The sequence below is a fragment of the Spea bombifrons genome, chromosome 12, assembly GCF_027358695.1.
Source record: "Spea bombifrons isolate aSpeBom1 chromosome 12, aSpeBom1.2.pri, whole genome shotgun sequence".
In the NCBI taxonomy this organism is placed as follows: domain Eukaryota; kingdom Metazoa; phylum Chordata; class Amphibia; order Anura; family Pelobatidae; genus Spea; species Spea bombifrons.
Window position 1 is genome coordinate 24,239,310 of NC_071098.1, and position 113,614 is coordinate 24,352,923.

The 113,614-nt window shown below is 39.0% G+C and overlaps 2 protein-coding genes across 3 annotated transcripts; one reads left to right on the forward strand and one right to left on the reverse strand.

Annotated features, from left to right (window-relative positions):
• The first annotated feature begins 6,227 nt into the window (after positions 1-6,227).
• Positions 6,228-13,230, forward strand: TMEM150B (transmembrane protein 150B). Its single transcript, XM_053452573.1, has 7 exons — positions 6,228-6,353; positions 8,687-8,762; positions 10,192-10,251; positions 11,175-11,242; positions 11,649-11,776; positions 11,910-12,087; positions 12,671-13,230. Exons 2-7 carry the CDS (start codon positions 8,698-8,700, stop codon positions 12,865-12,867), a joined length of 696 nt encoding a protein of 231 aa, XP_053308548.1. The 5' UTR covers positions 6,228-6,353; positions 8,687-8,697; the 3' UTR covers positions 12,868-13,230.
• A 9,018-nt stretch (positions 13,231-22,248) lies between these two features.
• BRSK1 (BR serine/threonine kinase 1) lies at positions 22,249-106,209 on the reverse strand. 2 transcript variants are annotated; one of them, XM_053452571.1, is made up of 19 exons: positions 105,834-106,209; positions 57,474-57,568; positions 51,718-51,803; positions 44,066-44,206; positions 42,684-42,800; positions 40,264-40,297; positions 37,241-37,309; positions 36,966-37,112; positions 36,561-36,592; positions 33,306-33,470; positions 30,743-30,840; positions 29,922-30,072; positions 29,373-29,433; positions 27,704-27,911; positions 26,564-26,612; positions 25,537-25,660; positions 25,062-25,242; positions 23,462-23,551; positions 22,249-22,847 (listed from the first exon to the last, which is right to left on the reverse strand). In XM_053452571.1, the coding sequence occupies exons 1-19, from the start codon at positions 105,940-105,942 to the stop codon at positions 22,690-22,692; spliced, it is 2,115 nt and encodes a 704-aa protein (XP_053308546.1). In that variant the 5' UTR covers positions 105,943-106,209; the 3' UTR covers positions 22,249-22,689. The 2 variants fall into 2 exon arrangements, with proteins under 2 accessions (XP_053308546.1, XP_053308545.1); XM_053452570.1 differs by having other exon boundaries at positions 22,249-22,913.
• Between the last annotated feature and the right edge of the window lie 7,405 nt (positions 106,210-113,614).

Below are 113,614 nucleotides of genomic sequence, written 5' to 3' on the forward strand. Positions count from 1 at the left end.
ACCATGGAGAGAGGATTCTGTTACTTACTGTGAGTCAGAACTACGTCCACGTTAATTCACTTAAGAATGACTTAAATAACACAGTAAGGACTTGTTAAATTTGGATTTACATATTACCAAATTCTCACCAAGTTTCCAAAAGCCCATTCAACTTACTTCGTACCACATGTGTAAGCCATACGGATTTCCACGAGCCATTCTCAAAACGATAGATATTGTGCCTTACCTTCCACAGCTCCCCCAATAAACTGCCATCGTAAGCACAAGACTCATCTGCAATTTGGGACTTTTGGTTACGGACATTATGCACTTTTTGATGGTGCTATGAATCCAAAGTCTAGGTGTTTGTGAACTGAGAAGGCTTCATGTTTGTGAACATACTACATCCAATAGAATCTGCTTATCGTATTCTAAATCTTTGGTCTTTCATAGAACTTTGTATTTGCCCTTATCCAAAGAACTGTAATTTGGGCTATTTGACAAGTGGTTAGATGACACACATAAATACATGATTGGATTACTTCAGAGGATTGTAAAATTACTGAGTTAATTAAGGACTATGCTATTTTTGTCTCAGCAACTTTTCATTCACTCCAGATGGAACAATCATAGGATATAGATCTTTTTCCCAAGTGAGATTCCTAACAAATAACCCTAATAATTAGTTTGTAACGATCATCAACATGTGCTTCGGAACAACCACCCCCAAGCCTCCCAAAAGCGCAGAACAATACCAGGAAATTGTACAAGATATACCAATGCTGTCTATACCATAATACTGCCTCATCAGATCAAGCATGAATACATGCTTTTGGCTAAGATCAAGTGAGTACCTGTGAGAGAGGCAAAGCTCTGGCCCTAAGGCTGGGAATAGCATCAGAAATCGGGGGGTGTTATAACAGCCCCTAGCATGGATTTGCTGGGGCACTCAGCACTGTGATGGATGTGCAGGGGTACACTTTTTTTTATCACTTTGCATGGGTTGGTAGGCATGTTGCACTTTTTATATACCCATCCTTAAATTGCCCTGGCTTATGGCTGGTGGTGGAGGGTGAATTTTTTAACTTACCAGCCATTGGCACCGACACCTTCCAGTTTTTTCGAATTCAGAGCACGTATGATTTCAGGTTTCAGACGAGTTAAGCATCATTGGGTCAGCTGAAGCTACATTGAAGCTGAGCCCCCGAAGGGGGAAGGGTGTGTGCCTCCTGGCCCCCACTCCATTTTGTACGAGAGGACGGGAAGACTTCAGTGGATCTCCTCTTGGACATATCCTAGAAGATCGGGCCTACCCAAGGCTTCTGCCTGGGTGGGAAGGAAGGGGCTGCATATCCCTTTGGGGAGTGCAGCCTCAGAAGACGAAGATTGGGGACTCGGGTCCACTGTGGCTTCACAGTTTGGATCACCGTATCACCTTCTTCACTTTCATTTGTGCACGGTTGTGGAAGATGGAAGAGCATGACCTCAGGCTCTCATTAAAAAAAAAAAAATGAATACATAATAAAGCCACAAAGCGAGCTCACTATTGGATCGTCACTGTCGAGCACTGGCAGGCGTTTCCGACACAGTTTGCAGCTGTTCTGTCTTAGACTGGCTTTAGAATGAACAGGAAGAAGGTAGGCAGGAGAAGTCATCATCAGAATGTGAGTGACGGTTCTTGACCTAGATAGACCTTAAGAGAATGATTATTATGTAAACCATATTTTTTTAGAAGTGAGTTTCAGATCACCATTTATTTACACGCAAAAAGAAAAAGCAACTTTGCCGGCCATTTAAGTATGCTTTCTGCATACGCTCTGGGGTGCCGACATTAAAGTCAAAAGTCAAGCCTTGTGTAGAGCCCAGAAGACATATATAAATAAGTCTAACACACTATAGAAAATGCAAATTAATACCTTGCATGTGCAGAGAGGTAAAAACACACCATCTATTGCCTGATTGGCCCTTTCAGGGCCAATGTATGGACTGTAACATTAAAAGCAGCCACAATGGTACTTATATGTTAAATGATATGCCATCATATAAATAGTTACATAGATTTATTTATTACTTCACTAGTCACCAATCAAATAGTTTCACTTTCCTCAAGAGAATTGACACATTAATGTAATTATGTTTTTAAAACTCAACAATATCGGTGGACACATTGTATTAGCTTCAAAACATATATATATATGTATATATATATATATATATATATATATATATATATATATATATATATATTTAAAATAGAGACAAAGAGGCATTAGAAGAAACACCAGAAATCATAAAAGTGTTCACACTAATGGCTCTACCACATTGGTTGCAATGAGCTTCATCTGTGGCAACAACCTGCACTAACATTAATTAGAGGTTTTCATTTTATATAATCATATGCACAATAATTATAGGTGGGATTCTGCCCGTTGTCTGCCCATGTTTCCTGATGTAAAGACTCAAACCTAATTCGGCCCTTGGTCTCATCTTAGATTAAGGAGCCATATGTTTAAACGCATGTTTAAATTCTCTCACTGTATTAACCTCATGCTCTGGGAGGATGTTCCACGTCTACCACCCCCTCAGTAAAGTAAAGCTGTGGTTATAACATACACTTGCTAAATGTATAGATGCATTTGAGCAGTTTGTGGTAATTTTCGGAGAATTTGTGACCCTGGCTTTTGAAAATATGATTTCAATGTGTGATCTTTGTTTTCAGAGAGGTCCGGATTTTAGACATGTCATTGATTTGAGCCAAAGAGTGCGGCTGGTTAGACAGTGCACGTATTATATTACATGATATAAAGACTATATAGCTTCCTACTTTATTAGCTGGGATGAATCTGCTCATGTGATCAGTGGCATATTCTGACCCAGGTCAGCTAGGTCATCAGTTCCAGGGCACAGCAGCCTCTCCGCCACATAACTGGGGGTGCAGATCACCCTATTGGTCAATCAGGCTTCCCAGCACACCACTGCTTGATGGGCTGTTTGGGCTTCCGTAGCAATGGTCATCAGCGCACCATAAAGCACAACGGATGCAGAGCTACGTTATAGAGGGCTGGCCTGGATCAGGCCTAGGAAAATCACTGTGCATGAATGAATACCGTAATGAATGTCCACACTGCTATAGTCATATAATGTAGCCATAAAAATTACTTTACTTCCAGCGACACCTAGTGGCCAAACAACTGAAGACTCACAGTCTAAGCATAGAAACCTAAACTTTGATGGTAGATTAGAACTATTCGGCCTATCTACTCTGCCTATTTTTCCTGATGTAGCGACTGAGACCTTAATCAATTGTTGATTCAGGAGCTTGCTTCCAAATCTTGTATGTTTAAATTCCCTCACAGTTTTAGCCTCTACCACTTCTAAGGGGAAGTTGTTCCACCTCAGTAAAGTAAAAGTCTTAATAGTATCATAGATAACAAAGTAGATTCTGGTATGTTTTGTAGCATCTCTACTATGTATTCTATAGATATATTTTTTTAATTTGTTCTTTTATGTCTCCATTTCTATATGGGTTACCTTCTCTGTTTTCTATATCCCAGTCTCTCACTCAAACGCATATCACCACCTGTAAGCAGTGTTTAGATGTAGTGCCTTTGTGTATTGGAAAAATCCATGTAATTCCCACAAGTTCCTTATAAAATTTAATCCCCTAAAACTCTTATCCACAGCACTGGTCAAACAACAGCAGAGTGAGAGGTGTAGGGGTGTAATCGTTATTATAGTGTTCTTGACCAAGGTTGTGTGTGTTAAAGCAGATCTGTCACTTTTTGACAATTCTACATTAGACTTTCTACCCTTCTAGCGTCCCTGTAACACCACTAGGCCTCTGCAAGCTACGATCTCACTATTAAAATTTGTTTAAAAATGAAGTTTTGTACAAATCAGAATGCACAAGCTTATTTTACAGTCGTATGCATATAGACACTTGCATCTGTTCTTACATGTTAAAACAAGTGATACATATGTAGTAAAATATGTATATACAAATGTATCATAACTTCCTGTCTTCAGGATATGCCTGATTATTCCTCCTCGTTATGCTTTCATTATCTATTGTTAAGTTGCTGATTGTTGTTGATTGGTTTAGACAGACTTTGTAAAGTTGGGAGAGAATAGAGGACAGGAAATTGATTAGATAATGCAAACCCTGGCACTAGTCTCAGCATCCACGAGGTTAACATCCCCTGAACAATTACACTGATTAACCTGATTGACCGACAAAAGGGACAAGCAATAGATTTAATTAATTACTTTTGTTATGCTAAACGCAGTGACTGCAACCATTCCTATTTAATGAGATTCCCCAGCCGTCATGTAGGTGTTTGCCATTATCGTCACTCGCTATTGTTTTCATGTGCTGTTATTGTAACTTCCCTACTATTGTTGTGGTTGTGCTGTTTTATTTGATTACCCCGTCTAGCTTCCTATATGCCCCTAATTGTCCATCATCTCCCCTCCCCCCCTAGTAATTTTACTACATAATATGTGGAGAGTTTTACTTTTTATTGTTTTGTCTGTATTATTGGAAGGAGCTTTGTTGGGGAGCCTTCTCTTCTGCTCTTCTTGCTTGCAGAGAGGACCTCTTGGTGAGAAGTAGTCAATAGAGGGACACGACTGACAGGTAACTCGTAGTATTTCGATGAAGCATCTGGATATTGAATGAAGAGTAGTCTTAAAACTCAATGACACCATTTTTTCTCTACAAGAATGATTAAACTAGCAATATTCTGCCTTTAAACAAGATTAAGCAACAACTTTGGGATGATACTGATGAAGGTCCCATCAGAATGGATCAAAACTTGCGGTTGTGTCACGGTTTATTATAATTGCACATCAGCAGAACTAATCATTATTGTCAACAGATAGGAACCATGCAGACCATCTAGACCACAGCTTCTTCTATTTATATTTCTTCCTGTTTTAACTATACTCCCCTCCTAACCTTCTCGGAATCTCATTTCAACTTCTCTTTCACATGTTCCTTTTCTTATCTTAAGCTAGAAATTATGAAGCTCTTTTAGTCCATTTTTATTTTTGTCCTGCGATCGATGTCCTATTTAGGCTGCTGCTCATTGCGCCCTTTGCAGAATACGTATATGCTTTTGGTCTGCAGTACTGTACTAATTATTTTGGAAAGGTTAGATCTCATTCCTTAGTGTGTGTAGCTGTTTCCATTGCGCATAAAATGTGACGAGAGATAAGACCCATCCATGCCATCTAGTAGGCCCATTTTCCCTGCTGTAAATGCTCAGATCTAAATCAGTCGTTGGCCTCGTCTTAGATTCAGGAGCCACATGCCGATCCCCTGTATGTTTAAATCCCCTCACTGTATTACTGCTAAAGATGCGCCCTCTGAATATTTTTACTTAGAGACCCTAATAACCTACATCTTCCCCTGCTTCTGCTTAAACAGTAATTGCTTCTGATTTGATGGCGGTCGTGAGTAGACCAGAATTCATGTAATAAACCAGTCTGTGTCTGTATTGCAACTGGCTAATCCAATATCTATCTCAGCCATATATTTGCATTGCAATGTATAGATCAAGTGTATTATATGTACAATAATGTATATGTACACTGTCGGGCAATACTCGATAATGTTATTGTGAATATGAATTATGAATGTTAAATGAACACAGTGTAAGTGAGTGTGTAAGTTAAGAAACAATGTTTTTCATCCTTTGGTCAACTATATGAGTCTATAACTAAATTTCCCATCCAGTGACCCCAGTAAGTACCCCCTATTCACATTTCTACCAAACACAATTAAAATTGGGTGATAAAGTGTAACAGCCTTTTACGATTGTGCTGTATCTTTTGAATAGCCTAGCCTAGCTTTCTATAAGCCCCTAATTTCCTATCATCGCCCCCTTTAGAGGCTAATACAGTGAAAGAATTTAAAAATGCCTGGGATAGGCATGAAGCTAAGACAAACTGATCAAGGTCAGAATAGAGTCTGAAAAGACGGGCAGACTGAATGGGCTGAATGGTTCTTACCTGCCATCAAATTCTATGTTTCTACTTGGAATTTAAAGTAAATTAGGCACTGGAAGGTGTTCATGTAGCACCAGCTGAGGAACACCAGACTATACTATACCTTTCTGTGCCATGAAGTTCATGTGGAATTTATGAGTTTGAACCCACATTACTTGTTCCGGAACTTCCTACTATGCGGCAGTATAGTAAATACACACGGTGGACTTTTTACCTTTACGTAAGTCGTTGGAAGGAGTGGCCGGGACCGGCTCTAATGAAAGGTAGAAACAGTATCCTGTACCGGTGTTAAGAAAGCCTTGAGAATACAAACGATCTGTTTCCAAGACATTGAAGGAAAATATTAGAAGGACACCTCATCAAAGGTGAGTTAGAAAACCGCAAGGGCGAAATCCTATTCAGTAAGGAGCTTGTGAGTCATTTAATCCCAGTATATAAATACTACAACAAAAATGAAATAACTAAACATGAAACAAAATACACAACTAGGAATCGGTGAAGCTTGGGGCAGTATTGTCACAATACTAGCATTGTAGCGGTTTTATGACACCGTATTGTTGGAAAGTCTATTTGAAATAAATATGAAATAATAAAGCTGGTCGGATGAGACATTGGTAGGAAACTGATCAAATAAGAAACTGCTGCAATGTTTGTTGACTGTGCAAGTAAGAGAACGCATTACAAGTCTGGGTTCTTTCACTTTCCTTTGAAAGGAATTTAAACCAGCAATTTTGTAAAGAAATTGGTATTTTTTTTTTTTTTATAAATGCCAATTTTCTATATTATGTGATTTTATTTTGTGCATATTATCACTATAACCTACTAGTCATATTATCCTTAAAACATATATATCTGTGTGTGTGTATATAGATATATATGTATATATGTATGTATATATATATATGTATATATATATATATATGTATATATGTATATATATATATATATATATATATATACATATATATATATATCTATATATACAATCTTAAATGGTCCTTATCATATATATCTGCTACCATGTCCTTTACAATAACATGAAATGGACCAGAGATCCAATGCAGACGCTGGATTATTGTAGCTGGAAACGGCTATGTATATATTTACAGGTGTACAGAGACCCTTTATCACTCCCATCACTCCTGTGTTCCAATGGCACGTTGTGTTCGCTGATCCAAGCTTAAGGTTAAAAAGCGAATTGATCGTTAGAAAACCCAATTATGTTACAGCTAGAAATGTCCTGTTTTGCTTGTTGTGTAGTTATGTGACCCAGGAATACCGAGCTATTTTGCCATTTTTCCATGCCATGATTCCCCTTTCCTCTGAATAGTGTACCCGTTATAATTATTATTATTATTATTATTTATTGTTTTACATAGTACCATCAAATTCTGTAGCGCTGTACCCATGAAAACTATATATTGTTTGTTCAAGGAGAGAAAGAGCATTTTGGAACATTTTCTACATGTTTAGTTGAACAATCAGTATGAATAATTTATTAAAAACTAGAGAAAAATAGAAAAACACGCAATTTTCATAGATTTATTATGTACACCCCTAAATTTAACAATTCAGGTGTCCTGTTTTTGTAAATGCCCCAGTTGCATGTGTTTTGTATGGTTTCTTAGATGTTGTTAGTTGTGTAAGATTTTATGCGCCAATTCTAATAATAATTCTAATTCTCTACTTTGTAAATAATAATTCTAATTCTCTACTTTGTATGACACTCCATGACTCCATGACAAGGCTTCCCAACCAAATTAAGAAATAGGCAAAGGGGTCACGGCGTTCAACATTAGTAAGAATGAGCTTTCCAATGCCACATTTAGTTACTAAAGTGTTAAATTCAGCAGAACATCTCCTCCAAGTTGAGTAAAACTCACCAACGAGATGAAAGAAAAGGTACAAAGATGTTGATTACAGCAGTTGGCTAAAATCCCCAATTTATTCTGGGAACTCCGCCGGCTCTTTATTGGCATGTATAAGTTATCATAGAGCGGTTAATAGCGGCACACTTGGTTTGTACTCAGTTGGCCTGCAAATTGATGAGTAAGAGAAACCGCTACGTTCCTGATAAAAATATTTCTAAACCACATCTCGTTTAACATGTGCGTGAGATATCTATGTACAACCGCATGTAAATACATCACATAATAATTATTCCTAAAAATAGAAACCCGATAGTAGAAAGAAAGATAAGGGAATGACGTCTTGTACTTTGCCTTATCTCTGGCAGCAATGACAAACACTGGGCGATATTGAATAATTTAATGTCATAAAAAGAGGGTGGAATGTTGCGTAACCAGGTTATTAGCGGCTTTAATCAATGGGTAGGATTCATAAGTCCAAAAGACTGAAGAAAGGAATAAACTAATGCTTAATAGCACACCCCCCCAAAAAAAAATTGTATATATTGTATATATGTTCACATTTGTATTTTGATCTATGATTTGAGTTTAGTTTTTATTTAGTGCTGTGTTACTTTTTTTGCTTTGATCAATGATGACGGGTTGCGATAACTAATATGAACTAATTCATATTTCAGTCGAGGAGATAATATCTCACACTGAACAATGTATTACGCAGGATTAAGAAACTTGCACTGGGTATTATGTCGTGAAAGGGGTATGAGATAGAATCGGAACTCGTTGAAAGCCCCGGTTTAGCAAATAATCCCTCTGTGTTTCTTTAATTACAGGTTTTTTCATAATGTGGGCATGGGCTCTACTTCCTATTTGCCTGAGCATCTGGGCCATTGTAGGCACATGGGTTGTGTAAGTATCTAGGTGAAAAGAAAAAATTTTGGTGCGCTAAGCTGATCACAGGCTCAAATAATACAAATGTAAAATACGAGGCCTACCAAACAGGTGTAAGCATGCTGCAAGAAACAGTATATTGGCTGTACAATGTATACAAAAACAAAAACTGTCTGCGCTTCTTACCCTAATAAAGTTGGCAACAAATATATAAACATAATATAAATGAGAGGTTTCGGTTATATGAATTGGCCAAAGCATAATTAAGCTCACCCGCCACGTCAAGGCACACTCTCAATAGGGTGAGAACCTACTCTCACCTCCTACATAGTGGGCACACAAAGCAGTTTATACTGCTACCAAAACCTTATTAATGTGTTGGGGGAGGTGCAATTAAACCTCCTCCCCATTAACCCCTGGACAGCAAGCTGCAACCAGACTGATGAGGAGCCAACAACCTCAAATATGTGCAAACAGGGAAAAGAAAAAATGTCGGTGCGCTAAGCTGGTCACAGGCTCAAATAATACAAATGTATAATACGAGGCCTACCAAACAGGTGTAAGCATGCTGCAAAAAACAGTGTATTGGCTGTACAATGTATACAAAAACAAAAACTGTCTGCGCTTCTTACCCTAATAAAGTTGGCAACAAATACATAAACATAATATAAATGAGATTTATATTATGTTTATATATTTGTTGCCAACTTTATTAGGGTAAGAAGCGCAGACAGGTTTTGTTTAAGTATCTAGGTGGCAGAACACAATCGCTAATCCGTGGGTTGGTTAATTGGACATTTCAAGGCATGAGCAATGAACAATGTTGTAATTAAATTGGTAAGATCCAAGAAATCTCAAAGATTTAACAATATCGTATGCAGAGCACATAAAGTGTTGGCCATAATGATGATTCATTCAATGCTACGAATGTAATATCAACAATATTAAATAAATATGAATATTAATAAATATGAAATAAAGCAATACTTGGCTCCTTTCATAAAAGGCCGATGATGTTACCCTAATTATAAAGATATGCAGCTCCCTTCACTACGCTTAAAGATAGTTTGAGGGGTAACAAGAGAGAAATATTCTTGTAGTGATTTCGTTTCTTACTTCCAGTCGACGTCATAATGACAGATGGAAAGCATCAGACTGGCCAATATCTAGCGGGGATGGTGCTGTCACCTAACCTGGTTATATCAATCATATCAATAATCTCTATTAGAAAAAAAGCAATCACTTTCAGAGTATTCTTGTGAGAAAACAATAAATCTACTGGTCCAATATTAATGTTTTACCAGGCCGTAATGGTATGTAGAAGATACAAAATAGGGTCCCTATGAGAGAACACTTAAGCTATATTCGCAACGTAGTGAGTATGTGCACTCTATTGCTTGCGCTGACCTATGTAAGGACCTCTTATTTTCATCTCATTCCTTTATAGGTATGTGATAGCTGTGAACAATGGCTCAGTGAACATCACAGAACAGTTTCCTTACATCAGGTAAGAGCACTAAAGTGTTGGCAGTCCACAATTAAACACATGAACGTGTATTTTAGAGAAAGAAGGGATTATCAGTGGAAAAGAATAAAATATAATAAAGCAAATTACCGGTAGTTTTTTTTTATTATTCAATTTGAATTCTTCTCTAATCATCCTACCTTAGTCTTCCCTATTGACTACAGCTAAATCCCACTGGTCATACTCAGATGTTTTCCTCAGAGGTCACCATGCTGGAGCAATATATATATATATATATATATATATATATATATATATATATATATATATATAATAGACTTGGAATTTGTGTTTCCTGAAATTATGACAAACTTTCACAAAACCAAAGATTGTAGAAGAATTTCACAATATATATATTAATATATATATATATATATTAAATACAATATTAGATAATGGGGCAAGCATAGGCCAGCAGAAATATACTGTAGAGTATATTACCGTAATACCTACGGCAAAATATAAAAATTGTCTCCTGTAGAATCTATGTAAAAATCAGCAGAAACTTTTATTCTATTTTCTCATAAACAAAGAAACGTCCCTAACCTAATCAGGTAATTTCTAAACAGCGAAAATATACATTTTTCCCCCAAGTAATAAGATTATGATCTCTTGTTCTCACACTTCTTCTTCTTTGACATAAACTTCCCTCCTGTACTTTGTTACCGTAAATCACTTTGAGTATTTAAATGTTTCTATCACATCTTCTCTTTCTCTTCTTTCCTTCATGCTAAACATATTGGGATCCCTTAGTCTTTCACTAGACCGTACAGTACAGGTAGGGGATTTAATGACCTAATAATGCTGGTCTGAAATAAAAGACTGTTTTTCCATGTTACGTTACTTTGAATTCTCAGAGGGTTTGAAATTTTCAATGAATAACTGGATCTTCTTCTTTTGGACAGTACATGCGGATCATACCCTCCTCAGAGCTGCATATTTGCACAAGTTCTTAATGTGGGTGCAATGCTAGGTAAGCGTCGGTTGGCTTATAGAAATATTGTAGTGTAAAAAATGTACCCCCTCAATAAGTATTATTATTTCAAAGACAAATTGTGAGATCGAGGGATTACAGGTCTCTGTCCATGAAAAGTTCATGGAGACAGATGATCTCACGGCACGTCTTTGAAGTCATAATAAAGATAATGTGGCTCTCAGAAAGTTCCTATTCTAGTTTTACGTGAAGAACACATCTCTGCATGCACTCTCTAAACACATCAAAAAGATGGTTTCATATTGATATTTCATATGATAATCTAATTATGTACATTGAGGAATAAACACGTATAGAAACAAATCACCAGTATCCCCCTGATAGCTTGTTCAAATTGCTGAATGAAAATTTAACATTTCCACTTTTTTCTGCCATCTTTCATTAGCTGTATGGATCTCTGCCATGAGGTTTCAGCAGATCCGAGACCGTGGTTTCCACTCTCATTTGAACTCTGTAAGTCTAGCGATGGGACTTCTTACAGCTCTGGGGACTTCCATTGTCGCAAATTTCCAGGTGAGCCTAAGTCAAAATGTAAACAGGCACCATATTAACAACCTTGTTTCCCAAAATTATCCATACTTGGATGAGGTATTGGACCAGAAAAGTGAGGCTACCTAACATGTTGAATGAATGTTGTATTTCCCAGCAATCCAATCAGCTTGAAACGCACTTAGTAGGAGCTTTCCTAGCCTTCTTCGTTGGCACCATCTACTTCTGGACACAGACAGTTTTGACCTTCCAGATGAAGCCAAGAGGTTCTGGGCGTATTGTTGGAATCCTGAGATTTTGCTTCAGTATTCTTTGCACTGCACTTATTGCGATGAGTATCCTTTACAGCCAAAGTTTTACAGCTGAACAAGTCAGCGGCTTTATAGTGAAAAGACACAGGGTAACAAGACATATGCAAAATACAGAAGGTAAAATGTCAGAACAACATAGGGAAGAACAAATCGTCTTCACTACTGACATAATGTATCCAGTTATTCTTTTGTCACTGACTTGTGTTTATATTGATTGATAGACACGGTCAGAGACAGATTAGTGGAAAAAAAATTTCTACTTTGTTTAGGCATAGTACATACTACCTAAATACTTATAAAAGTATATAAAATTATATAAGTGTAAAAAGAAATGGATTATTAGAGCAGATTATGTAATTGGTAAATATATTTGGGAAAGGAAAGTTACTTTTTTCCAGGTCTTGTTTCCGTGTTAAAATGTAGATCACTTTATATATTTTCATTTTAATTGGGATTTTTTTTGGGGGGATTTCTGTGGCACTTATATATTAGGAAGTGAAGGCACTTGCTTCCCTGCATACTGTTAATTAGGTTGGAAAAGGGCAAAGGTTGATTGCCCTGAAAAAACAAAGTTTTAGCCCTATCGTTCCTTAACTCAATCCAACAGTGATCGCCTTCTTTGCAAAGAGCATGCCATCGGAAGCTGCCATATGTGAGTGGATCGCTGCTATGATTTTATTTCTTCTTTACGGATTGTTCTCCTTTGAATTTTACTCTTTTGATGGACATTTCGTTCATGTCATGAAACGGCGGATCACAATACCCAATGAAATGCAAGTATCTACTGTCACCCTGACAACGTAGGATTTTAACACCATATCTGGTGTAATGGCCATAGAATGACAAATCCCTTTCACGGGATTGTGGATCTTGAATATCTGTACCAGAATGTTGTGGGACGAAGACAGAAGCACAAGCAAGTGTTACCAAAAGACTAAAGATAATATTTTCTTGGACAGTCCGGTCGTGGAGTCTAGATTTTATTTATAAATGATCTTTAATGGCATTGACATATTTCCTTACAATATATCACCGAAAGAGATAAAGAAATGTTTCTCTCCAGGATCCAAGATTCTTAATGTAATGAACTTGTTATTTCTGGGGGTTCCTCTGTGATCCACCAGCCTAGAGGCTGGTCTGTGGAGCTTAGATGTCCACTATCCAGACTCTTGAGTCTGCACATTCATGCATTTTTTTGAAGGCCATGTAGACCTGAATACTTAACTAGAGAACTATATCCTTAAGGTTTGTATAAAGGTTTGCCAATGCTCAACTCAAACGCCCAACCCATGTTGCTCGTCAACCAGGGGTGCGCTAAGGTGTATTTTATATCTTGAGTGACTACCAGACATCTTTATTTTTTGGTGTGTTGTACTTGCAGTTCCAGACACTGGTAATAGGTGTCTAGAATAAAGAGTTTATGCAGTATATACACACCATGTCAGGATCATTGTTGTGCTACTTTCCATGCAGTCTTTTTTATGAATTTGTGTTGGACAGTTATGAACAATGTACATTAACCTTGCTGCTCGCCATATGTATTTTTGGGGTACTTGGCCGGCTATACCAGAAGCTCAAACTCAGTGTATTGTAAGTTTTCTGCTCATAAGCACACAGTGTTGTTCTTGATGGAAAAACAAACATCAGTGTTCTATTTAAAGATTAATATGACCCGGTCAGCATTTATGTTTTTTTGTGAAAATGTTTCTTTGTGCTAGCAGGAACACTGTGAATGCTGTTGTCTCATTGTCCACACAGATGAACCTTTGGGAGCCTGAGACTGCAAGATAAATAACTTAATATAGGGGTTTGATTTACACGCCAACCCCTGAATTATGATTGAAAGAAGCTAATAATTAGCAAATTAGCACCCATGTTTTCTACCGGTGCTCCGGCGCAATTAAAAAGTGCTTCTCAAGGCAAAAGATAGCAATCCCTCCTCCACATGAATATATGATGGTTTTTAATGCTCAGAATCTTAAAAATAAATTTAGGTAATCATATTAATCAATTTTATTCAACAGTTTTCAGTTTCTGCAATAAGAGACCTGAACTGCTACATTAAGCCTTTTAGTGGTGATTCTCATTCAATCGAATGGATTTCATAAGTTTGTATTTTACAGGCTGCTTGGATAGCCTCAAAAGTTAGCTGTTTATTTTGTTAGGGTTCAATTAGGCTTTTAGTAACTGTTGACTGCACAGTATACTATTACAAAAGCATGTTTGCCTCATTGATGCTTGGGGGAAAAAAATAGGGCATTATTTTCCCTAATTTAGGCTTTACTCTTTAAAATGTGTATGTTTTACTATAGTGTAGGCTTGACCTGGCGGGTTACGGGGGTACGAGTGTGAGCTGGAGTCAGGCCAGAAGGTGGACCTAGCTAAAGCACCTTGCAGTCACATGGATTCACGTGGCGGCCCATGTATAAGAATAGTTGTTGGTTCGGCTAATGGGTTCACAGTTCACTGGTTGGAGTCTGGGTTGGCTACTCGCTCACCTCTAACGTTCAATTAACATGGGATTCTAGACGTTGGAAACAAGCCTCCTACGTTATTTTTTGCGTGCATTATTCCCAACCATGGATAGGTTATAAAAACAGATTTGTATTAATATATATATATTAAGGGGGTAGCAGACGCATTATTAAACACTAATCTACACACACCAGCCACAACTGCAAGGGGTATATATATATATATATATATAAAGTGTGCAAATGCATCCATTGGTTTAGTAGCAGCTGTTGCAGAAAACACGTACATTGATGATACAATTAGTATTGCCTTGAAATTCAGTCATGTGTTCCTAAACATTTCTTCTTAAACTGCTTGAAGTATCAGAGTATCAGATTAACAGTATTAAATATATATATGTGTGTGTATTCAAATGCAAATAAATATGAAACTCCTAATATTAATGTGTGTTTTGTTTTTATCATTCTTGTATGTAATGTTTGTTATGGGAGATTACACCACTGGGAATAAACTTTAATATACATTGAAAAGGCCGAGGATGTCAGTCAGATTGTATAGAATTGGAAAGGCCAAGGATTTTTTTTTCGGGGCACAAATTTCTACTTGTACACCTGTTCATTGTTTCATGAACACGTGCCTCTATCTGGATGTCCTCAGGTAGTGAGGACGCAAGACTTGGAAATACAATATGGCGACCAGGTGGACCATGTGCACTCACACCAAGCTACAGGTAGCATTCTCTAACAAAATGGAAAGGGTTACGGATGTAGAGTGTCTAAAAGGTGTCTGTTTTAACCAGCATTTGGGCATTTTTAGTTAGCCGTAGCTAGAGACCTCCTCATATAACCTGATGATGGTTGCCTAAGTAGTAGTGTGACAATGGGCCTGCAAAAAGCTTCACGCCAGGGAACCGGGCCATATACTCAACAATATGCATACAAAGGTATTTTGTAAGAATTTGAATTTGTATTCTTAAAGCCCGGGATAGAAACATGGCTCCTGAATCTAAGACGAGACCGATTGATGAAGCTTCAAGTCTTTACATCAGGAAAAAAGGTGCCGACTTTGATGTAAAAACTAATACTTATGATCCTGACGTTTTCTCCGAACATCAGGCAGGTGTTGATAACACCGCTTGCATTGGTTGTTAAAGTGATTTTCATACAGTAGCCTGGATTGCATTTTGCAAGTTGTTATATTGTAACCGGTCCAAAGTTAGTTTAGAAATAGAGTTCAACTGATCATCTAAAAATAGCTACTGATTACTGGTCTAATGACCTCGTTAATGACCTCACACCTTTTATCACACAAACATATTCAACCTGAGACTGCGGAGTTAAAAGGTACGTGTGCCCTTTGCACATATTGTATCGGTTCTTTCTTATCAATATTTTCATATACAGTCTGAGTACAGGACCATTTCTTTCAGGTCACCAGGGTCATCACTGGTCTATGCCGTGCTTTTAAACATGTCTACTGGTGATTGCTAACATACTGTTTCTACTGGTTGACTATTTCTCTGTTTCCCAAACTTTCATTGATCTACACCTGAGATGACCAGAAAGGTCCTTTGTGAACCCATTGCAATTATGTTTTTTATTTAAAAACAATGTAATTAGTAATGTTTGGATGGCAAGTGGTTTAAAAGTAATTGTGAAAAAATGTTTTAACTGGTTATTAAAAAGTCCAACTAGCAAAGTCACTAAAGCTAAATTCGCATTAGCACTCGCAATAATTAATTATCAATTTGTAATTTAGGGATAACATAAAAAAAATATTTAAAAAATACCCCACCCCACACTTCTACTAACCCTGTAGGATGATATACAGGCTCAAGTTCAAGGGCATTATTTGCAAGAGCTCAGTTATTAAAATAAATAAAAACTGAGGCCAGGCAAACAAAATGGCCGCACATTAACTGGCTCCGCCTTATTGGGGACAAAAATGCTTATTGGGCTATTAGGAAAGCTGTTGGAATTCCTGCAGTTGCCCTATAATTAGCATCTCAATGGTACAAGAGAGCAGCAGCAAAACTCTGTTCATAGTTTGAAATCACTGGACTTACCTGGTGGATATGAGGTTGGCACCATTGGAGGTGGACTGTCTTGGTTGATGTGGAGGCTGACAAAGTAAGGGCTTTCTCTGAAACATCAGCTTCTGTAGAACAGAAGGAATCCATTATGAAAGACCCGCTGACCCATCTTGGAGACCAATCTGATATATGGAATATTAGCACAGACACAAGATAAATAGGGGAATCACTGGGGAAACTCGGTAATTGTATTAAAAACAGTAAACTGCCAGACTGCCAGGAGAAGCATTTCTCACCCCATCTCAACTGTTACTCTACCTACTAGAAAAATAATTCTAGATGGCTCCCATCGCTACCCTAAATCCAAAAAAACTAAAAAGAGATGCCTAGGAGAAATCATAACCTGAATAAATGTTTACAGAGAGTCCACCCAAACACTCACCTGCCAGAGAAATCAGCGAACCTCCAACTTTCAGGATCAGGAAAGGTTTCAGGAACTTTCTCCTTATACTATCGAAAATTAAAAGGCATATAGCAAAATACAACCAACCACAAGAACCTACTGGTGTGGTTTTCAGGTAAAGGTAATCATAAATTGAATTTAGGTCATGAAGATTATTGAATCCATGGATGAGGGTCACCAATTGCTATCTGTCCACCTAGGCCTCTCCACCATGTCCACTTGTCAGCATACTGTCCCAGGCCACACATTACAGTTTAAGGTTGAGGATATACCGTCCTTTGGCTAGCGCTCGTGTTCCCCGGTGAAGGAGCTGAAGTGTGTCATTGGTTTATAATGGAATACAGAGTGCGCCTGATTACATTGCACCTCAGAAGGAGAAGTCCTGTTGTCCCGGGAGGAGTATTTGCATACATTGGAACCATTTTTCTGCTCCATCAGGATGGATTCAAAATGGTGGGATGCTTAAAGTAATACTAATGGTGGATATGATAACTTAACTAAGATTATACTGTGTTACTTATCCCATAACAAGAATACTTTGAGATAGCATGTTCTACCTATTGGATGTACTGGAAACCACATGCATGGAGCACTTGTGCTGCTTTTACTAACACTTCATATCATAGTAATTTGTGTATAGGAGAAAGTAATCTTTGTGAATAACTCAACAGAATGTGACCAACAAGGACTTATTCCATCATTAGTATAACGTTATAATCACACTTTACCTTGCTATAATCCAACATATTGGAATTTCTGTGTCAACCTGAGATACTTAACCCCTCAAGGGCAACAGGTTGTCCTTAAACCCATTAATGACAATACATTGTGAGCCCGTACATGTACCGGCTTTGTTGTGAAGGGGTTTTGAGCAAGGTTTTCTACATTATTCTGAACTTCCCGTGAAGAAGACTAAATGTGTTAAAAACAATTATACAGTACAATAGATGAGGCCGGGATCTGGAGGCATCATTAATCTACAATTTTAGATTTCCCCCCTTTTTTGCTCTTTTTTCGTTTCTCTCTTCCTCCTTTTTTCTCTCTCCTACTACTATGATACAGTATTATACAGTGTACTCAATTTCTTTACTCAATTTCTTTAGCATTTATATTTTTTGGATTTTCTTATGAAAATAGCTATTATTCATAGTTCATGAAAAATGCAAAACAGATAATGAAGAGGGTCGTAAAGTCATCTTGGGGAAATACATTGAATATATTTTCTAGATATTAAGGCTAGTGGGCCTTAAAGATTTATGGATAGTTGCATGAGTGAGACCATCGATTTAACCCTGAAAGTGAGCAGCTGAGTAGATAATCACCTAATCATGATGTGCAAAGATTAACCGATGTACAATATTTACATTACAAAATCCATGCAAACAAATATATTTATTAGATGTGATTTTTTTTCTTTTTTTTTTTTACATCAGCATATATTTATTTGTCAATAAAAAAAAAGGAAAGAAAGAAAAGTACCAGTAAACCGGTTTTATTCATTGTTGTTTTTTTTTTTGTTTCTTTTTTTTTTTTCATTTTCTCATTTGCAACTGGTTTTAGAGCATAGTTCGAACTAAGAGAAAAAAATGCAATTTAAATAAAACAGGTAAATAAAAATAAATGTAGTACAATAAATCATTTGGTAAAGCATAAAAAGATGAGGGAGGAGGCTGGAAAATACATTTTAATGGATTGTTATACAAATATTTATATTAAACTGTCATAAAGTCAGAATTTATGGAGGAGGGGGGCAAATGTGCAGGAGAAGAGTGTGATTAGAGTCTGTAATTTATTCCTTAAACATCACATTCTTCATAATCAGAACATTCTGAGAATAGGGCAGATAAAAGGGGCATAGTCTGTGGATGGAAGACAGAGGGGGGGGCAATTTACATACAGAAAAGCAACACGTTATGTTGCCTGCCCCTTATGGTCTTCAAAGGGTTAAACCTTTTGTCTGAATCAAGGTGACACCTTACATCGGCACATGTTACATTTCTTTTCATCTGCTAAAATCAAATGCAATACAAAGCAAAGGTAATGTGTTATACTGTTCAATAAAAAAAAAAAAAAATAAAACATACATTGTTGATAAAATTACATTTGGATTATATAAGTGCAACATTCTCTTTAGTTTTACCAAAATCTTGTTTGTTTGTTTTTTGCCACCGGTGCCCTACTGAACATCCATATCTCACAATCGCTTGAGTAGATACATTGGGGATTTCATCGAATAAAGAACATTTTAAAAATGGCAATTTTTTTTTTTTTTTTTTTTACCCTTCAGATTTTTCAGAATTCCCATTTGGAAATCAACATTGCACATTGGACCAAAACATCAAACATCATAGGACACATGGATTTATTTTTCTATAGCAGCCTGGGCAATGATATATTGATATTTTATAGATAGCGATATAAAAGGTGGGAGGATATTATTATCATCATCACAAAAAGAACCTAGTATGCATTTTACAGAATTGATAAATATAGGTATTTTTTAATAATTCTGATGCATGGTTTCAGCCACTTAAGCCATCACATCCATAGCTTGCAATGCTAGTTTTAAATGATTAGAATAGGCCGACATATGCCATTTGTCTTGTATTAAAAATCTATTCCCATGTGCTTTCAGCCAAAAAAAACTATTGTACTTGCATTCCCATCCCCTTCTAATATTACTTTATTTTAAATATGTACTGACGGGGAAAATGTATCAAATTCTGCTTTAATTCCCTGATACGGCTCTATCCACCCAATCCCAAAAAGCAATCCCCCATCGCCAGATGGATCGTCGAGTTCAATGCCAGCAATGTTCCTTTCTATTGGCCAACAGGCTTTTTGCTCATATATATGATTTCATATCTAATTGTGATTTCAAGTACTGATTGGACATTCTTTTTTTTTGAGAGCAGTGACATCTAGTGACCACTCTATGAACTACATGTTTTAAAGGGAAATTATAGATGGAAAAAAAAGTCAAGATAACCATTAAAAAACTTCTTATAATTTAAAATGCAGTATGTTTAAAAGGATAACATTAAAATGTTCCAAAATGTTGGAGATTTCTGTCCTTTATTTTGTTTTATTGTTTCTGTAAGTTTTTTTTTAGCTTTTTTATTTAATAACATTTTTCTTGACAATTTTCCCAAACTTTAAAGAAATTTAGTTATTACCATTGGCCATACCCAAATAAGCCAAGCTTTATGAGAGAACAAGATGGTCGTACCTATACCCTGAGCCTTTGTTTGGTTATTTTATGTACAAAACATAACAAAACATACAGAGTTAAATGGTTTCTTGCGGTCAATGAATCTTAACTTATTTTCTGGATATAATTTCCCAGTAAAAACCGTCTGCAGTAAGGGTGACTTACTTGGCCAGCTGAACAAAAATGCAAGAGCTTTAAAATGCATATATTGTATATTTTACATGCAAGCAGTCTAATTCTATTACAGGTAAGAATGATTAGATATTGGCTTTAAAACATGCCATGTTTGCACTGTTATCGTAGCTGCCTATCGCAGATTTAACACATCTGTCCTGCAGTGTACATTATAAAGAATAAATCACATTAATACAAATACTGCTCAATATCAATATGCTGCTGCCTCGCAAGTCTCCGCAAGTCAACAATGGCTGCTCGCAAAGCAAGGAAACCCCATATGTTAATTCATCTGGTTAATCCAAAGAGAATGATGTACTCAGTACGACAGACGAGAGCCACCCAACCCTGGGGGGGGGGGATTTGCATAAATGGCTGCAGGATAGTGAGGTGGTCCGAGTGGGACAAAAAGTAAACTATCGCTATGTTCATACAGGTGTCAGTGGGTAAGGCAGACACAAAGAAGCCATGGGCCTCTGTACATGCTTCTGTGCCTTACTCGGCACATCTGGCCGAGTGCTTTTTCTCGGTCTTGATGAAATTGCATGGATGGAAGATGGGTAAACCCTTGAGAAAAAATACCGAAATACTTTGCTTTGGGGGCAATATATATAATTTGAATGGCAGACCCCGGGGGTCGATGTTCCGCCAGCAGCCTTCCAGCTTATCTTGGCAACACCTCCCGCCATCCTCACCCAACGTACGGTTATCGTCCTGCTTCGGTCAGCTGAGGGTGATTGGAGATATTGTAAAAAGAAAAATAAACATAGCTGGTGGTCACAGGTCGCCCACGTGTTTTATTCCAAAAGAGTCATTACAGGAACAAAATGATGCATGTATAGATATAGTATGCCAAGAGGCGCAACTAAAATGACCTTAATACAAACACATGGCTGCATACGTAATAATACCCTTAAGGTCAGTGTAAGGTAGCTAGTGTGACATAGTTATGATGTGGCACCACGTGGGATTAGAATGCTATTTTAAATCCCACCCTATGTGCCTTATTGCCATAGTTATTATGTTGTAGCAGCTAATTGAAAAGAAAAAAAATATATATTCATGTAAAAATTAGGCTAACAAAAAGGGACTGGTAGCAGACGATTATCCTTTTTGGGAGCTTGTATTATTCTTGGACCTTCGCATATGAAAAGGGATCAATTGGCCCCATAGAAAAAATGGCTGTTCTTTTGCCGCTGCAACATATCACACACGAAGACAACATATGTATTGTAAACAGTTGGAAATAAGACATTTAGGAAATCAACAAGACAAACAAAGTAGAGGATGTGTCTGCTGTTACAGATTGTTGTTGTCGAAGAAGAATAAATCGGTGGGTTCTGCGCATCTTATGGCACTTTTCCGTTTGCACATACAGGTCATTCATTATAGAAACAAGCCTTTTGATATTAGGGCTTATCAGGTAGATAGAGGTTCAGATGGTTGAGCTAATGTTAAGCCCTACTTCTTGGCCTTCAGGATCGCCACCCAACCATGGAGCTTTAGGCACATGAATAGTTGGGTGAGGAGAACGTCTCTGTTCCTGATTCCTGCCATAAGATATTGCAACTACATACATGTGCAAATAAGTGCTGCAGTTACACCGAAGGATTAAATTCACATGAAGGGGGTGAAGTTAATACGCTCTGTGATAGGGGGCACCACTTTGGGATGTGCTAGAATAGGCCAGGTCTTTTGGCATCTTCTGCTGCTGAAAAAAACACAAAAAATAAAAATACAGAAAGTAAAGGAAATCATAATGCCCCACTCCCAGACATTTGCAAATAAATGAATAAATAAATATAAAAAAATATTAACTTAGAGTTTCAGTTTTGTCATAAATGTGTTTCCTTTCCGGTTTCTTCCCTTGTTTCCATTTGCTGTTTGCAATTTTTTTTTTGTCATTTTTGATTTTTTGGAAATATTTACATCTTCACAGTAACGCCAACATTTAGTTCCTTTTGCTCTCTTTTCTTGTTCTTCTTCATATGTGCTCTTTTTGCTCGTGCACTTGTACATGTCTGTGTATCAATGACTTTGTATATCTTCAGGCGTTGATTTTGTTTGAAATCCTCGTATGCATGGGTGGGGTGCATGTGTACATCTGAAGTAGAATGTATGCATGTGTGTGCCTAATCATGTATGTAGATATATCCATATGAAATTTCTCCCGGACGTCGGGTGCTGTTGCGTTCTCTTGCGCTGTTTTGTACTGGTTGTCCGTTGATGTGCCAGATCCATTCTCTGGTTCTTAACATGTTTTTTCTTAGGTCATGGCTGTGTTTGTGTTCCGTTGGAAGCCAAAAGTTTCTTGTCCTTAGAAGACCCTCTCCGGTGATGTTCTGCCATGTCAGGCTCCGAGCGCCGTGAGTTCTGGCAACTTCTTGTTGGAGTGCCTGGAGGTCGGCTTTGCTGTCCATTCTTCTCATCTGGTGGCAAGAAGAGAAGGTGATCCAGGGAACACTCCATCTGGGTTCTTGTTGTAACATTTGCTCCTAAATGGAATCATCAATTGCACTTATCTCTGACATAAGCCACACTCACTTCAATTCCTTGTATTTTAACACATAACCAGAGACATGCTTTACACAAAAAACAAACCTGAGCTCTCTTTAGAGTGTAGATCTGTGTTGAGCTGTAAAATGTGACTGCTTGGTAATAATAAGCTTGCAAATAGATAACTCAACCAATTTGCTTCCCACCTAAACGATCACAGCTCTACTGAGTTGATTTACCGTTAACTCCAGCTGATCAAGAGACTCAATGGCTAAAAGTTTCATTATTAAATTATTTAATAATTAATTGCTACTAATAATGGATTGGCTGGCAAACCTAGGTATACTTTCTATAAATTCTATACATAGAATGTGATCAGTGGGCTATATATTTTACTAATTGTACACCAGCCTCTATATGATTAATAGATTCTACGTACTTGCCCCCTGATTACCGCAAGTTTAAAAAATTACTTATAAATGGCTTGAAAACCCAATAAACGGCAGCCAGTCGGTGTGTTCAAAACACTAAAGACACGTTTACTCACCCGCTAGGGCCTGAACCGAGGGCTGGTCATGTGTGCTCAGCAGTTGTGCCTGAATAGTTTCTACGACTCTTTTAAACCTGCGGCTGGGACCTGGTAAAAAATTAAGATAACGACACTTGAGAAGATGTTTGTTTCCCAGCATTCTCTGATTGCAATTAGCACTGATTGTAATTGGTGGCCACAGAGAGAAAAAACTTGCGGGAACTCAATAATAAATCCACAACAAAAGCAATAATTAATTAAGAAGCATTAGTACCAAAGCACAAACAGAAAGAAATTGAAAAATACCAATTTCTGCCCATCAAAAACTCGTCTCCGCGGTCATTTGCGTCACAAGCACCGAGACATGAATGGCACAGGACTGCTTTTGAAGTTTCAGGGAACATTGGGGGCTTTGGTGGGTGGAAACTGGCAGTTTTTGCACTCTTTAATGTTTAAGCAGGAGCCACTGAAGAAGCAGTCAAAAAACAAGATGTTTCCATGGTAACTCCTGCGGCAACATTTCTTCAACTTTCTCTCCCAGCTCTGAACACTAAAGTTCATCTGCCGCACCAAGACGCTTCCTATGGGAAGCATGAATTTTCATGCTTTGGCCTAAATACAGCACTAAAGCCTCATAATGATTATTACTATTATAATTATTGTACATTCATTATTGTGCCATTCGTTTTTTGCACTTAACTATCTAGTCCATGGGTGATCAGTCAATGTTTCTAATCTGGTGGCGACACCTAACATGACTCTCCCCATGTTCCAAATTACCAAAGAGGGACACACTTGTATCATGGGCTTGGCAACAACTTTTCTATTCACTAAAAGACAAGATGCCATTGAGCTGAGTTTTGTCAGGCTTGAAACTTTTGAGGCTCCAGTAGATTCATGCTATTGAACTCAACCTCTGTCGAGTTTCTGTCAAGCATTGCGGAGCTGAATTCATCAGCTGTCAAATCGGCTGGTGGAGAATTACTCAACTCTACTCGCTATGCTTTTCACTGTATTGGGATCTCCACTGACTTGACATGTGGTTGAGTTACGGATTGAATTTACTTAGGGGCTTGAGTGTTACGTCAAAGCGTCTAGTAGAGTTGGCCTCAGCAACTTGAATCACCTTCTACCGTAACAATTAATGATATCAAGCATCGACCTGCAACCAGAAGCTACTAATATAAAAAATTAAATATGTATTAAACATATATATTTGTTATGTGTGTATGTAATTATGTTGGAATACATGTGTTTCTTAAGGGGCGCCGTATCCATGTATGTGTGCGAATTTAGGCATATTCATCATGTCTTTGAGTGTCTATGAACAGTTTATCAGCTTTGCAGCACACTGAAGGAGGCAGAATCTCGGCTGCTATGACATGTGCAAAGAAAAGTGTTGTTTCGCATGATGGCCGCATAGCTTTGATTGCGGCGCGCTTCGCGTAACCTTACATATGATTGCTGAGAAGATGACTGGCTGTGAATTTCCAATGCCAGGCTGAATTGGACTGTCCCTTATGTGAATTATTAAAAAGAATCCCACCAGAACTTGCTAATACAACTGACCCTGTTTTCCTCCCCGATTAGTATGTTTTGACCTTTAGATCGTGAATACCTGATATTAGAGTGAAGGTCACAGAGTAGATTCCATTCTCCTTCTGCGCCTCGGCTCCCTCTGAGTAACTGATGTCCACCTGAAATTTCACGGGTTTCTGAAAGACCGCTGGGCCCCCTGACGACTTATACTCTGCTCGAAAGCTGGTCTGAGATATCACACTGTGACTTAAGCTTGGAATCTGGGGGAGGACAAAAAATGCATATATTAAAAAAAACATCCAGAACTATGTAGAAAAAAAGTAAAACAAAAACAAACAATCCCATATACTGTTACAAGAAAATATAGGTATCACCTTTCATGAATACTATATTAAATATTGTATATGTATATTAAGCACACTTTTTGCAAAGAGTGATAAGTACAATTATTGTCGTCTTTGTGCAACTCTCCCAGTGGATTTTCATTTAGAATCACAAATCATGTGGCTGGAAGCCTCCAGGTTTCCCAATGTTAGTCTGTAATCAGTACCTACCGAAAGGAACGCATGGACAATGTCAGCTTTAATGGAGCTAAGAGGCTTGTCTTTAATGACCACAAATATTTGTTCTTCTTTGTCGAGGTTGATGAAATTCCCAAACCAAGACTTTTTTGCAAGCCTGCGATGGAGAGAAGAAAACGAAGATTCTCTAAATCATGTATCAGTGCACCCTCGGCATGTTTCACAATATCAGCCAACTTTTTTCTGTGTTTAACTGTCCAAATGAATTCCCAACATCCTTATAAAAAAGTCCTTTTGGATCAGTGGACAATCTAGAACAACTCAAGTTCTTGAGCGGTTGAATTCAATGTATCCCTATCTGAAGACAAGTAGTTTACTGAATTTTAACTAAGGTGCCTCTACTGGGAATCAGAAAATTTGTGGCTTTCGAGGACTAGAGTTGTGTAGCCCTGGTTTAGGATATACAATTAACGTGTTTATTTCTCTTGCATCATACGAAGAGCTGGAGGTCTTGACGTGACTGAGTCTATAAGCCAATACCAAATGTTATGATGTCTCTCTATGATCCCATCAAGATAATTCTTTAAGGAGACATTTTTAAGGAGATCTCCTCTTTTTTAAGGAGATTGATGAGATTGATGAATAATTCCAAAACAATGGTAATATGATCATTCATTTAAGGAGATAAAATAGGCAATGCTGTCTATGAAGTGGCAATTAATGCCACTAAGCTTGTTACTGTACAAATTCCCATTGTCAATCTTAGTTCAATATTTGTTAATATCTTTTTTATTAACACCTTAAAACACTTTATTTTACTCCTTTATTATATTCCATTTATATTTTATTAGAATTTACTATATTCCATATATATATTACTAGAATTTACTATATTATGTTTTTTTTACTAGAATTTACTATGTTCCATATATATTTTACTAAAATTTACTATATTCTCTATATATTTTACTAGGATTTACTATACTATATCTTTATACAGTTCAGTAAAGGGTAGTCAAAAACTTTTGTGATTCTTGACAAATCCTGAAGAAGTACTCACTCTGGAGAGGATTCTGGTGTAAGACTTGACATTTCTTCAGGAGTCGGTACTGTATGGGAATAAATAGATGTTTTAGAAAAACAAATTCAAGAGTACTTCACTTGATAATGGAAAGTCATCATTAATTCATAAGTCATGAAGTGATGAACATAATGTCTATTACTTTAACTAAATAGATGGACGTTCATTAACACTGGAAAAGGTTAAGGTGATGATCAGGTGGAATTCCCCCACATTTTCTTATTACCAGTGTTAGTGATATGTTTTTAAAGAATAATGTGATGTTTTCAGAAAGACGAATGTTAGCCATTATTTTGTTGCTCTGTTATCTTATCCAAATCTACAAAAGAAAGACCCTGACTTCCTTTCAGACTGCTTTGTGGGTGAACAAAAGAATGGCTCAGTTTTAATCACCCAGCAGGACACTCTGACTATTGAAAGTATATGGAGGAACAGACTTCATTAGCATTGCCATAAAAAATGAGCTCAGTGTGGAGCTGCTGCAGGGAAAGTCACCCCAAATATCACACGACTGACAACAATCGTGGCATCAAGGTCTGCAGATAATGGTAATCAGACACCCACAGGACCTTGCGATCATGTTGTTGACTGCTCATTTTGTCCAATTGCCAGGGTGGCTGTCATTGGCCTTTGTGACATGTGAATATAAATCCAACATGTGCATGTACATCCAATACATACTGTAAATGTCATGTTGAGACTCTTGTGGGTTGTATTTGTATTTAAAGAAACATTGGGTATTATAAAGATCAATAGTGTTCAAAAGTGGAGCAATTTTTGGGAACTTTGTCAGTTGCTATGGTGATTGAACCACTTGGAAGAGAAATAACATATATATATATATTGAAGAGAAATAACATATATATATATATATATATATATATATAAATATATATATATATATTGAAAACTAATAGACTGGTCCAATCAGCTTTAACATTCAGCTTTAACATAAGATCCCTTTCTTTAGAAACATTTACTTGCAACCTCATAGTATTGACATATCCACACAGAAGAATGATCCTGCAGAACTCTTTCTTGCACTAACAAGTTGGAATATCACTTGCAGTCTCATTTTCAACCACTAGATGGAAACCTTCTCCGTAAAAGAGACTTTACCTTGTAATTTCCGACGGTGGAAACGAGGGGATCCAAGAAAACTATTCTTGATAGAGTTGAGCCGTGTCTTCCAAGCTACTCCACCAACACCAGGACTTGAGGGAGGGGTGCCACTGGGCGTCCCAGTCGGGCTGTCCTTGGGCGTATGCACTGGGGTGCCCAGCGGGGTAGGGAGGGGGCTACCTCGGGGAGAAGGGTGAGGGGTCACCTGCGATAAAGGGATAGATTTGGTGGTGGATTTAGTACCAGGGAAAAAACGAGCAGGCAGTGAGGAGGGGAAAAAAGGAGGGGATAAGGGGGAACGATGGGGTGAAGATGAGGATTCATGCGGTGGGGAGGAAGCAGTCATGGTAATGGGTAAAGGATTGGATTTAATGGTTTGGAGGGGCTTCTCTCCCAGGCTGGACTTAGCCGGCAGTGTTTGGGTCTTCGGGTCAGGCTGGCGGTGAGCAGCTTTGGATTGCCAGATAGCACGGGGGTCCTCCCCATCAGCAGCCTCCAACGGTGTGGGGGAGAAAGTGAAAACGGGACTCTGGCAAGGGGGGACAGAAAAGTGCCCAATGGGCATTGATGTTTGACAATGAGATGAAAAAACGTGGAAGGGCATGGTGTTTTGTAGTGTGGAATGTTGCTCTGTACAAGTAAAACCAACGTGAGCATTCTCAATTCTACAACTCAACATAAGCATTGCAAAAGCACTACAAGTCTATTCGCAATGCTACTGGTCTACACTTAAGCAAAATAGTTCTTATTTCCTCAGCCATGGTAGGGGGTGTGATGGAGGAGCTGCAGTTTTCTCACCTCTGTTGGTTGGATAAACACAACAGGTGCCAAATATTACCACAAAATTATACTACACTCGAAAAATGTCACAAAGACTATCAAGAGTCCTAACTGAAACTAGAACGGACCCTCACAAGCCATCCGCATTCGTATCATGCTTTCCAAATCTAATAAAGCCTACTGAGGCTGAAGTACGTAAAGCATGCTTCAAATGAAACCTTTAGGAAGAAGGCCTGTCTGTATGGCAATCCTTTTTTTTGGCTTCCTGTACAATAACCCCCTTAATTATAAGGTTTTCCCCTAAACTCTTAAATAGAATGTGGCTAACAGGATTTAATAAAAACGCCTTAACTAAGGTCAGAACAACATTGTCCGTTTCCGAGAATTTCCAAGGTTACAGGGCAAGGTCAAACATGTCTTCAAAGAACACACACAACATGTTTCGGGAACAGATGCTTTTTATAGTTACTAATTTCATTTCTCATTTCCTTTCCACCACTGTTTGAGCTGTTTAAGCTTAGTGAGCTATGCTACACAAAAGTATGTGTCTTCCAGGATAAGACATGTATGTGCATATTGACAAAATATGTTTCACCAGCTACAAGAGTGTGGCATTCACTAAGCCTCAGAAACTACATACAAGAGAATGGTAGAAACCCATATGAAATAAATGACAATTTACGATTGCTCAATCCAATCAGAACCACCGACGTGACCTAAACCCAACTTTACACTAAATGATACTGAATGGTTTTCTAATGTGCGGTGTAAGAAGGTGATAATGTGTGTTGTGATGTTGTGTTGGCAATGATTGTAGGGGCTTTGCTCCAGTGCCGCATCGGTTATTTCATCTGTAGAAATCAAAGAGGCTCTCAAAAATACTTACCCTTGGACTGCTAAGGGGACTCGATGAAAGGCCAGTTGATGCGCCACTCACGGATCTCGACCTAAGAAGAAAAAATAAAAAATCAGAAAACTTATATTAAAGGAATAGTATAAATTCTTAACGACAATGTTTATCCATGCGTAACTATAATACAAATATGTTAATATTAAAATTCTGGTTGTATTCTTTAGCTCTACCTTTTCATGCTTATCTATCTGAACAGAGGGAATGAATAACTGGATGGCCATTGTCCTTGGTGTTCTTGTGGTTGAGGAAGGAAACCGGAGCTTTGAGCTCTGAACACCAACCTTTTGTGGCTTGCTACATCAACATTCCACATCTGCAGGCACAGACCGTCTGAATCTGGTGCTTATTCTCTGTATTTGCCCTTGTGAGGGATGAGACACCCATCCCCTGCACCACTATTAGACCTCCAGGCATCAAACACGTACAAGTACCAATGTACTGCCAACAAGTGTCCAGGCCTTTAAGTCCCTTTTCTGCATAATAAAGAACCATCCCCAAATTAATCATTAAGGCAAGACCCACCTTTGACTGTGCTGTGCCATTTCAATTGCTCGTCGAGCAGGAACAGGGGAGCCCCCATCGGTCACACTTAGGACTTCCATAGATTTTCGTTCAGGTCTGCGCTTTCCATGCCGGTTGAGCATTGGAGAATCCACCCTCTTGCGTGGAGGATCTTTTGGGAAAAGAACATGTAAGAGTTCATAAAGAACTATGAGGGGTCGAATTAAATACGTATTCAGATTTAAGCTTTACATACAGAGATGCTTACAATGGTATGAATGTCAGAACGAAAAAGGGCATGCGTGCTGATGGGAAAAACAAAAACTGTGTTGAAGACTTTAGGCATTTAAACACCACCTTCCAAAGCTATAACCCTGCAAATTATGGACGACACCATCAAGCTTTGTGTTAACACGACTTTTAATAGGTATAATGTCCAAATCATTTTTGCTCCACAAGTCTAGTCTTTAGTTGAAGATGATATCTTTCATTGGACCAACTTAGGACAAGAGGTAATGTCACACAAGGCCTCTTCTTGACAAGACTCGTATATAATATGATTGTTTTTGGGTAATCCTTCCCCACCCCAATGTAAATGTTGAATAAGCTAACAACTTAGTTTAAGGCTGAGTAGATAGATAGACAGACAGTGGAGAGATAGATAAATAGATAGATAGACAGACAGACAGTGGAGAGATAGATAGATAGACAGACAGACAGTGGAGAGATAGATAGATAGATAGATAGATAGATAGATAGATAAATAGATAGATGACTTGAGTATGTGACATAATGATAGAAAGTGAATCCTGTCCAGGATACTTAGGCATGTTTACCTTTACCTATGTCATTTCTGGGTGGAAGGTCTTCATCCTCACAGCTGGGGTATCTCTCTTTGCGATCCAGAAGAAGGTAGTAAATCATCTTCTCTTGATTTTCGCTGCAAGAATTAGATAATTTTTGTGGCAAATCAACCCGTTTACTAAGTTTAAAGCACTTTATAACTAACGCTTGTGTACACATCCAAAATTGCATTTCCCCAGTGAAAAGCTGGGTGTTATTCTTATGGCATGTTCATCAAATATTGGGTTTACCAATGAGTGACCTCAAATAAAGTCAAAAATACACTGAAATTAAATAATAATAATAATAATAATTTAAATACCAGGACACTATCAGGATTCAGTATAGCTCAATGATTTCATTTTTAGGATGGAATAGGAATTATACACATTCTATATTATGGATTTTTATCTAAAAGACCCAGGTCTTTTGTATCCTGTACAGATTACTTGGGTTTCTATTCTAATTTGTTTAGTTTAAATGTACGACATCACCAAATACCGTCTGATATACAATCCCCAAACTGTGTATTCTCTGCCTCTTGAGAGCACATGCTGCTAACAACAAATAGGTGTTAAACCGAACAACATGTAGGGGTGTGAGATAAGACCTCACACCTACTGGACCAGGAATAAGCTTTGGAGAAATGTCAGAAGGGAGAAGAAGGCAGAAAAAAATCAAAGATGAACTATTTGAGATTTTGAAATTAAACATAAGCTATAATAATAAGAATAATTCAATAATGCACTTTTTGGCCGATATATATCGGCCACCGGTATATCGGTGCATCCCTAAATATACACATAAACTTCCTGGCCCTTTATCATGCTTCCTGCTGTAAGCAATAGAATGGCTCAGTCTTAATGAGTCATCCAGACACTCTGGCTGATGAAAGTCTATGGAGGAACAGACTTGATGAGCATTGCCACAAAGAATCAGCTTAGTGTGGAGCTTGAGGAACGAAAATCACCCAAAGTATCACCTAACTAACAACAATGGCAGCTTCCAGGTCTTTACTATTTGTAATAAATACTTACCTTTTCAACCCAGTAATATCCGGCAGGATCTTACATCAATTTTAGCCCATTTTTACTAAAATATTGTATAGTTGTTGCAATTATCTTAATGGTAGCTCCACTGACTTATTACTATGCTGATTGCCCTATACTCGGAACACTTCTCATACACCTAGAGCCGCAAAAGGGGTAATCTATTCTAATCTATTCTATTTTAGAGCATGGGGGTACCAGAGGTATTTTATGATTAACTCAGCCTTCTTTATGAAATTCATTGGTGTTTGTTGCTGTTCTATCTCTATTATACAAAACGATCTAGTAAAATTTCAAAGGATAAGCTTTTGTACTTGGTAATTACAGCGTTCAGGACAGTAATAACGATAATTTGTACATAGGCTCCTTTCATTACTATTATTAGCGACAACACCAAATTGGGTAATTAAATCTTCAAGTCTTCCCAATGTGCTTATAAGACGTTATTTAGAAATGTTCATTGTTTCTTTTCTGTTGCCTGCACCTTGGACATTTTTAGTTGTGCATCTGGTTCTTAGATTTCTTTTTTTATAGAAAGTTATTAATCAAAGCAGCTACTAAGACGTAAAAAAAAAATTGACAAAATATGATTCATTGTTTCAAAGTCCTGCATCCAGTGCCCTCTATTTCCTCCGACTTATGCAGCCCAAATCTCAAAGGATGTTACAGAAAAAGTCACAGATGCTCAGTTACCGACTTAAAAATCCCATGTAAGCATATTGTCACAAAGTCATTTTTGTAGCCTCTGGTTGTTCTTTGACTTCTATTTCCTTGCCATTTTCCTTCTTTTTCTACTGACGCCATTTCTACCACATACCAGAAGCACCATCAGCATTTCCATAACACCCATTCTCCATTCACTGTTTTCAAAGCATTTACACGTCTATTTTTCTCAGTAAATTCACCCTTCATTCTGCAGCATTTTAATTATAATAATTTTTTTGTTAATTCTCTGCATATTCATTCCTTCACACTACATTCTTACACCTGTTGACATTCCGTCCTGCTCTATAACACAAATGTGGCAGATGCGCTCTGCCTATAATACATTGATGTGGCATGACGCCTAGTCAAGTTCTTCCTATGAATGACATAGTCCTACTGACTATTTTGGCATTAGTAATGTATTTTTCCTGCGCATGGCATTATTACAACACAAGGCCAGTCCCAGTTAGAAGACCATACGGAGATACTTGTTTTGTGAATTCCGCTATGCACACTAATGTTTGAAAGGGATTGAAGAAAGAGGAGGGATTAAATGTTGTACCTTCGACGGTTCAAACAGTTAGCGTTGTAGCATAGGCCTCTGCAGGACCCGTAGTACACGGGACCCAGGTATTAGGATGCTCTAAGGCACACGTGGACCTTTAGAAGCTGCCAATAATGACTTCATTGATTATTTATTACCAGGCTTGTACAAGGCGTTTGTTATCACTGAATTATTTTTGTTCCAAATGGTCATATTACTTTATTTAGAGCAGCCCATGTTTGTGCTTATTTTCAGCATACTTACTCTTCATTCTGTAACTCTTGTTTCAATTTGGTTTTATCTCTGAAGCAGCCCAAGGAATGCATGCTATCTAGGACATCCGGGTCAAATTCGCTTACTGAGTGGATCCTCCTGATGGATACTTTCCGAGGTGTAGGTTGTTCAGGCTCTGGTTCATTTTTGCCGCCCCTGTAGAAACAGTAGATAACATTAATTACCTACATGAGCACCCTAGACAGCCACACAAGGATATCACATGTACAGGCTGCAGAAGTACATTTTCTCTTCTAATCCTGGGTTATCCAACTGGTAGCCACCAAACCTCCATGCCTGGTTGAGAAGAATATATTGTATGTATCTATCTAACTTCAAGCAAAGACTATATATATACAGAAACACAAATAACATATTTAAGATACATCACTAATCCTTGAAAATTCCTTTTTCCAATTAATTGTGGCAGTAATCCTAATTTTCTAATAAATAGAAGGATCCGTTATTAAAAGAACGTTTGAAGACCCCTGTTTTTTCCATCCAAAAACCAACATCGCTCATCAGTCTTACTAAGGCCAAAATCATATTGATTATAATTTGAAATCTAACTTAATAAGTGATAGAAAGGAACGTTTTTTTTCCGTCTGTGAAATATCACCCACATCCAGATGTTCATTTCAGGTATACAATGTTTTTTTTAGTAGAAGCAAGATACTTAAATGGTTTTCATAGTCTGTCTACTGTACGGAATGTTAAAGAAATACATTGGATAAAATCACAACCGCACAGACCGTTTGCAAAACAATATGTAGTTCAGCAACAGTTTCAATCAATACTGAGGATAATAATGGATTTTCTTCTTTCTTTTCTTCAGCCAAATCATTCTAAAAGTAGGAGCCCACCAAGGACGACTAACAACATAATGGTTTACAGCCCTGGAAGGCGGTTCTCATAATATTCTGCCGTCACTCAATATTTAAACAGATGCTAATGAAAGCAATCTGCTGACAGCACAAGAATGGCGCTCAAGTCACGTTAACTCTTTCAAACCCAACGATTGTTTTCCCAAAGGCAATTAGCCAATATGAACAGATTTTGCAATAATAAACTCCATAGTCAGTTGTTATTGACCCGTAATTACACAGCTTGATTGAGCTGCTTAGAATATCACTCAAATGCACCAAAAAGCATCGCTGCCTAATAATTATACTCTTCCAAGTGTCTTATTGAGGCAATAACTTGTAGCGAAATAGATGAGGCTGTTATTGGAAAAAGAATGAAGCAAAGTGATGAAAGGAGATCCATTTATTTCAGCTTCATAACCTAGTTCTTAAATCAAAACACAGAATACCGAACTCAATACGACCACTAAATGTTTCTTGCTTTGGATGAGATGACCGGGGAAAGCTCTGCTAATTTTATTGCAGAGTGTTGGTTATTAAGCCAATAAATACTCTTCTGTCCTATTCATTCTACAAATGGATTCTCTGTTTCTCTATCATCCCAACAATAGCAAAGTATCCAATGAAAGGGGTCTTTACAAGGAAACACAATTCTGATGAGCAGCAGATTTTCTCTAAAAGCTTTAAGCAACATTAACAAAATAAAATCATATTATATATATATATATATATATATACTCATTCTGAATCGTTGCTTGTGATGAATTTAGATTTTTTTACATTAAAAAGAAATACACCGTTCATTGGTGAGTTGAGCTGTAATTAGGTCTTCTAGAAGATGGGGCAACATTCCACCAATAACAAAGTCTTTATGGGGTGGAAGAATAGGGGCTTATAATGTATATGCATAAGGGTTTCATGAAATATAAATATGAGTGTGATAATCCAGGATTTAAATGGGTGGGGATACGTGAATCACAATCCTTCCTAACTCCAGACAACCCCAACTCCCTGTAAAGGATTTTAGTAATGTTTTTAGGGTAACCACATCGGCCATGTTTTCCAGGACATGAATCATTTTTACATATTGCTGACCAATAAATTCATTTTATGCTGTAAGTCTAAAAAAAAAGACAATGGCGCAACTGTAAACCCTCTGTGTAACCCCCTGTGTTTGCCCCGGAGTCTCAGGGTTTTTGCCCCAGTCTCAGGGTCTCTGGGTCTCTGGGCAGATTCTGAGTGTCACACAGTCTCAAGCTAACTCCTTCCTATTCTACACAGCTAAGTAATCATATAATGTGCTTTCCATACAATGCCCTGTAAGACCCCCAGGCAACAAAATTACATGAATATAAAAAGATTGTGATTATAAAAAAAAAAAGAGAATATACGAAAATCCTCTTATTCTTTCTCCAGTGACTTAACATTACATTTTTTCTTAATAAGGTTAAAACGTCTTTATATATTCTGTGCTAATACTCATCGGCTTGGTTTAATGATTACTTATGTTCTTAAACTTGTTTTACAGTATAAAGTATTGTCGATGATAAGATGCTTTTGTTCCATTACATGACAGCTATAGCAGAGTTTCCGAGAATAGGACATTACGCAAAGCCCCGTTGCCATGATTATGTGCAGGGCTGACAAGGGTTAAAGGCAATGAGGTCAGGCAGCTGCGTGTTTGGCCAGACATGATCGTTATGGTCTCTCGAATTCTGTGCCAAAAGCCTAAAATCGCCAAAAAAACAAACAGCAGAGGGGATTCTGCGCATATGGCGCTAATTAAGCGTTAACATTTTAAATGTCTGTTATTTAAACAATTTTATTCCCTAATTAGTTTATTCCAGATTCCTTCTGCAAATATTGTGCAATGGCAGGGAATAGCCATATATATACATAATGCCTTTACTTTAATATGTTTATTGCTGGAGGGCCCATTATGTATCACTGCGGAATAATATCAGAGTGTTTTTGCTGTGGGCAGGAAGGGATCGGTATGGCTGCGACAATTATTTAGCCTAATTCAAATGATAACTTCAGGCTGCTTGTAATTTTATTGCATTAAATATTCTTCGTAGCATATTCTGCCCTAGGCCACATCGGCTTAAGCCTAGGGCGGCAGGTCCTAGCCGGAACCGGCTCAGGAGCACGCTGAACCCGGTGTCACGCGTCCCTCAGACAGCAGACAGTGGCCGTGGAGCTGAGCCCAAGAGGTGGTTAGGGCCTTGCTCTAGGTCAGGCCTAAGGCACAGCTCAACTTAAATACATTGCTGAGTATTCTATGTTTTTTTTTCCCCAGGAAAGAGAGAGAGAGAGAGAGATAGATAGATAGATAGATAGATAGATAGATAGATAAATAGTAATGTAATAATAGGGTACTTACAAATACCACGAGTGTTTCTGGATCTGTTCTAACTGCAACAACAAGAGATACGTTTGAGAGGGGGCCATTTTATTATTCCGATAAACAGTCATGAAGGGGCAGGAGGACTTTAGAAGGAAAAAAAAGATCAGGGGAAATGGGAATGGGAAGTAAAAGCAGGAGAAGGGAAGCAACGCCATGATAAAGGGACAAAAAGAGACATGCTGGAAAGAGTTGAAGCGGAGGGTAATAAGGGTATAGAGATGTGGCAAGCAACTCCAGTATTTGCACACCTCTGACGGCCATATTGAATCTCGATAAACAAGGGCCGGTCGCTACGGTTTCATTGCTCAAATCAATGAAGTAGGTACGGTGTAGAAAACTGGAGCTGCCTATTATTAGACAGATGGAAAATGTTAAACTAACACTGAGTCTCTTCTCTGGTTCCACCTCGATCATGCCCCTCAGCAGGTTCTGACAATCCGGAGGAATAAAATGAGGCATGTGGAACACCCCCCGTTTCACCTTCTCTAGAAGTTGCCGCAAGTTGTCGTCATCGAAGGGCAATGCTCCCTGGAAAACAACAAGCATTTTAAACACTCACACTTATTGACAGAGCTGTTGGGTGTTCGAGACTATTTACATTTATTCACAACACTAAGAAAAAGCACGTCTATGTAGAGTAGAAGCATGGGTCTTACCACAAGGAGTGCAAACAATATGACTCCACAGCTCCATACATCAGCCCGACGTCCATCGTACTTCTCCCCCTTTAAGAAAAGAAGAAGCGATTGCCTCAGTAGGTTCTCTACTTGTGTGTTAAAGTTTTCTCGCATATCTTTATATAAATAGGGATATTCTACGAGGCTCAGACCAGATCTGCTGAAGGAAACACAATGCAAACACTCCACGTATTGCAACTGCATGATTATTACATGCAAGGTGATGCTTCCAACCAGCCTCTTCTGTGGTGGGCACAGTGAGCACTCGGATAAAGGGCATCTCAATTAGGTTTTGCCTCTTCTACTTAAGGTCTATTCCAGAGACCTCCTAGTTAAAGTAGTAGTTTGGAATCTTTCACCGCAACCATCCGTGATTTTGGAGCTATTCTACGCCACGTGCTACGTACAGAGCAATTGCCAAGAAAACCCATTTCTCCACATTTAGAAATTTGTCTGTTTACCAGGTTTGCCTGATAAACAAAGTATCATGAACTCAATGAACTGGACACATTGGGGCGACTGAAGCGTGAAGGGCAGAGCTATTAATATTATTTACATTCAAAAGTGTCTATCTGTAGAGAACATATCCATGACCATGACATGACCACGTAGAGAACACATTAAGTGAACATGTTGGAGGAAATTCTGCATTTATGCTACCAGTCATGGATACCACAAAGAAACATGTTTACTTATGAGCTCTGCATGTTGTATGAGGTGGGAAATGCTAAGCCAGACTCACCTACATATTGTATTATAATGCATTATGAAGGGCCATCCCGTACAAGTGACTCCTGCGAGGAGGGGTGTGCTGGCCCTGTATAATGCACAGTTCAATACTGCTTGCACTAAATGTTCACTGGGGTTAGACCTCCATAATGCATCATCAAGTTGCCGAGTGGAAACCGCAACTCCTGTTTTAGTGAATATTGTTAACAAATCTTGCAAGGATGGGGTGGCATATAGTAACAGTTGTAGACAGTTAATAGCAATTAAATGAAATTTGACACACAGAGTATGAGCATAAAAGTGTCCTTAAAAAATAATAAATGGCATATGATATAGTCTGATATCCCATTCCTTATTGCCCACACTCCCGGGGGACTTTAACATCTGCTCTTGTCCTTTTTTTCCTGTGTGGGGGGCACGAGATGCCCGTAATGGTCTAAAAAAATAGCTGCTAAGAATCATTTCTAAGAATTGTTTCATCGGGGTTCCTTTCCAGATCTACAGACTTCCTCGTGCAGTTCGGCATCTTTATCATAAGCGGCATCAATTCACATCAATTGATCTCATTCAAGATTAATGAAGCTGTCAGTGCAGAGGAAACCTAAGTGGAGCGAGTGAACCTGCTGCCTCTGAAGAAATATTGCAGAATTCACCGACGTATTGCAAGAATTCCTTCAGTGTGCGCTATTTCTGTATGCTAAGAAAGGGCAATATTAACTCTTTCTTGGTCTAAACAGCACTAGAAGCATACAATGCTCAGATCAAAAATTTGATGTATGAAGTATTAAGTCCAAAAATGATTACCCTACACGGGTAAATGCCAATCATTCCCTGGAATTACGAATGAAAGCATTTGATTGGAGCTCCATATTAAGGGTAAAATGGGTGAGGTATATAAAGTCAGCCCTCATCCGTGTCATAGACATTTGGTTTGAAAGCCCAACCATTTTGTCTTGGTTTAGTGACATGCACAGAAACCATGTTATGTTTTTATGCTCACGTATAAACCTGGAAACTTTTAGGCTCCGGCTACCTGGAGTCCCCCCTCTTGCGGCCAGGACTACCTGCTGACATCACAGGCAGTCCCACTGACGGTGGGCAGTCCTAATGATGTCAGTGGGAGTTTCCTCCCACATCAGTGGGTGGTCCCACTGATGCTGTGGGACACTCCCCCATTTAAAGGAAATGGGCGGGGAGTGGGGTGTGTCAGGATCCTACGACCCGGAGAATTCGGGTGTCCAGCCAAAACTCGGAGAGTTCCCAGGTATGCTCAGGCAGCTTTCAGTCGGGCGTATTTAGCCATTGGCTGCACTTTGCTGTCTAATATACGGTATTAAAGAGATTTCACTTTATTGGGAGAATCCCTACTATGACACGATGATATTAAATTAAGGCTTTGATGCTTTATATCCTTTAAGGTATACTGTTTATAAAACTATCAAGTAGCATCACACATTATTTAAATCTCTCAGAGAGATTTAAAATATCTCCCAAGATGTTTCTAAGATATCATATCTGTAAACTGCCATACAGAATAGGACTTCTATAAAGCATATCAGAATGAAATATGGAACACAGGCCTGCTGTCCATTTTGGCACACGTACAAACGTATGTCAGATCTGGCGCAAGTAAAAATGAATCAGGGGGACCTCCTCTGGCATCCTTAGCTTGACACAATGGCTCTGCTTCCTGGGCACCATGTATTCACTTTTGATTACCTGCATAAACATGTCACACGCCTGCAGCTGTTGTGTAAGGCCACGGTGTCCCTGCGTGTCATATCAATGTTACCATCATACCATGCCGTGTCACTTTGTATGACACTGCATAAAGCTTGATATCTCTTTTACTCTGTATCATTAACTGCTGGGAACAAGGTGTACTAAATGCCGTGGTTGTAAATCATTCAGACATTTACTCAGGACCAGAAGCAGACATCGTGGGCCATCTCCAACTCTTGACGAACTACAACGACCGACCGCAGTCAAGGACCGGGAGGGCTGTAGCTCATTATCAGGTGGACACCTGTAGTTTGCCTACCCTAGCTCAAGATTATCCAAATACTTGTAGGATAATACTGTACTGTAAATTATAGCAGTTATTGGTCTCAATGGCTTTCTAATCAGCCAAATGCCAATAAAAATAAAAAAAAAAACAGCCATATACTGTATAAATGAAACATATGGAACCATGAAGCTGTAATGCGATGTAGAAGTATATACAGAGGAAGAAATAACAAAATAACAAAAGTTTAAAAACATCTAAGACTTACCTTGATCACCTCTGGACATGCATAGTGAGGAGACCTGAGGATGAATGTTTAATACGAAAAAAAAGCAACAGGAAGAAGAAAGAAAGAAAGAAGAAAGATGTTAGCCACAGGAAGGAATTTGAGAATTTGTTAATTAGTTGAGTTAAAGTAAAGACTTCGGTAGAAACAAGATAATGTGTTCAAGTCAGATCATACACAACAAAACTATTGTTTTTATTAAGTAAAAAATATTTATTTTACGTTTTCCATAAGTGTATTTCAAAATTTGATTGAGAAATCTTAAGAAAAACAATATTTTGAACATTCCATTAATATATTTTAATTAATTAAGCAAAAACGAGTTATGTGCATGTTTAGAACAGAACCCAAATCAGCCCTTCCTCCGTTAAGGTTTTTTTTTTAAGATTGCTGGTTTGTCACGATTGTGGACCAAATTCACAATACGACAATATGATTATTTTGTAAAAGTGTAAAGGTTCTACGATATAGTAGATAATCCTACTGAAAACTGAATTTGCCTATATGGACACACATAAATATATGTAGGCTTTATGTGAAATATGAAGGTCCAGCTCATCGTAAAGCGGTTATTACTTTTGTAAGATAGTCCTTTCCTTTCTCTAGAGCATTGTAGGCTCTATGTATGTATTTATACATTTTAGTTTTTTCACTCTATTACAATATGATTGTGGATTATGATGTGGATGATTGTGGATTTCCAAAGGAATAAACATATTATTTACCAAGAGCTCTAGAATGAAGACCTAAATCTTAACTTTAGAACACAGATGCCAACTTGCCACCACAACCATTATACCTTCTTACTATGGGTTTAATAGGACCTGGGCAGGTCTATGATTCACTAGGAGTCCAGGAAAAACAAGAGAGACCTCAAGGAGAACACGTTCATACCGTACCACATACTGAGAAGCCCCTAGAACGATCAGCCTTCCAGATTAATTCCACCTGCTTAACTGACCCAGCCAGCTCTATACTCCAGAAAGCACAAAAATACACAAAATTCTGGTACGTTTTACATTTTAGTCCGCGTTCGTCATTAAAAGATTGTGCCGTTGTGTCAGAATTATAATCACACAAAAAAATATCACTAGGGAGATGCATGTGGTGCAAGAAAAGTAATTTGTTTGGACTACTTCCAGGTTGCCGTCGCAGCAAAATCACAGAAAGTAATGCAGTTGTTCTTGGAAGCCCAGCAGTGCAGCGTGGTATGGATAAAGTTATTACTCTGGCGCAGGGCTGTCAGTAAAAGGATCATTGATCACTGCTTGAATGCTCAAGCAGAAATGTAATTGTAATCTATGCAGATACTCGCATGAACCTTGATGAATGACTAGACAAGAGGGTATTACTGGTATCTGCATAATACCCCTTCCATTTACCCCACTACCTTGCCTCCTTCCAAAATTTATTCAAAGTATCCTTCAAGAATGTTATATTTTAGTCTTGCTGGATTTGGGAGAATTGAATCTCTATCCTGGTGGCTGCTCTTCCTGGTCAATGATCTGCCCATGTGGACAATACAATAGTAACTTAAAGACCAAGACAGGAGAAGACCTTGTGTTTGTTCAAACCAAGTCTGGAGAGGGGTGCAAATGTTAATAAATTCAGTAGAAGAAAGCAAATGACCTGCATATACAGGTCTTCTATAAACTGAATACATAAAGTGAATGTTTTGGTCAACACAGACTTTCACCATGATAAATTTACATAAAGAAACAGTTGCATGGAAATCCAGCAATCTTAAACACGTGCTTTCACCAAAATGAGCTTTGACCCGTCTGTGTAATTGGGATCTCTGACTTCAAACTCAGACCTTCTGAGTTTGACTTCATGTCCATAGAGGTTTGCACCTACTACATTTATGTTCTCGCTGTGTTCAGCTATAAAAATGGAACTGAGCGCTTGGTATAATCTGTCCCAGTTCTGAAAAAGCTAACCTTGATATTCTTTAGAATATTAACGCACTTGTCTCATGAACTTTCGATGTAGTGTATCTCCAGTCGTTGGCTGGACCTAATGGTGGTCCTCATTGAAATGTTTCCTCCTTAAGAGTTTTGAAACTAATTTAATTGAGTTAACCAAAAGAAAGAGAGATTTTCAAGCATGGTATATTTGTAAGGCAAAGTACCAAGCAGGAGTCTCGACTACTATTAAGCTAGTTCTGAAATCCAAGGAGGGAAGGGCATACAGTGAACTTCTGAGACTTGAGAGAAAATCTCTAGACCAGAAAAAAAAATCCCATAGAATTACTGGGTTTGAATGTACAGTAAGACCCGATATCTCTGACTGATGCCTTTGAAGTAAATCCCATCAGAACTTTTGTTACATTCCAAGGTTTGTTTATAATGTATCTCTTATATAATATACTTTTTGTACACGTCAGCTAATTCTGTACTCACCCACAGCTGGTCTCTAGTAAACTGTCGCCGACCTGCAGTGACGCCATTCCAAAATCTGCTATTCGTATGTTGTTTTTTTCATCTAACAATAAGTTTTCGGGCTTCAGGTCTCTGTGGCTGCCCACGGTCAAAAGAAAGAAAAAAAAAACATATTTTGAAGATTAAGACAGGCAGGTCTATAATAAGACTAAGGTTTTATATTTGGCTTTTTTAATTGGATTTGGTTACCAGACTTGGAAACTTTCCAGGGTAGGTAACCTGGAGCTCTCCCTCTTTTATAGTGGCTTCAGGAAAGGGGTGGGGTTAGCCACACATAGGGCGGGGCTAGTGCGTTACTGTCTTTGGTAGGAGGGGATTGGGTGGGGAGTAGGTGGGATTGGGTAGGGAGTAGGTGGGATTGGGTGGGGAGTAGGTGGGAATGGGCATGGCCAAAAAAAATCCCCTGCCAGGAGAAAACAGAAACTGACCTAAAGACAAACCATGGGGTGGAAGTAGGTCTATGGAATTAAAAATATGTTTTAAAAGCCATGATTGGGCAACTGCAGCTTTTCTGCTGTTGTAATATATCCCCTATCATCCTTGACTAATTGTGCATGACGGGAGCTGCAATTCAACAAAATCGCAGACATCTAGCCCTCCTCTGAGATTTAGGCTACATGTGTATTTAATTATACTGAATTGTAATAATTGTAATAATCCAAATTGAAAAAAAGAAACCTATTTTTTCTTTAGAAATAACATTTATTGGCGCACTTAGACATAACTGCATTTTGAGTCTCTGAGTGAAATGCTGCTTCTCAGAGGCTCCGGGTGAATGTCAAACTCTGAGTGGGACAGCAATATTTGGGGAAGTTCCTAGGTATGTGAAAAATGTGAACTTCCACACACTTATTGGTTACTTTAATCCTTAAACAAGAATACTTCCATTTATTCAGCGTACAGAACACTGAAATATAGGATTCTAAACACTGACATACATGCTATAAAGTACCTGTTTTTTTGTCCAGCGTTTAAAAAATATAAAAACTGAATATAGTGCTTTCCCATATAAACAGAGACACTTTAAAATACACTTAAGAAGGTTGGACTTTAACCTAAAAATGAAAATACGGCAAGGATTAAATGGAGTTGAAAGCTTTAAGTCAAGCAGGAAACCCGTAGATTAGGTGAGCTAAAATCATTTTGATCTGCCATCAATTCCTGCTTTCCTGTTCCTGCTCATCCGAGCAAATCTTTTTTCCTTTGTTCATCTGGCCTTTAATCATTTTTTTCCCTCTATTCTCATAGTACATTTTTTTTTTCAGGTTCATAGGCTGGGTTATTTTTAGTTTTTTTTCAGCATCCGCAGTAAATAAAATAAAAATAAAAAAAATCAAACATACCATATGGAGTAACTGTGGCAGAAATCAAGAGCGGATATAATTTGTCGGAAGAATTTTCGAGCCTCTTTTGGAGTTAGCCGGCCCTTTTTTACCAAGTAGTCAAAAAGTTCTCCGCCGGAAACATGTTCAAGCACCAGATATCTGAAAAAAAACATATAATACATACTGAAAAACAAAATTTTACTCAATGCTACTAATTTAATTATTGTTATTACAAGCAAAACCATTTTCGACCGTGATTTCAAAAGAAAAAAAAAAGCATAATTAATATATCACAGACAACAGGGGAGATATTGTAGTTTAATAAAAACGATAATGCTGATTTCAATTGATCAAAGTTGTGCAATCACTATAGCAACCAAGCAATGTTCTCGCCTCCCCTTGAAAACTAGAATTAAAACTTTATTATTTTAATATGAATTTAATTTTTTTAAAAAGTGCATTATTTTTCAAGATTCCATGCTTCCTTCTGATAAATATTTTCCACCAAAGTGTGTTATATCAGCTGGAAAGCAAAGCAACCGTCTTGTAAAAAATTGGACTTTTTGGTGCTGTTCCACTTTTTGGGTACATTGGGCACTTGAGATAATTTGCAGGTAAATCAATATGTAAGTTTAGCTTTTTAAACATTTGTGTTCTCCTGGTTTGTGGATTGGTGAATTCCAGTAAGATGGTCGACACAGACTGGTGGTGCTTGGTATATTGCTTTTTTTTAACATGGGCTACTTCACTTGGCTGGCTTGTTGGGCTGAAGGATGCCAGCCTGCTCTTGGTTTAAAAGAAAGGCCACAATGGCGATTGTTCACATTCACAAATACAAAATACATGCAGGCGTAACACGTCTATACGGTACGGAATTCACTTGTGCCACGCGTAGGGGGGGACATACCCAGGGTGACAGCTGCAAGAAATTAGAAAACTGAGCTAAAAAGTTGGTGTTTCTACAGATGACAGATGTGCTTTGCCCAGACAAAAAACAAAAAAAGCTAAGCGCCGTGTCAGCAAAAAACGACAGAAAACGCTCAATTTAAAAGAGATTTAAAAAAAGATTTAAATGTAAATGTTTAATTTTCTGGTCAGAATCTAGCGACTGATTAGATCAAATTATACTGAGAGGAAATGCATTTTCCGTGACCTTTTTAGGAAAGGACTCCATAATACCAGCGTGGGGCCATGGGGAATGCATTATGGTGGCGTGCATCTCGGAGGTGGGTAGGTCTTTGTTTTAACCTAAAATCTCGGGTATCACTTTACAACGAAAGTTTCTCGGGAAAAAATGAAGCACCCATCAGATCATATCACTGGATGTCGGATGTTTGGTGAAACTGATCAATAATCAATGACATATAGAGTCATCAATCAAGGATCAGACAACAATGTAATAGATTTAAAGCAAAAAAAATATTGTAAAATAAAAAAAAGTTAGCCACTATCGGGTCACTTGTATATATATTTGTAATAATCTATTTTTATTAATAATATGTGTGTTTTTATATTTTGTGACTTGGACGACCAATCTCTCTGACTCCTACTGATGGGAGGGAGAGCGTATCCGACCTGGAAGCACCTTTGACTTCCACTGTTCAGCACTGTTGGAATATTATTGTTATTATTAAGTTATTATTTAACACTGATTACAACTTGGTCCTCAAAAGTGTTTACCGATTAAATGCTGCGACCACATCATCATATCATTGTGGAGCTGCACAGTTGCTCTCATGGAGCAATTATGCAGCACAGGCAAGTTTGTACTCCTGTATCCGACGCACCCGCCTTTTCACGACACTTGGACATTTGGTAATATACCTGAGATTTTGCAAGAGTCTAAATTTACGATATGTCTAATCCAGGGCGACACTGCTTGACAATACAGACTTGAACAGCAGCTTTTCTATTCACTAAAGATGATGTCGAGTGGAGTGGAGTGGAGATGACTTTGAATTTTCGAGTTGTGACTTCTGGCTGTTAAGGATTGTTGAGATTCTAGAGTTTTTGTTGGGTTGGCTTTTTGAGTTTTCAGTCAATTTGACAAATGTAATTTATCGAGAGCTCGAACAGCTGTGGGAAAACTAACTTTCTCCTGAACTAACTTTTGTTTTGGATTTTGTGGAACTTGGACTCTTCTCGTTGACTGCCAACTTGACTCAATTCAACTTTCTTTATATAAATCAGACCCTTTTCTTAGTTACTTGTTCATGGCCAGCCGAGTTGCACTAATTTAAGTAAATCCGTCAACTGCTACATTTAAATCATCCGTGGCCACCTCTGTTGCTTTTCTACTTGCTCTGAATATAACATTTCAGTATTTCCAATGTTTTCCAGTGATTAATTACCCCCCCTAACTAAACCTTGCCTTTAATTGTTGTTATTGATTTTATATATATATATATATTTTATATTTTATATATATATTATTATATTTATATTATTATATTTTTTTTAAATTAATAATATTATTTTTTTCCAATCATATTAATGGGAAAAAAGGCGCTTAAGCACAACAAATAAATTATGATGTAGCAGATCAGAGTTTTAAATCAGGATACGTTTGAGGATTTTGTACGATAGAGAATATGTAACAGTTTCCAGATCCTGTATAAATGAGAATAATCAATTAAACTGCAAGTGAAATGTATCATTTATGGACTTACGACATATTACTCTGTGAGAAATGGTGATGTCCTGACAATTAAATAGACTTCATTAAACAAGGAAGACCCTTTTGACCTGACGCCTATTCAAAGTTTTCACAGATAGGTTAACGGCGATAACGGCGGCTTTCCTAATGTGTGGAATGAAATTAATCACGCTGACCTTCCTTTATTATTAGGGGCAACCAAAGACATTTTAATTACGAAAGACAAATAGGTGGAGCGGTAACACTGATTCAATTACCTGTCTTGACATAGAAGAAAAATAAAAACCATGTTCTGCATTTTTAAGAAATATCTGCAAAGAGTGATATTAAAAGATTGGATTATTATATAGTATCCCTTCCTGGCCCTAAGGTGTTCAACAAGAACATCATTGTTCGGTAACAATAAATTGTTCGGAGAAAGGCTTGGCCCATGTTCTCCAGGAGATTCCAGTCTTATTTGATGATGAATTAATTTGGATGACATCTGGACTAGCGATAGGACACACAAAGAGTGCACCCAATCTCGGAATGCCTAGATCCGCAAGAAACAATGGATGGAATTCTGAGACCGAGCTTTACTCCCATCTCACAGGCATATGAACAGCAAAGAGGGGATTCCATGAATGCCCCCAGATGGGTCGAACCAGAGTGCACTTGAGTTCTAGTTGTGTTTTACTTTCGGTGGCTACATTTCAGATCTCTAAGTTGGGAGCTTCAACCTAGGGCTTAGTAAATGCACTTGGAAACTTGGGTATGATGGGCCAGATGTTTTCAGTCTCTCTCCATTAGAAGTTTGGTTGATGGTTGTGTTTAGGTACCTGGCATACGTGAAGATCCGACCGTCCCATCCTACGCATACAACTACTCAAGATGGAAAACAGCAATGCCGCGGCAAGTTCACATCGTGTTATGACCCAAGGTAACTGAAAAATCAGTATAGCCCCATAATAGTCGGAGCTCCTATACCCCATGCATATTGCATCCCCACAACCTTCCACAGGCTAGAGTTCTCCTCACACTCCTCTAAACTAATGTTTTCATGTCAAAAAAGTGACACATCCCGTTCTATCAGTGAAGCTTTTGTTGCCAAGCACCTGTTATGTCGCGGGGACGCCTTGACATGCAATTACAGATTTTACAAATGTGCGCGTCACAAGTTAATGGGAAAATGGAACTGTCTGGCTCAGAGTATTCATATCAAATGTAGCAATCCTCGGAAACGTGGCAGTTAAGATGCGCTTATACTGATGTTTCAATATAACCTCTTCTCATTATAGAGCTGTCCGCCGTACGGCTTAGAGCCGAGATCCTTCTCATTATGGGACTCTCTCAGGACAGAGAACGCTCATTACGGATCTTTCATGCCAGGTACTTTACTCAAGAACACCCTCATTGCCCACTTTGTTTTTAAACAAAATGAGAACACTTAGAGCATTTAACAGGTAGACACTGGCAGTAATGGGGTTAAACGGTTACATAGCTATTTTTTTTAATTTTTCTGCAGCGATCTTCTACCTCTGACCTCACCTATATGCTTTATTCTATGTTTAATATAAGCAAAAAAAATATTCATAGAAACATAGACCCATTCGTCCCGTCTACTCTGCCGAGTGTAATGACTTAAAGATCCGTCGTTGGTCTCATTGTAGATTCTAGATAGCCATATGCCTATCCAATGTATTAAGTGTATACCACAGCTGCTGGGAGGCCATTCCACTTATTTGCTATCCTCTCATTAAAGCAAAACTTCCTTAGGTTAGGCCCCTAAGCCCCTGACCCTCTAGTTTTTAGATTATGACCTCCTGTACTTTTGAACATTTCTCCTCCATAATATGCCTGGAACAATTTTTTGGTAGGGTCTTAGCCACCAGCTACAACAGATTAGCGTTTAAAGGATCAACTATAAAAATTTAATTAAAAAAGCATTATTATTTATACTAAAATACAGATTGTGGTGTAAAATTGTGAATATCGGAGAATGTTTGCAAAATATATCATTTTGGGCTTTCCCCCACCAAAAACGTCTAATGTATTCTGCTTTAACACATTCATAATTCACCTAAATTTACCCAGGAGTCCAAAAAAAAAAAAAAAAAGATTGATGACATTTTGGATGTTTTAAGCATTTCAACCAACGGCAGAGTAAATGACCTGCACAAAGACCACTGTGTTCTTGCTTTGGAAGGAGGGTCTACACAACCAAGCTGTCTCATCTTGCCCGTTCCATGCCCTCCCTGCAGTTTTGTTCATTAAGTTGGAATCGAGCATGTCAGCTTAGACACGCCGGGACAATATAATTACCCACCTACTCTGACAGCCTAATTGCTGGATGTACATAACGATACTTTTCTATAGGAGTTGTCACCGAGAGTCTTCTAACTTTATTTTACTTAATAATTCATCATGAACGTTCTACTGACGTGATCTACAAATGGTGGCAAACAAACGACTCTAGTAACGGTCAGGGGTTAAAGATACTTTGAATGAAGTCACCGGTACACGTCATTGCTTCATGTGAGATACACCACAGCCTTTGAGATGTTCGGGTGTAATTCAACCACAGTGGAAGAAGACAAAGTCATTTCCAGACTATGTGACCTTGAGAATCTGTCAATTCACCTGGAGACTTTGAGACTGGTGTAAAAAACCCTGAGATTCAAGAGACAAATCCACGGGTTCCCAGGTGTATGAACGTATGTTAATGCATTTTGTTTCAAGACAAAAAATAAAATCAAAGGATCATCTCTTTGAGGTTCTTGTAGAACTCTTTATTTAAATTATTTTATGTAAATATTTAGGGGAAAGAAAAAGATAAAGTAGGGGGATTTCATTCTTAAAGCAATGTCTTTAAAACTGTATTTTTATTTATTTAGTGCCCATTGAAGTGTATTTTACATGGATCCCAATGCATTTACAGCAATCACGTTACTGGTGTCATAATATAAGACTTCTTGTGCACTGTAGCTGCTGAAGTCACTAAAGTGGCATCTAATAGCACGCATGTTAGCAAAACATCATATATGATTGGCTGCTGCTATTCCCATTGCTTTCATTGGGAGTTCTACGGAGCATGTGCAAGAGGCATACTGAGGTATGCTCCCTACTTTCCGTAGAGGCAGCTGGGGGAGGAGTTTAATGAGACAAAAAAACTCCAATAACTTAATGCCTGAAATGAATGATGTCCACTCAAAATCAACTTCTATATGCACCTAAAATAGGGCTTAACAGCTCCTTCATCACATGAAGAACCATAGAAATACGTTAATAAAAATTATAATTATTAAACTTTTGATAAATTGATATTAAAATTGATATTTTCACTAATCAATACAGGGGTCATAACGATTTCTATGTGTTGGAGGAATCATTTATCTCTTTGTTGTTCAGCATGAATATTTTGGCACTTTTTGAATGTTAATAATAATTACAATAAACACATTTGTATTCACTTTTTTTCTCTTTTGTCCAAAATATCGAAGTATATATTGGTTAAAAAAAAAAACTGTGGCAACATAAAAAGTTTTACTTCTGATTGATTTCTAAAATTACGATCCAATTTCAAATTTGGCAGAAAACGTGGTTAGCAGCTGGTCTAAAATTATAATGATTATGAGCTCTAAAATTTTACACACAGCCAAAAGGGAAATAGCTATATAACAACAAATATGTGTAACAATTACATTTGTGCTTAATTGCATTATCCTCTTCTCATAAAAACGCATCTCTCTGGGGACTGTCCTCAAACATCTGACCCTTAAGGGATTGGCCCAACCAACCGAACCTATGTTTACACCATGTTACGCACCAAGCCTAGCTTTCTAATAAACGAAAAAGAGGAGCCAGATGGGGTAGATTCACTAAAAAACTACATTTACGGGAAAGTAGAATATTTCAGTATGTGTGATAGACAGGTAATTAACTAGTATTAAGTATGTTAAGAGCTGGTACCAGCATCACCAAGCTGTCATCTTGGTACTTAATCGCAGGTTTGTATCAGCTTTGGATATTTTGGTGGTGACTGGTTGGATATTTTTGAGGAACCCTTTGCTTAACTACACCCCAGAAGGGGGAGAGATCCGGGTATCCTGACCCGGGACGTTCCCAGGTATGGCTACAATGTCTCCGAAAAATGTTAGCTGGGCTATTGTGAGGGCAGAAGACAATCATTCTTCCCCACTTAATTTTCAAATGAATGTGTATTTGTGGGTATAAATGACTTTGTGTATGCATATAAGTGGGTACATGGACATTCCTGTATATAGAAGAGAGCATGGAAATGTATACATGTGTGTGGATGCGTGGATAAAAATATGTGAAGGATTATGAATGTATAAATGCTCATATGTGTACATGAATAAGTATGTGTGTGTGTATGAATGCGTAATTGTGTTGCATACATGAGTGATCATCTATGATTGTGGCACCAAGGTGTGTGTGTATATATATCCTCTCTCTATATATATAATTGATACAGGCAGTTATGGTTATCATAGTGTTAATGTAAGCAGCTATCCACAGTTGATAGACCCAATTAGACACGGTGCTCTTGCCCCTGGCAATTACGTACCCCCTACTCGAAGGGTCCTACGGGACAGGTCCACAATTCTACACGTTATTGAGTTTCCTAACAAATATTTAAATTGTATTCTCATACAAAACTGGCAATGTATGTGTCCTCCCTCCTTGTTCTTACAAACTGCCGTGTAAACACTGAGTTATGTTAATCAGGCGCAATGTTTGGTAATCTATTGCCGTCTGCAAAACGCTTTTGAACATTTCATGTAAGCCTAAAACCGGAGAACAAACACTTCACATCTGTCTTTATACCTGATCAGTAACCCAGATAAACATGAAAGGCAGGACGTCTGCGATTTACATAATATCCCCATTACTAGGCAAGCCTAGAATCTGCTGTCCGCAGCACGTACAATGTATGCAACCGTCATGCCAATGCACACTGATACCCAAAGCTCGTCGGGTTGGCAGAAGCAAGGTAATGTCTATAAATACCTACAAATATTTCTTATTCTCATAGACATCATGCAGCTTGAGGACGTGGGGGTGTTCAATCAGCTTCAGGATAGCGATTTCTCTTTCCACCTGCAAAAATAGAGGATTTCAGCAAAAAAAGAAAAAAAATCAGTACAAATTAAAAGCATAGTTTAAAAAAAAAGTTAACATTTGGCTCACTGGGATATTTCTCTACTTCTTTCTTATGTATCAATCGGTAAACGGATTAAAAAAAAATCGTAATAAGCAAAAAAAAAACAAAAAAAAACAAAGAAAAATAATATACAGATTAAAATGCAGAAATACAACATATGGCAGAAATCAACATTTCTATCTGGAATTCCATACATTGTGCGTACGGAATATTCGTACTTGTATTCTAGATAATGAAAGCAGGCAGCGTCAACAAGAAATGTAAGAAAGAAATTTAAGATTAACCAACTGATCTTAGAAAAGGTTAACGTGTTATTTTTTTAAATGGTCACACAGTTTTAAGGCATTTAATATATGTGTTGTTTGTATACACATTATTGTATATTGTATTATAGGGCAGTCGATCACTAGAATACACCTGTGTCCACCAGACACCCTGAGCTCCTAGAAAAGAGGGACCTATTGGGTCCTCAATAGGGTGACCTGCCATTAGTAGAGTGGCCAAGGGGCTTCTTCCACTTTGGATGTCTCTCTAGGAAAAAAAAAAATGTGGGTGCCCATCGTACCCCAAGATCCAGGCACCCCAGGAGCTAAGACCGGCCCTGGGCATGTTTCAACTGTATTTGTCCTGCCGGACACATCTTCTGGAAGGATAGTCAACGTTACATCATTCCCATGTAAATAGTACATTCGCAAGCGAGCCATAAACATCCTTACAGATTCATGTTAATTCATGACTGTTTATTTGCCGAGAATAGTGGCAAACTTAATAAGGCCAAGGGGGAATTGTTCTTAAAATAAGCACAATAACCTAAATGTGTTTTATCTCCTGCCGCCAGTCAGTCATTACAATACGCGATTCCGCAAAACACTGATATTTAGGATTAATAGCGACAGAACGGCATTTGTTATGTTATACAAACAAGAATCTCAGTCATTCATCACTTTACAGCTAAGATAAACTGTCCCTGTAGACTTATTTTTATCAGACTAAGCCTATATGCATATAAATATTTGTCAACGGAGGTATTTTTACTAGTTAATGGAAGCCCTACCTGTTGGGTAGGGGACATATCATTTAGCGTTTTAAAGAAGAAACATGTTAAATATGGTGATCGGGCCCCAACCAAACATTTCTTTACATACACCCAACTGAGTCTGACCGTAGCCATTTATATATTATATGCAGGGCTTTAGTTCCATCCTGAAGATAAGGAACTCCTACCAGCTGGATGACCATCTTGACCAGACCTGGCACTTTAAGGACAGTGGTCACCAATTTATGCATGTACGGCCGCCGGCGACCACATATTATACTTTTATACTCTTGCAGTGTGTTGCTGCGTGTACAGCCGGTGGCCACACCGGTTCACCAGATCTGCCAATCGCTCAATGCTCTCAGCAACCAGACATTTGCCCAGATGGCCAGTCCAGGCCTAGTGGGAGTTATAATCAACATTGGCAGAGGACATCCATCTTGGTCCAGTCTCAGGCTGAGCTGATGGAGCCCTAGACAGTCGTTGGAAGTGGTCATTAACAAATTGTGAGCCTATTTATGTAAGCTGCTGATCTAAAGCTAGCTCTGTTTTAACTTGAGTCTGCCCTGGGGAGCTGGCATTTTTGGGATAGTTTAAAAACTCCTTTTTTAACAACCAGCATCACCTGTATCACCCATGCTTAAAAAATAATCATTCCTGGACTTCTTGTCCACTTAAACCAAATATGTCACGAAAAAAGGACCTTGGCTTGTTTGCTTGGACAATGCATTTACTGCATGCAAAGTAGTGCAAGAATTTCTGCAAGTCGTAGCAAGAAAATGAGACTTCGGTCTCATTCCTCTCCTCCCCTGGCTGTCTCTACTAAAAGCAGGAAGCATACTCAAGTACACTCCATGCACATGCACTGTAGTATTCATATGGAAGACAGACAGCTGCAGCAGCCAATCACATATATGCTTACTGAGCACTGCAGCTGTCTGTTGCTACTCCCATGCTAGCCTATGTGCGATTGGCTGCCCCTACTTCAATGGAAATGCTACAGAGGGGCTTGTTTACTAAACGGAGAGTTATCAGTAGAATTTGCAGGATAGCTGTGGTTTCAACTTTACTGCATTATAAAGAGCTGATCCCAGTCTCGGTGGCCCTGTATAATGTATAGTGTAATCAGTGAGAGTTCTATACTAAACACTAGCCGGTGTTTGCCCTTCATAATGAACAGTGAAGTGAGGGAGCTGAAACCACTCGTGACAATACTCCAGTTAATGAGTAAACCCCAAAGCTTCCTGCCCTCGGAAAATAAAACTGGAGTAATGCCTGCGCCAGTATGAATTCAGATGATCTCTCCCTTATTAACGCTGCTAATTTACAACAAATTCTCTTTTGTACAACCGAGAATGTTGGTTTTGGCAGAATAATGTAGCCAATGATTATTTACAGACATTAAATGGTTAAAATCACTCAAGTACTAATACTGATATTTTTCCTTTTAAGTACAGGAGGTTTGGCGTTTATAAACGGACTAGCCCCGAAGGGAAGGGATTTAAGCCAACTCTGAAACTGATGTGCCAGATGTCAAGTATGACCTTATAATCCAGAATTCATCTCTTCAATCTCCCAGCTGCTCACAATGCCTGCCTGCATCACCAGTGTGCAACTGGCTTGACTGGACACATTTTTTTTCCGATCTGATTTCTTTTGTATCTTCGGTTGCTATTCTCCAAAGCTTTAACGTTTTCCAGCCCCATTAGGGCTGGACTTGCCATCTGGCATTACGGGCAAGCGCCCGACGGACTGCTGTCCAACAACGCCGTGGCATATCCAGCCGGTGGCTGCTCTTATGTCATCAGACGGCAGGGCCTTCTAGTTCTAGATCTGTCCACCCAGATTTTCTGTTCGTGCAAGGTTATAAAAACGTATAACCTATACTAAGATTTGAAAGGCTGTATGCTGTATTCCTTCACTAATTGTATTCCTCACCCCGCAGTTTGGGGCGGAAGAACTTGATCGGCCACACGGAGCCCTGACCTCAACCCCATCCAACACCCTTAGGATGAACTGAAAAGGAGATGGCGAGCCGGGCGTCTCCTCCAACATCAGTGCCTGACCTCACAAACGATCTACTGGATAAACGGGCTAAAATACCCACAGAAACTCCCCAAAATCTTGTGGAAAGTCTTCCCAGAAGAGCGGAAGCTGTCATAGCTGCAAGGGGGGGGCCTTCATATTAATATCTATGTATTTAGAATGTGATGTCATAAAAGTTGGTGTAATGGTTAAGATGTCCCAATACTTTTGTCCATATAGTGTATCTGCCTCCACATCTATAGAATTCATATTATAAAACACCTCTCTGAAGAAGAGACCTCTGAGGTCCTGAAAGCTTATATATATAACGTTACATCTTCTATCTGTCTATGTGGCTCCAATAAAATGTATCAACTTCAAATGAAGACTCCAAGACACACAGGACATCAATAGATTAATAATCCCCTTGCCTTCGGAAAAGGACACATTATAGCTATGAACGGTCTATTCTCTTCCTTGGGGTCATCCTTGACTCAAACCTCCCCTTCATCCCTCACATTCAGTCCCTCGCCAGATCCTGCCGCTTGCACCTAAAAAAACATCTCTCGTATCCGCCCATTCCTCACCCAAGAATCCACAAAAACCCTGGTTCATTCCCTTATCATTTCCCGTCTTGACTACTGCAACACTCTTCTGGTTGGCACTCCACTGTCTCGACTCTCTCCTCTACAGTCTATCTTAAATGCCGCTGCTAGGCTCATCTTCCTTGCACGTCGCTCCTCTTCTGCTTCCCCCCTCTGTGAATCCCTCCACTGGCTCCCAATTACCTTTAGAATTAAATTTAAGATCCTGGTACTGACATATAAGGCCATCCACAATACTGTTCCTCCGTACATTTCTGACCTCATTAGCAAATACTCTCCTACTCGATCCCTACGTTCCTCCCATTGGCTAAGGCTCTCCTCCTCACTCATCACCTCTTCCTTTTCCCGTCTACAAGATTTCACTCGAGCTGCCCCATATCTCTGGAATCTGCTCCCAAGGAACCTTCAGAATTCACCCTCCCTCCCGACATTCAAGAAACATCTAAAAACCCACTTCTTCAGAGAAGCATACATCTTAGCTGCTAGAACTTCCTTGTCATCGATACAACCACCACACTACCTCTCACCCTTTCTCTGTGCCTTATGTTTGTCACCCCATTTCCCTCTAGATTGTAAGTTTGCGAGCAGGGCTCTCTCCACCAAATGTATCGGTTTGTCTTAGTCTGTCAATTCTTGTCATATCCCTTGAATTTATGTATTGTATTAATCGCTGCGTAAACTGTTGGCGCTATATAAATAAAGGATAATAATAATAATAATAATAATTCTCTTTTTAATTGTATATAATCTGTTTTCTTTTTCAATCGAGGGCTGAAAACAGGACTGGTCTTGAGTTAGTGTCAAACTGAAAGAAACCTTATAGACAAATATGTTGTTTTTTTTCTGACCGTCAATGTATTTTGTTAATTTATTTCCAATAGCATGGAACAGGGATAAAACTCATACTTTTTATCACGCTTTGGCTGGCACAACGTACCAATCATTTCAAAAGGTGATTAGTCTTTAATTAACCTCGAAGATAACTCATCTGGAAAATTGGCTGCTTTGGTGAACATCCATGATTTGCTCATTTAGTAGGGCTTTGAACCCTGACTATAACTGTCAACACCTTTAAAGAGCCAATGGCCGGCTCGGCGAAGATAATGGGAGTTGTAGTCCCACAACAGCTGTATAGACAGCTGCATAATCCACTTATACGCCACCGATATGGTGATATATTTTCTGAATTGTCTACATTTTGTTATTTTCGTTGAGTCTCATTAAAAGACTTTATTGTAGAACCTTCTGTTTGTGACTTTTTTCCCCCATATTTGTCCTTGGCCATGTACAAACATAGAATTTGATGGCAGTTTAGACCTATTCCGTCCATCGAATCTGCTCGCTTTACCTGCTGTAAAGACTCAAGCCTAAACCAGCCCTTGGTCTCGTCTTCGATTCACGATAGCTATACGCCTATCCCATCCATGTTTAAATTCCTACGTGTCCTAAACGGTATCTGGAATTATTCAGCATGGTCAAACAAATCTAGAAGCATTGCCAACCAAACCACAAAGGACAGAGGGTGGTCAATACACCCAAGGAGGCATTGGGCACATAACCCAAGTGCTGACCTTCCCAGCTCTAGTAGACATGCACTCGATGAACAGTACGTTGGTGATGAAGTCATTGGTCCACGTGTAGGGCCAGCTTCATGGTTTCTGGAAAGGTTAGTTTGTTTCTACAGGAGGAACGTACCCAAAAGCAGGCAGAAACCGACATTCTATATTTGCATTTGCCGAAACATCAAGTACATTAGCAAACATAAACATCCCAATACACCGGATGCAAATGGCCGTGGAAATTTTACACGGAAGACACTTGTTTTCCACCAATTCTCCACCTTGGCCCCGGCTCTAGTTTCTAGCACCCGAGGAACACAGATATTTCTGGCAACACATACTGGTTACTAATGGCGGTACTGGAAACAAGAGCTCACTCACCTTCATTAATACAGACTCTGAGAGCTTTTCTCGGTTTACAATCTTTATCGCCACTTTCTGTCCTGTTATACAGTGGACTCCAAGCTTAACCAGTCCTGTATCAGAAAAAAATAATAGTTAATCACCGCAAATTAAAAACTTCTTTGGTACAGATGATATAAACACTGGGACTCAACGTTCCTCCTGCCCATCTCCTGATGTCCCGGGACTTTTCGTCTACACACCCACCATGCTCCTTCCTATTAGCTGGTTTCCGAAACGCAACACAACGCAACGCGCCCAGACATACTAACAAGATTACATTATATTTACACATGGATCAGAAGCCAATTCCATATCACTATTACAGTAGGAGGATAGTGAAAATTAACAATAATGCTGAAGATCCTACAGGTACAGAAGAGGACCCGGTTCTCACAACTTAAGAATTTACTGGGCAAAAAAAGGACATGAGCAAAAACCTTATTTAAACTAAGCAAAATAATTGGGTAAACTTTTTCAGATCGCTTAGTAAAGTCTCTGTTGAGTACTCACTGACCCCATAAAATAATAGGTTCTCTTAAACTTCACACTATTTGTTGTAAAGCTTTGGCTAAGCATCAAACCCCAAAAATGGTGATCCCCTGTGTATTCACAAAAATCTCTTCCATTGATTTCAGTTGACTGGCTGCTTAAGCAATCAGTGGCTTGAAAGTGGCGCCATGAAGAGGATAGTGTGTTACAGCTCTGGAGCTGCAGCTTCTACCAAAGGCAAGTAATGTAATGCTTAGTAAAGTGCTGCATGGGGCACTGGGCATTACACGTTTTGTGCATTTAGTGTTGGACTGATGTATTGGAACTACAGTTGAATATCACAGGGAAAATTATTATAATAGAATACAGAAAATATTATTTCAGTGTGAATTAATTATTAGTGAATCTATTGGACTTCTAAGTTCTACTCCTTAGAAGCAGGGGACTTAACCACCAACTCACAATCCAAGAAGTGCATTCTTTTCCTAGCTTCCAATCACATCAGCTGCTCTAAAAAGGTACTTAAAAAGCACTCCAATCTTTGTTATTTTAGGGTTTTTTTGTACTTCCAGCAGGATTCCCCCCTAGTTGTCATTTTTATTTGCTCGTTACAATATTCAATGTGACCTAACAGCCACCTGTCACCTGTATACATGTATAGAATCCAATGCTCTGATCATCTGCGCTGTCTTTTGGATGCCTTATCTACAGCAGGTAAACTAGAATTCACTGAGGTTTCTCTACCGTTTGTCTTTTAGTAAATTGGAACAGGATTCAGGAGATGAACCCTTAGGCATTAAAACAAAAACTCTTTGAAGGCGCATAACAGAAAGACTGTGACTGAAGCGTTAACACAAAGGTCGCTTATGAAAGACGCAGCTAATTTTCTTTTGGGGATTTACCAACGAAAATTACCATTTTGCGATCTGTGAGAATATTAAACATCTCTATACACAGAGTATTCATTTTATCATAAGACAACATGACAGATTAGCCCAAAGCAGACTTTTTATTTTTGATGTACCGATATTGCGAAAACGTCTTCCAGCCCCCTTGAAACCCGAACAATCCTAAATTATGGTCGTTGAGGGGACCTGAAATGAAAATCTTTTCTTGATGGATCTTACATCTTAATTTCTTATATGACTGTGTCTAGATATTGTTGTTAACCTTGATATCTTGTTGGCTCCAGCAGTTACATAGACCTAGGTCTACCCATGTCAACCGGAAGATGATCATGCTGGGCTTCCATCTAACCATGGGCAAAAGCTCTATATGATAGAATTCTGTATAAGCTTCCACTACAAAAAATTAAAAAAATATATCTCTATTGACCTAAGATTTTAGAGATACTTTTTATTTTTTTGTAGTTGAATAAAATAATAATAAAATATTGAGCTAAGAATTTACGGATGGTCTTCTTTGGTCAGCCCGACTCCCTCATTATGTCCTCAATTCCCTCAGCTGACCTACACTATACCTGCACCGAATATGTTTTTGGGAGTAGGTAGGCTGACCAACTGAAGGTCGTCGGGTCACAGTCCATCCAGTTCTAAGATGCTTTGTCAGGCTTTAGCCACAGAAATAACAATATTTGAAGAGCATCTGTGGATCTGACGATCAAGAAAATTTGTCTTCAAGAGCCAACTGCAGAGATCACCTGGCAAGCATATTTGTAACCATATTATAGTAATAAAGTAAAGTAACATAGTGATAAGTACTACAGACTAGAGGACTGCCAAAGAACTTGCGGGCGCGGGCGGACTTTCTGGGGCTGCGGGCAGGAGCGGGCGGTCAGGCACTGTACCTGCGGGTCCCGGTAATCCCTTTACCGCCTTCTCGCTGCTCCATTACAGTGTCTCCTATCTTGCTCCGCCCATGAACAATGCGGAGTCACGTGATGTGACTTCACTTCCTGTGACTCCACCTTGTTCCTGGGCGGAGCAAGAGAAGAGACGCTGTGAGGGAACAACTCGAGGGCAGCCTTGCAGGACTGAGCGGGAAATCAGGTAAGGAGGCGGGCGTGATTGGCCACAAATGTGGCGGGGGCGGGCGGGACAAATGTGGCGGGAGCGGAACACCCACATTGCGGGAGCGGGCGGGAGCGGGATTCATAACAGCGGGAGCAGGGCTCTACTACAGACCTCATATCATTGGTGACTTAATGTTAAGAAAGGAATATGAGAAGAAATACAATATACTGAAATTATCCAACAGGACGGTTACTCATTAACGGTTTGGTGCATTCAGTGCGGGTCCTTGAGCTGATGTGTTAGCATTATGGTTTAATATTACTGGGTAAGTTATTGCCACAAAATACTGAAAATCTAATTATTTTGCGAATTAAATTTTTAGTTAATCTATTGCACCAACCGAACTTCTAAGAAAAAAAAAACGGAGACTTTGGGAAGAACAATCAGCTATTTATTATATAGACAGCAAGACGTTAAACCAAGCAGGCTCATTTATTAAAATGTCTTACATTTTGCTTTCCCAAGGACATTTTAAGAATAAGTAAGAACATCAAAGGAGGAAGACAAGGAACAAAACCAGAAAGAGAAGAGGGAAGCCTGGAAATTGGCAACACATAAGCTGGCATCGCTGCAAAACAATCCCATTCCCAACGGGGTAATCATTCACTCGCCGAAAAGAACACTGAGCCTGCGTGTAGGAAGCAGTCATGACCTTGAGGATTCCAGTTTCTTATGTGCGCATTTGGCTATAGCAGCGTGATACCAGATCTACAGCCTCCATCGAGAAAGGGACAGGTTCTGAGAGACCATAGCTGGACAAGAAACTAAATCATGACGCTAAGCCTGTCCGACGTTCCTTGTGCTGGACATTTGGGACGCAAAGGACAGAGATAATGAGACATGATACCGCTTTACAGGATGCTCTACGGACATGGAATCTCCGAGAGATCACAGAGGAGGCCTTCCCTGAGCCTGGTGCATTAAACTGTGAAAAGAATCATATTTCTAATTTAATTACAAACAGCTAATATAATCTGCATTGTTGTATAAATATCATTGGAAGTCTTTATTGATATAATGATATTAGTGGAAGAATGTCTCATGTAGAGCTTAAGAATGTGAATACGCAGAGTTTAAAGCAGATGCATATAAATCAGTGTGTAGATATATATATAGTCGAGCCCTCGGTTGCCGATGTTTTTTTTTTTTTTTTGGTTCTCTTTTTAAATTGTCCAGAGATTAAATTCAACCAATAGGAGAGCAGGAAATCACCAAACCATAATTTGCAGGAAGCACAAATACTATGGGCGCCGATCCACGCCGCTTGTGTATCTGTTGCTTTTAAGCCCCATCCCATAGCCAATAAGAAGCAGAGTGGGATTAATGATAGCCCCCAGCACACAGTGGATGGGAGCATTCCCCCTTTTCAGGTTTCCTTTTAAACTCCAGGGCCTGACTGGCGATGGCGGGGTAGCCCTGGCACTTTATGCCTCTGGCCGCACGCTGTGTCGCCCGATCTGCCGCTAGAGTAGCATATTGGGTCAGTACGTGGCTCTGTTAGCCAGCAGTCCTCCGGGCATTTGCCGGTGTGCCAGGTTGCCACTCCGGGGCCTGCAAAACATACAGCATGGTGTACGTAGTATAAGAGCAACATTAAATTAACCTAGACTCTGAAAAGTGTCACGGGAGAATAGATGAGACTAGTATAAGCTCTGTTTAGTAGATAATGAACACTCACAAGCAGGACACTAACACAATTTAAGCTCTGGGTAATTCGGGTCATTTTAACTGATGATGTCACTAAGAGTAAACACATCTCGTAGCACGTGATATACCTACCGTCACTCAGCTCCAGCTCTGGCTTGACATACGTCATGGGGGGGAATTAACAAGACCCCCTCATGCACGTGCGCCAAGCACCTTAATATGCCTTGATTATTTAATGGGCTGCCCTGGACCCTGGAGTTTCTCATTAATGGAAAGTGCTGAGCGTGTGACTGCTAGAGGTAGACTATGGGTTAATCACCTGCATTGCAATTTGCAAGACGTTCACATTCTCTATGCAGACAAAACCAATTCAGCTCATTATAATGTAATTAGCAGATAGAACATAGCTGAGGGTGTTGTATATAAACAGCGTATACATAATACATTCCGATAGACCTGATATTATTCATGCGGCAGGTAACATGGGGCTCTCTAACTGCATTTCCCAAAGGGCTGAACAGATCCGGCTGTGACGATACACAGCTTTCCACAGATGGTATCAGTCAAAATGAATGAGGAAGCGTTTGCAACACCTGTGGGAAAGCAGGGATCTTCCTAAATGAATATTAATAATAAATGTTAAAAGGAAAACAGTGATTTGCAATTATTTTCATTATTTGGTCAGCGGGGGAGAAGCCTTAAGAGTATGAATGTGGAAAATTTGCAATTACGATGTAATAGTGTGTCTAAAACTAAATGATCTAACTTTATAAGTATCAGGGATGTGATAGCCCTGGTTCTATAGGCCAGTGACCACTTGATGACCATACCTAGGAAGTCTCTGGCTCCAGCTACCCGGAGTACACCCTTGCGGGATGCGGGTAGGAGGTCTCTCTGGCTTTGGTGGGCGGTCCCACTGATGTCGCGGGACACACGCCATTTTTTGTGAAAAGTGGAGCGTGTGGCAAAGCCGCTCCTGGGACCAGGAGTTTCGTCGCAGTGACCTGGAGAAGTGGGCTTCACCTGGAGTCTTGGGGCAAAACCCGGAGACTTCCCAGGTAGAGTTCCCAGGTATGGCCATAAGGCAGAGTCCTCAATTTCTGTTACATAGTACATAAGGTTGAAAAAGTTTAACCCTTCCACCTAACCTTCCTACTCTTGATCCAAAAGAAGACAAAAACCCCTAATTAAGCTACTTCGAATTCTGCCATCAGGGGGAAAAATTCCTTCTTGACTCCAAAAGGCAATCGGATTTCTCCTTGAATCAAGAAGCTCTTACATATTAATTCTATTTATAGCCCTGTATGTCATGCCTTTCTAAAAAAATATCCAAACCCCTTTTGAAGGCATCTAATGTATTTGATAACACCACCTCCCTAGGCAGTGAATTCCATACCTTTATTGTCCTCACTGTAAAGAATCCCTTCCTTTGTCGTCTATGAAATCTCTTCCAGTCGCAGAGGGTGACCTCTTGTTCTTTGTATATTTCTGTTAATAAACAGGTCACTGAAGAGCTCGTTATATTGGCCCTGCATATATTTATATAATGTTATCATATCCCCTCTGAGACGCCGTTTTTCTAGAGTATATAATTTTTACTTTTTTAGTCTCTTCATAACTAGTATCTCCCAATCCCCTTATTAATTTTGTAGCCCTCCATTGCACTTTTTCTAGTTCCATAATGTCCCTTTTAAGGACCGGTGCCCAGAATTGTACCGCATATTCAAGGTGAGGTCTCAATATCGATCTGTAAAGAGGCAAGATGATATCCTCCTCCCGTGAATCAATACCTCATTGTATGCATGCATGTTGTATTTGTATGTGCTGCAAAATACGTGGGCCATAAGTGTTAATAATAGTTCACATATAGGTATGTAACATATGATGACAACATACCTCTTTCTACATCACACCTCTACATGCCCACCCCAAGGCGAATATGTTGAATACTAGCATACCTGGGAACTTCCAGGCTCTGGCTCCCCAGAGCACTTACTCTTCAGGTGTGTGGGTGCGTGGGTAGGGGCCAACATCATCGGCGGGGGGGATTATCAGTGGGCAGAACAGATGCTATCTGTGGGCTATCCCCAACCACTTAATATTTCTATGGGTATGGAGATGGTCATATAGATATTGGATGTATGGCTCCCAACAATGAAGAATGTTATGGTTACTGGTTACTGTACATACTTTTGCTATACTGTATGAAGTAACTGTAGGAGTCGATACTGAATAAAGGAATTTCTATTACTTCAGGAACATTGCCCTTACTGAATTATTGATGATTTTGTGAATCCATGTGTCTCTGACATCTTAAACATACCATATTCCAATTCAACCATCCCTTTTCTGAAACTGAATGGAAACAGGTCAAATTTCAACAATGGTTTAACTCTACTGTATCAAAACAGTATTTTCATTCAAGAGGTTAAGCGCACTGATTTTTTATTTTACAATTTTTTGTGGATGTTATTTTTTCAGTAGAAGAGGCAAACATTTTTCGGTGGATTTCATGACACATTTCGGCCATGCCATGTAAGAGGTTATATGTATACCTGGGAACTCTCCGGGTTTCTCCTGGAGTCTCCGGGTGAGGTGCTTCTTCTTCAGGTCACTTTGTATCCAGGTTGTGGGAGCGGAGTTTAGGAACACACACTCCCCACCCTATTCTCCTCCCACTCCCATACAGCCCTGCCCTTTTAGACTGTAATCCCCACCCCTCACATGGCTGACCTCTCCCCTTTATACGCCACCTCCCCTCATGAGGAAGGACTCTGGATAGCCTAAGCCGGGAAGTTCCTTGGCATGTCTATATGTTCCTCGTGCAGCAGTTCTCCCTTTGGTGTGCAACGGCCTGCTGGATACACGCAGCAAGAGTGTAAGAAGATGGCGAAAAAGCCACTGGCCTTAAAGAGCCAAGGCTGATTTTAATTCCTAGTCTGGCTCTGCAACCACAGGTATACATCACCCCATACCCCACCATACATCCAAAAGAGATACAGATACTAATATTACAGATCTAAACCTTTTCTTAATTTTTATTTTCGGTTATACGTTGGAATTTATTAAAGATCATGACAGCGGTTGTATTATTTCGATATAATGACTGATGTAACCCTTTCATTTCCAGATGGGCTAGCAGCGCATTGAAAATACCATCTGTGACCCAAGTAGAGGCTCATGGTCTTGAGGTAGTGAAGCATTGTGTCAGAGGAATGTGCATCTCCTTGCAAGTTAATGTATTAAATCTGAGAGAAATGCTCAGTTGGAGGGCATGATTTCCATTTTATACCTGGAAAAGTTGGATTTATCAGTTGCGGGAACGTGGAGGATGATGTCACATTGAATGTTTCTTTAATAGGACTGCTCCGTAACCTCCATATAACACAGCATGTGTCTGAAAACATTATCTTGTTAAATTGTATCTGTTTGCGTTATGAGCAGAGCCAGCGAGATATGGTCAGGGATAACCTAAGGCTATATTTCTGAAAGTGTATCATGCCATCATCATTTATTAAGAACGTGCATGTAAGGGTTAAGTTTTCACTACATAAGGGTGAAGATCGATGGCGAGGAAGAGGACAATGAACCTTGTCGTCCTGAAACTGATTCATTCCCAGTAGATGCTCCACCGTCAAATTTATATGGGCAGAGCCTTTAAAGGAGCTGTTCCACTTAATCAAAATATAACTGCACTAGTAATAATAATATAGCGTGTTAAGCACATAATCTTCTTTTTGAAGGTTTAATAACACAGAACGGAAATGTTTTAAGACGCTTGGAAATAACCAATCCATGTCTGCTTTTGTGTCACATGACAATTAAGAATTATCTGCCAAAATTATGAATTATACAAAAATTCACTTGTTTAAAGAATTATCTTGGGGAAGGGTCTGGCCATTGAATTGTGCTAGAAATTGTGTATCTAATGTCATATTTAGTTCTAAAAATGTGTTCAATTCAGCAGAGAAGGTGGAACAGAACCTTTAACTCTGTATTATGCAGATATGCCGGCATGTTTAGCTAAGGACAAATGAGTGGAAGGCATCACCGGTAGGCAGCTGTTCCCAGGTATAAAAATGCTAAAGCCAAGATGGTAGACACGCCATTACTGTAAGAGTTCACTTAGCAGATAGATTTATAACCCTTCACTAAACCCCATGCTTAAAAAGACAATAACCCCATTGGATATTTCCTAGGTTTCTTTGGACACTGAACTCAGTAGGGTAACTCTATACCTGGGACTTTGCAAAGATCGGAATAGGACAAATCGATAACCAACCTTCTAGCACAAATTAGGCTGAAATCACCTAAAACGTAGGTCCAGCTTGGTTACCAAATCATAAAATGATCCCGCAAAGCAACCAAAGAGTAAAGAGATTTAGAAACAAATTACGAAGTAACAGAAAAGTATGTAATGGAAGGACAGTTCCAGATTTTAAAGGTGCTAATTATGTTTTCTTAACATATTGCAATCCATTGTGACACTTGACAGATGCGTCATGTCATATCTATCAGGTCACTGTCCCAAGCTTCACAGCTAGAAGAAGGAAACATAGCAGGCATGTCACTCTGGAACCAGAAACGATCTGGAGCGATTAGGTCTGTGTATGAGATGGAAGTCAGAATTCATATATCAACCAAGCTAGGTCCTGTTGAAATATCCAAAGAAACTTCTATAGTAGACATTATATATGTGATTCTACTGACTAAAGGGAGAACAGAGTGTATTGTCTATCTTCCAAAAATGCTAACTTCAAAATCAGCACTCTAATGTATCTTTATTAAACATTTTGCGACCGAAACACTGAATTTATCGTGGATTCTGGAAGGTCGGGGATATAGGGAAATATGTAGGTTGGTCATGTATCACGTAATTTCTTCATGTGACATGTATGGGATGTGAGAGTCTTTTGTATGTGTGGGAAACTCAGAGAGGGGTATTCATAGAGAGCAATTCAAGTTCAGAGACCTACATGAGACCTACAAGTGACCCTACATCATTTTCTGTGTTGGTCCAATAAATGATATCACCTTTGACCAAAGACTCCATCTTTTGAACGTAGCAACCAAGAGAATACGTATGCAACTGGGTGATTCAATATGCTACTATGGTGACCAGGACCCTTTTTCTAGCAGAATCTGCTCTTTATAGGGAACCCTTGTGGCTTTTGTGTGTATAGAACATGTACAGTAAGGGTTGTTAACTTTCTGTTGAAGATTCGTACGGCCTCACCCTCCAGAACTTTTGTAGACCAACCAAAAAAACATGGCGTGCTTTACCTTTGAAACTAGCTTTGAAACTCTTATTGTCCAACAAAATAGTTTAAGCGCACTGTTGCCCCAGTTAGAAGGAGAACTGTATTATTGTCCAACTATTTAAGTATCAAGGACACGGATATATTTAATTAAGACTATCATGTTAAAGTATTTATTGTGATCACATCTATTGAAGAAACAGAGAACTTCAACAGAAAATTTACAGAAATGTTTCACAAAGCAACATAGCCTGTGTTGATAATCAAAAACTCTGTTCTATGTTTCCCGTTGCTGGTGAAAGCTTAAAGAATTCATTCTGTATTCATGATTTTAGCTCATTCATAATTTTTGCCATGAACACTTTATTGTCATGTGACACAAAGGCAGCCAGTGATAGGGTATTGCCATAGAACCTGAAAATGTCTATTAAAAAATTAATTAACGGGTCTGATTATGTTTATTTGCTTAGCATACTAGAGAGAGAAATTAGTTATTTTTCCAAGTGGGGCAGACCCCTTAATTGCTAGAAACAAGTTTAGTGTTATTGAGAATAACATTTCATTTGACTTAGAGGAACGATATAAAGGCAAAAGCATAGGGGTCATAGTTTGTTATCCCACCTATGGATAAGGGGGATCCTTCATCAAACTCTATACCCACAGTATTCCGAAACAGTAAAATGTGAAGAATTTTGTATGAAAGGAAGCCCAATAACTGTATATTCTGCCCTGGATTTCCCAAGCTGCTCCAGGAGACGTATTTGGCTAACAGCGGCCATCGTTCACGATACGTTCTGCATGCTTCCACAATATTTGACAAGTCTTGTATCAGGAAGATTCTCAATTATGGGGCAACACAACTGTGTCATTTGTCACTGTCTGAACGTAACATATTCTAGCAGAAAACAAATAAACATCCTTCCTTTAATACCGGGCTGATCATGCAATCCATTTTGCCCCCTAGGAATAAGATCGGTGCTTGTTGGCGGATACCATTTATTTCCTGCAAAGAATATATATGTCCATTAATACTGTGCAGGACGCAATATTTAACGCAACGTGCCAGTGTGTTTGTTACGCTTTCCTTAAAAGACCAACATGAAAATGCGCTAAAAACGCACATATATTCTAAATGGAAAAGCTGCTCTTTTGCACCATGTGCCCATTCTATTATTTAAAGATTTATAAACATATATGTGTATATTGCACCGTTTTCCTCCTTTTTTATAGTTGAATTGTTATATATATTTTTTAAGAAAACAACAACATTTTTCTTTATTTTAAGCACCTGAAAATTGACTTAGCTTCTGCACACAATTGTAATAAATACTCAGGGCCAGATTATTTGGGACCCTGGAACAGTTAGACAAAAAAGCTCCCCCTGTTACTTCCCCCCCTTCCACTTGGTACTTACCACATCCAACGCTCGCCTCCATGACATCCCTCGTGGCCAGAAGCTCCCTCGCTGTTCTGCGCGCCCGGAAATGACATCACTTCCTGTCGCACAGTGTCAGTGAGGGGGCATCGGTGCAAGAGCTGGGTTTAAGAAGAGCACATGGCGGGACCCAATCAGCTAATTTAAAAATCTAGTGGGGAAAAGACTGATTTTTTTGTTTTTTAATGTCCATCATATTCTTTTTGTTGTGCCGCTGGTTTATTATGGTTACTATCAATGTCGCCTATAGATCTAATGTCAGACAGCATTCCGGGCGCAGAATAATGAATATGTCGTAATGGTGAATGCGGTTACTTGAGGCATCATTAATTGGGTTTACAATGTATATAAATAATATGTATAGCGCTAGGGCTCAACGACATAGCAACTGTTAATCATTTAGGGTAAGGAAACTAAACATTTAGCTATGGGGACTGATCAGTATGGACATTAGAGATAATGTGAGAATGTTGTACTTTCCTGGGAGGGTGCTAGATAAATGGTAAGATAAGAGTCTCTCGATTGCAGTGGGGAGTCTGGAGAGCGCAAATAATCCTCCCATTTAAGTAATATAAACATTAAAGTGTGAACCCCTATTAACTGACCCCCACCGGACTGCATCCGTGCAGCTGCTTAATAAAATGCTCTCCTAAAAGTGCCTGTTCCGCCCACTCCTATCAAGGTTTCCATGGAAACTGAAAAGCAAAAAATAGCTCTTCTTATGCCTGATATTCTGTACGTGTTCACGACAATCCAGCCTTTCCTTGGAAAGAGGAGAGAAGTGGGGACAGGAGGGGGGGAAAGGCAGCGAAGAAATAAGAGCGGTATGAAACGAGGGAGTCAGCACCATCATATATAACGAGGGCAATGCATTGAAGAATACGGATAAGGTGAGGCTCGGCAAGGAGAGGTTGTCCTTTTGGCTGAGCCTCCTGGGAGTTGTACAACAGGGTCGAAAATGCTGTTCCATGTAAGATTTTCAGCTGGGTCCCACCAGGCTCCTTTAAGTACCAGACGGTCAAGGGTTGTAGGTATCAGGCGTATGGGGCATCACTGAGCAATCGAAGTGACCTGGTATCTTTAATTTTAGAAAATCTTGCCATTAAAGTAGAAATTCAATGGGAAAAATATTCTTCTCCTTGAGCATAATGTACAGTGATGTAGGTTATCGCTAAAAAATATTTCATTTTGTTCAGATAAACTTCCTTTACCTGCGGACCTGGAGGCCGCCATTGTTGTCAGTCATGTGATATTTTGGGTGTCTTTCCCTGCTCAAACACCACACTGACCTGATGCTTTATGGCAATGCTAATGAAGTCCGTTTCTGCAAAGATTTTCATTGGTGACTGCAATAAAGTTATTCTATTTTTTCGGGGGGGGGGTGTTGTCAAGTAGATCACAGATAACAGAGCGATAACTCATACAAATGATTAATATGAAGCTGCCCGAAAACATTATATTATAGAAAAACTATTAAAAAGAAAAAAGGCATCATAACATTTTAAACACTCAACACTAGTGAGAAAACTATTTGGCGGGAGTTCCTCTTTAAGAATTCTTCACCATAAAAAGTAATTTTGCTTTTTGGAGAGAGAAGAACAGGTTCCCAACGAATCCAGAAAACCACTTTTAAAACTACTTCACCGATAAACTGCACACCTAACAGAAAACCCGGGACCGGACGAGACATTATTAGAGAATAAAGGATTATTATTGGAAATATAAAAAAATATAAAAAAAAGGAATCAGGCAATTAAATAATATGTTTAAACAAGAGTACAGTGGGCAATACAAAATATGGGTAGTAGCCAAACGAAGAATGAAAAATAAATTTATAAACTAATGGGAAGCCAGAGATATGGAGACGGGAAATGAGGTGTACAATGCAGAAAAATTCCAGTAGTCAGCAAAGTAAAATACATCGGGTACGAACATGCGGCTTCCTGTAACTGATATCTGTAACTCTTTCTATGCTTTAGATACATCGTCACAAAACAAATACATTTGGAGCCGAAAAACCTTTGCCAATTATTATATTTTTAAAGGTAAAAATTCTTATTTTATTTTCAACCCCCCCCCTTTTTTTTTTAAACGAGGATATACATATGGCCCCCATCCCAGTGCTGGTCGTGATTCACCCCAAACATTTTTTGGGTTCCTACACCAGGAACAACGTATCTGCAAAGAGTTAACGGCTAAAGATTCGCGAGAAGCGGCATTAGGGATTTAATGAAAGACCTTTTGGACTTGTTTTCACGTATCTAGATATCAAATTCCGACACGGCAACCAAAATCTCCAGTTCGTAATGTTAGCTACGCTGCTTTGGGACAAAAAAAGGTTATGAACTCAATTTATTTCCTGTACACCTGACTGGCCAGACATCTTGTGCGGCCCCCCTAGGGTTTTCCTGGTCATTTTCCATAGAATCAATGCACACGTCTCATGCAGCATCCTCATTAATAAACACATGCAGGGCTATTTATGCACCAAAAAAAGGAGGTCTTTTTCTACTGCCCCTAAGAAGCGAAGGTATAATATCTTAATTAGATCCTTACGTAATTTAAAACTAGACATTTGCCTTCATGCGATGTTGAAAGGAAGACACCGAAGAAAATGGGCTTACTGTGTTACTAAATCTAATTAACTCCACCGTTCTTAGCGATTTGCTCATTCATGTAACATATCAATACCATTTTCACTGGAAAGCTAAGCCGCACCATATAATCTGTAGTGAGTACAGAGCAGGGTTTGATAAATTTATGTTGAATTAAGAAGCCAATCAGTTTCTTTTTGGTAGGCGCTAAGGGAAAAAATAAGAGCCGTGTACGTTCAAGATAAAATAGTTTTACAAATCGGCGCCACCAGTGGGGGTTGAGGAAAAACACCCCCGACGTCTCATATGTACTGACCTTAGGATGCCAAAGAAATCTTCATTAAGGGAAGGCTGGGACATTCTAGCCCGGGGCAGGCAACATACAGACTCACACACTCACTCTAACACAGACTCAAAGAAGTATCTTGGCTAGGCGCTGCCCTAGGCCTGACCCTGACCAGCACTCCAGCCGACCCCTACCATTTACCTCTGTGGGCGCTCTCTGCTATGGAATGTCATATTGTGGCGACATGGAGGAAAGTCTATCATCTCCCCAACCCAACCAAAGATAAGTGGCATGCCAGGGAGCCTGAAAACCCAATATAGCAATCAGGCACCCAGTTCAGCCTAGGCAAGAATACACCACTACACGCACTCACATTAACACAAACAGTTACACATACATGCTCACATTAACACATGCACTAACGCACATATACATACTAACCTCTAACACACAAACTTACACTAAAGTATCCTCACCCCATCATACCCCATTCTATCAATCACATATCACACTTTTACTGCCAAGTCACGTTACCTGATCCCCACCTCTGTGAATAGGTCAAGTTGGGCCAGCCCTTTTTTGAAGATTTTTTGACCAGCCGGGGGAGGAGAGGGGGGGGGGATTGGCCTCCTGCCTCCCAGTCCAGCCCACCTCAATGGAGGGATTTTAGGAAATAATATATGCCGCCTGTCCCTGAAATATAAATCTAACTTAAAAACTGAGCAGTAAATACAATTAGTGATAATAAATGTGATAGCTTATAGTCTGGATTCAATAATGGTTGTAGTTCCAATTTAGCTTAAAAGTAGAATTTCCTTTCAAATATACTGAGCACCGTCCTCTCTCCAGCATAGATGTTTTTGTTTTGCACAAAATAGGTAATATTTCTAACTAAAAACATGAAACATGATATGATATCTCCCTTTCACAAAACTCAAAGGGGTGTATTCGCAAAAGCGGGAGTTGGAAGGAGATTTGTGTTTCAACCCACAAACGTACCTATACCTTACAATGGCTTCTGCTGCAAGAGTTCGTTGCCCCCGTAAAATGCAGAAAATTCACCTTACAGAATGAACTATGCATTCTACAGGGTAGTTCATCCCTTCTTGCATGAGAACCTTGCCAGGTATGGCCACTCAGTAATTCAGTAGGAACTGTCTTTCTATAGTGGAACATGGCCAACTGACACCAGTGCTGGTAATAAATTGTCACCCTTCCTTACCAACACGCATATACACAAATTACCATATCTGAGACTGCAGGGTACAAGACCACCCTTATTCTGCTTCCCATAGCTAATGGCAAAACCAGGGATCCATTCCAAAGACCGTCATACGGCCACCGGCACACAATATTTCATTGTAAAGAGGATATAGGTTGTGGTTCGGATCATAATCTATTTCTAACCTGTAAGGTCTGCAGGTGAGTGAATGTCCATTTTTGTAGGTGAGTGAATGTCCATTTTTGTCACCCTTACCCATGAATATCATTATCTCTGAAGCTCCATACGTTATCAATAGTGTTGTGGATACAGAGACATGCACCAGACAATAATTAGGAAATAATCTATTATCTTGACTCTGCCAGCAGTCAGAGATTAAAAATTGTTTGAACAGAATAACAGCATTTGAGTGGTACGGCCGCATCGCCAGCGTTACTAAAATTGAATTACAACTCAAAAAGTCACGTAAAGAACAAACAATCCTATTACAAATGGTCTGTGTTTTTGGGCGGCAGTAACTTAAGAAGTCTGAACTCCCTTGATTCCTGAGCTGAATTATTTAAACAAGCAAAAATGTCAGGTGAATCAAGTTTGCCTAAATCACTGTACATTTCATTTACAGAGATCCTGCAAATTCTACTATTAAAAAGGATAAAAAATTAACAATAACATTGACATCGAGAATATACAAATTTAACAATTCTCAACATCCCATTAAGGCATACTGGTAAAGGAGAAGAAGGCCCCGCTCTTATGAGCTTACACTTGATTAATGCCTCTGCATAGTAGATCACAAGTTTAACCTTATGATTGCTAGATCTGTTTTGGATGCTTGAGTATGTCTTATAGATGTTTTAATCATAGACAGGGGCGTAGCTAAAAACCATGGGGCCCTGGTGCAAAAATTGCCCCAGGGCCCCCCAACTTGAACAACTAGTCTGTGCCATCATTGGTCTGTGCCTTCTTTGCCCCCTTCCAACATACAACATATGGAAACACACACATACACAAATCACACACATACTCATTAACCCAGACTCCATCTCACCCCACTTACACATCCATGCTCACACACTCAAGTACACATCCATGTTCACACACACACACAATTACACATCCAAGCTTAAACACAAACAATTACACATCCATACATACATATATACAAACGCATATACAAGCACGTATACGTATATCCCAACTCCTGCCCCCGCTTACCCCTCAGCGCTCCTGCAGCTTTCTCTCTGGCTGCCTGAGCACCAAGGGGTGACACGAGACGTCACGTGACCCCGTTATGCAACTGTCTCCCCGTGCCAGTTCAAAATAGTTTAGAAAGGGTCCGATCCAGGTCAGAAGGTCCCTTTCTAAACAATTTTGAACCGGTATGAGGAGACAGGAAGAAGGAGTCGCAGGGTTCGCATCGGGCCCCCAAGAGGCATGGCCCCTGTAGTTACGCCAGTGATCACAGGCATAGAATAAAACACCATATCTGTTTTTTTTTAGGATTGAGCCCTCAAAACTGCATGCTGGACAGGCTAACGGATGTGGAGCCAAATATCTCTACAGACACTGGCGGGACTATTAAGTGTCCTATAACAAATTATTATTATTATTTCCATTATCATCTTTTATTTATATAATGCCAACATTTTACGCAGGGCTTCGCACAATATATTTAAGAGATATGACAGAAGCTGAATAGGCAGACAAATCGATGAACATTAGGTAGAGAGGACCCGGCTCATAAGCTTCCAACCTGCAGGGTAAAGGGTAAGGAGAAACATAAGGTATAGACAAAGGTGAGAGGTAGCGTGGGGGTTGTATTAGTGGCAGGTAAGTTGGGAGGTATTGGGAGGTAGGGTAAAAGTTGGGGGTTAGATGGAAGTGAGTTCCCGAGGTACGGGGCAGCACGAGTGATGTCTTGTAAGTGTGGAAAAAGTGATAAGTGAGGAGGAGAGCCTAAGCCCACAGGAAGAACATAAAGATCGAGTAGGAGAGTATTTTCTATGGCGGAGCAGTGTTATGGAGGGCATTATATGTCGTATAGTAGAAAGATTTTATATGTAATTCTTAAGGGAATATGGAGTCAGTGGAGGGCATCACAGAGAGGGGAAGCAGAAGAAGATCATCGTGTAAGGAAGATAAGCCTAACAGCAGCATTTTGGATAGCCTGCAGATGAGGAAGTCGAGACAAGAAGCGTGTTGCAATAGTCCAGGCTGGAAATGATAAGGGAATGAGCCAGGGTTTTCGTGGCTTCTTGGGTGAGGGATGGGCGAGAGATGATTTTAAAAAAAAGGATTCAGTAATCTGTACCTCCCATCGGTGTCAGCCACTAAAAGGCTAGACACACAGATCGCTGCTTTGGGTATACAGGCATGGTCCGTAGTATCTAATCAAAGCACAGACATGATTCTGTAGTCTTAACAGGCTGTGACTTAAAGGTTGGTCTTCCCTGAGTTTAAGGTTGTATGAATCACCACTGAGGCTTCATCAGCGTTGAACATTTGAAGACAAACTATTTGAATTATGTTATCTTGTACCAAAAAAAACCAAAAAACCTAGTAATGCGCTAACCCTAAAATATTTTGATTAACAATACAGTTTTTAGTATAATTATTTTTATGTAGCATAATGACTTTAGGTTTGGCACAAACACCATCAGGAACATACTACCTCTCCATGCAGCCAACAGGCAATTGCTACAGGCATCTAGAGCTATTTTTTATGGTACCAGTCGCTTAATTTTGGTTTAATATTCAACATTTTGAGAGCCTTGGGTTCTTTGCCTGGTCACTCATATACTACGTATAATACGGTCTGGTGAATGTGGAAAAAACCCATTGTTCTAGCTGGATTGCAATGACTAAGATGTCCCGCTACTGTTATCAGACTGTCTCTGAAAGGAACTGGGAAGGGGGCTGCCAACCTGGCATGACCCTGTCGAACATCTACACTGCCCTCACCCCATAGATGTACCCCACACCATTCTCGCCTTCTACGTCATTCTTTTCCAATTCCAAAGATATTTCATTCAAGAATGAATACAATCTTAACACCGTAATACGTATACAATATTTAAGGATGCCCCACTCTTAAACGTATTCAATTATTCTTGAAAGCCATCTTTCAAGTGAAGTATGTTGCTACTTCACTGCATTAGTGTGTTCTACGTGACGGAAGGTCAGCTTTGCGTGTTGAGAACATTATCGCCTCTTTAATTTTATGATATTTGTTCAAGTAGGTCTGAGCATCACAGAAAATTCTTCAATACTTCATGTATGATATGTATCATTTGTGGTTTATTCATAAGATGGCACCAAAAATATCTGCCTGTTTTTTAATAATGTTATGCAGAACCATATTTAAGAATCGCATACGCTAATGCACTGAATGATAAAGCACAGAAGGACAACTGAGGTGTCAGACAAGAATGGGAAAAGGCAGAAGCAATGAGACGTGTCTTTGTTTTTTCTAGATGTAACTAGAAGAAGAATACGATCACTTCTGCATAGTGTAGTATCCATCAGTATTACTACAGAACACCTGCCTGCAAAAATCCATATATGTGATATCCATACCAGGGAACTCCCCAAGTTATCTAGAGGTCTCCCTCTTCAGGGCGAGTGGCTTTGGGAGTGACAGGGCTGGCCGTATACGAAGGTGAGGCTAGCCGGATGCGTGGCAGAGAGAGCCGCACGTAAGCCCGAGGCAGCCTTCAGTGGGAAGGGAGTGTTAGAGAAAACAGGTATGGAGCGGGCATGGCCAAACATGATTCCTCTACCTGGAGAAAGAGGAAACAAGATGACCCAAGGAAGCTCCGGGTCAAACTTGGAGAGCTCTCACGTATGGTAAGATCATGACCTTGTTGACAAAATCCCAGAGTTGGTTGTCCTAGCTTCCTTTCTCCTGTGGATTTGGCAGGGTGAAGTTTGGGCTACTCTTCTAACTGAAGACATACTTACAAAAGTATCAAAAAATCAACTGATAAACTGTGGTATGTTGCTTGCTTCTCATAAGGCATCCAGCCAAGACAAGCACTAACAGTAGAAGACTGCATAAACCATTCCATCTGATACATAAACCGGAACGAGGTATACTAGAACATTAATAATCTAATATAGCACAACGCATGCTTTTTTTTGTGCACAATTTTCGGAGAATACAAACATACCCAAAGTTACACAAGGCCCACGGGCCACAACTTGGACAATAATTGCCCAACCGTGCAAATTTAAGTGACTCAAGCAGCATTATTGTTTTGCTTGTGCATGTTAAACGGGGCACCGTTTATATCATGAGAAAAATCGCGAAATCCGACCGTATCAAATCAAGTTAGCCGAGGCTGTTTAATTGCCGTATCAACTTCAAAGCTCAACCAATTAGTAAGTATTCATTTCGAAAAAAGACCAAAGAACTTCATGCATATAATCCCTGAGCAAACGAATATTCTGTAGTTACGTCTGGGCCTTTTACAAGGTCTTACAGGCAAATAATTAAGAACAATGTAGAGGAAATGAGTTCTTGGATTAAAATGCACACCATTCATATCACACGCTCATACTGTAAGACACATTTCAATTCCGTACATTTCCATATTTCCTTTTATATATAGATATATATATATAGGGAAGTAATTTGGTGTAAAAGGAAAGAAATGGCCAGGCATGAGTATAAGGGTTTTGAATATTACGTTTTGCAAGAAAAAATGGAAGTAATTATAGAGCCTCGGCGCAAGCAATGGACCACAATATCTGGACAAATAAGACAAATGGCCAATAAGTCCAGCTATAGGAAGTTCTATATAGGAATCAAGAAAAGGGATATATTTTTACAAGAAATTATGTTGTGCATTTTTTACTGGTTAGGGTTTTAAAATAATAATAATAATCATCATTTTCAGCAGAAATTAAGCGGAGAACCCTCATTAGCAGAAGAAAAAGGATTCCTGTTATTCTGTTCCAGGAAAAAATAGCTAATAATTTGGCCCAGAGTCCCCCAGAATTATCCAATTAGTGAATTTCATTAAATTATGCTTTCACAGCTTTTGTTGTTTTGAAGCTCTAAATTTTCATTTAAAAAAAATATGGATCACACGTGAAACAGATTCTTTTTTTTTTTTTTTTTTTACTAATTTTGTTCTTATTGATTCAAATTATGGAACTTCAAGTAAATAATCAATGGTATATAAAAAAATAAAGTATGGTATAAATAAGAGGGGCCAGAAAAAAACTAAGAAATGTTTTGTTTTGGGTTTTTTTTTTCAAAAAATGAATTTCCAAAACTGCAAATTTTATAGCCATATAATCTACAAAACGTGAGCCCTGTAACATAAGTTAACATGTCGTATGAAACGAGCGAGCGCCTTTTCTGTGGTTCCTAAGTGTTAATTAAAGTAAAATGCATCAAGGAAATGTTACGGGTTCAACCTTACACGTGGCAGAGGGCAAAACCCCCATTAGTTTTTCATTAATGTCGTACATGACATCACCCAGTGTTATGGGGAATTAATTATATCACAGGAGGATATAATCGGGAGGATTCCAGAACGCAATCTGTGCTTTCGGCACCGACTGGCTTTTTAGATTAAACTGTTCACTGGTTCAATTACCAGCGGCTTACACTGAGAAGCACACACTCCATTTACACATATGAAGATCTGCTGGGTAAATTAGCCGCCATTTTTTTTATAGAATTTAGGACAATTTTCTGATAATTCTTAAAATAAAAATGTTCTTTTTCTGTAGTTGTGTACGGAAACACTTTTGGGTTTGTTCATTGAACGCTAGTGCCGTGTTATTTTTAGGACACCTTAAGGTCACATAAGGTACGGAAGCCTGCGGAGCTTATCAAAAAATAGGCAACGTATAGGCAAAATTGGGACGTCGCACAAGTAAAACAAAACAAAAACGGGGTGGAACATCTAGCCACAGCTACATGCCTGCTCCGATTTTTTAAATAGCCTTTTTAAAGAACAATTGAAAGCGATTTTATGCAATGATACATTAAAAAAGAAAAACCAGTGGGACTCCCCCTTTACTGAAGTTACTGATTAGCCTAAAAAAGTAACAGGACTAAAAAGCTAAATGGAAGCCAACGCAAATATTTGTTGACTGCAATTAAATATGAGCTGAAACAAAAAAATACTGGCGTACTATACTCCCTTATTAGATTGACTTATTATATAAACTATGTATATGGCGCGTGAGGTTAGAGTAGAACCTTACAAAACAAATGCAAGAAATACTGTCATGTTCTAGGTATCCCGTGCGTCGTTTGGGTGGGTGGGCGATAAACTTCTTTTTAATCTGTAAGCAGATGATGAATAGTTGACAGCCATGGACTGCATCAGGCCAGTGCAGAAAAGCCAGCCTTGTTTGCTTAATCAAACTGTATCAGCCAGCTGTGACGTGACCTCTCCGTTCATTCATCAGCCGATCACCGGTCCATCTGGTGTCTGGCCCCTCGACATGAAAGTTTTACTAAAAGCAGCCCTTCTCCACTCACTCCACCAGTCCACATCTTCACAGCTGTTGTCCCAATTTGACCCTTTCGGAGTAATTGCTGTGGGTCCCATTTTAATATATAATGTGGGATAAGGAGACAATGATACGGATGCCACTGTGTCAAATGTTTGTTGGGCACAGAGTAGGCCAGCTAATGCGAAAGGTCTGTACAGCACACCAGAACCTTGAAGGAGAGAGGAGGCTTTTAGAGAAAAGGTAATACACATGTGATCCTTCAAAAGTGACATGGTGGGAGTAGCATCAAGGTGGATGTCATTCCACCTGACAGTGTTTAGTAATGCCCTTACAAATACAATGCAGACCACTTCATTTCTATAAGAGGTTCCTATTGGACAATGAGATAAAGTTGTCCATTCTCTGGAATTGGAAAGTCCTGTCCTTGGTGGAACGTTTATTTTGCTGATTGAATGAAAATGACATTCCCAAACCCATTTGGTGAATACCGATAATATCCCCGGGTTATGTCTCATGCTGCTTATCATGTACCTCATCATGGTTATTTTACTCTGGTGGGAAGATTCAGGGTAGTGTGGAATCTGTAAAAGAAGTATATGGGGGTAAAGTCTGTGAGTGGGGACGTCTCTAATGGAACAGAGATGTAGAAGTAATGTAATGTGGTGGCACCATCATTATTTATATTTATTGATGGCATCAGAAAAGCAAAAAATGCGATTGACCACTGCTGACTAATCACCGTAAAGCAAAGCTTTGAACTGGATGAAAGGAGAGAAGTACGGGGCATTCTCTATGTACTTTATGGATGCTGTCATTAATTTGTCCTTAATTTGTCATTAATTACTGTGGATGTTATATGATAGCCTCAGCTAACCTGACAGACGAGTGAACGTTATTTCCAAGACTACCTGCAATACAAAGTCATGCCATCCTTCCCTCGCCTATCGTTTGAATTACGGTGGTGAGCACCTTCCCTGCTCTTTGACTATTTAAATTTTTATAAAATAACAGTATATGAATGATTTATTCAGACCTGATCATTGCCCTAACAAATGCTCCAGTTTGACACAGAAATATTGATCCATTCTAGTAAATCTATTAACGACTGGTGAAAGAAATGTGGTTGCTCTTCACCATGTTATGCATGTAAATCGTATCCACGTGTGATAGACAAGTGTCCCAAGCCTTACAGTGGTGAATGTGCATGGTGATATGTACCGGATGCATGAATATTATTATTATATATTCATTTAATAAGCATACCTGGGGCGAGTCTACAGAATCCTCCACGCATTTCTAAAAGGCACACAATGGAAATTCAAAGGGACCTCTCAGCTATCATAATCATTAAAGTCCATCTGATGGCTGGAGCGTCCATTTAAATGGTGTAGGAACCATCATAATGAGTTTCCAGCAAGTTCAGATGAAAATCCGCCTTAGGTCAATCGGGACTCAGCTAAGAGCTTGAGTTTTCCCTTTACAAATGGAAGTGTGCTTCACGTCAACTTGACAGTAGCTAAATGCCAATGGTCTCCTACACTTGTTCACCTGAAGTCATGTTTCTGCCACTGAATGGATAAAGCATAGGCTCCCTCTTTGTACACGGTTAACTGGATATTTTCTTGGTGATGGAAACCAGATGACGAAGGCCCGTTCTAGATCATCAGTAATACACAATAGCTATCAACATAATTTCAACAATTTTGTGCTCAATTTATGTTATATTGGTTTACGAATTATGGTGAATTATTAAAAAGATCATTGTGTACAATAAAAATGTGTTTTTCTATTTAAGTTAGCCTCGATAAAGGGGGCAGATTAAGTGGTAGGGTCAAACACCACAGACCCAACGTGGAGTCCTAGTTATCTCTTGTGATACCTGGAACGTCTGGGGCAAAATTGGAGGTCCAAATATGTACTCAACTTGTTACATGGATGACATGTCTCTACGGTGCCTCATACTGTAACATTGTCTTATATAAAGGCATGACGATTCTTAGGGTTGGGTACAAATATTTAAATTGGCTCAAAATTTTACTGGCAGAAACAATGGAAAGCTTCTGAGATCAAGAATTTTGAGTTAGTTTGAGTTAAAAAGTTATTTATGTATTATTGAGAATTTTAAAATGTTGGCACTTTAATATTTCAAGCTTATGTAATTTTTACCAAGATTAATATAAAATGAAATAATAATTATACTATGTTAGATAGAAATATCTAATGTTTTTAATGTACTGTTAATATTTAAATATTCTTTGTAGATAGCCCCATTTGTGTGGTGCGGCATTTTGTGTTCTGTGAAGCAAAAGAACAATGCAGTTTATTTCAACCATTTATCACCTTTCTACCCGACACAACAATATAGCTCAGAGGCTGTAAATTTGTTAAAGTGCTGCAATACAAATTGATTTTTTTAATAAGACTGCAACAGGAATTCCATTCTAGTATAAAATCTTTCCGTGGAATATATAGAGATTTGAAAGGAAATTGCAATTTTAGCGTTATATGTACATATTTCATGTACCAATAATAATAAGATAAATAATTATTTAATAAATATATAAATATATATAACTGTTAGCAGCATGTTCCTCTCTCTGTTTAAAGGTGCCTTTTTACCAATTTTTTACCTTTTTTTTGACTAAATACAGCATTGGAAAAAAAATACCTAGTACTGTGAAATTCCCAAACCCATTTCCAGAAAACAAAAATCATATAAATATATATAAAGGTGTTTTTTGCGCAGCATACTACATATTAAAATTAAAGTTGTGTTCAAGAGGCACCACATCTTTAAATGTTTGCGACAACGATGGTGCTGGGACGCGTTACGTTGAAAATAATTAGTTAAATTGTGTTTGTACGTTGGACAGCTACTGTATAAATCCAATGGAAATCTCACATATTTTCCATACATGAATGTTCTTCATACGTTCCCTACAAGAAAATTTTTTATGAAAACCTTATAGCTTTTCATATCAGCTGGGACGTATAGACCCGAACACCTAATTAAAATATGGCTATAAATAAAACTAGGTCATAATCAATCACTCCGATTACAAACAGTTGTGAAGAGAACAACAGCACATGGGGTGACGTCGCAACGTCTTGGCTCACGTTGGGAGAAGACAGATTGGGGACATGGAGCGATTTAATGTTATACAGCAAAGGGGAAAGAGATTACAATTATTAGCCGAAGAGACTGAATGCAGTTCTTCAGATTTTCTATTAGTGCATTGGGCAAAGTGATCACTACAGGCGCAGATTGTAAAGGTAAATTAAGTCCCTTTTGCCCATTTATTGGTGATAGTGGATGTTATGTCCGATGATTTACTTTGTGCATTCTTAACATACTTGGGCATTCTCTTGGTTTGACTCGGGGTCTGTGGGTGAAGCACTCCATCCACTTCTCACCCCACTTCCCACCAACTAAATGATGTCTAGGGCTAGTCCCACCACTATGACTAGCCCTGTCCCTTCATGAGGTTACGTACTCGGAAGACGTATAGTGGCTCCCAGGTATCGTTTTAAATATTTTGCATATTTCTATGCACATTCTTGAGAATTCACCCCTACATCTCAATGTTACCCCAATCGCAGGGCGAGCGGGCAGATTTCCAGGGTCATGTAGCCTAAAGCGGACCTCTTCATACGCTCTTCTTATTAAATGATATCTGAGCTTCCCATTTGATGCTTTTCTCACAGCTGGGGTCCTTATTTAAATGCAGGGTATTTATTTAAGAAAATCTTTTAACCGCCTTTCAACTCATTTACAGATTTCTTGATTGATACTATTAGAGTGTTACTACAATAAGATCTTGTTATGGAATATTATAGGGTTAATATTTGAAGTGTCTCAGTGTCAGTTTATTAAGAATGTTCCCAGGTATGACACGGTTCCACCATTACTCTTCTTCAAAAAACTCTAAAAACACCCCAAATTATTGAATCTTATTGATGATCATTGTGTTATTACAGGAACCATTTTAAAAGAAAAATATGGGCAACAACGGAACAAAAGTTACCTAAATATAAAGTTTAGGAAAACCTAGTTATTATAGGGTTAATATTTGATGTATGTCAGTGTCAATTTTACTGAGAAAGGTCCCAGTTATCACTATGAAGCTTACAGACACTAAAATACTTAGTCTGCCGAGCGTCTGAGTAACTGGTATAATAGCCGTAAAACATTTTGGGTAAAAGGAGTGTTGGGTAAAGGATTTCAACAAATGGGTTTATCCAAAACAAATCCCCTTGGTTCCCATCTCTCTCGTTTCGTGTTTTGCTGGGGGTTATTACTGTATACAATGCTGGGGTTATTACTGTATACAGTGCTGAGGGTTATATTACTGTATACCGCCCTGGGGGTTATTACTGTAGAAAGCTCTAGGGGCTATTACTGTATACAGCATTGGGGGGTTATTACTGTATACAGTGCTGAGGGGTTATTATTGCATACAGTGCTGAGGGGTTATTACTGCAAACAGTGCGGAGGGGTTATTATTGCATACAGTGCTGAGGGGTTATTATTGCATACAGTGCTGAGGGGTTATTACTGTATACAGTGCTGAGGGGTTATTACTGTATACAGTGCTGAGGGGTTATTATTGTATACAGTGCTGGGGGTTACACCTAAGAAGAACAACATTTGCCCGTTTATAGTGCTCTATTTCATAATTGTTCATAAGGTTACAACAATTTTACACTAATATATACGTTTAACAACATCACCCGTCTTATACAAGCAACTTGTAACTTAAAATAAGGTTCCATCTAACGACAACAATTTAAAGACAAATAACATCCATTTAGTTATTTTTATGCATGTAGTGTGTATTTTATTATGCCCTCGCTTGCTTTCAGATTTATTTACGACCTCCTGGGGGGATTTGCTTGGCATCCCTGGAAAGGTCTCATCTGTTTTATCGAACAGTGAAAGCATAATGATCTGGATACGTGAGCAACTAGATCAAAATGTAATCTTTTGGTGAACTGCTTTGTGAAAAGGAGAAAGAGAGAGAGAATAGAGAGAAGGGAGAGACAACAGTATTTGTACCGGATAAAATGATAGTCTTCTAAGAAATTACATTTCGCTAAAATATATTTTTTCAATCTATTGTGCAATTTTCCAGTTGTTGTTCTATAATTCTCATATTTTTCAGCCAAATTTACGACACAATAATATGTTAATAAGATGGCATATGTATAGCTTGCTGCTTTTGGGGAGCATCCTTGAAGACGATGGGGAGAGTACTTATGTTTGAACCTAAAGCAATTATGACAGTGCTTGGTTGCCAGTAGTTTATGTGCATAACTGGGAACTTTCTAAATGAGCTCTGAGACCCCTGAAATGTTAACCCTTTAATAGCCTATACAGAAGATTCTGCAACTCCTGGGATTGGGGCAAAAAGTCCCAAGGTATTTCTATGGGACTACGGAAACCTTGGCTGCAGATCCACCCCCTGATGCCCCGCTTCTTTAGTAGGTGAGAATGGGTCCCAAAAGTCACAATGATGTGTAAAGAAATGGCCAAAGAGGGGCTCGTTTGTTTAGGGGGTGGGGTTATGGGTACGGTTAGGTATGTGGGTGTGGCTAAAGGGGCACGGTTTTAACAAAGTATTTTTCCGCGACTATGTGACCTCCCGTTTAAGTAACCGAGCGAGGCATTTAAAAGAAGAATAATGTATTTTACTTACACAATTTCATTTATAAACACATTTCTCCTGTTTCTATGCACATTATTGTGTCTTTTATGGAAGGTTTCTAATTGAAATTGTGTAAACAAAAAACAATATATATATATATATATATATATATCACTATGAGCTCACGCATAATATGTGAAGGAAAATACCCTACATGCCCTTCGTGTGGCACCTGCGTTGTGGTGTTTCTGTTTCAATATTTGTAATCGTCTGCTGGCATTTTTCCTTGTAAACAAAGGGAGCTGGAGGTTAGGTGGCTTCTCCTATTATCTTAGTAGGATATAAATAGCTGCAATTAAGCCTGTCAGCAGCATGCCGCTCCAAGCCACCTAACACTTTTATCATTGCAGCCTGATGGATTAGCAAAGTCTTGCTAATCCTGGGGATATGAAAAGCACACAAACTACATTTCCCAGCATGCCTCTCGGTTTAATGAGCACTGGCTGAACAGAGGGGGGTTGAATGAGAGAGCCGTACACAAACAGTACAAAAGGCCATCCCTCGGTTCGCGTGCCCTGGGCTAACTATCTGGTACCCAGTGTGAGAGCTCACAATGGCGCTCACCACCTACGAAACCATTAACAAAATCTATAGCCCATGGAGTATGGCTGGTAAATGCACAATCAAAGCCAGAGCAAGTAAACTGGGGATACAAGAGAAGCGTTAAAATACTCCCAAACACTTCAGGTGTCCAATTCGGGTCTCAGGACTGTGTGTAAAAATAACTAATAAGGTGGTCCTGAGCTTAATAGTTATCACTGTGTTATATCTAGCGGTTTTCTTTTACTTCTACTGCCCTTTAATTTAAACATTTAAATGTAAATGTTCCATCTGATCGCTCAACTTGTACAGCACTGTTTTAGAATCACTCCATATACTAGACTTGTGCACACAGACCAAAAAAGATTTCCGCTAATATTTTGTTATATTTTTGGTCCATTACTTTTTTAGACAATGAATTAAATTTTTTATCCGCTGCGTTATGTAGGCCTCCGGGAGCACTTCCGCAAAAGGGGCGGAGCCATGGCATGCACCACCGGGACAGCCTCTCCCCAATTCCTCCAACCAGGGGTGAGGTTGTCCCCATGGTGTGCGCCAAGGCTCCGCCCTGTTGCGGAATCGCTCCAGGAGCCCAAGTTAACAGAGCTTATAGTGGAAAGAAGCAGATCAAGACAGAAGAACAAGAGGCAAGACAAAAAGCAGAGACAGGGACGTGGAAGCAGTTGGCGAAGAGGATAGAGAGACACTGAAAGAGAGTGTGAGTAAGAGTGAGTGAGTAAAATTTTAAATTGGCAAATCCATTACAGGGATAACGGATGATATTGTTCCTACCATAGATTTATAATTAATTGTCGTATAAGGGTCTCAGAACCAATTTATCCTACATAGAACAGTATATTTCTTGCTCGATGCATTAGGACTATGCACGGTGTACGGTGACCTTGTTTTCCGAGGACATCTCCTTTGAGCATGCTGTTCCCTCTGCTCAATTTAACACTTTTGTAATTAAGCGCTAGAAACACAATTCCTGGTGCCGTTGAATGCCCAGGCCTTTCATAGAAATAATTCTTGTAAAAAATGTTGTCTCGTTTATCATTTTTGCCAGGAACACTAAATTGTCATGTGACACTGTACAAAAAAATCCTAAAAAATGTATTAAATATGATTAAAAAGATTAGAAGATCATCTTTAAGCCTGAATTTACCAGGCATTAAAAAAAATCACATCCAGCTAATTTAAATCATTGAGCGCCGCCATTAAAAATAAAACCGGTGATGTTGAAGGTGATAAAATGCTTTGATTAACAAATTGTCCCCATAATTCATTTTAAAAATCTGCTGTGTCCCTTCCATTCCATTAATATTAATCTTTCTGTAGATACAGCTTGAAATGTAACATTCAAGTATGTATGAGGCCAAAATGAAGAAAATCCATGCGCTATTCAGCTGCGTGTCCCCCCGATCAAGATGGCGTGATGAAATATAAATGAACTTAATATCCCGGCAAGCACTTCTTTCATGTTACGCTGCACAACTACCCCGTATCCCAGGTGCGTTTGCTTAGTCAATGTCAATTGAAAATCAAAGGACGCGCCACTGCGATTCACCTGGGAAATATATCGGCTCTGATGCGTGGTGCTCCAGCTGAAGGTCATTTTGTTTTCACTAAGTATGTCCGTACAAACGCCTGCTTTTTTATTGATAATACATTTAAAATGAAAATATTTAAAAGATATTTAAAAATAAATATTGTCGACATATTGAAACAGACGGCAGTATAGAGAGCACAATAATCAGAGGAAGTGCTCCAGGAGCAACAATGTGCATGAGGTCCAGCCATTGACGTCTTCAGGCCAAGGTCAACTAGGCCCAGGCCTAGGGTGGCAAGTTCATGGGCAAAAAAACAAGTGGGAGGTTGCTCTCTTGGGCGATCAGGCCCTCTTTGTTCCTTTACTGCATGGAACGTTTACAAGGGAGATCTCGTTTCCAGCACTTCATATGCACATTGCTTCAAAAGGCACTGCACTTAGAAGATGGCGACCATGGAGGGGCCAGCTGTGGGCACTGCCATGGATTAGTCCTAGGGCATGTCCCTGGGTAAATACGTCACTGGGTCCATCTACATTACCACCCCTGAGGTCCTTTTCCGCATCGGAGATACAGATCTCTGTGATCTCTTCCACGCAGTAGGACCGGAATGGAAACGAGGAGGAAAGGACAAAACCACAATTCAAGAGAAAACAATCCCCCTCAACAATAAGCTTTATGAGTCATTTAGTAAAACGCTCAATAAATCGGCCAATAGAGTACAAACGCTCGCCTCTCTGGATTCATTATTTTGATGACACTAATGAGACGCTTCTTGTAATGTTTAACAAGGTTGTGGCTCCTCTTAGTGATTTTTGGTCTATTCGCCCAGAGAAAAGCCTTCTAACACCATCAAATTCCTTGATTTTGAATAAATAGCTGGAAACCACAAATGTTCGATTGAGCTGAGGTTTGGAGATTGTCACAATCAGTGAAGAACATTGACTTTAAGGATAATTTGAAGGCACCTTTTTTTTCAAGGCTCAAAGACTAAAATACCAGATTTTTGGCCAAGATACTTGGATTCATTGTTTCTTTATAGTAAATAAATGTACTTCATGGAAAACCAATCCATCAATATTTTTCAATAGGAGCATAGAGTTCGCTAAAGAAAGAATCAGCAGGAGGGTTTGTACGAGAACTATGGTTTCAACTCCCTAAATTCAATATGTATTATAAAGGGCCATACATGCAAGAAGGGCTGAGCTGGCCCTGTGTAATGCATAGTTCAATCAGTCAAGAAATCCTACTGATTTAAATATCTTTATGGGGCATCCAAGCTCTTCTTGGAGCTGAAGCTTACTTTGGCTGGCCCTTCATAATGTGATGTGAAGTTAGTGACATGAAACTGCAGCTCTCCTGCAAGCTCCCTAGTGAATAAAATCCAAAACCATTTCAACTGATTGGGGTGTAGTTTGTCAAACGGGTACTTTTTCTGTTGAGTCACGAGAGGGTGATTTATAACTTTATACCGGTATACAACTTCTTAGATGTTAGGCATCAACATGCTTTAAGATAAAGGACTCCTTCTTCTCAAGATAGACCTGTTCACTGTGGCTGGAGGACTCAGACCAACGTGTGTCACGTATGTCAGCACTGCCCATACACAGATGTGCCCCAGTGATAAATATCATCTGTTATAAATGCTCTATCATAGATAGGTGGTGACAAAATGCCTAAATCAAACCCCGAAAGCTTCCGTGGGAATTGAGAACCTCATTAGATGGAAAGCCGAGGTTGTGTATCTCAACTGTGCGTCTCAATGTGATAATAAACATTTAGGCACATTACCATTAATAAACAGAACTGGTGTTTTATCCATAAAATGCAACAGGAAAAAGAGAGCCTGGGTTATTGCGCAATACCATTTCTGTTTCTTCACGCTTACATTAAAGATTTTGCAACAACCCTCGATACTTGGAGAGTGAAAAATCCGCTTTCCTCGCGTGGAGTGCTTTATTTATAATGACCGGACGTCTGAAGCTGATGGAGTCAGCGAGCAATCCTTAATAAATTCTGCTGCATTCAATTAGCTAACTGTATGCAGCAGAGCTTCGAGAGACCATCGGCTAGCTGAATGCATTGCAGAGGGATTTTAGGGACTCACAGCGAGCAGTTCATAAAACAGACTGCTGCAATCGGCTAGCTGTGTCACCGTGAAATGCTGCCGCATTAGCTTCATTTCTCGAGCCACTTGGATTATGCACGACACATCTGTTTGAAAACCTCCAGGCTAACGGAAACTAAGAGCAAGATCTACACTGTGTGTATGTACTAATGCGCTTTACAGCGAACCCACCATTACGGTGACCACATTTCACAACTGAGATTCAGGAGTATGGGGCGTTACATCAACACGTCAATTAAGGTCCTGAAAAAGGGCTGTCGGGACACAGGGCGGCTCTTTTCATTTAGGGACCTTCTGGGCATATCTGGATTTCACCTGGAGACTCTGGGTGAAGCATTGGTTCTCTGGGTCTCCGGGTCATTACAGGCAATCTCCAGGTCACAGGAGCGGCCTTGTGGCATGCCCCACCCCCCGCCCTAATTGTGACGTCAGCGGGACCCTGCAGGATATGCAAAGGAGGTCAGCGGGACCTCCTACGCGCATCCCGCAAGGGTGGGTGCCTTATAGCTGGAGCCAGAAGGTTCCCATGTATGTGTCTGGGGCAATCCAGGACACGTGGTCACCATACATTCAGATGAAAGGGTTTATTAATTAAATAATGATTTGGAAGCAAGTTATGGTAATTGTGTCACAGCGGTTGCATATTTGCCAACCTTGGGGTTCCCTTCCCTAGGACTCCCAAAAAGGCTGAACACAAGCGGTTTTTCCAGCACTGTGTGATTGGAAGCGTCCAATCAAATTTCCGTTTGGCATTGTTACAGAAGAGGGGTATTAAGTCATGACATGCTCCACACATAAAATATCCTGTGTCCGTCACTTAGTATCTATACCAGAACACAATTTGGGACTGCATTGACCAAATCTGGGCTGTCGGTCACCGTGTCATCATTGCCAACCTCTATTAAGAATCTCTTGTTATGACATCATCATCATATTGTTTTTGTAGGTGTATCTAGTAACTTCGGGGAGATCTTTTTTTCAGGTACCCTTTACTTCAACTAGATAAATATAAATTAAGCTTGGATGCTGTAACCGAAAAATGATTATTTCCTTAATAATTACTAATAATTAATTTCTTACCCTACACCAGTTGAACAACTCTGATTTAACCATTCATCTCATCCTGGGCTAGGTTCTATACATTGTCATAATAATATTGCTGGTATTTAATCTTAATATTTAGGTTTAAATCCAATAAAAAAACATCTCAGAAATGTCAGCCCTGTAGGAAAGGTTAATGATCTGATAACCCCAGATTTATCAAAGACTAAAAGTAAGTGAATGACTTCCATCTACCAAACCACAATCAATGTTCACTTTGTTTATTAACAGTGATATTTTTTCCTCGTCTCTTCTTCCCTTTCATCGAATGCAAATCAGCCACCGACGACGATGCCAGGATTCAACGGCGTTCTGGAAACAGTGCTATCCCCGGTGTATAACTGTACACTAATCGGCGTATGAAGTGGCAACACACACACTAACAGCTTACTATTTTTAAACTAGTGAGACACAATATTACGATGAAGTTATACGCGATGTGTTGGGTGACTTAGGTGGCTATTATTCAAATTCGACCCACTTTTATCCAGTTATGAGAGTTACATTTGCATATCTGACATAATGAATAGAACCCAAGTATAAAAAACACAGATGCTTAGTCTTTCAAGGAATGGAACGCAATTATGGCATCTTTGGTAGCATCTCAGAGCTTCTGTACTTCATGTAAAGCTCTGATCTAAGCCTGCAGTGAACAAATGTATGCCAACCACCAAAGGTCTAACCATCACAAGCGCAATATGTAAGTCACTTCTACCTGCCCTTGGCACCAGTAATAGCCATAGAGTTTCTAATGCCCTGGTGGAATTGTTTCTACTGCTGCCTACTACTCCACGCACTTTCTAACACGGAAAGAAACCTTATGGTGGTGCCCCCTTCCATATCAACACCATATATGCTACTTGGTTCATGCCTGATTAGAGATTTATAGACGATGTTTCAGGTTTTACAGTACCTGGACACACCGGCTACTTACACTTAAGTAGGTGACTACAGATCGAGTTCATTGAACAAAACCACTCAGCCGTGGTAGTAATTTATGACCAGCAATGGCTGGATTTATAACTAAACCTTGTTTCGTACTGCCCTAAAATTCAGTTCAAACAACTGTTAAGCGTGTGTTTGGTTTATGGTTTATGGTGATGTCTCCAGGGCAAGTCGTGTGCATCAAGCTGTGGGATAAACAACATTCCAGATAGACTTTTCATCAGAAAATGGTCCAACACTGTGTTCTTCAAACTTTTCCCCCCAAGACCCAAGAGCCGTAGCATCATAGCATAGGTAGCATAGGAAAAAAACATTACTGCCCCATTAGAATGTCACCCCAAGTGTTCTGGGCAATTATGAATCTTGGAACAACATGCCAGTCTCATACCTCTCAACTGACCTGGCTTTTGTAAGACAATCCTGATTGGTGATCACTAGCCCTTCGCAGCTAGGGTGCAATATTTTCATTCCCTGGCACCCAAGATATAAGAATGACGGCGTTACAAGATGTCTCTGGATTACAGAAGTCATGAAGCCTTGAGTAGGTAGGGTGACCACATTGGCCATTGTGTTCAGGATACATATACATTTTGCGTGTTGTTGAGCACTACTAAGGTGCGTGTGATCTATCATACCATGGAAGGGAATGAATTACTTACTCATACTGCCCACTTACTGCAGGGCCGCACCTTACACGGTCCGCACCGAAACCGAAATGAAATGATGGGGTCTTCGTTACACTATCTTGGGAGGCATTCTATGACGTGTTCCCCTTTGGTTTGCCATATTGGCCTTTTTCTCCAGAACACGTCAGATTTGTATATGTTGTTGACCTCCACCTATAGTGCTGCCCTGCAGTGTGTGTGATGTATAAGCTCACAGAAAGGAATTGATTACCTAATCAAGCTGTAGTGATTGCGTACTATAATGAACCGGTCTAAACTGCTACAGCATTTAAAGCGATATGTCGGAGAAAGAAACAGGGGCCGCTCACCAGATCGCAAACCTGCCAAATCAAGCGCATTTCAGAATGCGCTTTGGCCCCGCTCCTCCCAATCTTTCTTCTTCAGCAAGTTAATGGCTTTTCATTGATTTTTTGGCCTCTGACAAACAGTGCATCTAGATAGAAGCGCTATCACCTGACCCAGGTCTGACAGCAGTGCTACGTTGTATTAATTCATCAACCTCATTACTATAAAGATTAAAAGAACTCTGTTAATTAGTTGGCGTGCAAAGATCTGCAGAACCCCATTCCTTCTTCTACCTAGTGTATGATAGAATTTACTTTTTCTGTAAAATTGTAGAAAAAATATCAATATATTTTTTATATTTTTTTTCGCAGTGTCTTCCTGGTGGAGCATAACTTAAACTAAATAAATGTATTTATTAAATCTTAAGTTTATCTTAAAATGTTGATTGCAGTACGTCAGAGTTCTGGGTTTTTACACTTATAGCGGATAAGCTATACAGACCACGCTATTAATTTGTGAGGTCCACGTTCGAGTCTCACGCCCAAGACACACTATTTGCATGGTGTGGGTCACAGTTAATCATCAGTGACACATGTTAAAATTATTAAATCTAAAGGGGGGGGCATAAACTAAGTGCAGTCTGATGAGGACTTGTAATAGTGCTTTTTTTTGCACACGCGTGAATAATTGAGTGCTCTATTTCTTTAGTTTTTTTAACTTTTTTCAACTGGAGGTGTTTCTTTTGTGCAATTTGTTTCAGTTGAGGACATACGACTTGGGATTCAACTCACATGCCCTTACCTGAAACGCACAACATTTTAAGACAACATGCCCATACCTGGGAACTCTCTGGGACTGACCTAGTCCTAGAGACCTCGAGTCTCCAAGTCAGCCTTTTCTTTCTCTAGGGAGTGGCGTTTGGTTATGTCCAAACCCAGCCCACATTATGCCTACTTTCTGCCCACCTTCAACTACTCCCCTCCTCCCGTCACCCCTGGCTAGCACCACCCCTTCATAAAGCCACTCCCACAAAAGAGGGTGAGCTTCGGGTATCCTACCCTGAGAGGTTCTGGGTATGCACCTTTGCACACACTAGCGAGGCTTGGCAACCTTTTAACTCAACTGACCACTAGACTTCTTAGTGAATAGACCCAAAAAAGATACAAAAAATACAGATGTCTTAATTAGATATCAACACATCTGCCTTAATCTGAACATCGCACAATAAGAAATGTTGGTAGATTTGGGGAATATTAATGGAGTTCGTAGTAGCACATGTGTCGTGGATAACACTAAAGGTTTTCTTTCTAATACAGAATATCTCCCCGTTTTTACTGTTCATTACGGTGCATTTTTCCCCCAGATACTTTTAGATAATTGAAACGTATTTTTTCAGTGATGGTACAAGCCGATTTTAAAAATAGATTCCATTCTCCTTGAAAAATTGGAAATTAACTTCTCTTTATCTGAATTCACTCTTGAATCATTGATGGCGTTTTTACAGAATTTCATATCAGATGTGAAAAGGAAAAATTAGCCCTCAGAGATAAAGTGCAGATCAATCACACAAATCAGAAATACACATTGCTGCAGGATAATAACTGCTAGCAGGTAGAAGAAAATGAGTTAACCGGTCCCCGCTCTACCACCCTCTTCCATGCTGTGCCCAAATGGACAGTCCTGATCTCCACCGGCCACCCAAGCAGAAGACAAGCAGAAGAAGCAGATCCCGCACGCAGATGGTAATGGGAATACACGCTAGCAAGCAATGGGCTCAAAGTGAGAAAGTGTATGTTGCCCTGTAGCCATCGACTGGAAAGAGAGGACTCGACTGATGACCTGCCAAACATACATATGGGCCAATGGAGAAAAAAGAACACCGAGATTCCTCTGAAGACATCATTTCCACACTGCATGTGCCACTGTTACTATAGAAACAATAATTTCCCATGACTTGTCTTGATGGGCTCCTCATTCTAGATAGAGGCATTTTACATCAAGGCACCTGAATGCAATGATGAGTCATGCTTCATGCCACCTTTTTTAGACCTGATCTCAAGTTACATCACGGGAGACTCAGACTTACATCATATTGCCGTCTGATGCGTTATGCAATGCCCTGTGCTTTAAATAATATACTGTTCTGTTCTAAGAACCCCGTACCCTTTATACCGTTCATATAATCAAAAAAAACATCATATACATGGTTATTTCAAAAAAAAAAATCAGGACTCGATCTTTGGTCAGTAAAGTCATTTCCATAACATACTTGTAAAAATCAAACCTGACTTCCAACACCGTCCCTGGACCATAACCCGATTTTAATGTGAGGACCACCTGTGCTTCTCAATAAAGTATAGACCTCCCCTGTGAGTTCATATTGAGCTAGGGCTACAATGACGACAGCATGTTCCTTTTCATCCATGCGCCCAAGGGTTGACCGACTCCGAGGACCAAGGTAAAGAAAACCCGGCATCATAACGCACTTAATTTTTTTTTGATACTGGGAAATGTTGACCATCTGCTGACCTGTAGCTTGTTTTTTACCGTCTCCACAGTCCATAAAAAAACCTGATTAATTGGAACAGCTACCAGCTGAGCTCTGCGCGCAGCCACCGTCTTAATTCTCCATCTGGAGACAACTTTATTTTTCATGCTTGGAACTGGTTATTCTGAGAAACCCAGAAGCTCTCTGAATAGCTCCGGTACTGTAATACACCTTATGCTTGTTGTGTGTTTTTTCTAAGATAAATGATACTGAATATTTTAGCCTAAATTAAAGTGGGAGCTGCTACTGAGCTTCCCGGGCTGTCAAAAATCCCTCTTTCCCTACATTCACATCCTCCCTCATCGTAAACAGCAATTATTGTAGACAAAGTCATAAAGGGTTCCTATAAAGTACAAGAGGGACACATATTTCAAAGGAGGAGAGATATGAGGATAAAAGAGTCCAGAATTAGTGGGTCAGAAGCTTAGAGGTAATCTAAGGATGTTTTAATCTGATCAGGGATGGTATATAGGTGGAAGCAGCTCCCAGCTGATGTGGTAGAGGTTAATAAAGTGAGGGAATGTAAACATGCATGGGATAGAGAAACATCTTGAACATGAGACACGACCAAGGACTGAACGAGATCGGAGGTTTTGATGAGCCAAATGATCTGTCATTAAATCACTAATGGGGTCTATTCACTAAAGAGAAAGTCTGCTAAACATTTTAATGTATTGGCCAATCCATGCCCACCCAAAAGTGACTGCAGAGGCCACTGATAGAGCATGGAAAGAATCCAGTCTTTGCGGAAAACCACACTTCTATCCCTTCACCGTGTGTTTGTCCAGGAGGAAAAATCGTCATACATATTAATAAATTTTTTTATAATGTAACAAGGATAACGAGGCAGCCATGGCCAGTGGCCAACTAATTACGAGATTGGGTGACATGCGTGAAAAAATAATGGTGCAAAATTCTACAAAGAATTTCTTTTTCATTTCATAAAATGTGCAAAAACTGACTTACTAACTGGTTATGATTGGAAAATAAACCTTCCATGGTTCTTTATTGAAAATACTAAATTCCTAATGAATGGTACCGGTTTAGCACAAAAATCTCGCTCTGATCTCTAAGTGTGTAACACGCAGTATAGAGAACAATGAATAATTATAGGCATACATGCTCTGCCTTTCATTCTCCATCTGCCTCCTCCCCCACACCGAGTTCTGTTTAATTAAATAATGGAGACCTAGCAAGTGATTTTTTTTTTTTAAAGAGTTCCGAGAATGCCAGGTCCAAGATGTAGCTGTCGATAGGAAAGAAGCATCAGCGGATATTTCTGATACACAGACGGCAAAATGGAGCGTCTGGAACGTTAGCGGCTTGGCTTTTAAATGGCACTTTCATCCAGCTATGGCGGGTACTTTTCTGAGCTATACACGCTGGATCTATAAGCGCAGATAGAAATGTGGAATGCAGATCTTTTAAACATGTATTTTATTTTTAAATTTCTCATCTTAGAGAGAAGCTGCAGCTCCAGATCTTCTGCATAACACCCCCTCTATAGTAGAATGACGCGGCTTGAAGCAGCCAATCAGTGGCAGGAAAATGATGAACTCAATAACAGTGTCTTCTGCATTTTCCTTATATCTCCCCGGAGCGCTCGCCAAGCCGGTGCTGGTGCTGGCCGGTGATCGGTATACCATATGTAAGGAGATGTGTTCGGCCAAACACATGTCCTGCATGGGTAATAGCTGGGGGATGGGGGCGAATGCATATGGGGGGTCTGCATGGATTTCCAAAGGGGACACCACAAACATTAAAAGCACATATGATGGCTGGAGTGTCCCTTTAAATATAAAAATCAAATGCGTGGGGGGCTGGTATGTTTTAATCAGGGCTGGGGTACAACAGGATTGAGATGGTTACATCTCTTCGTGGCCTGCAAGGGGGACAGAGGGAACAATGGCCCCTGGGCTGCTCTAATCTAAAGATTTAAGGCCACTATCTGAACCATGTTTCTCTTATTTTATTAGATCTACTTTGTAATTTCGCATTTTCCCCCAAGGTGCCTACAACATTGAGGATCTCAGGCATCATCTTCACTCTTTTCTATGGGTCTTTGGAATCCGTGGGCTCTTATTTTGTCCACCTAGCCTTAGAATGTATATCCTCCAGAATAATTTCACATCCACCATCATCTAACTACATAAATTCTCCGTTTACTCATTAAATGCTTCTTCGTTTCCAATGGTAGTCTATTTTTTTTACCACCCTCTGAAGCCTAAATGATATATGACTCCTTCTTCGCCTTGCATACATTAATAAAAATGCAAAACCATTCCCCCCCCCCCCGACGAGCCATAAAACAAAAACCTCTGATTGAGCTGGGGAAAAAAAAACATGGGAGGAAACAAATCTGTTAAAACACATTCAAAAACCCATGATTGGTAAATTTTCCAAAATCACTTCCATTCATCAGAAAAAGACACTGAGGCACAATTAAAAACTGTATAGGATCCAGCAGTCGGGTTTAGGGTAAATATGGCTCTCAGCGAAAGAACTATTTTGGGCATCGTGTAGACTTTACATTTACTGAGGGGGAATAATAAAAGAACCCGAACGTCAAGGATAATGATCCTAAATTAATGAATTAAAAGTTCTTAAAAAAGGTCTTCTTCTGCAGCATTGGTTTTCAAACTACGTCAATGTTACTGTTTGACGTTTGTTTTTAAAGGGACACCTCGGCCAGCAATTGAATTCATTTCATTTGATTTGCTGCATGGTCATACCTGGGAACTCTCCAGGTTTGACCCAGGAGAACTTCTGGTCCACGCGCGAATCATCCGGGTGGCGGGAGCGGGATCTTGGCACGCCCCACTCCTCACCTATTTCCCCTTTAAATGGGGTGTTTCCTGCGAGATGAGCGGGAACGCCCACTGACATCAGCAGAAACGCCCCTGGTGTCACTGGGAACGCCCCCGGCATCAGGCGGACGCCCACTGACATCAGTGGGTATTGCTGGCCGCGTCCCGCAGGTGTAGGCTCTGGGTAGCTGGAGCCCTGAAGTTCCCAGGTATGTGCATGGTCCCTTTAAATGTTAATGTGGTCAGTTATGCAAATGGGGGGGATTTCTGCAGAATCCTCCCAAACGCATTTGCCCCTTGATTTCAAAGAGAACACTTGCCTGCCACCTTATTAAGTACCTATTAATATCCATTCTTCTATAGTGAGTGTGTCGGGGACATTAAACCACCCCTTTAATGTCCATTTTGTAATTGATCATTTTTACTGTCCCCGTATTGTGTTGGTGCTGCCGTAAATATATGACGTTTAAGGTAAAAAAAAGCATTCAGAAAAATCCAGCTAGATTTTCTACGAAGCAACGCGGATATATTTGTGGCCCGTCTCAGAACTAATGAGCCTCGCTGCATCAGTAACCCCATCTATAAATTAAAATGTATGCAATTTGCCATAATTCAATCCAGTTCTATAGATCTGCACAGGTCCATAATTTCAATATCTTCAGTTCTTCGTAACAGCTCATCAAAACGACATTAAATGAGAATATAATGGACTTTAAGGAGCCCCCGTAATAGTGGATGTAGTAATGTGATACTGCGTCGGGGACTGAGTCGGACTCCTTAACTACTTACTAATCAGTAATGGAGCCCCCATTCTGAAAGCAGAATGTTTGTTAAAACGATTAATGTTTTTTATTAATATTACTTTATTGATATATATCAAGGGGAATCATTATTTGGACAAAAGGACGGTTCAGATCTATAACAGGCTATTTTTATAGTGTTCTGCTGGGATATTGGGAATATATTAGCTTTGGAATTGGATATGGTGGGGAAAACGTTGTGTAATGTATTCATTGTAAATAATTGTTTGAGTGTAGAGACACGCTATTAAGTTAAAATCTGTAATATGTAATACAAAATAAAAATTTTAAAAATGTGCATTGATATGTAAAGTAATGCAGACGGAGGGAGAACGGACAAGGATAGAAGACAGAAGAACAAGAAGAGGCAAGAGAAGCTGCAGAAAAAGAGACATGGACACGGAAGCGGTCAGCGGAGAAGGTACAGAGGCAATCAAAGCTCTCTGCTTCGTTTTTGTTTGTTTCGTTATGGGTCCCTCTTTGTTCTCAAACATTTAAATTGTAAAATTGTTAAGTTCAGATGAAACGAAAGGCACACATATCACATATATCACACATATCAACCTGATCTCACCCATAACGGCAGCCCAGAACCAAAAACAGAAGGTAAATATGATCTCTACCAGGGAACCAACTAGCCCCGACGTACATTTATGCCTTCATGGGCCTTGTCTTCCACTCTGAAGACCAAGTTCACCTGCACCTCATCATCTTTAACACAGTCATCATCTTAGAGGCTAGAACCATAGGATCTACTTTTTCAGATATATTATATTGTTATAGGTGTCTACAAAAATAAGGGAAAAGAAAAAATGTCGGTGTGCTAAGCTAGTCACAGGCTCAAATAATACAAATATGTAATACGAGGCCTACCAAACAGGTGTAAGCATGCAGCAAGAAACAGTGTATTGGCTGTACAATGTATACAAAAAACAAAAACTGTCTGCGCTTCTTACCCTAATAAAGATGGCAACAAATATATAAACATAATATGGCGGGTGAGCTTAATTATGCTTTGACCAATTCATATAACCAAAACCTCTCATTTATATTATGTTTATATATTTGTTGCCATCTTTATTAGGGTAAGAAGCGCAGACAGTTTTTGTTTTTTGTCTACAACAATAAGACTACTATGGACTTCCCAACACTGATGAGACCCAAAGTTTCCTCCCTCTTATGTTTTAGCCCCTTTTTCATTCAACAATCATCATTTCTGTATTAAATTTACATAAGACTGAGTTGAGATAACTAGCCTTCAAAGAGCAGATTAGCAAGCGTTGTTCCTACAGCACAAACATTTCAGCTCATGGTTATCTATTGATTAAAATTGCAGTTAGCGGCAGACAATTACGACTGGGATCTGTTCACCTGGCCTTGTAGGTTTTAAAGTCTCTGGGGTGTCATTGAGAGTTTTGTTTGAGCAGCTGGTGCTCCACAGTCTGGGGGCTCTTCATGGTGACAGTTCTTCTAAAGGGTTGACATTTTGCAGAAACCCCCTTTGAGAGTTAATTATTTCAATAGCGACTCTATGTATCAAAATCAGAGTTGAATTATTTAAAAGTTTCCATATAAACATTTAATCTTTAAAAACGTGTTTCATTGATACAAATTAGGACAATAAGGGTGACAAAAAGCTATTGTATTTAACTTTTTGAAAGAACAACACATATTCCAAGATGTAGCAGGGAAATCTGTGGATTAAAGATGCTGTTCCACTTGATGCCTGATAACAAGTCATGAGATATCACTTACAATTTGTTGCAGAAAACAGCAAGTGGGAAACCAGTGTGACCCTGAGCATCACCCTGGAGGTGACCTAGTTCCTAATGTATAAAGTGCAATTTTTTTTCTAAATATGTTCTAATGCGCTATTAAGAATTTATCAAACAACATCATGGTCTTCAAGACTAGAAATCTACTATGTACAAATTAAGTAACGTTTACTTACATTTTCAGAAAACTGATAAGGTCAAATTATCACATTAATTGTTGTGGACACTATGGTATTGCCTACATAAGAATTTGCTGTCATCAGATATAAACATGACCTACTGAGTGAAATTGATTAGACGATCTGGTTAATCTCCCTATGTTTGTTCATTCCATTTACTATTGGCTCTGTTTACGAATTCATTTTAGTGAAATACACCTGGAATGTATTTAGGGAGCTCCTGAAGATAATTCTACAATAATGTGAATATCCTTGTATTGGATAATATCACCATAAGACTTCCTGTATGGCATATGATGTCTGGTAGACTTGTGCATTTGTATTCGGGCGAACATGAAAACGAACACAAAGGGTGCGTTTTCGTTGTTCAGCCTGAATACCGAACATGGCGGCGGCAAAACACAGACGAAGACACACAACACGAAGAATCTTCATGTTCGTCTTCGTTTACTAATCTCCCTGGTCCCTTCCCCATCTAGCCTACCTTATCTACGCAGCCTCGCAGGGGTTAACGGGAGTGGAAATCCATAGGTTCGCTGTCAGGAGTTAAAGGGCCGTGCGAACGACTCTATTGGTCGCCTGCTGGGGCCTCCAATATTGGCATTGGTTGACCAATTGACTCACTTGCACGGCCCTTTAACTCCTGACAGCGCAACTTGGCCTAGGGAGGCTGTAATCACACTCCTATCATGCCCAAGTTCCAGCATGTACTGGCTCCCTGGGCATGATAGGAGCATGATTGTTGTTGGCAATTATATATATATATATATATATATATATATATAATATTGTTATTGGTTCTTTTTGTCCAATTTTGGTGTGTAAGTTAACAGCAATCACACGCCTATCATGCCCGGGCAACCAGTACATGCTGCAATCTGGGTATGCTGTTTGGTGTGTTGCTTACTTTTAATAAAAGTGTGGTTATTTATTTATTTTTTTAAAGGGGGGGTCATTTTTGGTTTTGGCCAAGTGAATGCTGAATTTTCGGTTTCGGGCCAGAATTTTCATTTCGGTGCATCCCAATATATATATATATATATATATATATATATATATATATATGTGTGTGTATATATGTATATATATATATATACATATATAGTGTTTTATTAGTGAATGGTTTATTATTTTTAAAATGATTACTATGGTAACAGAGTTATGCAATACTGAGATGATATTATAGTTAAAATTGATAATAATAATAATCAGAACATCTGATTACTAATACATTCCAAATTCCAAAAGTACCTACTAAGTAGATTTGTCCTGATTTTGATTGTAAGCTCTTAAAGTCAGTCCACCTGTCGTGCTATAAAATCAATAATAATAATAAATAATATATGCCTTAGCTTGTGGAAAAGTTTGCCATTATTGTCAATGACGGTATTGTTTATGATATCATCTCGTTCACTAGCATGGTTAGAACCCTTCTGATCTCCAAGAGAGTCCTGTCTTTTCAGTTTACAGTAGAATGAACAAAATATTGCCACTTTTAGGAAACGGAGAACGAAAAAACAATGTTCCCTGCATCAATTTTCCTCCAAATTACCCTTGTTATTACACCCCGTGGTTCATTCAGGTCTGCCACATTATTTGTACACAGGAGGTGGTTGTGGGAACACCGGCAAATCGTGTATGCTAGACTTGTTCTTTCACGTTTACAGGTGCAATTTAGAAAATCTTGCTAAACGAAGTAACTGTTATATTGTGAAACTGGTGGCCAAAAACAGAATGCCAAATAATACAATTTGAAATCTCTCGCCTGCTCCTCTAAAGATCAAAGTTAAAACAGACCAATTGATTATTTGTTTTACTCCATATATTATTCATATATTTACAATAAATAAAATCTATCTACATTTCCTTCCTCGTCTGCAACAATTATGTATCCCAGCATGAAACCGACTACACCCTTCTTGTTGGCTTTTTAATAGTTTTTTTAATCTTTTAAAGTCATTTTATCACTGGCTCGGAGAACAGTACATTACAGGAGGTATAGGTAAATGCCCAAACAGCCCAAAGAGGCTCAGATCATTTAATGTTAAGAAAACACGATTAACAATAAATATAACCTGGGTGACAATCTTCTTATGGTCTTGAATTTTGAAAACCTCTGAATTTTGGGCAATAAATATACTCTACAGTTCTGTTACTGCTTAGCCTACAAGTAACAGGAATAGATAATGGAAGCTCTTGGTCAACAATAGCTGGATACCCAAGGACAGGCACGCTTTGCCACTTCAGAGATTGGAGAAGCCAACTGCTATCATCATACTGTAAAGAATCATGAGACTTTATGGTCCACGCCAACTGAAGAGTAAAAGGTTGCCTGTTCCTTAAAATTAGTCTACAGAATTAGAAGAACTGAGTCCAGTGCAAAAGTTGAACGTCGACCTGTGTTTTTTTCTCTCCTTTAAGCAGGGTAGGCAACTGGCCATCTGATGAATTGGGCAAGCGGAGTAGGCAACTGGCCACCTGACAAAATGGGCCAGTGCCCTATGTTGCCGGTCATTTACCTTTACAGCTGCTCGTGTGGCAGATCCAGTCCTTTAGCTGGAGCCGCCGACTGTATCCAGCCAGTGGCTGCATGTATACCATTTATCAGCCGCTGGCCTTAAAGTGCCAGGGCCCATTTTAATCCCCAGTCACAGTGGTGAATTCCCAATAAAGGGCTACCCCCGTAAGCTTCTCCTGCAAGAAAGGCTTAGATAATTCTGCATACTGTATAGGTAAATGAGTGAGGTGAAATCGTATTAACTATGCATTTTGTAAAGAAGGTGATGGTTTTATTGAAAGATAAGCTATTTGGGTTTTCCCCTTTACATTGCATGGTGACATCAGGGAGCTGACATATTAAGACCCCCTGCATACACTTTGTTTATTGAATACACCCCATAGTCCAATGTAGCTGAACCTCCAGAGCTTGCTTATACTACCTTTCTTCAAAAGTATTAATCCTGTCCACCAAGTCAATGCTGCCAATAAAATATATATATGTGCAACTAGGTACAATAGTTTGTATGCCAGTTATCAAAAAAAACAAGATGTCATTTCTTTTGCCACTCCGCAGCAGGTGACATAAATAAATAAAACAAATCTATAATATTATAACTCCATAGCCCCAATATTTTAAATAGCTAAAGAGGGACACCCCAACTGATCTCATATATATATATATATATACTATATATCAATTATACCACAAATCTAGTTTTACAAAATTACTCCATATACACTATTATTTTATGTTTTTATTGATAAATGTATGAATGAAATATCTCTACGAACGTAAATAAATTGTGCTAAAGTGCGCTACATGCTAGCTTCCTATACTTCTTCAGAGGGAGGATCAAGCACGCTGGGATAGTTAATTTGGAAGAAAGATTGCAGGAAATTCCATTTCTTAATGTGACCTTTCTCTACAGGGTCGCAGCTTCCACTCTATATATCCTCATGTCGCAGTTTGACCTACAATTATCTCTTGTGTGTGGCCTGCTAATGGAGTACCGTACCATATTTACCCACTTCATAAGCCCAGGGTGATGTCAAATTACCTGCGGTTTTCTTCTTTAGAGATAGGCTCACTGGATGACCTTCTAGATGCCACCATTGTTGATGTTTGTGTCCACTGATGGACATTACATGAGGTGACCCCTGGTTGCCCCATTCTTCATGCCTGTATTGGGCATGACATCTGTTAATTCCTCCCTTGATATTTGTATTTGGTGTCACCCTTAATTATCCCTGCCTTATCTCCGCAGCGTTGGGGACCTGAACATCAGGCTATGTGTTTGTTGGGCTCCGTAGTAGACATGTCCTCTAAAATTACCTTCATCAGGCCTCAAAAAGAATCATGGCTACCTTCTTTTGCTAACCCAGTATTTGGCGTGCCTTCTGCTTATCTCATACGATAGCTTATTAAATATAGAATTGAATGTATAGTATGTCCATGCACGATTAGAACTGTGCCCTCAGCTCACTTCTTAGTTTTATCTGGCTGAGCCAACCTAGAAGTGCTTTACCCAGCAAGCCCGTGCAGAACAGGAGGTAATTATTCAACTCCTTCTACATATCCTCCCCTCCATTCCATGCACGGCCAATACTGCTTATCACACAGAACCCTATCCTATTCTATTCCCAGTAGCAATAAAATACAAAATGACAAATACACACATTTATTCTGAAACATTGTATATTCATGGCGAGATTTCTGCCAAATAGTCATTACAGCTGCTATGTTTATTGTCTCCTTTTATAAAGTCACTGGTAATCTAGTGAAAATATCACACGCATAAATAGGAAGGTAACGCTTCTCTCTTTCCCCGCAGCAAAAAAAAAAAATCTAATTTTATGTATACACTCCCTCCGGAGGAATGACATGAAGTCTATGGAAGGGAAACCTCATAGTCAGGCTGCCTTGTGGAGAGAGAGAGGGGTTGTTCTAGCGAGTTGCTGATGATTGGAAATTATGAGATGTCAACGGAGCTGGGGGGTTAACCAAAGGCCCTATCTGTGTCAAAAGGAGCTTTTTTATCATATCTGATCGTTTCATCAAAGAAACCTTTATAATGCAATCGCTACGGCAGATAGATAGGAATATAACGTAGGTCCCTGGAGCCCAACATTGTTGTATAATGCAGGCGCCTAGAGCAGAAAGCAATATATGTATATAATGCAGGGCCATATAGCGGAGAGCCTAATAAATAATGCATGCCATTGAAGAAGACATAACCCTATATAATAATATAAAGTCCACTAAAAATTGATTTGGTAAAACAACCACACACTCTTCTCTGTACAATAAAGGGCTGAATGGTATACAATACACAAAAATTATATACTTTGCAAGAGAACATACAGCCAGGACAGCAATATTATCGGACTCTTCAGAGGGTAGAAATGTCACAAGTGATTTTATGTATGCAATAAGGATCACCCTGTCTAAAAACAGATCAATCCAGGGTAGTTATGTTGAAAGGTATCACAAGGTAGTCAGTTGGTTTTTTTCACAAGAAAGGACTCATCTGTATCAATGTGTGCATCACAGAGCAGAACCATGACATCATAGAACAGAACCTTTACATTCCTGAACAGAACAGTTCCTAAAAAAATATTATTCTAAAAAAAAAAAACAAAAAAAACTGAATCTCAAAGAATAGAGCCTTAAAATCATTGAACATAATTGATAACATTAGGGTCAAGGAATCGTAAAATCACAGAAGAGAATTCTAAAATCGTAGAACCTTTAAATCACAGAGGAGGACATTTCAACCACAGATTGGAGCTCTGACATCACAGAACCTCTTCATCGGGAAATAGCATCTTGACATCTAAGGCTTAATGCTAGGTTACATAAAGAACACCTAACCAGTGACTATCCCTGGAACACATCGTCTGCAGGTTTATAATTTAAATAAGAACTTTACAGAATTACAATATCAAATACTAGCAAGAACAAAAATGTTCCACTAAGACAGATAAGACCCAGGACAATATGATCCATGATTAACACAGCAGAGAAAAACCCTGCTAGCAGAAAATGAAGGGAGGTTTGATGCTCACCTACTTTTTGCTAACACAGGGTATTAGAAACACACAAGAGACCCTCCTAGGAAATATCTACCTGAGGTTTCCCTCATCTACCAAGCAGACAGTTTTTCTACCTTAACATGATTTTTCCTCCTGTTCCTTTCTCCATAAATCCTCCATAAAATACTTACCCTCTTCTGTATCTCCACCAGTTGGTCCTTTTTGCACAAATACAATCCAAAGAGACATCATGCAAACATCTAAAAGCACTCATAGAATAAAACAAGCCAGAGATATAAGATAGAGAGGAGGCCCACCTGTCTGTCCTTTGCCAAGGGTTTTCTCCAGTCTGTAGGGTCCAACATACTGGGCATGTTGCTGTTGCTGGTAAGGATGAATTCCACCTGCCTCCTTGCCACTTGACATGATGTCTACCTTTGCTTTTTCCCCTCTTTTTTAAAAGGCCTGTCCTTTCCTCCCAGGCTAGAACAATAGAAAAGGAGGAGAGAGATAGACAGTGCAGTGATTGTCCTCTCTTGTTCTCCAACCCTCACTTCTTGTAGGTCCCCCCTTTGTATTTAGTTTTTTTTTTCTTGTATTTTTTTTTTACTATGGGGTTGATTATTTTTTGTTAATGGGGGGTGCAAGGGGGAAATTGATCTGTGCTCTTCTTTGCTGATGCATCCAAGGGGGAGGGGGGAGTGGGGAGAGAGAGGAAGGGGGAGGGTGGAGGGAATGCTACACTCCTGGTACCAGCATCATCAGGAGGCATGCAGCCTTGGATACTGCTGGATGCAGATCGGATCTGGATGCTGTACTGCTGCTGCTTCTGCTGATGTATCCTTGCCCCCTCCTCTCAGGCTTTTCTTCAGTAATCTCTCTCTCCTTGCTACCTCCTCTGCAATGTGCAGGCTTTTCTCCTTCTCTCTTCTCTCTCTTCTCTCTCCTTCTCTCCTTACATCAGCATCCGGGGATTCAGTGACAGCTACAATTAGTTTAACCCTTTCCCATGCAGCTATTCCCCAGCTCAACAACCTACCTCCACCCACATGCACACACACACATACACACACGCTCACTCCCTGCAGCCTGCTGGGGAGGCACCAGCTGTAGTCACACAACAGCCAGTACAGTGAAAGGGGATGACAATTTGGGGGAGGGGCAAAGACCTCTGAAATTAGTTTAGGTTATTAGCCATTCACAATCTGAAAACCAGCTGGGAATTTGTGACTCACTAATGGCACAGAAGGATGGCTAGCAAAAAAAAAATAATAATCATCAGGCAATAGAAGACAGAAGAAAGTGGAAAGAAGCATTGAGTATATTTATTGAACATGGGTTTGTGTAATAATAAAAATAGATACATTGTAACCAAAATAAAATATGTTTCATCGCGTTCTTCCGAGTCCTGTGTTTTGGTAATCATCTTGTTACTTCATGTCTCATTGTGGGGATTTTGATTGATGGTGTTAATTACTTTGATGTTCCTAATGAAACTTACCAATGTTTAAAATGACATTTTTCTAATAATGAATTATTTCGACGGAGAACGGGTGATTATCAGCTACGCCAATAAGATTTTTAAAATACGGATAATATATCAAAATGATTTGGATTGCGCCCTTGTGGTCTCTTCGCTCGTCAAACTGTACATATGCTTACATTTTTATATTTAGGCTGTGAATGCTGTTTTTTTTTTAATTATCATTAAATAATTATTAATTATAATTATTTAATGTAATCAAAAGAATTGTATTCTACTTTCTACAAAAAATGAATGATCAAATATTCACATATTTTATTCACAAATGCAGAATAAAATAAAAGGGTGATATATTTTTGTCGTACTATGCCAATAATGCGTGGATACATATAAAATTCATAGTGGGTCCATTAACTGGCACAGGGTGACCCCCCCCAGTTCCCAGGTGAGTCTCTGGAACCTGTGGCTGTAGGGATAGACTAGCAAGTCATCAATCCAGGTAGCCAGAGGTCAATGTAAGGACAAGCCAAGAGAGATAAAACCTCTGGAAGATAAATGCAAAGATGCCTGATCCTCTTCTAAGGGTTAAAAAAGGAAACCTACCTATGCTCTTAACAACCTTCTACATGTATGTATTATAAACGTGTAACTTGCGGTAAGGCGCAATAGACTTTGTGAACAGTCATATGGATTTTTTTCTTTTTCTATTGTTTTTTTTACTTAAATATTGAGCCCCCCCTCACCATTTTTCTGTAGGAAAACATAGTGTTTCTATGACACACTACCCCTTTCATAGCATGTCATAAAGCTTTTTCTAGCATGCGCTGCTGGAGTCAACCACAAGGTGGAAATACTCCGGGACTTATGTGACGTCAGGAGGCAGCCACTGAGTAACCAAGCAGATTTTCAGAGTGAAACACTGTTAAGATGTGAGAGAGATCCGTAAATAAACGGGATCGTGAATACAGACGTCCCACCCTCTTTCAGTTCATGTCCGGACAGTTTTATTCCGATGCTCCATGTTCAAGAGTAATATTCCTCCTTCTCATTAAAATACCCACCCAAACTATATATTGGTATTGATATTATATATGATTGGCCTTTTATTAGAAACCATGGTCCTATGTACGTAATACATATTTATAAAGTATTTACGTATTTGTATTTATAAACAAATTAACTAAAATTAATTAAATTGTCTTGCGTTGTCTTGTCTATACTAGCTGAAATTTAATATGATGGGACTGTAGCTTTAATGCGACTGGACTGGGGCACAAAGAAGTTCTTGATGCTGGCCAGAGTACCGTAGATCACAGTAGTGCAGCCCTTTTTTCTCGGGCCTAGATATAGAAGTGTAAAAAAGAAAAAAGAAAAGAACAAAGAATAAAACTTCCCATGGTAGGCTGGATCGTCTGGGAGAGCAGCTTCATGAAGGGGCGGGGTGATCCACCTTTGGAGGTGGAGCCATAGAAGCAAAGGGGCGGGCCAAGAAGAAATTAGCCCAGGGGACCTGGGGAAGCAGTTCTTCACTCAGAGACTCCAAGTCAAACCCAGAAAGATATATTTATTTATTATGTTAGAGATCAAACCCCACTAAATACCTAGAACTGCACCTGTTGGCCTGGATGTGATCCTTCGGAGCTTTTTCACCTATATTATGAACGAAAGTCGTACGCGATGCTACGACTAAGCATTTCAATTGCAGTAAGGTATATTTTATTGTAGCTCGAAAGCATCATGAAAAGTTGATAAAGCAATTAGGAGAAACGGAAAGGCAGTAACAATATAATCGACAATGCCAAAAGCGGCCGAGAGAATGCGCTGAGGGAGGGACTGGGTTAACGAAGAAGTCTTCAAGACTTAACTTACTTGGTAAAATGACTTTAGCTGTGATAAACAATACTGACACGTAAGGAGAAAATAGTAATCAGACAGAAAATGCCAGGGGCATCTACACACCAGTATTAAATAAAGTCATCTGTCAAGTGATTTAAAAAGAAATTGGATAACATTGTTTACAATGTTATACATAATGCATGCATTTCTATAGCATTCTTGCTTTAGGTCATTGTTCTAATATTTTTAATAAATATCCAATATACACGTTTGCCCCTAATCCATACGATCAGTCAGCTCCTACTTGAGCTCAATTGATTCTTACATTTCAGCTAACAGAGAATTACTTGCCAAAAGAGGTTAGACAATAGCCATGCTTAGTTCTATGTGTGTGAGATGAAGTCTCAAATCAGATTTGTCAGATGATTATAACCAGAATATAATAAACTTGCACCCCGGCTATTACCAGAGACTGGTTAAAGCAAAAGGCTAGAGCTTGGTGAGCCATGGAGAAGCAATTGTCAGAATATAACGGCGAGTGCTTGAGGCAACCCCCCAACATTTCCAAGGTCCAAATCAGGGCACATTTGTTGGGGTTGTGGCCAGGGGTGGGAAGAGTAGGGTCAGAAGGCAGGGAAGAGTAGGGTCGGAGGGCAGAGAGGGTAGAATGGAGACAGGACCACGGACAGCGCCATGTTGGAAGAGCTGTCACACTGCTGTCAATGTCAGAAGCTTGCATGTAGAGCCCATTTAGGAAACATTTACACCCTGACCAAATTCTCAATGGTGCCCATACTGTAGTAGTGAGCGTTAACTGGCTGGAAACGTGCCAGTCTGGTCCTGGATAGACCCATTTACCTTCTGACTGATTGACCCTTCAACAACAATATATATATATATATATATATATATATATATATATATATATATATATATATATTATAATTTATCTTTTTTAATGATTTTTTTTCCCAGTCTCTTTTTTTTTTAACTATATGCTAAATGATTTGTTAATTTTATTCCCTATGTGTTATGTGATATTTTAATTAGGTTTATAATGAATTGATTTGACATATAAGAGTTGCCTCGTGTGATGAATTTATTTCTCGTATTATGTTTTGAATTGTGATAAATTATTATAATCCCCTTTCTGTCCTTGTAATTTTCATTTGAAATTGATAAATAATGACTTTCCAGTTTGTGGCTTGTGTGAAATATATAATATTAAATTAAGTGTTAATTATGAATCCACATGTGTGCTATTGAAAAAGTGCTAAATAAACACCACAATTTTAGAAATAATAGAATTATGTTTTAAAAATATTGAAATAAATTTGTCTTTTGTGATATCTATCTTTCCAACTTTCAAACTTTCTAAAGTTTTTACTTAATGATACAAAATATAGGGTAAAAATATCTTGTTCCTTACAGAACGCATGTTAAATACTAATAATTCCATGTTCTATAAAAAAAATCTGAATTGATCAATTTAATCAATTTCACATTCCACATGTTTGCCTTAAAGGGTTAGGACAACAATTCCATGATCCATCTCATTTTATTAATATTCCACCTCCCCAATGCCTTTGGCTCTTTTTCGTCATCATACATTATGTCGCCTCAGGGTTTTTGTTATGTTTATTCATTAATATACTTTATCTATTATGTTGATCATTAACATGGTCGTGTTATGTATAATAATGTACACTTTTCTTGAATTATGTATATGTTAAATATGTGGAATTGTTTAGTGGTAGATCCAGCATATTGCGAGACCTTATGGACATGTCATCAGATACACTATTATTGGTTCACCTTATATTTTCTCCATACCTGGGTAGGCTGCCTGCAGCTCTGTGGGGGAGTGGCTTTGTGAGAGGGTGTGTCCAGTCACATGTGTGGGGGTGTGGTTACTCATAAAGTACTGCCAGATACATTAAACTGTCCCTTAAACACACACTGTCATACACTAGAACCCATCACTACAATGATTTTATTCTGTGATTTTATTTTGTGTTCAATTAAACCCATCTTGTTTTTTGGGCCCCCCTAAAGTCATTTCACGGAGGGCCTCTAAAACCTATGGTGAGAAAATGCGGCTATTCCGCGAGCGCCTTACCTTGTACCGTGAAACAAGATCACTTTATGAGCAAATAAATGTCCCTTGGAATTCTATACCTCAATAGTCAATTAGATCACTGTGGGAAGAAATTTGAGTTTATATTCTGGCAGGCCATATTGAAAAACAGAATAAAGAATGGTTATGGATACAAGGGTGAGATGGTGCTATTTTGGGTGATGCTAAATATTGCCATCGATGAAAAAAATGAGGGTATATGGATATTTGTATACTTTGTTTACTTAAAGATAAGCAAAATTACAAAATGACAAAATGTAAAAGAAATTTGCACATATTGCTGCATGCTAAGGGGTTGATATATTCAAATACATTTTGTTGTACTATTATGCCTTTACATAAATTGATGTAATAGTTGCTTAAATTAGGGTTTGTTTGCCTTAATGCTGCATTTTGGACAACTTTTGGACATTTGGAGTAATGGTAATATATTTAAAGATGCTGTTCGACCTCCTCTGCTACACTTTTCTAACAGATGAACAAAAACACACAATATATTACATTGTGTCATGCTTTATTAAAAAAAAAATAAAGCCAAAATGGAGAAGCCATGTGTGATAAAGGAAATGTTGTGGTGGGACCCTAAGAGAGCTGTGCATCAACAAATGCCCTCAAACCTCAAATGAACTCAAGCAATGTTGTAAATAGTGGGCCAAAATTCCTCTACAACAATGCGAGAGACTGATAAAGTCATACAGAAAATGATTACTTCAAGTTACTACCGCACAGGGCTTCTCCATTTTGGCTTTATTTTTGTTGAATAAATTCTGAAATGATGTAATATGTTATGTGTTGTTGTTCATCTAAAGGTTGTATTTACCAAATTTCTTGACCTGCTAAGGAACAGATTCCCTGATATGTAAAACCATAGAATTCAAAGAGGGTGTACTTTCTTCTTTCACACAACAGTTAATGAAGCATTACAAGCATAATTAATAGCACTGCTGAATGTCGACACCTTTCCCAGAAATAATTTAATCATATAAATATTTGCCTCATTCATATTTTGCAATGTGACACAAAAGCAGGCACTAATAGGCTGTTGTCATAGCATCTGAAAAACCTCTTAAAATGTATTTGTGAACAAAATTAAATTACACGTCTGCTAGGGTTTTTTTGGCTTAACATACCAGAGAGCTATCTTTAAGGATGGAGAAAATAATGTAAAGGCCTTTATTAGCACAGATCTCTCTCACATGTTTTTATTATACAACAAACACTAGATAATGTCCCAAAAAAACTTACTCCATGGAAACATATTAAGAATTCCATACACTATAAGTTCCCGTCCTTGCTTATTCTATTGTCCCATATTCCTGATCATCCTTCCAGAATTGATGTCGGGAATTACCATCCTTCACCATTCAGATTCAGAAGATCTGAGCTATTAAATTCAACTGGACAAGACTCTAATATGGGGCAAATTACCCCACTGAATTTCAAGCAGTTTTCTTATAAATAAGCCCCACGTGTGAAAGCAGATACAGAGATGTCTTCAAAGCTACCTTGGTCCGGTTTTGGTTGGCCTCGACATCAACCTAAATAGGCAACAGCACACAGATGGGCCAATATCAACACACTATTTAATCAACAAATTCATGTTGATGGCAGTCATATTCATAAAAAAACAACATATTTTATTTTTCGCTACTATCTCCAGCGAGGAAGGAATTGTGATGGAAAATTCATGGAGGTGTAAATTTGTTATTATATATGGAGGTGGGTTTGTTGTTTATTTAGTGCATTCTCTTCCCTTATCAGTGTCAGACGGCGTTATATAGTGTCAGTCGTAAAATATAACGGGTGGAAGTTATAATACACACTTGGAAATTTATGACCTTAAGTTTTTAATGTCTCATATAAAACTACATATATCTTGTATCGGAATAGTAATGAGACCCATGACATTATTATTCTCACATTGACGTACGCTTTGAACAGAACTGGTCATGGCAGAACGGATATTGTTCCTATACATTTACATTTAATCCAGCCGAGATTTCAAGTCGCAAATTTACATGAGGAAAGACGTGTTAGTCATCGATAAATTCTTTTCTTATTTTGCTTTTATGATATATCAATTTTTTTTCTTCTGGTGTAATATCGTCAGAGTTCAGTTATGCTTTCAAAGTGATGAATTGTCTTTTCATTTCAATTTGGAATACAACACATCATCCGTCGCTAAATAATGGATTTACAGGAACCAGAAAAATGTGTTAAACTTGCCGCCTTGATTTTAAAACACGATACAGATAAGAGATTTGTACTAGAACGGTTAGCGCAAATTTTAATATTAGTTATTAAATTTATCTATGAATATATTTTTTTCTGTATAGTTTTGTTTTCTAATATTAATATTTTAATATGTGAGCATTTTCATAATGTAATAGAACATTGTGCTACGGAGTAATCAAAAGAATGATTGCACTAAGAAGTCTTAATACATCTTTGGTCCAACTGGAGTCCAAATCACTTCAGAGACCTTGGCAGATTCCCTATTCACTAAACACTCCAGCCTCCCCCACGTTCTCCATGAATCCCTGTTGCTTGGGAACATGGATTACAAACATGTTTTATTGATGTTGAACCCACGATTTGCCCTGAGTCAAGTCGAGTTAGATTCAAGTTAATTTACTGAGAGT

Excerpts from the sequence above, each read along its gene's own strand:
- TMEM150B (XM_053452573.1), top strand. The coding sequence starts at position 8,698 with ATGTGGGCATGGGCTCTACTTCCTATTTGCCTGAGCATCTGGGCCATT. Across the intron at positions 8,763-10,191 it reads ATTGTAGGCACATGGGTTGT|GTATGTGATAGCTGTGAACA; the intron begins GTAAGTATCTAG and ends ATTCCTTTATAG. Across the intron at positions 10,252-11,174 it reads GAACAGTTTCCTTACATCAG|TACATGCGGATCATACCCTC; the intron begins GTAAGAGCACTA and ends TCTTTTGGACAG.
- BRSK1 (XM_053452570.1), bottom strand. The coding sequence starts at position 105,942 with ATGTCAAGTGGCAAGGAGGCAGGTGGAATTCATCCTTACCAGCAACAG. Across the intron at positions 37,310-40,263 it reads CATGTCCAGAGGTGATCAAG|GGGGAGAAGTACGATGGACG; the intron begins GTAAGTCTTAGA and ends CTTTTCTTAAAG. Across the intron at positions 26,613-27,703 it reads CCACCGTCGGAAATTACAAG|TACCGACTCCTGAAGAAATG; the intron begins GTAAAGTCTCTT and ends ATTCCCATACAG.